Source organism: Oreochromis aureus, linkage group 23 (assembly GCF_013358895.1).
Source record: "Oreochromis aureus strain Israel breed Guangdong linkage group 23, ZZ_aureus, whole genome shotgun sequence".
Lineage (NCBI taxonomy): Eukaryota > Metazoa > Chordata > Actinopteri > Cichliformes > Cichlidae > Oreochromis > Oreochromis aureus.
Genome location: NC_052963.1, coordinates 42741891 through 42849159, shown reverse-complemented (window position 1 = coordinate 42849159; position 107269 = coordinate 42741891). Strand labels below are relative to the sequence as shown.

The window sequence follows — 107269 nt, the reverse complement described above, 5'->3', positions numbered from 1 at the left end:
GTGTGTCCTTTGTCCCGTCTCCCTCCCACCCACAGCTAGTCATGCTAGGCGATTGCCCCTCCTTGAGCCCAGTTCTGCCTGAGGTTCCTTCCTGTTATAAGAGTGTTTTTCCTTCCCCCTGTCACCAAGTGCTTGCTCATAGAGGTCATGTGATTGTTGGGGTATTCTCTGTATTATTTGCAGGTCTTTACCTTACAATATAAAGTGATTTGAGGTGACTGCTGGTGTCATTTGGTGCTACGTCCATGAACCTGAAGATAATTACAAGCTAAATTTGAAGCCCCTGCTGGTTTTATAGTGTTTTCTTATAGGGTTGATTGATGCCAGTCATTTGGTTCCGATGCAGTTTTAGGGAAAAAAACATATATTTGCATGTTTCCTGCATCTGTGGCAGCTGCTCCATTTAGGCAGAGGAGATTCCTCAAAGTTTAAAATATATATAAAATCTCCATTATTGAATTCTGTATGCATGGGGGCAGAAAGGAGGACAGCACTATTTTGTCTATGACCACCTCCATGAATTTAATGCACTTCAGTTTCATTTTTTATACTGATTTGTTATTGGCCAGGACACATGATGATGTTCCAAGTCAACAACCACGAAGCATTACTGGCAAGATTTGGTCCAATCATCCTTCACTTCTTTACTAGTATTGTATAATGTGTGTGAACACCAGAGTGATGTAAAAACTTCTGCTTAGACCTGTTTGAAAATAGAACATTTTGTATTTTCTGATTTCATTTCATGACGATTTTTCTTTTTCTTTTTTTTTAATGGACCAATAGCTAGACACTACACTTAGCCAATGCTAACAACAAGCCAGCAGTAAGCTTGTTGTAGGAGCTCCGAGAGACTATTAAACTAACAGAGAGAATACATTTGGACTGGAGGTGCATGGATGGAGAGCCGTGCTCTGCTGGCACATCCTCGGGCCTCGCTGCCTCTGCTGTCTGGTATGGACCTGGCTCTGTGCACCTGGCACCGGATCCCATGGTGGGCAAGAAACTGCTGCACAGGCTGCAACATGGAGGATGATTTGTGTGTGTGTGTGTGTGTGTGTGTGTTTGTGTGTTATGGTGTTTTTATCTTACAGCCACCCTTCAGTTCTGTTCTGATCTCAAAAGATTAAATACACACGACTCATCACACCTATGAAGATAATCTCATAATAATTTCAAGTCACAGTGGGTGGAGGCCTTTTTTGACATTTTCATTTAAAAGTCTGTTTAACTGCTGTTGTTATCGCGTCCCAAATTCTCACTAAGGACATGGCTGTAAAAAAAAAAAAAAAAAAAAAAACTGTGGAAAAAGCAACGGCTACCTTGTTAAAAAAAAAAAAAAAAAAAGCTTAATTAACCAATCAGGTGAGGCTGTAATTATACAACCGCCAAAGTAAGCCTGAGCCCTTGAATACTAATAGTACTTGAACAGCATTACTGTTCAGAAGCCATTCATCCTTTTGACTTTTGCACGTTGAATTATAGCATGTTATCCACAAGCGGAACGACTGTGTGAAGAGCCTTGGGGCAGATATTTTTTGGGGGGGCCTTACTGCCATATTATACCGTAGCTGTCAGGTTTCCTGGGTCGTTGACCCAGCGTTTTCTGTTTTGTCATGTTCAGTTTATTTTCACATCCATGTTTTCTATGCCAGCCTGTCTACTAGTGTATCATGTTCCAGTTCCTTCTATGCATCATTAGTTAGACTAAGTTCAGCTGTGCTCTCACCTGTCTCCAATCGTTGTCATTGTTAGTCATGTATTTAAGCCCTCTGTTCCCTTCAGTCCTTGTCGTGTCATTGATGTTATGTTGTTGTTTACGCCTGCGTTCAGTCAGCCAGCCATTCAGCCTTTCAGTCAGTCGTCCAGCCAGCCATTTCCTACCTCTGTTCTGTTTGTTCACTCCATCGGCAATAAATACCAACCTTCACCAACCTACCTGTGAGTCCAGCGTTTGGGTCCTCCTTCTCTCATCCACAACACAGATCCTGACAGTAGCAGCTGTAGCACTTTCTCTCTCTCTCTCTCTCTCTCTCTCTCACACACACACACACACACACACACACACTCTTAATCACAAAAACATATTATATTGTAAGGTAAAGACACTACAATAATTCAGAGAACAATCACATGACTGGCGAGAGTAGGAAGGAAAAAGTCCCTTTTAACAGGAAGTAACCTCAGAGGGGCTTTTTCTCTGGCCTTGAATCATTATGGCAAGGATTCATTCTCACAGTGCTGCTGTGAGATTTGTGGACAAAAATACCAGCTGACTCTGTGGAAAATAAATGCAAAGTCTAGAATATGAGTTTTAAAAACTTGGTCACCATGAAAGAGAAAGAAAGATAAAGAAGGCACGTCTTTAAAACTGGTGAGCAAGACACCAGAGTTGTACATAGTGCAAATTTTGGTATCGTTCTGATATTAAGAAACTACAGGACCGCTATTGCTATTACTATATAAGGCAATTTGTGCACGGGAGGGCAGTGTTTTATGGTTTATGAAATTAATCATCATTAATTTGCATATTCTGAACACATTTTAATGACCACTACATCACTGTGATTTTTATTTTCCAGAATAATTAGTTAATACAACAAAGCCCACCTTTCAGCTTTTGGAGAAAAGACCTGGAATTTAAATATGCCCCAAAGGACTTTGGGTTAAAAACTTCACAGTTCATGTTTGAGGTATAATTTTTATTTCCAAAAACAATTGTTTGTTTAAAACAGTATAATGTGCTACATACTGAACTTAGATGATAACCAACCATCATCAATCATAATGTGCTACTATCAATCCTACCAATACCAGCATTGGTACTGATATTTAAATCGCTCCACCCACCTCACATATGAACCTCTTTCCACTTCTGTGCCTTGCTGTTGACTGAAGAGCCAGTGTACCAGTGTGTGAAATTTTGATGTGGTTAAATTGTGCATTGAACCGTGCTTGGCTGGATTTAGCAGCATGTGTTTGCAGCATTTGTTTGTTACCTGGATGGTGACAGTTTATAACCTCCTCTGTTATGTTGTTAGGCAATGAACATTTGTGCTAAACTGAAATGTTAAGCAGTTTTATGGACAGTTTTATGTGTGTGAAGAAAATAGTCTTTGTAACCAGTGGCTAATACAGACAGCCGACTGGTAGCTTAATGATGGGAACATGAAAATTTAAACGTGCTGAATACGTTTTGAATGAAAGTGTCTGAGAAAGCGGGACAGAGTGTCAGTTTGATAAAGCATGTGATGGCCCTGTGTTTGATACTGTTTTTGTGCAATATGATAGAGTTCAGTCCAATAATTTAGGGTTATTGTCTCACTTGAGTTCCTAGAAAGAAATTACCCCACACCACCGGCAGCAGTGATTAGGGTTACAACCTGCCTTTAGAGTCAGAACTCTTTTTTTTCTTTGTGGCACAGATTCAACACATTCCTGGAAACATTCCTCTGAGATTTTGGTCTATATTGACATTACAGCATCACACAGCTGTTGCAGATTTCTCAGCTGCACATCCACAGTGCAAATCTCTCATTCCACTAAATCCAAAGACTGCTCTATTAGATTGAGTTCTGGTGGCTGTCGAAGCCATTTGACTGCAATGGCTTCCACAGAAACCAGTGTAAAAGGATTTGCTACATGGTGTACTATTGTACTAGCACTGTGGTCATGAAGGGATGGACATGACCAGCAGCAATACTCGGGTAAGCTGTGGTGTTTAGACAATGCTGACTTGGAGCTAAAGGGCTCAAAGTGTGCCAAAAAATCTCTCTCACACACTATTCCACCAGCATCCCCAACCCGATCTGCTGGTACAAGGTTACACTTTCGTGTTGTTTATGCCAAGTGCTGACCTTACCATCTTACTGTTCCAGCAGAAATCAAGACATGTTTTTCCAGCCTTCTGTTGTCCGATATTGGTGAGCTTGTGTGAATCATAGCCTCAGTTACCTGTTCTTAGCTGAAAGAAGTGACACCTGGTGTGGTCTTCTGCTGCTGTAGCCCATTTGCATCCAGGTTAGACATGTTAAGGATTCATAGATGCTCTTCTTCATGTCATTGTTATAGCAAGTAGTTATTTTAGTTATTGTTACCTTCCTATTGGCTTGAAGCAGTCCAGTGCCATTATCTACTGGCAAATTTTCACCCAGAGAACTCCTGCTCACTAAATACTTTTTCTTTTTCTGACCATTCTCTGTAAACCCCAGAGATGGATGGTTGTAAAAATCCCAGTAGATCAGCATTTTCTGAAACACTCAGCCCATCTCATCTGGCACCAACAACCTTGGCTCATTCAGAGAGACTTAAATCACCTTTTCCTCCATTCTGATGGTCGGTTTGGACTTCAGCAGGCCGTCTTGCCCATGATTACATGCCTAGATGCATTTAGTTTGTGCCACGTGATTGGTTGATCAGACTGGTTGAATAGATATACCTACTATAGTTGCCATGATTGGCCCACAGTGATTGTCTTTAAGACACACTGCGAGCCGTTGTTTTACAGCGATCATAAGAAAGTGGAGATAAGTAGATGGTGTAAAGTTACATGACGAGACCATTTAACTGCGCTCCTCTCTGCTCACCTGTGATGTGTACGCATGCGTTACAGGTTCTGCAAACAGTAATGAGATTATTGTAAACAATGGAATCAGTTTCTTTGGTGGTTAAACTTGCACCTCACAGCAAGAAGGTCCTGGGTATGAATCTACTGGCTGACTGGGGCTTTTGTGTTTGTTCTACCTGTGCCTGCGTGGGTTCCCCCTGGCTTCCTCCCACAGTCCAAAGACATGCATGTTTGGTTAATGGCTGATTCAAAATTGCCTATAGGTGTGAATGTCAGTGTGAATGGTTGGCTGACTCTCTGTGTTGGCCCTGTGATGGACTAATAATCTGCGCAGGGTGTACACCGCCTCTCAACCTACGACAGCTGGGATAATCTAAAGCCTGAGAACTGCTAAAACAAAAGTTAATATTTGGCTCACATTAGGATTTGGCTTTCTTCTCCACAGTGCAGTCGGTCCCCTGTGTATCTAGGTAGTGCTATCCATCTTCAACAAAGCATGCTCTCACCACTGTTACTTGAGGCTGTTACAGAGACAATAGAGAGAGGAGATGCGTGTTAGGGAACTTTTCGCATTGGCCTCATTTTTTCAGTTTTCATTTCTAGAGATGTTGAAATTTATACCAAAAGCGGAGCACCCACCGCCATCCCCATAGTAAAATAATTGACACAGACGACACTGGAAAGGATGAACACAAGTTTGGTTTATTTTTCACACATAGTATTTCTTTTACAGCACGTGGGAAAACACTTCAGGAGGGAAGACCCAGTTAAAAAAAAAGAAAAAAAAAGAAAGGAGGAAGTTCCTTGGCTTTTTAAAAGAGAAACTTTACATGAACTTGTAAAATGGGGGGAAAATAAGTTTTGAACACTGCTGGAACAGAGAAGCACAAGCAGGGGAGACGTGTTACCTACTGTTAAAGAAAAGTATCAAATACAATGTCCCAAATATTTATGCTATACCACCAAATGCATAGCCATTATACAGCATCGTTTTGAGTAGATTACAAGCTTGTGTATGAGAATATCGTTTAGATTTGCCTGTGGCTGTCAGGCAGAAAGGGAAAGAGGCAGGCAAAGGCATTAAACTGTACAGATTATCTCTGACTCCTGGCTGGTACACGAGCCATCTCAGAAGTCTCTCGTAAATCTCCTATTCTGCATTAGTGCTGCAGCAAGAAGCATGGAAGAGTCCTGCTGACATTTTATACAGATGAGCTAGATTGCATACTGTCACGCTAAGATTTTCTTGTGTAAAACTGCGGCTGTGAGACCGTTCGCTGTATTTATCGAACGAAACCAGATTGACTTTGTTCTACCAGCAGTGGAGCTTTAATGTAACAAACATGCAATAAAAAGTGGAACCTCGATCGATCAATCAATGGCTAAATCTATATTTTCATGTCGCAGCCAATGCCTGTTGCACACGGTCCACAGACTCAACAGAAACGGCTTATTACTACACAGTAAGGACTGAAAACAGACTAAAATACACGCACTACCACTTTGGAAAAAAAGGGGGATAATAAAAACAAAGAGTGGACAGAGGAGCTCTTTTTTTTCTTTACACTGGGTTGCTGATGTTGTACACCTTCTGCCCATCACCATTACCAAGGATAAAAGCTACCCTGATTTAAAAAAAAAGACAAAAAAAAAAATAGTCCCGCCTGTGTTCCTCTTGATATTCTGTCTCCATGTGTGAGTGCATTCCTCCCCATAATCATAGGCAACCCCAATACATAAACACATCATTACATAAGACAAGCAATCACTATTAAAAAAAATATTCAGAAATTAACGAGTAATCAAAGAAAATCTTGAAATGTGCCTTTTTAGTCTAAACATTGGTGATGCATGTTCTACAGAAGCAGAGAGCTCCGATATACAGTTTGCCTGCCAGTTTGGAATATGATACAAGGAGGAATCAAAAGTAAGGATTATATTTAAAGAAGTAGCTTGACATTTTTCTTATTTGCTGTCATAACAAGAATTAGAAAGACTGATAGTACTCTCATGTCTGTACAATAATTACAAGGCCTGATAGCTTAGTACACACAAACGAGAACAGGTTCTGAAATGTAAAGAAAAACCCCTAAAAACTCCTTACCAGCATCTCCAATGCTCATGCGTTTATCCATAAAAAGCCAAGTAAAAGCCATATAACGTGCTAGAATACTTGAGAATAGAATACTACTTAGTGCAGCCACAGAAGAATAACAGGGAGACTAACCTGCTATTGGTCAGGACCACTAATACGTAAGTAAGCTTAGCCCACAGACAGAAAAGGGGAGAAATGATTAACCTCGACTTCAGCGGCGTTTGAGCGATCTGATGTGATATATGCATAACCACACCTGATATCCACCTCAGGTGTGGTTATGCAATGCAGACGACGCCCTCTGTGACATTTGTGATGCTAAATGTGAAGGTGGCCACGGTAACGTGTCCAATCTGAGGAAGCACCTGGCCAAACTTTATTGATGGCATGGAAGCCAAATTCACCAGAAGGACCTGTCGCCAACTTGTAAGGACATATTTATGCTCGCCGACTTTACGCTTGTGCTGGTTTTTAACCACTGGTTCAAGAATATATCGGTAGAGAAGCTTGGAGAGTCACACACTACAGAGAGGGAGATGTTGCAACAGTTTGATAACATCAGGATTTCTGGAAAAAAAAACCTCTGATTTATGCATTTATTTTATTTTCTAAATGTTGCCATAGTATCAATACCAATGCTGGTATTGGTACTGGATCAATACTATCCTGATAGGATCGATATTTAGTTTCTGTCCCGTAAGTTTAGCGATTTGTGTTAAATTAACAAACAGGCACTTTGAAAAATGTCTGAACCTTTTTGTGTTGACTGTCACGTCTGTTTTATTTATAGCCTGTACACACAACAGAGGCTGACCCAAAAATGCCGGCACATTTACATCCCAGGTCTCCAAAAACCCCAATTTTAAAATATAAGAAAGGCTGAAAGTTGTGTTTCCAACTAATTAGTGGAAAGTAAAAATCACAGTGATTTAGCTGTCATTAAAATATGTTTGCATATTATAAACTTATAAACTTATAAATCATGACACATTGCTCTCTCCTACACGGTATATGGTATGGAGCTGTTTGCATGCAAAGCGACCAGTCTGGCATAAACGGGCCAAAAGAAGCTGAACTCATGGACGATACTGATAACACTGTTAGTGACACATTGACACAAGTTATTTTCAGAGATTTTTGTAAACTATTTTTATTCTGGCTGCACTGAAACTTCAGCATGCAGTTTACAGCGGTAAGGTGTTTAAGCCAGCTACTGTGGTGCGTCAAATGTCAATAAAAAACGAGTTGTACGCTCTTAAAAGAGTAAAATGCTCTGTTGGACACCTGTTTTCTGTCTGTTGGCCAAGCTACATTGGAAGGCTGCTTGCGGCGACTTTACCCTTGCGTTACAGACATGAGAGTGGCATAAATCTTCTAATCGTAATCTCAGTGAGCAACTGAAAATGTAAAAAATTCTTTAAGGTGTTTAGCATCTCAGTTAATAGAAATCAATAGCTTATGAAACAAGAATTAGCCCGAGCACTTGAACACTAGCACATAAGCAGGCAGGCAGAGATGGAGATAATGACTCTGATAAACATGTAATCTCGTCTGTAAATGAAAACAGCAACTAGTTGCATAAAATTTGAAAGGAATCGGATTAGTCGCTGCTTAGTTGGCTGCTGATGATAGTGTAAACGTGTGGTGTTAATTTGCCCCCTCGTCCGCCTTACAGTGAAGCTGGCGTGCTGCTACTTCATCTAGCTGACAGTGCCTTTAATGAGAGTGAGTGCAGCGCCCGGTGTCAGGAGAACAATCCAGAGGAATTAGAATGAACAGCTCGGCTGATGTTCTCTGTTTGTGTCTCTGGGCCCTGGGAGAATCCCATTGACTCCGCTGCTCATTAGACGCTGCCTTTGTCAGACCAAAATAAAATAGATATTAGCAGTGAGACGGGGAGCGCTGCGGCGAATGTTTAATTGGGTGCTCTATGTGTTGTGTGCGTTTCTCTCTTCATACGATTACCTCAAGGGGGTGGAACCGAGTGTGTGTGTATTCTAGCCTGATGCCGCGCGTGTGTGTATTAGCAGGTCTATGTTTCACGTCAGTGTATGTGGATATCTGAAGCAGCCCCCTTCCGTCTCCGAGCGTCATCATTCCCCAGCTCCTGACACCTCTCGCTGGGGAGATCGAGCTGCGGCGTCAGCCTCATTAAGGCTTCCACTGTCTGGCTAATGAATCGATTGTGTGGTATCAGTGCTCCTGGCTGGCGCTCCCACAGTGCCGCTCCGCGCCTCCTCTGGGGGCCTCCCTTCCACTGAGCTCTTAATCAGGAAACAGCCCTAATTACCCTGCCTCCCTCCTCCTCCTCATCGTCCTCTTCCTCCCTTTCATTTCTTCCTTCCGCACTCTCTCTTTCTCTTCTCCTCATCTTTCCCTCTTTCTCCTCCAAACTTTATCTTTATGCTCCACCGCCCTTTTCCTTTGTCCTTCTTATCTTGCTGCTTCCCATTCTGCCTTTCTCTCTCTTTCTCTCTGCTATCATGCCTCATCCTTGGGCTAAAAGTGGAAGGGGGAGGAGGGGAGATGGCATTTGGGAGCTTCCACGGTAGCTTATATCACAGCAAAAAAAAAAAAAGAGAGGGGGGGGGGATGTTTTGGGGGTAAGAGTCAGGAGGACTCAAGACGACTGAGACGGAGGTGCTGCTGTTGCTGATGTAATGAGGATCAGGAGTGGTTGGCAGAGTGTCCCGCCCCTAAAATCTCCACCTTGTCTCTTCCCATCTTGTCCCGGCCCTCAGTACACCACCTCGTACACCGTGGCCTTCTTGTCCCCAGAGCCAGTTACTATGTACTTGTCGTCTGGGGAGACGTCACAGCTCAGCACCGATGAAGACTCCTTGGACTGGGAGTGTTCGAGAGACGCAGACCGGTGGGGCGGGGGGGGGTGAGAGAGAAAGCAAGAGGGATGTGATGATAGATGGAAGAAGACAGATGGAGAGAAAGGAACACAAAGAGATGTTAGAAAAGATGTGACTCATCATTTAATACTCAATCACACAAGACATATTTGCATTTCAAAACAGTCGGCAATTATTTCCAAACAGACAACTCCACAGCTCCAGGATGCTGACTCATTCGTCTGCTCCAGTGTGAGACACTGCCACATTAACTCCAGGTTTTAAGCAGCATAAGCCTGGTAGCCTCAACTGGAAAAATGCACAATCCTTCCCTTTTATTTGCTCTCTTTTCCCCCCTGTATCCCAAAGCCAGACCTGGGCACCGGCTTTAGATGATCTAAAGCTACTTCTAAACCCCACCCCCCCTTTCACCTCCTTTCCCCCCTACTGTTCCATCATCATTTATCTTCCTCCCTTTCCTCCCAGACTCTCTTCCTCCTCCTCCACCACCACTCTCTATCCTCTTAGGCTCCCCTTTCACTCAGGCCCCAGCTCTCGTGTCGACTCCTCCTCTCCCTCTCTAAACTTCTCTGCCCTTTCCTCCTTTCCTCGCTACAAGCTCAGTGGGGCTGTCAATCATCAGGGCACTGGTGAGAGGCCATTTCACACAGGAATCCTCAAACTATAACAAGATAGCAGGAGGGGAGGGGGCGTTAAAGGGGTGGGGGTGGGGTGGGGGGGGGGGGGTGCAGTGACAGGCTAAAGGATGAGTTTGAAGATGAGAAAAGTAAAGAACACACTGAAAAACCCTGAGAAACTTAAAACATTGATTCTCTACATTCTGATTTACTTTTTGGATGTTTGTGACTTTTGTTGTTTGTGAAAGAGTCACAGGGTTTATATGATTCATCTTTTAGCCTAAAATGTTCGGTAACATTTAAGAAACTAGTTTACTGCTAAAAAGAAGCTGAGGATGTGCTTGCGAAGTGAACGAGCTAAAAATAAGCATCGTCATTTAAGAACTTGTATATAAAAAAAAACATCTTTGTGATTGAAAATGTGAAGCTGCATGCTACCATGTGACGTGAACATGGTGGCATGTACCTGGCAGCACGGATTTTCAGCTAATGTGCCATTTAACTGTCTTAGTTAAAACGAATAGCAGGGAGAATGAACATTTATAAAAAGCAGCATTTCAGAATGATAACATAGCTTGTTTTGTTGAACCAATAAAGCTGAAAACAGACGAGCCAGGATGAGAGAATGTTTGGCATTTCGGTGCGAAAAACAGCTCAATAAAAGCTGAAAAAAGGAAGAGGGGAAACCTTCATGGTGTGAATACCGGCTGGACAGTGAAACAAGTGGATGTCTGTGTTCTCCCTGTGCACCGCAAACACAGTCGCTTCTCTAAATTCACTGATTTAAGAGAACAACTTTTGCACTGTACAAAAGTCGCCCTTATTAAACTTTCTGAACTCAAGACTCATCGGACCGTTTCACTGTTCCATCTGTTTTCTTTCTGTCTGCATATGTTGATTGGATTGTACTCTTTATGGCCTTTGTCCTTTTCCAGTTTCCCTTGAGAGAAAGCAAACAAAGAGAGTGATGCCACACACCAGCTAAAGGACGTGAATGAAAGCGAGCATGAGGAGAAAGAGGGGAAAACTGGAAATAAAATAAAGGAAGGCGATGAAAGCAAAGGACAGTGATAAAAAGGACAAGGTCAAAGAAGAAAGTGGGTCCAAGCAGATTTGGAGGAAAAGATAAAAATGAGCAAGCGCAGAGGGAGGGAGGACAACAACAAACAGAGGAAAAATAAGACAAGAGCGAAACGGCGCTTTGAAAAGAGGCAAAGAGACAAACGGGAGAGGACAGCGATGAAGAGGAGCGAGAGAGAGAGAGAGAGAGCAGCTCTGTTTAACACAGTGACAGGAGGGAGCTGTTTGGCAGGAGGAACATTTGGCATTTGGATAACAAAGCAAGATAGCCAGTATTCTCCTTTCAGTCCACGGGGAAAGACGGGAGCCGCCAACCCTGCTGCCCACTGTAGCTTACAGAAATATGACAACCACACTGTTTTACACACACACACACACACAAACAAAATGCTAAGCTTAAATGTGCCTTCGTCTCTCGAGTTTCATTCACAGATGTACTCGCTCAGCTAAAAATATTCCCTGCATATTCATGTTTCAACATTTCCTCAAACAAAGCAACTGAGCAAAATGGAAAGATGGTGTTTGTTGTATTTTGATTCACTGTGTGTGTTTGTGTGTGTGCGTCAGTCTGCACCATCTGATAAATCTCCACAAGTCACCTTGGATCAACAAATCTGAAAGTGAAAAAAATAGAGGTTTATCACGCTCTCTCCCTTTGAACCCTGTCATCTTTCTCTCTTTTGCCTTGAAGGCTCTGTGTTGCAGAGACTCTCTCCCTATGACACACACACACACACACACACACACACACACACACACACACACACACACACACACAGAGGATAAACGTCATCAGAGCCAGTCACCGGTGCTTATCTCTCACCTGGAAAATACTAGCTCCATAAGGTGTCCTCCATGCATTCAACAGATTGTCTTTTCCTGTACTCACAAACCACTTCCCTGAAACAACAAAGCCACAGTAACACATGTTAATCAATGAGAAAGGAGTAACTAAAGGGGAAAAACAAACTACAAAGCAAGAGCGTGGAGAAGACGACCACATGTGTGTCAGATGATTTAGGAACGGATTAAAGCGCTCGTGTTTGTACCGCAGTAGGCGAACTTGAGGGAGAGAACGCAGCTCTCGTGGAGGTGCAGCTGATATTTGTCCGGTTTGGAGACATGGAGGACTTCCACGTTACTGCTCTCCATTCCCACAGCCAGCCACTCGCCTGTCGGACAGTAGCCCAGAGAGAAGATCTGGAGATTGGGTGGAGGAGAAAGAAGATGAATAAAGTAAAGCAGAAAGCAAAATGAGGGGCGACACAGAAGGATTAGAAGGGAGAACAGCAAGGACGCAGAAATTATTTTTAAAAAAGTAAAAAGAAAAACAACATGAGGGGCGGGAAAGAAGATAAGGTTGATTAAAAGAGAACAATGGAAGGAAGTAGGGAGGACAGATAAAAGAACTTAAAATTAGGGATCGAAGGATATTAAAGAGAAGAGATAAAGATGATGGGACAACAAAAGATCAGAGGTGGAAAGCAGGGAAAAGGAAAAATGAAAGAGTGGAGTGATATAAACGAGCTAAATATAGAGTGAAATAAACAGATCTCAGGAAAGATGGCAGACAGAGAAAGTCATTATACTGTGGATCGAAACTCATTTGACACCAGTGGTCAACTGTAGTCCTGTTGTCACAGTGAATAGTGAAAGAGACAAAATGTGTGTGTGTGTGTCTAGATTATTGTTGTATGCTTGTATTTACTGTGCACGATCCCTTATTGAGGTGAATCTTATTACAGATGCAATATTAGGGATCTATTATCATTTAAGTACTGTGCTTGTATCAACATGTTTAAATGTGTGAGCAGAATATGATTACTGTGTGTGTGTGTGTGTGTGTGTGTGTGCGCGCGCACCTGTGAAGTGAAATCGTGTTGCTGAAGCTGGCGTCCCTCTCGGAGGTCCCAGCAGCGGACTGTGTTGTCCAGCCCTCCCGTCCACAGCTTGGTGCCGTCGTTGGAGATATCGATGCAGCTCGCTCCGTCCGTGTGGCCCTGGAACTGCCTGCCGGGACAACGACCACGCAAACACGCACAAAAGAGGGTCTAAGAACCAAACTGGAACCCCTTCGAATACACAAGCAAAGCGGACTCTGCCTCCCTGTTGTTTCTCTGCTTCTTTTCTGGCAGAGGTGTCAGATTAAATATGTTTTAATTCTTGGCTCCCAGTAGAACCGACAGCGTTCCGCATCTCATTTCCTTTTTATTTAAGCCCAGCTTTGCTAAAACAGAGCTGTTTTATCCTCTTCACATCCCCTATGGCTAGATTATCCGTTTTGTTTGCACCTGACCTTGGTGTTAGTTAAAGAAGCCACAGACTGCAACACTTTCTCACTCTCTTTCTCTTCTTACATATTTTATCTTCCCTTCCTCCACCTGAAATATTCTACCTTCTTTTTCCTCAGCTTTCTCTTTCTGCTCTCTTCTCACTACAGTCTACCTGCAGAGGTCCTTCTTACCTGACGAGCGTCTGGTTGTGAAGGTCCCAGACGACGATGTTGCCGTCGCTGCAGCAGGAAAAGCAGACCTTGTTGTCAGGGGAGATGGCCAGAGCGTAGCAGGCGGGAGCGGACGACGTCAGCTCCGCCTTGATGCGGGGAGTTGGCGTGGCCAAATCCCAGATTGACAACGTGCTGGCCTCTCCTCCAACAATCAAGGTTCGTCCGTCTGGGAGGATTTTACAGGAGCGGATGTAGTTATCCCTGTTCTGATTTAACAAGATAAAGAAACCAGTCAGATTACAGCTGTTGTCACTTGATCAAGGAGGGAAAAAAAGTGCGTGAGACTTTACAGGACAGATGGCAACACTAGGGACAGTCAGGAAATTAATGTGGACGTTTTGATGTCTGTTACCAAAGTGGAGGAGGAAAGACAAAAAAACAAATCTGCTCTGTGGATGCATGCACTACTTTTCACGGATTCACATGCGAGTGGTTACGAGTGCAACCATCTGAATTTTTTAACACTCGTGTGTGCCTCATTTTCCTTCATGTCTCACCAAACAGTCCAGCTGGGCCATGGGGTTCTTGCTTCCTGGTTGGCTGATGTCCCACACCTTGACGCAGCCCTTCCCTCCGGTGTAGACGTGGCGAGTCGAGGTGCTGATGGTGACGGCGCACACCACCTCTCCGTGGCTCAGGGTGTGGATCTGACGGGCGTGACGAGGGATTCCCGGACCCAGCAGAGCGTCGGGAGGAAAGGGCACCGGCTGCATCTGACCGTCCGCGCTCACGTGGAACGAATAGGCGCTGAGAAGGGATAGAGAGAGGAGGGAAAATAAATCGATACAATCAGGCAGAAAGAGCTACAGCTAAAAAAACAAACTAAAATTGGACTCCTTGGCACTATGAAGACGAGTGAGAGATGATGAAAATCAATCAATCAGTTAGCGAGCAAGTAAAAGCAGAGTGCTAGGGGTAAATACACACAACTCATTAACGACCACAAATATGTCAGTGGGCAGTGTGACGTCTGACAACACCATAATGGCCTTGAAACTCCAGTAGTATTTCCCCGAACTGTGGCAATTACTGGGCTCACCGTAGCTACGGGCAGGAATGCATAATGGCAGATTATATTACAGGGCAGAGTCAGTGTGGCTTTGCTAATGGCTGATCGATACTGCAGCGGTTGGAAGCCGAGGCTGTTTTATGACTTCAAATTAGCGCCGCAAGAATGAATTGCCACTCTGCAATGAATGACAAAAACAACACAATTCCTCAGTCTGCAAATTTGTCTGAGTGGGTGCCGGGACATTTAAAAATCACACCAGTATTTCAGACAGGAAAAAAAAGGTTCATGGACATCTTTGAAATGTCCTCTATTTTCTTTTAAAAACACAAAGAGGAGCAGCTACAGTTCATCCTGATTCCCATCCAAGCCAAATATTTGTGGGTTATCACTGAGCTAATATTTGAAGCATGTGCCTGTTGTTGTTGTCCTTTTCTGCTGTTCTATAAGCACCATCAGCTAAAAATACGATTAAAAATGTAACTGCGTCATTCAATTACACAGCACATCCATGCAAAATAAAAACAATACTAATGCTATTACATGTGCCTCAAAACTGCAGATGGTTTTAATTGCAAAACAGAAAAACACTGAAAACACTCAGCTTCAGATAAAATTTGCAGCACACTGAATCACTATATTTTATCTCTCTTCACGCTGGAGCGTCGTCTAATCTGTGCTTGTTTTAGTGCGCGATAGAAGCTCTGACTTACGGCTTGCCACCAGAGGAACCAGGGAGAGAGGAGGGCAGCCCCGGGGCCCTTAGGTGAGACCGAGAGTCATACGCCACCTGGTGGAAAGTAAAGCGTGAACAAACAAGTGACAGCCTGGCAAAGACTACCTAAAAGATTCAGAATCATTTCCAGACAGATTATCATCAAAAGGTGTAAAAAGTTATCCAGTAGAATCTGTTTCCCAAATAAATAAAAATAGTTGCAATTTAAAGCGATTAGAAGAGACGAATTTATTCTTCTACATTAGACTTTAACTGGACTCTTTCAGCTCTTTGTTCACGCACGTTTCCTGATATGCAAGATAGATGCAATCCATCAAGGTAAGGCTCTTTGTAGTAAAGTTTCTCTTTTCTACGACTGTAGCGCTATATGAAAGTGAATTCGAGAATGTAAATGTGACAGCTTCGAGTATATAATGAATGCAGTTGATAGCGCAGAAGTGATTCATCAAGTTTTTGAACAGTGCTACAAAAGTTGAAAGTTTGCATCTGAACAATAAATCAGAGCTTGACAGAGAAGATAAATTTGGCCTTTACACACCATGGGGCTTCTGGAGTAGGCGCTGGCCGCGGCGCTGATTTGCGGGGAGAGAGTCAGAGCCCCTCCGAAGCCTCCTGGGCTGGCCAGCTCCCCATTCAGTCCTGCGTGGGACACCACGCCAAAATGAGCCGGGTATGAACCGGGGGGCACAGACATGGGACTGCGGAGAGCTGGGGAGGGAGGGAAAGAGGAAGGAGGAATTGAAGGATGGGATCAAGGGAAGAACAATGCACAGTATACAAGCACAGACACAGTCACAGAGGGACTGAGAAGAATGAAAAATGTTTCTTTTCACTAAACTTTGTTTATACGCCGAGTTTGAGAGCAGAGCGAGGAGCGCTCAGAACGTGCTCAGAATGTATCCAGATTATTGACTATAGCACATTTTGCTCAACTTTGCTTTGATCATATTAAGCGAATTTGCAACAAAACTGTAGAGTAGGCAAGATTATTCAGTATATAAGTATAAACAAATGTGGAAATGAAAAAAAGTGGGATAAGAGGTTAAAATGCATGAAGGGCAGAGGTCAGCTGGGTACAAAGCCTGAATTAAAAGATCGATTTGATCCAATTAGTTGTATGAAAAAGACCTGCAGTAAAGCAGCTAAGTTTGAAAGTCAAGGGCAGTGGTACTGTGATCAGCTGTACAAGTTCCAAATATTAAAAAACAGTGTCACCATAGCTTTGTATCAGAGCGGGCCTTTATCTACAGTGAAATGATCATAACCAGTTATTTTAGACTTAAATTACAGCAGGCTTGTCAGTCAGTCAGGAGAGTCTCACCAAGGGGATCTGCACTGGTTGCTGCTTTGCTGACTAGGCGAAGGCAGGAGGTGCTGGGACCAGGAGCCCCTGGGGCCCCTGGTGCTCCTGGAGTAAGGGCCTCACGGTGGGATGGGGATGGGGTGCCAGACTTAGACAACGGGGACTGGGACTTATCCATCTGCAGAGATGTCAAACAATAAAAAAGAAAGTGGGAAAAAAGGAACATGGCCGATCTGTTGCAGTAACCTCCAGAATGACACTGCTTAAACGTTCTCGGTGTGAAAAACATCCAAAACTTTTTGTCTTGGAGCACAGATTGTATCAGAGCCATTTAGTGTGCATAAATTAGTCATGTATGAGTTTTTCTGTAACCCCAGAGCAAAACAATATGATAGCGTAATATACACCAGCAATGAATGCCCTAAGGGTAAAAAGTGAAGAGATTTCCAACTGAAAATGTTAAAAATTACAGTGCTTTGTAAGCAAAGTAGGGATTTTTACAGTCAGTGGAGTACAGCAACTCTGTTTATCTCACCTGTCCAGGGTCCTTGGCCTTCCCTGTGGTTGGGCTGCGGGGATTTGGCGTGGACGGCGCCTCTCCTGTGCTCGAGGACCCTGGAAGCTCTTTCCTCAGAGTGGGGGCCCGGTCTAACCCGTTCCCATGGGGTGAGTGAGGAGGGCTGCCTGCGGGAGAGTTAGGCTCCTGAGCGACAAAGAGAGGTGAGAAAATATTTAATGTTCTACATGAGTATAAAAGAGATCTTATTTCTGATCACACAATGCTTTCATTGTTCTCTTTCTATCCTGATCTTCAAAGCGCTGAATTCTTCCACTGTGGCATATTGTCTTTCAAGATGTGACCTTCGTCCTCATTTCTGCAGTTCTTCTATAACAGTTTTACCAATATATGTATACATGTCTCTGCGACTGTGGAATGAAGCCAACATGCAGGTGTGAAAAAGTGCTCTGAATGACAGTTGAGTGTCATATTTGCATTAAAAGATACTCTGAGGAGTCAGCTGGGTGATTTATCTTTAGAAAATACGTTTAATTTTAAGCTTTTCTTTTTGACAGTGAAACATCTCAGTGAATCAGAGATGCACATTGTTAACCAAAGAGGCGAGCTGAGGCCTCAGTCACACAGCCCTAGAGATCAGTCGGTCAGCCAAGAGGCCACCAGGAAAAAAGAAAAGGAAAAATCGAACAAACAAACAACAATCTCCCAAACGTCTGTCACTCCAGAACGGTACCGGGACCAAACAGACTGGAAAAACAGAGCAATCTATAACCAATTCCAGGATCACCTACTAAAATTAAGTACTTAACAATTAATAATGCTAAAAGATGATAAGTAGCACAGATGACAGGATGCTTATTGACAGCAGGCCAACAATAGTGCCAGTAAAATATTTTTGCTGGGGTACCTGGGGCTTCATTAACGCTGTCGCTCTTAGTGACAGCTTCAAGCTTCGTCTTGACTTTTATTTCAAGTTTTGTTTAATTACTACAGTTACCATTACTAAAAGACAAATGTGTGTTTTCCCAAGATAGCAGATCCTCATCTGCTTATGTTACAGCAGTTTCTTCTCATTTTTAAGTAGCCTAATGAAGCCAACAGCAACTCTGTTCTCACGGAGTTTATTTGGATTGTAAAGGGAGAGAGAGCTCAGGAAACACCACATGAAGCAGCAGAGGTTGTCGGTGTTGCTGATGCAGTAGTGTGTGGACCTGGAGATAATGTTGCTGTTACGGATGCTTTCATCACTGGCTGGAGCCACTGTTGAGCCAGCATTGCCTCCCCCAGAGCAAAGTGCTGGTGTCAGCACTTCTCTCTGGGTCACAGTGATCAGCACAGACGTTTTAGTGCTTATACACACACACACACACACACACACACACACACACACACACACACACACACACAAGCACAAATAACATCCTCTACTCCAAGCCACAGACACACACACACATATTCATCTGCTAATTGCAGGCAAACACATACACACAAGCTTGCATGTATGTTTAAACCTATGCATGTAGGTCGTCTCTGTAACACACAGAGGCACAGACACACACTCCCCTCCTATTTTTCTTCCATTACCCACTTTTGTCACATTTTTTTTCTCCTCTATGCTTTTGTACCAGTTTCCAAATCACACAAGAGGCCGGTTCTGCTTTTGTGTGCAATATCAAAATACAGAAGGCTTTAGATGAAACATATTTTGGTACACTGCGTGAAGTATTTAAAGAACTAAAATATTCCAGGGGCATAAACGGCTTTGCATATATTAAATGAAGCCGACTGCAGTTATCTAATGAGAGGAAGGAGGTGGAAAGGAGGAGGTGGAGCGGGGTGAGAAGAGTGGAAAAGAATGAGTGAGAGAAAAGTGGAGAGACGGAAGAACAGAAGCTACAGGATGCAAATGTACACAGAGGAGGTAAATGAGAAGAAATAGGTGAAGACCGCGTATTTGTGAATGTGTGTGTGTGTGTGTGTGTGTGTGTGTGTGTACGGACTTGGTTCACGAGAAGAAAGCATAAACAGTGGCAGCTGATAATGAGCTTACATAGGAGCTCTTCCTATTTACAAGGAAACTGCAGCGGAAAGCTGAACTAGCTACATACCTGCTGACTCGTTTTACATTTCACAGATGCACCACACACACACACACACACACACACACACCAAGGTTACTCCAGATGGACAATATTTTTTTAAAGCAAGCAAACAAGCATCACCGAAACGCAAAAATGTTTAGACTTTGCCAAATTTTGAATTTTTCTTATGAAAATGCAAAAAAATTCTGATGTTTTACAGGAAAAACGTCTAAATGAATATCTTGGTGAACACATTTTACAACACAAAAACTACTTTTAAATAAAATGATTACTCTATTAGTCTGAAAAAAGCAATAACTGGTTTGCAACATTTGAATCAAATAATAATAAACAAATTAAACTAAAATAATGAAATAAGTCAAATTAATATCAAATTATGATATGAAATCTTTCTTATTCCTTGGCCAATTATGCTGTTAATATATATATATATATATATATATATATATATATATATATATATATATATATATATATATATATATATATATATATATATATATATATATATATATATATATATATGCACGCAGGGTTATGCAGAGGTGGCAGTAGGCTCCATACTGTGCCCTGACCAACTCTGGTCCTTCCAATGTTGGACTCATGCTTTATTCACGTGTGGGCTGCACTTCTGTGTCACAGAGCTTGTGTTGGATAAAGAAGCTTTTAACTTAACAGAGCACAAGGATGTCATGGAGTAAACAATGACCCTTAAACAGCAAAATATTTTGAAGAAAATATAAAAAACTATAAAAAAAATTGAACTTGATTTCTCTGAGATGTTTAATTAGATTAGACTATTAACAAATGTTAAGTATTTGTTGCACAGAGCTCAGTCTGTATTTTCCTGATAGGTCACTCACAAATTAGACTGAACTTCTATTAATAAGAAACCAGTGGTCTGTCTGAGTTTGGATCTCGGTGGCTGTGTGTGCTCTACCAGTTTAAATGAACTGTCATCCACTACCATGCATTCATTAATATTGCCAATTAAAGATATTTTCTTCATTACTGTGAAGCTGGCTCTTTTGACTGAAAGAGTTACCTCTTGTGATACAAAACATTTTTCCTCCTTTTAGTTCAATTTTTGGCCTCTGCTAACTTGTGAAAGAGATTTCGGACTCTAGCCGCTAAATTCAGAAGCCAGCCGCTAACTTTTGCTGTTTGCCATTTGGTAATGAGTGGATCTTATGTTTTATTCAGTGTGAACCAAAATAAGTGACAGAGGCCATAAACTGAGAAGCAATGTGTTTACAAAAGTCCCGGCAGAGAGCCGTTTTCCCCACAGACAATAAATCTTTCTGCGACCACAGCTATTGCCCCCTGGTGGCCTTTAAAAATAACGCAGCTCTATCTGGCTTCTCCATTGAAACCCAGAATCTATATCCATTTTATATACAGCCTATGAAGGTGAACATGAAGGGAAAAAAAATTAGCAGACAATTTTCTAAAAAGCTCCACAGAGTGGAGGTGGAAAAGCAGAGTCAAGTGACAATTCTCTGTGGATTCATCACTACAAGCAACCTACGGAAGCGTAGAGCTGCCGCCCAGGCAAAAGAAAAATAGAAGTGTATCACGTTATAACGTGAAAAGTTTATTGTTCTAACAAGATACTTTTCACGTTTGAACAACATAATATCACGTTATTACAATATAAATATTATATTGTACGAACGTGACAATTATGCATATTGTACAAACATGATAGTATATTGTACAAACATGTACAGTATCTTGTTAGAACAATAAACTTTTCACGTTATAACGTGATACACTTCTATTTTTCTTTTGCCTGGGCGGCAGCTCTACGCTTCTGTAGCAACCTCTTTTACATATATGCGTTTGTGAAAACCTGCTGATAACAGCCACATCAAGGTGCTGTCAAAGTCATTTAGAAAGACAGGCGTCTCACCTCATTGGAGACATCCACTACAAGATTGTCTTCGCTCTTGTCTCCATCGCTGTCCTGAGGAGCAAAGATAGATAGAAGAAAGGGGAAAACATGATTTTTCAAGATCCATTAAGATAAAACAGCTTTTTTTCCCCTCCTCAGTCACCAGCACAGAGATACAATATGCTGCATGTGTACACGGAGAAGTTAAATAATAAAGACACACAAGTGCGCACACAGATCGATATATCAATATCACTGGCTGCTCTTTGCTTCCTTTCGGTCTCTGTCCACCGTCCATGCAACATTTAACACAGAGATATTGTATATCATATATTCTCACCAAACATCCCCCTGTACAAAGATTTTTTGATCTCGGTCATACGCGCGCACACACACAGCACATTTTTCCCCTCTTCGTCTAGCCATCTCTCCATCTCTCTCTCCTTTTTTTTCTGGGGTGAGAACGATGGCACTTAGTCACCATGGCAACAGCGCTTTGATGTGATCATGGCCTGATATTCCTATTGACATCAGTGTGGAGTGACATCAGTGCCTTATTATGCAGAGCCAAAACAGGACAATGTCTACAACCTCCTTCCTGGAACAAAAATACACACACAAAAAACAGCAAGAGATGAAGCGAGAAAGAGAGAGAGAGTGGAAATGATGGTGAGGAGGGACGAGAAAAAAGTTCAAGGGGGGGGGGGGAGGGCAGAAAATAATACAGATGGAATAAAAATGAAAAGGAAACAAGAAGTAGAGCGTGGAGCGTGAGTGAAAAAGCAAGAGGAACTGAGAAACAGCGGTAAAGAGACAGAGAAAGATATAGAATAGGAAAAGGCAAACAGAGAGAAATGGGAGGCGTAATTCGGCTCGACAGACGGAAAGAGAGGAAAAACATTCAGAAAGTGGAAGCTCTCTGTGCTTGTTCTCTTTCTGAACTAATGGGAAGATTTGGACTGTTGCTGCTGATGCCAAACTGACTTAGCTGGAGGCCGTCTTGCACAGACAGACTCCCGGTGTCAATCAATCCTCCAGACTGCAAACACACAGCCATCTAATTCATTACAGCTATCTGCCTTGGCCATCTCTCTTCTGGCATTACATCGCCTCTGGCTGCTTGCTCTTCCCCACTGGACCCATCCAAACCAAACACGACTCTAATTGGCCACGGGCCCCCGACCCCCGGGTGGCCCGTAATGTCATAGGCAATGTCATACAGACACACACAACCACACAGACACACACTTCCAGACATCTTTGGTTGATATAAAGAACAAAAGTTGTTAATTTACATGTAACTTTTATGATTCCTCCCGTTGGTTGTTACCGCCGCTGCTGCATTTTATTTTTCTCAGTGGCATCGTTTCAGGCTCAGATTATAAGCACAAAGTCACATAACACGCTTCCTGTCACCAAGGCTGAAAATTCCTACTGCAACATGCTTGGATTGGGAGGGAGATTATGTAGGACAGGGGTGTCCAACTCCAGGCCTCAAGGGCCGGTGTCCTGGAGGTTTTAGATATCACCCTGGGTCAACACGCCTGAATCAAACAATTCATTCATTACAAGGCATCTGGAGAACTTCAAGACATGTTGAGGAGGTAATTTAACCATTTAAATCAGCTGTGTTGCTGGACACTGGCTCTTGAGGCCTGGAGTTGGACACCCCTGGTGTAGGACATCTGAATCTGGGTCGCTTTGCAATTTTTTAAGAAAATCAAGACTATATATCAATTTTTTTTTAAATTTTATGTCGATATGCTTTTTGTGAAGAAATTATGAAAGAATGGAAAAGAATCCTTCCAAAAACACTCCTGGATCCAGTTCTGTATCTGATCTGAGATTCACCACCTATGCAGCCCCCTCCGGCCTTCACTACTGAACCAACCCTCAGTCACATTGGTGAAGGTAACAAACACATACGTATGAATGTGGCGGGAGAGACTCTTTGTCGTCACAGCGCCTTCTCTTGGCCTCAGCTCCTCCCTGCGAGGAGGCGTAACCTCCTGATGGGCCTTGGCGCTCTTCATTTGGCTGGCTGTCTGTGGACGACACCGACTTACTCTGGGGAAAAAGAAAAGACAGGGACACAATCAAAGGTATGAACACTACCTCACAGCAAAAGCACAGGTAATGACCGCCCAGGGCATGACACGCAGATTCACGTCACACTCGCAAATGATCAAACACAGCAAAGTAAACACGTGGAGACACAGTGGATGGAAAAACAGACATTAAAAGCACACAAAACATACACACACACAGAAAAACACAAGCACAGGTTAAGACAGACATAGCAGCGCACAGGCCAGCCTATAAAGCTAATTACTGCTCTCCCTCAACACAGCAGTCTTCATGTAAAATATGAGTCTCATTATTGGCCAATAAAGCTGTGCAGGTATATTTACAAGCCTTTCCTGGTGCTCAGCACTCTGAAAATCCGATCAAAGCGTTGTGTTGTTTTAGCACTGGGGCAAGGGCCGGAGGTTCGGCGAGGGCCACTTGTCATTCTCCGTGCCCCCGTGGGGAGGACAAGAACAGCGAAGGTTTAACACACCAGTGAGTCACACAGGAAGGAGCCCACGGGAACGGCAGGAAGGAGCACAACAGACGAGAGAAGAGACTACACAATGGACCTCAGTGCAGCTCCGCAAACTTCCCTCGTGTCATTCTTTTCCTCCTCCGCCTTTTTTTCTCCTCTTCTCTTCACTTCCTCTCGCTGTCCCTTTTTTCCCCTCCATTTCAAATTCAAACTTGTTTTTGCCAGTGTGGGGCTCTCTGATAAATGTCAATTGATATGCATCCTCCTCCTCCTCCCTTTCTTCCCCAAATGCTGTAATGCTTGGCTAAGTTCAGCAGAAACCTCCGCTCATGAGAGAAATATTTTCTTGGTGCTTAACAATCGGCATTGTGCTCGCAGTTAAATTATGCTAAGGTTTTCACTGCAGAAAGAGCGAGGGAAAGTAAAGTCAGCAGCGGCCCTAAATCATTTTTATTTCACAATAAAGCTAGAACAAAGACTTGTTGGTATTTTTAACAACACCCCACCGCTGCCAGCACATTGTCCCCTCCACCCAGTTTCAAGTTTCTTCTCTTTAGTTTCTTTTTCAGTTTTCACACAAATGATTCTCGCTGCTTCTGATGTAAAAAGTCAAATAGGTCAGTGCTGTAGTGAAATGTCACCTTAAAGAAAAGACAGCTACTGTAATGTCATCTGTGTCACTTTGGTTTATCCTTATTGTGCCCAATAAGTTACTGTGCATGTAAAAACTGTCAAACAACCACAAACCCGAACAAACTAACTAATCCAAACTTGTTATATTTTTTGTTTCATGTCGAATAATCTTCTTGCAGCTGGTTTTTTTTTTCACTCCATTTCCAGCCGCCATCTCAAAGTTTTTGAAACATGTTGCATCCACCATGCATCCATTCATGTTTTCTATGTTCTAAAACGAGGCTTTGTCAGATTTGGATATCAACACATTCTGTTTTTATTTCCATTCTGCTAAACATCCCAAGTTTTTTTGGAACTGGGCTGGTAAACTGATCATTTTTGCTCTTGTGTCCAAACATTACATTACTTCCTGCAGGCTAGAAAGTCCACAAGCCTTCGAACTGTTCACCCATTCATGGTGAACACCATATTGATTTTCTGGTGCAGCGATTTCACTTCATCGTGGCGACGGCACTTTTGCACATTAGGTTTAATATTAACTGAGGATAATTACGACTCTGAAGCATCTAATCGCTGTTGGATCTGCTGTGCAGGAATATTTGGTGATTCACGGCCAGTATTTAGCGGTTTTACTTGCATTTCTTATTTTGGGGTATTTTGGGCAGCATTTAACATTAACTCAGATATAATCCTTCCTCGTGTTCTGTAAATGTTGTATATTACCAGAATATTTGTGGTGCTGATAAAGAAACAGTCCATTAACTCAGTTCGTAGGCTCCTCCAGATAACAGTCAAATGCGGCGAGCTCAGACATTAGTATAATGTGGAAAACCTTGAGAAGCTCAAGGTTGATGGTGATGAGCTGCTATTGTGCCGGTGTTGAGCAGTGCTACTCCTGGCTGAGCTCCAGCAAAACACTGCCTTTTTTAGAGGCCACTTTGCGGCGCGTCTCCATTTCCCTCAGTTTATCACTGTCACACACGGGCGCGTGCCCACGGTGAAACGTGGGCGTACAAAACACTTACATCAAGGTACACACATGCAACACTACTCACCCTGCTGGGCGCTCCCTCTGGGTTGGGGCAGAGAAAGGGAAGGAAAGAAAAGAGAAAAGAAGAGAGCGATGAAGAAGGGAAAATGGGGAGAAGAGAGAAAGTTTGACGTCAGTGCCGATAACAACAACAACAGTCCCCAGTCAGCCAAGGTTAGGCTGAACTACGACGACTTCTGTCTAATAAAGATACAAACCCACTATTGTGCCCGACTCCAGCCTCCTCTATCCTCTCTATCTTTCCCTCTCTCTCTTCTCCAAGCAGACAAAGCTCGCTGTCTTCCCCTGCTGCCATCAACGCTCACCATCTTTTCCCTCATTCTTCGTCTCATATGTAAGAACAGAAACACACACAGCTGCAGACATGCATAAGCTCTTACACAGATGCTTAACGCGACAATACGAACACAGTGATCTCTTTATCTTTCCCCCGTTTCTGTTCTCACCGATTCCTTCCATTTTTCTTTCTAGCTCTCGGTTTATTCATGAGAAAGTCTCTCTTGGCTCGCTGCCGGAAAAACTGCAGAAAGATAAGATATTCTATCGGGGTGAAAGGAAGTTCATAGGAAGAGAGCATTTCTCCTGCATTTACAGAAAGGCCATGAATACAGCTGGTCATAGCAAGACAGCAATCGAAACAGGAAAGTTCAAACTGAGTCCAAAAGGTGAGTTCCTGGACAAATTACAAAGCAGCTGCCTGTCAGAGATGATGTATAGTGCTGCTTTGCATTTTTGACTACATTTTATGTGGTTAAAAATGATAAAAAATGATCTTTTTCTTATTCTGCAGCTGTCACGAGTTACTATCCACCGATTCTGGGATGACAAATGAAGCCAATTAAAGACAAAAATCAGAAATGCAAATGTTGGAAAACAGACATTGTGGGAAGCAAAACATCATCTCTGCGCGTTTGATATTCGATAGGTGCACGCGCCGTTTCGCAGAGCCTTTCCCTCAGCCTCACATATACTGAACTTGCTAACCAATCTCCTCAAAATGTTCAATACCGTTATTGATTTCATCATCGATCAAGCACTTTGTGTAAACCTGAAACAAAAACAAGTACACTGAATCTCACTGTGGAACAACTGTGGTACACTTCAGGGCTGGAGGGGTTTTTACGGGTAAAAATGTCCACATTAAGAAACAAAATGTTCTGATGAGTGTGAGTGCAAGTAAAGGCAATCGGTTTCAATAGTAGAAAAGACTAACGCCGCTCAAAGTCACAGAGGAGACAAAAGTCTTTTATTCTAGCTGCTCACTCAGAATATCCTCATGACAAATACTCTACCAAAACGCATAATCCTGATTTTACAGTCAAAACTGAGAACTAAGAGGCTAAACGCTTCTTTACCTCTGAGATGCTCAGGGTCCAGGTGGTTGCGCTCATCTTTGGAGGCAAGGTGGGCTGAGACTCCCAAAGCCCCCGTCAGTGCCAGCAGTCCTGAGCCCCCTGCGCCCAGGGACAGCCCTGATGGGTGTGGCGTCAGGGGGATGCCAGGGGCGTGGTGAGACAGGTGCTGGAGCTGCTGCTGCTGTGGCCACAGGGAAAGAAAGTAGCGGGGAGGTAAGGAGTAAGGGGTGGGAGGGTGAGATACAAGAGAGTGTGTGGTTAGAAAAGACAAGGTAAAGAAGAAAAGGGCATGAAAAACAGGAGAAGTGAAGCGAGGGGGAAGGCAGTGTTGTGGTTGGGAAAAAGAATTGAGGAAAAACATAAGAAAGGGAGAAGGCGAGTTAAATAAAACACACATGGAGAGCCCAACGGTGAAGAAGGAAATTAAGATGAAGGTGGACAGGATGTGAAAGTGATTAGAGGATTAACAGGTGAAAGGATGGAGACCAAGGATGGGAAAGAGGACAAGGAAAGAAAGGCAGAATGAAACTGAATGATCATGATACACCCAGAAAGCAAAGGCGGTTGAGAATGAAACCAAGAAGTGAATAGAAGAACCAGAGTTTTTTTAAAGAGTGAGATATCGAGGCAATGGGATTTATTATAAAGGAAGGAAAAAGGTAGAAAAGGGGCCATGGGAAAACACAGGGAGGATTAAAGGGAAGGATGAAAATGTTTGAGTCACAGAGCAAATGATGAGGAGAAACAGAAGGAAATAACATAGGAAGCAATGAAAAGTGAAGGAGAATTACATGAACAGGGGGAAGAGTAAATGAGGGAAAGGGAAGGAAAGTGTGCAGCAGGGAGAATAAAAGGTAAGAGAAAAAAAATGATAGGAGAGAATAAATGAGGACACGGCCGATGTAAGATGGAGAGAACGATAAAAGATTGTGGGGAGGGACGGGAAAATCCAGAAAGAAAATGAAGAAGGTAAGAAAAAAGAGAGATGGAGGAAAAGGAGAAAAATGAGGAGAGAGAGAGGAGAGCAAAGGAGCAGCTACAGATAAAGAAAGGCTATTATCCTGAGGGGAGCATTATGATGTGTTTTTGTGTGCTGTTTTGTCAAGCCGGTGTATTAGACACACATACACACACAAAAGCACACACCTTAGAGACAGCAGTGTTTGTAGTGCTGGGAGGAACAAAGGGCCTTAAGTAGACAGTAATGTGATCAGTGCTCTGACAAGCTGTGGAAAGCCCCATCTACCACAGCACTCAGGAGCATCACTGTGTCTCTGTGCGTACATATATATGCATATACAGACAAGTAGATCATATGCACTATATGAGCATTGGTAAAGTTCTTGAATTGATGATTCAGGTAACTCATTATTTAGTTATGTCAAATCTTCAAATTAATAAACCATTCCTGTTAAAATTTGACTTCTACTTGCTGACCTTCTGCTCACATGATCAACATTTGCCTAATGGTCTCACTGTGCATGTAACTCAGCAAGTAAGATAGCAGCGATGAAAGCCTTTATGTTTTGGAAGTATCCACATTATTTTAAGTTTGTGGGTGAAAATGGCAGGAAGATCACAGGGAAATGCAAACTGTGCCCAGGTGTAAAGTGTCTGTCAGCTGCGAAAAGCTCCCCCTTCAAATTTGAGGAAGCACCTGTGAGCTAAACATAGCTCCACAACAGTGGTGGAGAGGAGGAGGAGAATGATGCTGGCGCCACAGCTCCCACACGTTAACGGCGAGCGTTTAGTTCGGTTTAAGCTGCCGCTGCGATGAAAGATAACGAGGGCATCGCCGGTTAGATGCGACCGATATCATCTCACGGTGAAATGAGGAAAAATACATATATGTACAATGGGGCACATGCATACTCAGGACAATATAGCCAAATGTGCAAGGGCGAGCTTTTGGTGATGCAAAAATACTCTGAATACTAACTTATTAGACTTAGACTAGATCAGAGTATTGTGAGTCAACTTTTTGGGTGACCACCTGATGTTGCTCAAGAGGAAGCAAACAGCAGGATCACTGCAAAAGAAAAGAATGATTGTGTTGCAGTGGAGTCAAAGTCCAGACCTCAACCTGATTGAAATGCTGATACGGGACCTTAAGAGAGCTGTGCATGAACAGATGCCCGCAAATCTCAATGAGGTGAAGTGAATTTGTAAAGAAGGGGGGGCAAAATTCCTACATAAGGATGTGAGAGAAATGGAAAGTTACTGTTGTTAAAGGTGGTTCTGCAAGCTAACGAATCATTTTCACAGGACTGCACATCACAGATGCTTGACGAGACGTTTGTATTTATAGACATTAAGAATGAATAATAATTTAATTCCCATCATTCTTAGTCCCTCTGTGTTGATGAATCAAGGTGACTCACCCCGATGATGGCGTTGAGTTCAGCCATAGTGACCTGCTTGGCCCTCTCCACAGCTTGGACCACCTGTTGCTGGTGCTACACATACGCATTAAGGGAGAAAGTGAAAGAAAGACACATTACAGTGCATAATCATCCACAGTGTGTACTGTGATATATACTGTAAGCATAATGTGATGTAGAGTATACTGCATGTACACTCAGTAATGACACAACGGGGACTTTACATTAAACAAGCTAGAGAAACGCTGCTGCCTCCATCCAAAGCCGGTACAGGTAGTGCAAATAAGACCGTCTGGATGGAGCAACCGTGCATTCACACAACACAAACACTGAGAGAACGTCACAAAAACCGGAAGCGCACACACTGTAGCCAGACACGTACAGAGATACGTGCGCATTCACACACACTGAGAGCAACGCTAACGAAAATCTCAGCTCTGTTTGAACAAAATCCCAATGTAATCAGTCGCACAAACTCAAACATACATGTGTGTGCTGCTGCTGCACACCTACACACAGAATACACACAGTGTCAATATTGATCAAACTGACAAAGCTGTGACCTTGCTGTCTCCAGGTAGCGCACTCAGTGTACACTCACACTTAGAGACAAAAAAAGGAGGGTGTCTGCAGGTTTGTATTTACACAATCTACACACCTGCACAAAAAACCCTCCACACACACACAAATGTACAGTAAAAATCACACTGACGCAGTAGAATTAAACTATAAAAATCGTTTACTCTCATTTAATCTGTTTTGTTGTCTCGCCCAAAGTCAGAGCAACAATGTAACAATATATCATCAATAATTCTGCTCCTCTAAGCACATATAAATTAAATTATGGCTTTAAGGAGCAATTAATGAAGCAAAACACTCGTGCAGGAACGGTGATAATGTTTCTGAATGATAAGAGGCCCCGAAGCACTAAAAAAAAGTATGTATTTAATTTAGAGTAGTCAGAGAGCTTACTTCATGATGTGCTGTATAGCTGGGTCTAAAACAATGCTAAAGTCTTCTGCTTTGTCTCCAGTTACACTGAAAGTTGTGAGATTTATTATGTTATCAGTGCCATTCGCTATTGGATAGCTCATTAGTAAATAACCCCAGAAACACATACAATGCATATAGCTGTAATACCTTGTTTTCACCATGGGGCATTACATTAAATAATAATAATATCAAATATCAGCTGAGTGTAACATGACATGGTGGCCCCTTCAAGTCAGAAATGTAGAAGTATCAATTGCATCTGCTACATTAATTGTGAAATTGTTATTGTTATATCTCCAAAAGTTGAATCTGTTCATCTGGACGTAGCGTTTTGTGGGAGAAACGTTTCGTCACTCATCCAAGTGACTTCTTCAGTCTTCAGACTGAAAACGCTACGTCCAGATGAACAGATTCAACTTTTGGAGATTTACTTTCCTGGATGATTGAGAATGCATCAAGACGTTATTGTTATATATTATTGTTGGTTTGATTTATTTATCTTAAAAATTAGCCAGTTGTTGTGTTCGCCTAACAGAGCCAGATCAATAATTTGTTGGAGACCGTTTTTAATAATGCTGCCTCTGTACACCACTGCATTGGATTTAAAATCAAACACTCAAGACATGATTGAAGTGCAGGCTTTCAGCTTTAATTCAAGTCATTAAAAAAGAAATACATCTTCCACTGTTTAGTATTTACAGATATTTGTATACAGAGTTCTACATTTTCAGAAGCAAAAAGTCTACAACCATGAACATCAGCAAATGCTGTGTTTCCTGCCTCGGGATGCTCAACTAGACTTTTACTGCAGCTGCTTTTAGTTGCTTCTTGTTTGTCGGTCCTTCTGCCTTAAGATTTGTATTAAACACCTGAAAAGCGTGTTCTATTGGTTTGAGATCAAGTGAATCACTTTTTGCCATTAAAAAATACCCATTTTGTTTTCATTGATAAATTCTTGGGTTGTTTTTTCAGTCTGCTTTGGTTCATTTCCCATTTACATCATCAGTAAACAACACTAGTGACTTTTTTCACAGATTTGCTGTTTAAAAAGCTGAGCTGGTCAGTGGAGTCCTTATTTTTAGGAATAAACCAAACTGCAGATTTGGCCACTCGTAAAGTTTTTGCTTTCTCTCGGTTTATTTTGCTTTTTCAGCCCGATGATGGAATTTTTCACTGGCAAAATTACAGTGAAAATAAAGTGAAATACAAATTCAACACTGTCCAGTTGACTTTAAGCCTGAAACTGTGGGACTCAGAAGCAACACTAGATGTTTTTATCCAATAAATTATGGATGTAACTGTATATAATACAGAATTCTGTCCAAGTGACAACATACCACTGAAAGGTAGCGCTCCATTATCAATATGCTTGCGTTAAAATGTAAAGGATTTGGATTAATTAACATCTGTGAAGCAAATTGGGATTAGTATTTAAATTCTTCAACTGTTAAAATGTCCTGTATGCAGTATATGATAGATTTCTGATATTCTGGGGGGAAGTGCCTGAGGTGTGAGTGGTTTTCTCCCCTTTTTTGTGCGAGCATGTTGCTTGTGCATGTGTAAATGTCTCTGGCTGCAGTGACACTTACCTCTTGAGAGAGGAAAGGGATGATCTGAGCACAGATGGCACTGAGACGCTTGACAATCTCCGCCTGTGATGGAAAGAGAGAGAAATGAGAGTGAGAGACAGAAGGAGAGAGTAGTAGGGGATATATAATCATGTTGCATATTGCAGGATCATAAGTACACAATGAGCACAGAGCATATGATACACCTCTACAGCACATTAAGCCTTTGTTGCATTTAAACACCTTCTTAATGAGCAAGGAGTTCTGTCAGTGACATTTCTGTGAGACTGAGAGAAGAAACATGTGGGGGAATGTGTGAGCGAACAGCAGAGGTGGTGGGATGGAGGCAGCATTAGAGCTACGCTCATCATTTGGGTCTTTTAGCACCTCCACACTCTAGTTTAACTCAGCTTGTCCTCACGTTCCAACAATAAACATACGAACATTCACAGAGAGCCGAAAACCTCAGAAAATTCCTCCCGAGCTCTCCACCTGTCTCAGCCGGATATTTCGTGTCATTATGTTTGTCCATTTCCGAAAACTCTGAAAATTCACAAAAATGCTTTTTCTTGTTCTGAAAAAGGCTTTTTTTCCTTTTCCTCCATCCATCCATTCACACCAACAGCAATAGTGCCCATACTAAGAAAACTGCTGCCCCCACACACACACTCTACACCAGTGCACACAAACACACAGAAACAAAAGCACACTCCCTCTCAGCCTTGCACACAAACACACACACGCACAGTGAACCTCTGCGGTGTGTCTAATTCTATCTGTCTGAGTGCCCTCAGCCTCATTTTGTTCTCTTCTTCACTCAGCCGTTCTCTCTTTTTCTACAACAGCTCTCACACTGAGCCATTATTACCCTATTCATCCTCTTCCTCCCATCCCTCTCCCCCTCTCTCATCTCCCTCCCCTCAGTTGCTCTCTTTGTCTATTTTCCCATCTTTCTATTTTTCTATATTATTTCCTCTCTTTTATAATCTGTCGGCCCTCTTTTTCCCTCAGCTGCCCTTATTCTTCCTCTATAACATCAGTCGCTCTCATGTTTTCGGTGATTTTTCTCCGACAGTCTTATTTTTTCCCCCTTTTTTCTCCATCTGCCCGTCCTGCTTTCGGTCTCTCTTTCTCTCTGCATCACTTCATCCTCACTAACACATGTTGCTGGCACTTAGAGGCGTTGAAGAGGAATAGATAAAAGACAGCAGACGTGGCAATGGAGGGCAGCGCAGCGACTGACGGGGCTGTATACGCCGTCATACAAAGGCTCACAGAGACATGCACCATTCAACCAGCCTTTCGGTTACTCTCAACAAGGCTTCATAAACAATTAGCACCAGACACCCGGCTCAGTTCCAAGGACAGACACAGCTTCATGCGTGTGTCAACCTATGCATTCATGTGTAGACGACTGTGCCTCAGCTCCTTTGGTGTATTTCTATAAAGTATGTGTGTCTGTATGTATGTGAGGACCACAAAGAGAAAAGTGAGAGTTAGAAAGAAGAACTTGGCAAACCTGAATACATTTTTTATAACTGGAAGTCGATTATCCGCCTGCTGCCAATGTGAAACTTTTACTACATTAAACTCAAGGGAGTCGTTCTTCTGTATTCAAGTGGTATCTGTTCTTCTGAAACCTTGGTCAGTCTGCCTGACTATACTTTAGCCTGTTGCTCGTTCAATCTGTCCTACTAGATCGCAGATGGAAATAAATCAAAGCACTCGTACTCGATGAATGGGAGATAGAAGCAGGGATTTATTGAAACATGAGCATTTGTACAGTTCTACCACTCTTTACTTCTTAAATACAGCCTGAACTCTCTTAGTCAAGCTTTCTTGTAATTTCTTTAGCTAGTCGTCAGCAATAGTTCTCCAGGCTTCTTGAAGGTCATTCAAAGCTCTTCCTTGGATGTTGGCTGCTTTTTATTCCATTTTCTGTAAAGATGATCCCACACTGCTTTGGGTCTGCGCTCTAGGAAGGCCAGCCTATAACCGTTTGTGTTCCACTGTGTGTTTTTCTATCCAAGTATGCTTTTACTGCATTTGCAGTGTCTGTGGGACTATTGTTGTACTTCTTTCCTGATGATGATAAAAAAAGATATTTCAAATTGCTGAGATATGCCATGTTTTCAGCTAATAGCTCTTTGGGAATCACTTTGTTGGTGTAAAAATACAATTTATGCCAGTCAAACATGGCATTTAGATTCAACTAAAGAAATGGGAAAAACAGATGTGTTCTGCTAGTAACAAAGAGACTAGAGATAGAATTTAAACTGGTTCATCCCTGGAGTTAGGCGACTTTTTTATGCTTGAGTAATTCACAGGTCAGTGTTAAGAAAACATTTCCTTGAAAATAGTCCAGTACAATGACTCTTCTTCAAATTCGGGAGTGAAAATGAGAGAAAAAAGCAGCAAATGTCCAAAGAAAAATCTTGAAAGACCTTCAGATGGCCTGAAGAACTATTGCTCAAGGCCTCAGTAAAACATTAGAAGAAAGTTTGGCTGCTTGGAAGCAAAATATAAAGCAATAATGGGTGGCTCAAGACTTTTGCACAGTACTGTATATCTGTTGTTGCTCTGAGTTGACACGACCAGCTTTCGAAATAGGAAACAAGTTCTTATCTATTAAAAAAGATCACACTCTGGGAACAGTTTGATCCACAAATTGCTCTAAGTGGGCACATGTTTGAAGATGAACTGTCTCACTGTAATTTGTGAGATGGTTCACAACCATTTCTCACCGAGTTTTTGCTAATGGTGTAACACTGTTTATACAGGGTATAGTTCAGTGCACTTCAGTGTTCAGTGTTCTCCTCCATTAATTATCTTTGCAACTACGCCAGATTGCCGCTTATCATGCAACAGGTTGTGCTCAGCCATCAGATCAATTCAGATGACCTGGTTCAGTTTTGGCCAGTAGGAAACCAGTCTGACAGTACTGACGTTTAACCGTATGTAACCAAAAACAATCTGAAGGGACTGACCTGAACATGGTTGGTCTATGAAGCCACTCTTATTTACTGACCCCATAACTTTGATCTTACGACATACAAACAAACTTTACTGGAAAGATAAAAAACAAAAGTTAAAGAGAAGATCATAAACAAACAAACTCCATGTTATGCCTGAGAGACAGTAGGTATTATGAGCACAAGATACCAATAACTGATGGGTTTTACAACTGAACGAAAGCGAGCTTGCTGAAGCAGCCTGAGCCGCACACTGTCGTTCTACTGTCCAACCAAAGCACAGCCACCGGGGAGGACTGGCAAAGACTGGCTGGATGGAGGGATGAATGGATGGATAGATACAAAGGAAAGCGGGGGACTGGTCAATAAACACCTGAGGGCAGATACCCTGCCAGCTGGCATGGAGTCAGACAGCGAGACAGAGAAAAAAGCTTCAGATGAAACAGATAAAATATAGGTGAGGGAATAGCTTTTCAATCACAAGGGCAAAGATTTTACCAAAACAGTCTCCAGAATAAACAGACTGATAGGGGAAGGGAAATTGAAAGCAATGAAGACAAGGAAGAAGAAGAAGGAATGAATTCTGGGACAAAGACAGTCTGTTCCAGAGGACTGTTCGAGCCAGAGGCATCAAATCACACATGCTCTCTGTAGGACGGTGTCTTCATGCAACAGACAAGATCGCTCAGTAGAAGCGCACCTAGGCTTTTCATCACTGACAGGATGCAGTCCTCTCAAATCTAAAACAACTATGCAATTACCAGGCGTATGCAGGTATATTCCGTATCGATTATATACCGCATATTGTAAAATACATAAAGATCTACGTGAACCCACTAAAAAAAGACACAGAAAACAATGTCAGTACCCTAGACACAGCACACTGTACTAAGTCACATCAAAGACCGTCAGAAACATGACATCCAGCATGATGATATCTCTGCAATTCAGCAGAAGTGAAGAGTTTAGTGTATAAAAAGACAGATGTGTTGAGCTGATGTTTCTCTGTTAGTAGGACTTGAAAAAGTTGGCAAAAAATGTTCACCTGGAGTGAAATAATACCATATAAGAATGCGCAGGCTCTTTGTAAAGTTCTGCTATGACTGTTATCATAAATGCAATCAAGAATACGCCCTCTGTGCATTTCTTAATAATGCGATGCCATTTATTTCCTCAATATTTCCTACAAGCCAAGGAAAAAACAAAATTTAATATTTTAAAGTGGCCAGCAGCGCATGATTTGACATCATGATTAAAAATCTGAATGCAAGTCAGTCATACACGCCAATAAACTGTTCCTTGACCCAACATTTTGGACCTACTCAGCTGTCAGTCAGGAGGAAATCCAACGACAGGCAGGAGGGACAGTTTCCACACCAGCATTCGGCTCAGTGGACCATAATGCAGAGGCAAGAGTGACGCTTTGAGTTAGAGGTGTAATTCTTAGAGTTTGACTGTAAAAAAAAAAAACAACAAAAAAACCCCCTCATTCTCCTGCACTTACTTTGCAATAGCTATCTGCTGCTCTCCGTCCACCCACATATTTAACCCACAGCATAAACGCAACACGTTCCTGTCTGTTCTATGAAGGCTGTCAAAATGCATTCTGGAAAATGCTGAAAATGACTAACTGAAGTAGAAATAGTCCAGACAGGTGGGTAGATGAGGCTGTGCGTACTCTAAAAAGAAAATTATAACACTCACAAAATAAGCAACTGCAGAATGATGGTGCATCTGCCTATGCAATTTTCCTTTAAAAAAAAAAGTGCAAGAGTTTGGCTTTGCTCTGACAAAGCCAAAGTTTGTTTCGTAGGGAGGTCATGTTACCGTGTTACGCCACGTTACGCCGTGTTATGATCTGCACGCTGATGTTTGCTTAGAATGACAAAGCATCTTGTGTTTTTTTCATCCTGTGTAGCTGCAACATATCGACAGGCTTGAGAAAGCAATGAAGACTAAATGCAGAGCAACTCAAATAAAGGGCTGAACTGAAAGTCCCATTTCTCCTAGAACACACACTTTCACTTTTGACATTAAAGTAAACTTGAGCTGGAACAATGGGGAAGCCACTTCCCTGTGAAAGATCAGCATTCAATTTGGTCTCTCAGCATGACAGCGAGCAACACTGACCGCGTTCGTCTTGCCAATAAAGCTTGGTGAATTTGAATGTGATGAGCATGGGTTGAGATTGGCAGGGGAAGAGGAAGATGGTGCCCAGTGTGCTCTGGCACTGCCAGCTGTGCCAGCCTCTGAGTCCCACTATGGTTGAGCAAGCCAGCTTTGTGTGTCTGTGTGTGCGTGTGTGTGCATAAGTGTGTGAGTGATACCCCTCTACTCGCTCTAATTGCTCCTAACAAAAATCTCTGCCACCTCTCTTAGCTCCTGTTCGGTTTCTGTTCTTTGCTCCCCCCCCTTGCTTGTCGCTGGTTGCTGGTTGTAAAAAGGAAGAGTAAAAGTTGAGAACTGAAGGCAACGGGCAACTTTAAATTGAATGCATTCCACAGTGAGCCAGGCAGATGATGCTACTAAAAACAGAATATCCAGTCATTTTCACATTGATATAAAAGGTTTTACAAAACGGTTCTGTGGCGACAGAAAGAGTAATGAGCCTCTGACCTTTGTAATTTATACGAGTGGTGGCTCATAGTATTTGTGAATCACAATGAAAGCTCATCTTACTGTGTTCACGGCACTAAAGTTGTTCTAAAAGCATCATATACATTTGTGCAAGTTTTTGCACACGTATGCGTTTTGCGAGTGGACTCATTCAATCAAATACACTCTCTGCTTCCAACACAAGATAACAGAAACCAGTAATTAATAAAGTAAAAGATCCAGTTTATTTTAAAAAAGAGAAAATCCTCAACATTTATCATGTTATGTAATACTAAACACATTTTAATCATCATCGTTTGGCATCATTAACTGTATCGGACGAGTACCGGAGTCCGATACTCCGGTACTCGCTTGCTTGATGAAGTCGATCAGTTCACGTATCTGGGCAGTGTGATAACACCGGACGGTGGCTTGGACAAGGACATCTCCTGTCAGCTCGGAAAGGCAGAATCGGCCATGCGCAACTTGAATCCGGTTTGGAGATCGACCACCATCTCGATATCATCTATTCCGTTCGTTCAATACGATAGTTGTACTGATGGCTATCTATGCAAGTGAAACATGGAAGTCGACGGCAACAATTATCCGACGACTGAATGTTTTCCAACAGCGCGGCCTCCGACGGATTCTCAAGATTTCGTATCGAGATCATGTTACCAACGAGGAGGTACTTCAGCACACTGCCTCACGACCGCTAGCAGACATGGTATTGGAGCGACGATTCCATTTCGCCGGTCATGTTCTTCGCCAATATCCGAAACGATTACTGAAGATAGCCATGCCGTGGAGACCCGCCAAGGGGTCACGGAGCCGCGGACGACCAAAGCAGACATGGAGACGGTCATTCATTGAGGACCTGAAAGCGGTCGATCTTTCATGGGACGAGGCTAAAGATGTGGCTGCAAACCGAGCTCGTTGGCAATCCCTTGCCGCCCAATGCGCCACCCGGCGCAGGAGGAACTAAGTCTAAGTCCAAGTCGGCATCATTACGAGCAGCTGTGGAATGTGGTGACTTTTGAGAGTGATTTTCTTTAAAGACAAACATACGATGGACATCTTAGAGTGCCACCCAGCCCTTCTCTTTGTACACATGGCTTCAGAACCTTTCAGGAGTCACACAGCATGTACATATCACACACACAAACACACAGTCCTGCAGTTCATCTCCGTCCCCTGCTTTCTAATTGGGCCGCTCTCCCCTCCGCAAACAGTTTAAGGTAAATATTTGTAGCCAATGACGTACTAATCACCCACTGATTGGGGTGGCAGACACAGCGCTGTTCGGTGAGAACAACCATTCCCACTTCCTCCCTTTCAGCAACCCCCCGCCTCCTCCCCCTATTTCCTCTTTTTCTCCAAGCAATCAGCCTTCTTCTTTATCTATTCTGCTGGCTCATTTTTCCCCACTTCCACAGTGTCTCTCTTGCTCTCTCCCTCTGTTTTCCCTCGGTGCACTTGGCTCTGCTCTTTTGCTCTCTCTCTGCCCTTCTTCTTATTCTCTCTCATTTCTCTCCCCTTCTTGCTCCATCTCTCTGCCCTGTTTCTCTCTCCCAGTCTCCCTCTACCCTCCTATTTTTCCCCTCTCTCCCTCTCTCTCTCCTCTGGGCAGCGTGCCAGCTCCTCTTCCCTGGCACCGAGCCAGCTCCTTTCCTCCACTTCGCCTCCTCCACCCTTCACTCCCTTCCTCTATCCCCCTTGCCTCTGATTGATGGCCCCACTATTCTGGAAGGAGAGGAAGGGAAACAGAGAGAAAGAAAGAGGGAGGGGGGCACCAAAACACACAGACACATACACCAAAAAGACACACACACACACACGAGCATGCACGCACCCTCGGAATTGTGCATATCGCAACTGCGCCCACAAGTACGCACACAAAAGCCACGGCGAGCATTTGTGCGCGCACATACACACGGACCAAGCAAGAAGAGCACACAGAAAACCAATCTAAACAGAGCAGAGGAGCACGCATACACAGAGCTGTGTGCAGAGCAAGCAGCCTCACAGCATGGGACCGACACCCGCACACTTGCTCCAGCACATACACACAGACACAGATTCAACCTTCAGTGTAGAACCAATACGAGATAGGCAGCGGAGCGGGCAGCAGAATCATTTAGAATAAAAAATACAGACAGACAGCTCACTTCGACTCTCTCATGAACACACGTATCCAATCATACATGGAGGTGCCACACAGTACGAAACATGTACTTGCAAAAACTTCACACAAAAGGCACATAGATAATTTCGAGACGCACAGATGCACAGTCCTTACACCCTCTATGCTTCTGAAATACACAAACACACGCACGCACACACACACAAGCTTGTGACAATGAGATACAAAATCTGTGCCTCGCAATTGTGGTTGAAATTTGATAGTTTTCTAGATCTTGCGTTCTCTGACTCTATTATACACTAAGCTATTAGTCATATTCACACTGTGCCAGCTCACCAGCTTGCATTGACAGACTGCATACGGCTTCAAACCCATGTCATCCACAATGCAATCAGACACAAAGTAGCCAGAGTAGCAAAGCTGGCTGCAGAGTATGCACGCATGAAAAGGCATTCAAAGACGTGCGCATCACACACACCGACACCTACATATACGCTAATGAATGTTGCTTTTATGTATCTCATTGTTGCCGGGTCTGTGAGATGCTGAAACATACACTCACTCTATGGTGTGGGGCACATAGTTTCTTAGATTTGCTTTTTTATTTTTTCAGCATCTGTTTAACAGTCACTCTATACACGCACCAGCCACTTTATTAGGTATACCTGTTCATGTGCTTGTTAGCGCAACTCTTCAATCAGCCAAACTCATGGCAGCAACTCAGTGCATTTAGGATGGGGGAGAAAAGGTGACTTTAGCAACTTTAAACATTGCATGGTTGTCATTGACAGACAGACGTGTGTGAATATTTCAGAAACTGCTGATCTACTGTGATTTTTCTCCACAACCACATCTAGGGTTTATAAAGAATGGCCAAAACTGAGAAACTATTCAATGAGAAGCAGTTCTTTGGGTATAAATGCCTTGTTGATGTCAGAGGTCAGAGAAAGCAACAGTAACTGAAAACACCACTTGTTACAACCAGCAGAAGAGCATCTCTGAACCGCCAACATGTCAAACCTTGAAGCAGATGGGCTACAGCAGCAGAAGACCACAGCAGGTGTCACTTCAGACACCACAGAGCAGGAACCTGAGGCTACGATTCACACAGGCTCACCAAAATTGCACAACAGAAAATCAGAACACTCTTGCCAAGACTTATGAGCTTGCCTATAGCGGTATTAGTCAGTATAACAACAATCACTTCTCAGACAAACTTTGAATTCGTTTTACTTTACTTTTCTACTTTACTTAAACTTACTTAAGTCTAGTCGTGGTGCTGAAGGAGATCTAATTTAGTACAAAGACACAGCCATGCTTTACACTAAATGTTTACATCAACAATTTAGCAGTTTAACTTGACAGTACTTAAATTCTTCATCCTTTCATCAATTTGTCTAGCTGCACTTCTGAAGCAAATTTCATTGCAATTCATCTAAAATCGGTTGAATCATTACCTCCAAAATAACAAATGTCAATCAATCAATCAAAGTTTATTTCTATAGCACATTTAAAATGGACCAGTGTCCATCAAAGTGCTTCATACAAGTGCTGGAACGCGGGTTACAACAAAAGAGAACAAAAACAGTTATAGTTACAGTAACAGTTACAGTTATGTAGCACAAATGCAGACCGGGTGGAAGTCCGAAGTAATTTGCTTCAAAGGCTAGATTAAATAAGTGAGTTTTTAAGCGCGATTTAAATGATTGTATGGATTCTGATGTGCAAATATCAATTGTTCCAGTTTGGGTGCAGCAATTGCAAAAGCACGGTCCCCTCTAGTCTTTCGTCAGGGCCTTGGTTGCACTAAGAGCAGCTGGTTAGAGGATCTAAGTGCTCTCTTGGGGCGATACAAGTCAATGAGATCGGTAAGGTAACTAGGCGCCAAGTTATTTAAAATTGTAAAAGTATACAAAAGGATTTTAAAACGTGAATTTCATGATGAGTGAAAGATAGTGGAACACAGAAATATCATACTTTTATTATTACTTTGGTATTTAAAATCAACTTCTCACTCATTGCTCCACAAGAATGTCTTTAAACAAAACGTGAAGCAAGAAACGTGAAGCAAACACATCAGAATATGTTATCTATAGTGAACACTACAACTGTGTCTTCCTAATGTAGCCAGCTTCTTTATTCCAGTTCAAGCACAGGTCGCTGGCACAACATACAGCCCTTTCAAATATATGTGCACATGTCAACACACACACACACACACACACACACACACACACAGCAATATAGGCAATATAGTCTGTGAAGCAACCAGAGATCCTCTGCCAATGTGACAAAGCTATTACGCTAAAAGGCTAGCTCCCTGGGAATTTAATCACTTGCTTTTATCTTTCAACTCATCTTTCTTTTTCTTTTTCACTGTTTTTCTTTTTCTCTCAACTTCTATTCTATCATTCCTAAAGGGCTATATCAAACCACCCAGCTCTCGCTGTCTATGCTTCATTATTCACAAATGAGCTCTGCAACACATGTATACAAAAGCAAACACACACACACGGTTTGAAAAGAGAGAGAGGGAGATAAGGAAAGAGAGTGTGAGACATCAAAGCTTTGCACATGCGCACACACACACACACACACACACACACACACACACACACACACACACACACACACAGGGCACAGATGCTAACATGTTAAAAGAGGGGACTGCTTATACCACCACTATCAAAGAGAGTCCAAACACAGACGCGCGCACGCACACAGACACACAAACAAAGTCATTTGACCTCTCCAAAGCTTGTTTTAGCTGACCCACATATTCAGCCTCATCTTAATCCAGCCCTTCAAATAAAACCACTTTAAATAAAAATCTAACCGCAACCATGGGATTATGCACTGACTGGGTGGTGAAAATGAAAGAAAAAAATCAGAGGCATAGGAGATTGAAAGAGTGAGACAGAAGAAGGGAAAAAAGGAGGAAAAGAGAGGGAAGCCCAATCCTATTATGAACCAAAGCGGTGAGATGATATGAAGGCATCTCCTGCTCACACTCTCCCCCCTTTTTTTCTCCTTCTCGTTCACTCTTCCCTCTCCCCATTGAGATGAGGATTCAGGTCACAACTTCAGCCAAATATACCACACACACACACACACACACACACACACACACACACACACACACACGCACACGCATGTGTACAAACACATGCATAAAAAGGCCAGACAGCCCGGGCTAATTAGGCTGGAGGATGAGCGCATGCACACAATTTTTTATACGACGCAAGCAGATAAATATTCTCTCGTGTGATCTCTCTCTCCTGCTTGTACTCTCTCTTAATCTTCCTTAGTCCCCATTTCTGTTTTATTCATCTTCTCTGTTTATTTCTCTGCTCAGCCTCTTTCCTGTCTTTTTCTCAGGTTTTTCCCACTACTACTCGGCTCGTTTCAAATACTTTTTTTTTTTATTCGTTGACTGCTGAGAAATATAAAATTGTTTACTTTATAACATAACCCGCCACATAAATGAGAGTACAAAAATGACTGGGAAACTCGCTGTTTTTCTCTCACACAAAAGCGTGCCTACACACACACACGCTCGCACACACACACTCCCACACCCTCGGCCTCATATGTGTGGTGGTGAAATGAAAGGAGGGAACAGGAAGGAAGGACAGCCAGCTGCTTCATCTGTCCTCAGGAGTCCACAGGGGAAACAGTCTGGCTGCCGAGCATCCTGACTATCAAACACAGCCTCCTATAATATCCTGCCTGCTCTGTGCACCACACAATCTCTTTAACTAGAATCCTGATACACTATGTAAAGGCTACATATATATGTGTGTGCATTGCTGATTCTTATAATATACCATATATAGTATGGGAATCTGGCATTCTTACCCACGCTGCTCTTTATTGAGGGGAAATGTGTGCTGAAATAACGCAGCGTCCCCTTCCTGTCGAGTATTTATTTCACCAAGTCTCATCCTGAAGTTCAGGAACCAAACTTCGGAAAGATGACCGGAAAGACGCTGGCCGTCGCTCTTGTGTGTAATTTTTATAATTTAATAAGTATTTGAGGTTTTAGGTTTGGCTTCCCCCAATTCCCAGCTACTAATTTTAAAGCTTTTATCTCACGCTGTTATTATCCTAAATGGCTTAAAATTAGTAACCAGCCAGGGGTTCACTCCAGCTCAAGGACACACTGACACCTTTCACTAATGGGATGCTCTCACTCACCACTTGGCCACCTTTTCTGCCTCTTAGCCTGTAAAATTATTACAGAGGGTATTTCAAAACATATCTGACAGTGGAGGAATTTCATGGCAGGGCCACTTACACGACAGGTATATAAAGCAGATGTATTTTATTTTTACTTGCTTGTAACATGGTTGCAATATACATGTAGTCACGCAGAAAAGAGGAAGGAATGCTAGGATGAAACAGGTTAAAACATTTAAACACTCTCTCTTTCTCTTTCTACAGGTTAAACACTACTTAGTTAAACTGACCTCGATATTTAATGAGTTTGGTGCAGACGTCTTTTAAAACTGCTGTTAAAGGCTTACAAACATCACACTATAGGGTTACACTGCGTGTGAGTGTAACCAGAAAGCAAAATACAGGTATTTGTAAGAAAAAGACAAGTTGGTAAATGCGTGTGTTCTGCCACGAAAGCAACGTATTGTATGCACCATTATAAAAATTCAGCTGTGACCCGGCTTTTAACTTCACACTTTCCTGCTGTTTAATCCCTAATTAACTGCCCTTGCTGCCCAGTAGTCTTGTGTCGTAGCATCGCGTTCTATCAAGCTGTTTAAATGCAAACAAATAAGCAGTTCCAACCCCAGCTTCCCCGTGTGAATAATTTTTGAAACGTCAAACTGGTTAAAATTGTTGTCACGGCTCAGTGTTGATCCTTATGTAAAAATCACGGATTTCAATCAGCCGACCACGCAAGCTTGACTCATAAAGGCTGCTATTTGCTTCCTTAGGATATTGATTTCTAAATAAATCAGGCAGACATTTATACACATCTAAAAGCAGCGATCATTGTACATGCATAATCATAATGAATTAACGAGATCAAGTCTTCCAAATTGGAGTCAAAGGCAGGATTTTCCTGTTTCCAGTGATAAGATTGTGGAGTGACTGTTAGGGAGGAGAGCGGCTACATGATGCAACATAAGCTTAGGCCATGTGCGTTTCATCCACTCCTGCTTCCTTTCCAGGTATAATTTAGACACTAATGTGTGGAGTTTATTTTTGTTAGGAAGGAGGTGAAGATATAGAGGCAGTCTAAGGATGAATCCTGGAAGTCATCTGAGCTTCTTTTTTTTGCGATGCACTGTCAGATCCCGATCCAGTCATACAGAAACACTTACCCAGGCAGTTACTGAAATGCTGCCACAGCCCCTGTAGACCCCCTGGGTTTTCAAGGGGACAGAACCCCAGCAAAGAAGCAATGGAGCCTACTGCTGAAATCGCATATTACCACTGAAACTGTGAGGATGCACCGTTCAACGCTGTACTACAAAATAGAGGAAAGATACATGAATATGTTGTCATTTTCAACCCCCAAAATAGTCTCAGTTAGCCAGCTTATAGTGCAGAAGACGCAGTCTTTTTAGAAGGCGGAGTGTTTCTCTGCACCTAGCACCATCGACCAGCTGTATAAGTATCACAGGTTTACTGGCATTTCAGTGAAACACTCCTGTATACACCTCAGCATACCAGCACACAAAGATTGATGTGCTTTATGTTAGAGTTGCACAGCTAATCTTTGTGTCACTTTACATTACAGCTTCTTCAACAATTAATGATCCGTCAAATAGACGGTTTCACTCACTGGTTGATTAGAATTCTGGTCTTTGCAGACATTTTGACTCAGCATAGCGGGGAAAGGACTGGTGAAATAAACGATGGCTCAGTTCCAGTAGGAGTTCCAGTAAGTCATTATAGTGACAATCACAGGAACTTCTCCAAGTGAACTGTTAAGACAAACAGTTCCACCACTGTTGGTAAAAATCATGTCACAAAACCTAATGCATGGAGCAGTAACACTGATAATATGCTAAGCTCTCCCACATTAACAGGAGAAAAACGTGAATTAACAGTTTATGGTTATTTCATCACTTTATATCTGATGTGTAACATTTTGACAAGAACTCTTGGCCAAAGATGGATTTCGTGAGGACATAGTGACCTTCTGATCTTCTCTATGATTCAATTCAATTCAACTTTATTTATATAGCACCAAATCACAACAACAGTTGCCTCAAAGTGCTTTATGTTGGAAGCTAAAGATCCTACAATAACGCACAGAAAACAGAGAAAACCCCAACAATCCGATGACCCCCTGTGAGCGATCGTGTTGGTGAAAGTGGGAAGGAAAAACTCCCTTTAATAGAAGAAACCACTGACAGAACCAGGCTTGGGGGGCGGTGGGTGGGGGGGCGGCCACCTGCCGTGACTGGTTATGAGTCAGGGGAGAGAGGCAGGACAAAGACACACAAGAAATGTTTACAGCTAATCTCAAAAGTAGAGAGGGTGTCCGTCTTACATCCCATCCTGTAAATCGTATAAGATGGGATGCAAATATCATCTTGTGTTCAAGTCAATCATTTTTGATGAACAATAATATGATGCTTGTGAAATGGTGGCGTATCATGCTACTGCCAGTATTGCTCTTTTTCTCTTCGGTTCAGTTCAAATACACCACATTAAGGATCCATTCAAAATTACACTTTTATCGACTGAAACTGTGTCTGTCCAGGTTGTACTTGTGACTATTTTAGGAAATATTTGTATTCACATCATCATAATCAAACCGTGAACTTCCAACCTGTGAAGCTTTTTGTCCGGTAAGTACCAATAATGCGTGTAATGCTCACCGTAGTTATGAATCTTAAGCTGCTGGTTAGTTCTGCTGCGATTGTCTTTTTGCTACAGCAAACAAGTATTGGCTCTATCTTATTAACCTCCTGCCTTTCACATTTTCACAGTCTCCCAGACTGCACTGTGCTCTTGTGGGAAACACAGCTTCCATCCCACCAACTTATCAATCTGCTTCCAGAATTAAGCATCAATACAAAACAAGTTTCAGTCTATTGAAAACACATCTCAAGACATACAGCACACCATTGCATCTGTAAGCTTCCCTCTGCCAACAACTCTGAGCTCACAGTTTATGGATGAATTACAAAATATACTGAATATACATGTTGTGCATAGCAGGGGATACAGGCAATAACTATTCAAGCCCCAAAAGTGCTATATCAATGAATACAGAATAACCACGGAGAGCAGCGTAAAGTCCTCACAGCCTCGCTCGCTCCTCCTGGGGATACAGCTAGTATATATATATATGATATGATAATGGAAGTGAGATAATGTGATGGTGTGCGTGTGTGCATGCATGTCAGTGTCTCCATACAGCCTAAGAGAAGGAGGAGGGAGATGCTAGGAAGAAGAAAGAAAGAACGAGGAAGAGAGTGAAAGAAAGAAGCGCAGAGATAAAAAAGCGGTGTGAAATTTAAAGAAATGTGAAAATTAAATTGTAAAAGAACAGAAAAGAGAGAGATGAGGGGACTCAAAGGAAGGGTAGAAAGGCAAGAGATGACTGTTACAGCTCAATTAATGCCAGGACATGAGATGGCCCTGCCACAGATAATGACAGAGCGTGCGCTGGAGAAAGAGAAAGAGAGACGCAATAGCAGTGATCTCGACAGGATGTTAGGAGGAAGCTGGAGGGTGGGTGGGGGGCTGGGGGTGTGTGGAGAGGAAATAAGAGCAGATACTGTTAAATCTATTCATGATTCATTATTTCGTGCTGCAGCTCAAAGCTCCCCTCCCTCCCTTGATGTCTCTGTTTCTCTCTATGTCTCCCTATTTCTCCTCTCCCCCTTTTTTCTTTCCCCCCATTGCTTTTTCTTTTCTTGGCTCTCATTTTCATCTCCGTCGCTTCTCCCCCCCCCCCCTCATCTATTCTATGAGGTCTTTATCTGTCTTTTCTAAGGCTCCATCCTTCCTGTTTACCCTCTCCTCTTTCATCCGTTCAATTAATCTCTATCTCCTATTCTCCTTCTCATCACTGCTCTCACACTTTTTCCAACATCGGCTCTCCCTGCCATTTTTTTTTAAAGTTTCCCTATCTCCCATACTCTGACAGTCTTTTTCTACATGCACTTGTACTTTTATATCTTCAGTCCCCCATTTTATAAATGATCTTACTTTTTCAAACTCTTCCACTCACTTTTATAGCCCTTCTCCCTTTGTAACATCCTCCACAACCTCTCGTTCTGTGCAATGACTGTGTCCACTTTCTTTTCTCTCAAAAATTCTTACATTCTTTCTCTTTTTGATGCCATTTTTACAGTACTTGCCTAATTTTCCATGCTAGACCACTTTCTCTTCCACCGCCTTCTTTTTATTCTATTTCTGTCAATTTGGGCTTCTCTGTTTCCTTTTCTACTTGTGATACCGTGCATACTCTTTTGCTATCTGCTTCACATTTCCTCTCACGCCGATTCTCCTACATCTTATCCTATCCCTTTTAACCGCCCTCCTTCTTCTTTCTGCACATATGCACTTCTCCTTCCCGCTGCTCAATCATAAATTGTTTCCACCTTTCCTCGCTCTCATATTCTGGCTGCTAGCTCTTCTCGCAGCCTCGTTCGCTGGTTCCTGACACCAGACCGCTTCTTCTTCATTACTTTCTCTCTTTTTCACTCTCATATGCCCCACTCCGGCTCTTTGGTCTCCTCCTGTCATTCTATCTTTTCTTCCCATCTCTCCTTCCACTCCTCCTATCTTCCTCACTCACTTCTCCTTTGGTCTCTCTTTGTCATCCTCCCCACCTATCATCCTCCCCCTCGCCCTCCTCCTCTCTCTTCATCTCTCAGAGGTGCAGCCAGCACCGAGTCCATTTCTTCTTTTTTGGCGACAAAAGCTGACAGTCCAGTTCTGCCTGGCTTTTGCTGCCAGCCATATTTCTCTCTCCCCACTCGCTCTGGCTCTCTTTATCTCTGCTCCCTTCCTGCTGAGTAATAGTTTCCCTTTTTGTGATTAACATAAAACTTTCACTGTGTTTTGTTTGGTTTACCCAAAATACATTTAAAAGGGGGGTAGCTTTAAATGTCAAGGAAAGCAAAGATAATTGCATTTCAGTGGTTGGCGTTATTTGTTTCAAGTATTATTATTTAAATGTTAAATTCCCCAGTTGGACTAATAAAAGCTGACATATCATTATATGATATTATACACAGTGAACATTAGTAAATGCAGGTGTGGATGTAATAATGAACTGCACTTGTGTCGCCATTCTCTATCCTATTGTAGTTCAAATTGTTCCTCTATGAAATAAATGGTTGCTAACACAAAACCATCACAGTACCCTTTCAGTACTGCGATCTCTTTCAACTCTAGTCCCCCTTCTTGTTTTTTTCCATCTCTTGCAGTCTTCCACTCTTTCTGATCATTGCTCCTCAGTAATTGTTCCATATAGTAGTGTCCACTGTAAGGCTGAGGAAGGGTAGAAAGAAATATGCTAAATTTTGGAAGACTATGCATGTTAGAGCGTACCTGGGAAAGAGACTTAAGCCCAAATTGCCCCCAGTGCATCCACTAAACTCTGAGTGTTTGTGTTAGTTTTATATTTGAAAGCAGAAATTGTGCGTTGGAAAAACAGATAATGCATGATAGCAGACCAGAATAATGATTTTTAATGAAGATGTGGAGGCTGGATTTGAATTAGCATGAAGGTGCCTCAGAAGCATGTTACATAATGTCTTAAATATCACTAATCTAAGTATGTATCTGATATGCAGACTGTAGGCCTAAAAAAAGCTACAAGAAAACAGGAACCAAGGTGATGAACCTCCAGCGAGGTGACAACAAACAACAACAACAAACAACCTTTATTTGTCACATACACAATTATACAGAGTACAACATGTAGTGAAACTCTTGTGTCCGAGCTGTGGACAGGCTGCAGACATAGCCGCGCCATTCCAGGGCTTTGTTTTTAATGAAGACGATAGCTTCATTTCTGTAACTGTAGTTTTCAAAACTACTACAACATAAGAGGCAATCCACAACACATCCTTACTTCACCAAAGGAAAGAGACGTATTGTGCTGCACTCCGTTTGCTCACAACGTGAATTAAGAGGAAGTTCTAGTGCAACAACAGAATGCGATGCAGTGTTTTTGTTGGATGCTTTACACAAAGATCTCGACTCAAATTATTACAGCTGATTCAGATCAATCGATACATATGCCCCGCTTGCCCCTAAACATGTGTTTTCTCTTTGCTAACGACACCCAGCAGAGGAGTTGGAGCACGTATGTACACAGTACTCAACATGTGGACCCATTGTTTGATGTCTTTGCGCTATAATTGCCTTGATGGCTAAATGACACGATGATTACGAGGTTGAAGTGCAGAGGCTTTCATTTAAAGGCGTTTTGGAGATTATTTCAAACAATGAGCTTCTTTCTGAAAGGCTATAACAGGCAGGTTGAGAGCCCATTGTGAAATGTGAAAATAATAAACCCCTCTTGTCTTTTCTTCCATGACAGTGTCTAAGTCAGAGAGCGAGGGAGAGAGTTAGCATGACGCAGATAGATTGATAGATATACAGAGAGGGAGGTGGGAGGAACATGCAGGCTTCTTAAAGGAAATGCCTTTAAGGTGGATAATAACGGATAATAATTCTATCAACACGGAGAAAAAACAGCTTTCAGGTCTTAACGTCTGTCCTTCTGCCAAGACATTTATCTCACTGTCTGCACGTCTTTCTACGTGTGGTTTGACTGTTGTTCTTTCCTGTAACGTGACACAGACAGCAAATTAGCAGCAAGTGTGGGAATTCAAGCAGTCACTGGCTCCTGAGAGCACACACTGCTCATTAGACACATGTCTCCATACAGGAACACCCAGTCTCAGCAAGGACAAGTGGAAACGCTGCACAGTTTACACCGACCTTCCTTTACTCCTTTCTACATGGTATTCTTTACAGTGCCGTCGGAGAACCATGGGGAATGATTTTTACACCCTGATCATATCACATGCTGCAGATTATAGCTAATCCTTATTGAGCTAATGTCACCTGTCTTCAATCTGTCAGCACCAGTTTTGTATAACATACATTCATCATCGCTAAGGTTACCGTTTTGTGCCAGTCAGCTGTCTCTCACAAGAGTAATTATATCTTCTTTCATGCGCACACATTATTCTTTGTTTTACTTTATAATGACCAAGCAAAACATGCACACAAATACACATTCACTGGTTATCATAATTTTGAGATAACCAATGACTTTTTCATTCATACAGAGATTGCAGAGCTTGCTTTTGATGCATGCACAGATATATCGAGTATTCCATCAATTTTCAAATGAATCAAGTGATCTCATAAAATACTTTTGTCTTATTCATGAGCGATACTAGTTATTCAAAGAGGGAAAAAATGAAGCACTCACTGGTTTTCATTTGAGAAACTGCAATGTGTCCAATAGTTAACATCTGTCCAAAAATACTAAACCCTTTCGTTATATTTAATTGCCATACTAAAATAATTTTTTAAAGCAAACTTTTTTTTTAAATGCAAAAATAAATAAATAATCACAAGTACAGTGATGTTAAATAGAATAGGTATACATACAACCGACACAAAGCCATAAAATAAAATACTGACATACACCAACTCTACCTGGATCAGGTAGAGTTGGTGTATGTTCATGTGTATGTGTTTCCTATATTTTATATTAACTACATGTGCAAAAGTAATGTTACTAAAGCCTTAAAATAAATGTGGTCTAGTACACCCCATGCCCCCCTTTAGGCTCACCCCTGCTTATTGCAGTCATCACTGCGATAGTAGGACCCCTGATATCAGCCTTGTGTGTAAACACTGTTTGTGCAGACAGACACGTTAAACTGTTACACGGTGACAACTGAGCGCTGCAGAGTTGCAGTTTTAAACAAAGTATCAAAGCAAAATTTTTAAGTTATTAAGTTACTCGATGAATCGCTGCAGGTCTAAACTGAACGTTGGGCAGTGACCCTTACTAAAATTTCAGCCTGTTGAAACAACGTGCTACTTTAGCGGCTGATTATTAGTCTTCATAATGAGGAGGAAAAACTGGGATCACTCCGTCTATGGAGCCTGTCAGTAACCATAGAGCGAAAAATCTTTCAAGGCCACTTTTTACTCATTTACTAGTGACAAAGCAGCTGTGAGGTTCTGAAATTAAACTCCAACATGGCCGTGGAGTATTTGAATTCTTAATCAAATTATTGAACTTTATTAATGCATATTTCACTTGTTCTACTGCAGCCAGTCTGAATCCAGCAGCTGGGTTTTCTATAACCGTGCTGCACCATTATAGTCCTTCGTGGACATAAAACACAAAGAAGAGCATAAATAACATCATATGCCTTATAAATGATACCCAGCTAAATTTTCTTATTCATAACCTATCTACAGAAACACAGATGGGAGCTACATATATTTAGTTATTGCTTTCATTACAGTTTTAAAGAGCAATCATAGCAGTAGGAGAAAAAGATAAATGGATAAAAGGTTTCGCTTGGTTTGGGTGTTTTTTTGCAAACTGACTCTGGCAGCAGGTCAGTTGGATGAGGCTTATTGAAAATTCTACGTGCGACCCCAGTAGGACAAATTCACGGGGACCATCTGCAAAGTGCACCGAGATAATACAAAAACGTCCGATATCTTCAGTCAGAGTAGCGTTAGCGTAATCACTTCACAAACACTTGACTGTAGCTTGCTGTGTGCTTTACTACTCTAGGAAACAGACGGTGCTTGTGTTTTAACAACTCTGTACTAAGTAGCAGGCAGAGTTCACCTAATGCTTTGGGGAGAAAGGCTAATCTGTTGTGCAGGCTCTCCATCTACAAGCACACAAATAAACCAAAGCGTGTGCACAAAATCATTTAAAATACGGGAACAAGTTAACCAACACACTCCTGCCCACAAAATACCTCATCGCCTTCCAAATATATACACTATCAGAAAACTAATATCATGCAAAAATTCAGTCAAGAGAAATATTTGTGTGTATTTATCCGCAAAATAAATTTTGAAGCTATTTTTATGGTGGTGGTGGCATGTATTAACCAGCATTACAACCATACATTTAACCAATAAGTGTCCTATTTGTTTGCATACATTGAACTCGCAAGAAAATACAGTTTAAACCCAGCCGCATTACACTGCACACATATGCATGGCAACCAAACACACAGCACCAACCTGGAGATTGGAAGAAATCCAATCATACAACATGCAGAGTTTCTTACCTGCTTGTGCATCTCAATGTTGAGACCGTAGGACATCTCATAGTACTGCGGAGACACACACAGAGAGACACACGGAGCTTTGTTAGCATTTTATTCACAGCCCACATTAACATTCAGTCTTACACAAAATCTCCCATTGAACAGCTGTTGCTCGGCACAGCCGCATATGCTGCTGTTTGTCACCGTGGTTTTAACGACAGAAAGAAAACGAGCGCGCGAAAAGACGGAAAAGATGAAGAGTGCGCATGGGATGCACAACAAGTGTGTGTCTGTCTACGTGGAGGTAATGAGATATTTTTGTCTCAGTGTTACGCGAACATTTGTATGTGCGCGTGTGTTGTGCATGTGTCAGGGTTCCTTTTAACAGTTTGACTATTTGTGCACAGCTGCCAAATGAGCATGACATTATGAGTATGCTTGTGTGTGTTAACTGCATGTTGTTTTCTCTCACCGTTTGTGTGGATGTTGGTTTTATGTGCACAAAAAGCTATGCGTTGTATCCGAATAATAAGACTCTGTGAATGCTTACTGTGAACATATTGTGCTCGGTGTGTGCATAGTCCGTGTGTGAAATACTGTACAGGCACAAAATCTCTTTCCACACCTAGTATTACCATGAAATATCTGTCTGGATATTTTAAGTAAAAAACATCTGGCAATGCAAGGCGTAAATGCACGCACAACACAATGCGACTGGATTGCTACAACCTTGGCCAAACCACATCTGAAAGCTGGTATTGTGAGCACACAGGTGAGGTGTAAATGCAGACTTAGTGTGGCCACGAGAAAAAGAATGAATTTACGCCTTCTTCCTGCTTTTTGCCAATTTCAAAGGAACTTTTTTTAACAGAGAAAAACAAGAGCCCGTAAAGCGTCGCTGCTTCCCTTGATGTGGGACACGAGATGTAACGCCTCCAATCAGATGTCATTATCCACCTAAAAGCTTAAGCTATCGAACTGATTAATGATGGATTCAGCTGACTGTCAATCATTTGCAATATTTTAATAATTAAATAACTTACAAATTTAAAAAAAAAGTGTCTTCTGCATTTATATGCAAATAATTATTGCATAGTTTTACTCCATTTTCTGGACTAAATGACTTATTATTTAACTAACAGACCGATTACCATAGAAACTATTATCAGTTTTAGCCGTGCTGTGCATAATGTGCACATATCACATCAAAACAAGCTCTAAAGAGGTCAATAACACAACATATCAGTACCAGCGCATGTCAGACTCCTGCCCTGAGTGAGTATGTTTTGTGCTCCTTTGTATGTTTGACACCGGCACAATACCTGCGCCTCTTCTTATTAAATGCCATGTGCTATCACCACTGCACGTGTTCCCCTCCTAAATATGTGTCTCTCAATCCTCTGTGTGTTTCTGTGTGTACATCAGTAATGTTCTGTAATGGTGTTGGCGGCGAGCGGCACACAGACAGCGAGGATCCGTCATGGTGACAAAGGCATCCTCTGCCGGTGGATGAGCAACGCTCTGACTGATGAGAGTGAGACTCCCCCCCCACTCCACTCTCGGTATTCTCTTGCTCATTTTCACTCGATCGCTCTCTCTTCTCTCCATTTATTCTCCACCTCATTCGGTCCCTCCCTCTCACTCCAATCTCTATCTTTTAAGGGGTTGTCAGTCCATCTTTTCTCTCATGCTGCTCTCTACTTATTCCCTTCCCTTTTTTTTCCTAGCTGTCAGATGTTCTTTCACTCTCCATTTCAGTGTATTTTTCTATTTCCTGTCTCATTTTACTGAACTCTGTATCTTTGCCTTTATCTGTCTCTACCCATGGATTCACCTATCCATCTCGAATTCAAATTACATACTGGGAAAATGTAAAGAAGAATAAGAACAATGTTTTAAAAAGCAAGCAGTTTTTGCATCACTACAATATATTTACAATATTGCAGGATTACATAGTAGCGTACAGCAAGAACGACTAAAGATCACAAGCAAAAGGAAGACTTTTGAAGAAGCTCGGTACAGTTTCACTGCTTTTTCCCTCAGGTAGTGACATGCTGTGGCACATTTTGCTGCTTCGGTGTGTCAGTATTCCTGTCATTAAACTTCGGCCTGTGCATGTGTGAAATTCTTGGTATTTTTGCTCTAGTTCAGAAATGAGTGGCCACCTTTATAAATAAAGCATTTACCTTTTCATTTATATAAAAGTGATTCCATACCATAAAATATAGCTATTATTTGGGGAAAAGACACCACTGTGAGTTGATAGATCGTCCTTAATCAAGGTATAGAAAATCACATTGGCACATCAGTACAATTTACCCGTCAGGGCCTCTAGTGGCTGTATGAATTATTACTGGCTTGCCAGGAACGATGGCAGACACAGAATGACATCATTACTGTAAAACATCTTAGAAAGGAGGTTGAAATGGATTTTTTTTTTAAACTGCAGGAGTCGAGATCACCATAAGTCATCTTTGTGCCCCACCGCGACCAAACCTGACTCCCTCTGTTGTCACCCTCTTGTCCCGTCTCTCCTTTGTCACCTTCTTCCTCCTGTGCATCCTCTCTCTCTCTCAGCTGCCAAAGCCTTTTCTGTTTTTCTGGCCAATTATCCTTTTCTTTCATTTCTCTGACCTTCTTTCCCTCTCCCCATTACACTCTTTTATCCCTCCCCCCTTGTTTTATCTATCTGCCGTATCATTTTTGTTTCTGTCCCTTACACTCTCTTAGCCTTTCTTTCCCCCTTTTAGTAATTTCTATCAATCATCCCTCTCCTTTATGTTCTCGCCCCGCTTCATGCTCTCTCGCTCTATTGCCATTTTCTACTTGGCTCCCTTGCTTTGTGTATTTTGTCCGCTCTCGTCCTTGTTGAGTGCTATATCTACATTTTCTCCTTTCTCTCCCTCTGTCGAGCTCACCTCCGCTGTGTATTTAGTTCTCTATTCTTTCCATTTCTCTCATGGACAGACTGGCCAAAAAAAAAGAAAGAAAGAAAAAGAAGTCATGTGCACAAAAGCAGACGCAATCTTGGGATCTCGTTCACGTGTGAAAATGCAAACAAACTTTGCTGAAAGCATATGTACACAAACACATGTGAGTAGGTCTTTGCATGAAGGTGTCTCCCTTTCCAGCCCCTCTCAACATAAAGGACATGTGACATCTCTCTTTGTTCTCCCCCTCTCTCCATCTCTCCTCAGCCTCTCTCTTCACCTCTCCATCATTACACCTCCCCTCAGCTCATCCCATCGTTTTAACTTGATTCCTGTCTGTCTCTCTTTATTAATTCTCCCTCCATCGCTGCCATCAGCCTCACTACCTGTCATTACTCTTTCCTTCCCTCCTCTCTTACGTCTTCCTCTTTAAAAAAAAAAAAAAGTAGTAATCAACATTTTTCCCATTACACAAATAGCTGAGTGCTACAACTGGGGCTGCTATATTTGAATACAACCTTGCCAGATCACTTCAGCAGCCGACCTTTGCAAGGGCACTCCAGTCTGGACTTAAACGAAGCAGCTGACTGTACAGTTGTACGCTATGCAAAAACCCATGGGCAAACGATCTACAGTAAAGTGGAAAAAATAAATAAAGACACATTAAAAATGAGCCTTTAATGACAGGGAAAGTTCAGAGCTCAATAAACTCTTTCACATTTAAAACTCAAGCTAAAATCAAGCTAACCTGCAGCTTTTCCACTGTAGCAGTCTCAATTAAGGAGAACTGAGACCAAGAAAAAGTTACAGATAAAACTGGGCCGAAGCAAAATCCTGCAGTGGAACAGCACAAAGCAGAAATCTGGCCTACGGGATACATCCTGTGCAAATAGTGTATCTTCCGGGATGAAATGAGGAATTGTTGTTGTGCTCGTTAAGAGGTCTTTATGTTTTACCACAGGCCCTATGATAAACAATTTAGTTATGTAGGGTCATCTAATGGATTGCTTTTTATGGGCATTTATAGCTTTTTAATGTGTATATTTGATCACTCACTATATTGCATGATATAGAATATCACATTTTGTACTTTTCTTATTATGGATACTGATTTTTCATGTCAGTGTTTTGGCTTTATTTGCATGAATGTATGTGGAGTTGTTTTTGGATCTATGTACTGTATCACTGTAGGTATCTGTAAGTATCACTATTTGTGCTTTTGTTGTTGCTGACAGAAGATTTCTGCCCCCTGTGTTCATCGCAGGTTAGGACCAGTTGGTGCTTTAACACCCACATGAAAATCAGAAACACTGAGAAAAGCCACAGCCTAAAATTTCTTTTTGCAGTATTACAGGGTATGAGCAACTGTGAGTGCTCACATTCTCGTTAATATGTTTTTTAGCTTGCAAGAGACCAAAAGCAAAACATGTAATAGCTATGTTGGTCCACGGGTTAAAATGTAGTATTTTTATAATAAAGGCGGTTGCCAGGGGGCAAACTGTAGGGATGAGACTCATCACTTGAGGAACCAAGCAAAATGAAAAGGTCTATTTAAGATAAAGATAAAGATAAGATAAAGATAAGGATAAAGATAAAGATAAAACTTTATTAATCCCTCGGGTGGGTTCCTCTGGGAAATTGGGTTTCCAAAAGCACAGCACCGACAGAAGTTACAGAGCGTGAGCAACCCACACCATGATCTTTTCCTAAATTAGTGTTGTTTTGGTGCCCAAAACTAACCAGGAAAGCCTAAATTGTCTTCAACTTTTTATTGATTTGTAGGAAAAGTGGCTAAAACTTTCAAAAACTGAAAAACTGGAGCCTTTCTGGAGGCTATCCCAGCCACCACAGTGCAAGAGGCGGGGTACACCCTGAACAGGTCGCCAAAGAGACACACAACCATCTGCACATTCACACATACGGGCAATCTACAACCATCCATTTACCCGATCCCACTAAATGCACACCACCGTGCTGACCTTTAAGGATATCTGACCCCTCAAATTCAAGTTCATTAACCCTACAATGCCCTTTGTATCATATTTGATACATGAGTTTCTGAGACCTCTATCTCAGCAACATGATCAATACTTGCCATAATTTCAAAATGTTATGGACAAAAAGTTGCCAAAAACACCCAATGTATCAAATGCAACACCAAAATATTTAATAAATATATCATACACAACATGATATAGCAAAAACAAAAACTGTGGATTTTGTTATAAGGGTTAGTAAACATCTCAGTTCCAAAAAATCAGTATTTTGCAAGGTCTTTGGGTCTTACAGGGTTAAACTAGTGTTACAGAATAGTCTCCTATAGTGTGACTTGGCCCACTTGAAGAGGTGTAACTTTTACTTTTTTGATACTTTGAGTACTGTTTGCACTACTTTGCACTGTTTGGCAGCACTTTTTAAAATGTTTCTACCACTCCTGGCTCATTAGAAAAGACATGAACACATGGATTACCTTTAAACATTTTAGGAGAGAGTACAGGGGAAGGAAAACCTCTGTAAGCAGCAAATAATTATTCAGTATGGTGTGCATGCCATATATAAACTACTAGGACTTAAATCTAAGTCACTATAAAGAAAATAAAACAGGAATTCCCACACATAGAAATCTGCAGGATTTTAAACACCAAAAGATGATAAGAAGCTAAGAGCTGAATGGGACACAAGCCACAAGGCAGCGTACCATTTACAACATCGCTGATTTACACTGGTAACTTGCTCCAAATAGAAATAGGCTCTTTAAACTGTAAAATGACTGGTCCAAAACTTGTCTCAGCCAGGGTTTCTTTTGAAGAGGCACAAAAGAGGAGACTGAAATGTAGTAACAGTTGTCCAGTGGGAGTAGGCCAGACAGCAGTGAAGTGACTATTGTACTCTTTGTGCGATCTCTGCAGAGCGGCAGCGACAGCACCCTATGGGAGCCTGGTCTGTTGAAGCAGTTAAAAGTTGTGTTTGATTTCAAATGAACGTGATTGGCACTTACAGTACAGACCACTATTAATGTCTTTGTTTTGATAATACTAAAGTCAACCACTTCACAAATATGTTCAACTATAGCCTGTAGAACTGAAGATGGAAAATTATATCACAACGTGGGACTGCATTGTGCATATGCACTCCAGTAGTAACAGATGCACCGCACAGTCCCCTACAGTAGGCGGGGATAACAGCTGCACTATGACTACACAATATGACTAATAACGCTTCTGTCTGAACAGTTGAAATTGTTGTACTACAGTATGTTTTGTCTGTTGTAGTCCTGTTTTTAATAAGTTCATCTCCTCTTAACTGCTTGCCCCCCCAACCTCCAATTACACCCACTGATGCCTGCTCTTCTGCCTTATATAATCCCTCTGTTGTGTCACTGCAATCTCATTCAGCGCTCGGTGTAAGATCTATGGTGTATGCAGGCTTTGTGTGCATGTGTGTGTGTGTGTGTGTGTGTCGCACACACTGCAAGGCACATGCGCTGGATGAGCATGTGTGTTTGTGTATGTGTGTGGTATGTTAAGCCTGGCAGAGGGGCATTAAGCCAACTGGCTGACATCACTTACCAGGAACACCCAGCACTGCCCACCCAGCGAGCAGAGACAGAAGTGTGCACGTGTACTGTGGTGTGTGTATCTGTAACAGACAGTGAAGCTTCATCTGAAGATGATGGGAACTGTAAGGACACAACCAGAGAGCTTGGGAAAGTGAGACTAATCTACTATGGTTATGTATATTTTCTATTTTTAGAGCAGACTGAAATTGGCATGAGCACATAGCCACAGAGGCATTCACAGCGCTCTTAGATTAAAGTGAATCCATCACCAAATGACATTTAATGAGAGCGTCTTATGTGATGCAGACATTGTTATCGGTGGCCATAGCTGCATTAACCTAAATGTGCTATAGTGCGTTCGCAAAATTATAGACACACATGCACAAAACATGAAAAACGGACAACAGAGGTGCAATCCATTATACAAAAAAACAAGTTCACCTCGGTAAAAGCGAAATTGTCATCAACCCCCCAAGGTAATGTGAACAATAATACATAATTATTGTTTGCAGAATATTTTGGGTAACAAACTGGGTTGTTTTTATTTTTTGCTTCATTTTGTTTTGAAGCCAAAATTTGTACAAACGATAAATACTGTAATAATATGCAATTTTATTATCTCGGAATTAAGAGATTTTAGCGGCATAATGTGTGCAAACAAAGACGGACGCAAGTGCCCGAAATCTGCACTCTTTCTAACGGCCATTACACCTCTGACTGTATGGAAGTGTTGGGAAAAACAGCACTGTGGCTTCTCAGTCAGATCCTCTCCTCACTCGTCACATCCGGTGTCAAAACACCAAGGTGTCGACAGCCAAATTGCTCGGCCCGAGGCTTTGAGCCAGGATTTCACTAACCCGTAAGTGACTTCACAGTGGCTACATCCATCTTTTATATATATTAGTTTTGGCACAGACTGAGTAAATTTAATAATATTCCATGAAAGTATTTTCTTTGTGAATGGAAAGGCAACTTTGCTTCTAAGATACTGGCAAGATTTAATATGAAAACTGACCTCTACTGGAAGTAAACTGAACAGGAATGAATTAACAGCAAGTTTAATTTAATTAAACACTTAGTTGCATCTGCAAACTTTTACTTTCCTACAAATCTGAAGCCTTTTTTATCTTCTAAAAGAAAGCAAAATCTTAATTCTTTGACTTGTGTGCAACTTTTCTTTTTCCCTTAAAGTGAAGCTTTTCACCCATACAGCTGAGGAGAATAAAATCTGCGGAGCCTTAAAATGTCTTCAATTCCCAGTGTAGCCAAACAAAAAAAAGAAAAAAAAACAGAGAGAGAGGGAGAGAGAAAATACTTGTATACTCGTGTTGAGTCTACATCTCACTCACTCCATTATCACTCCTTCATTTTCTGCTTGCTTTTCGGCTCATTATGTCAGTTCAGCAGGCGGGTTACTTTAGATAAATGAGGTAGCAGTGTAATTCTTGTTTATCTGATCGAACTGTAACATCCCACTCTTCTGAACACACTTCATATCTAGCATCCATCTCCTGCTAATAACATACGGACTGCACTGTCATCGTCGGGGCACAAACAGACAAAAAGCATTCCTGCATTTCTCTCAATGAGATGCTCTCTCTCCCTCTGTCTGCTTCTTTCTTCCCTCGCTCTCGTGTTTCCCTCCTCCTTTCCACTCTTCCATTCTTCAGGGAGTGTTTGCTCTTTCGTTCCCCCACTCCTGCCCGCCCTCCCTCCCTCCACCCTCATGGTGCTGAGAGAGTGTCAGACAACAGTGCCAGACTCTCTCTCTCTCTCTTCCCCTCTATCTCCTCTATGCATTCTGCAAAGAACGCTGGCAGACTTTAAAATGAGCTTTAGGAAGTGGGTCTAATCCAAGGTGATTTATCTAAATGGGACATTCACGTGTGTGTGTGTGTGTGTGTGTAACGCTACACTCATGCTCGTGTGGCTTTACAGCATGTTTGTATTCATACAGTCTGTGTGTAGCTTACAGGCATGCTTTTACTCGAGCATGGTGTAAGTGTGTGTGTGCGCGCGCACACATGTGTGTGTGTGTGAAAAAGCCTTAACAAAAGCATTGTTCATCGATGTCTCTCGGGCGAGCTTGTCTCTTTCATCTGCCCGCCCACGCACACGCACTTAGACACACACACATACCACCAATGTTAAAACATTTATTAGCACGCTGTGCTAACCCACATCAGAGGTTATGTTAGCAGACGCTGACTTTTCTGTTGTGTCCTGTCAGCGGGTGACGACTAAATCAGTCACAGCCGACATCCAGTTTCACTGCAGCCTCTCTTGCAGCCAGTTTCATCAGAGAAAGAGAGTCACAAACACAGCCGGATAACTGACCATGAATTTCAGGGGTTTCTATCCTTAAACACATGTGTACAGTATGTTCTGCAACAGAGACTCGGTCGGTCTTTATGAATACTCCTGTCTTGTTTGTTTACTTCGCTCCAGACAGTTCAGACAGGTTTAAGATTCTTAAAACGGACTCAATCCTTCCCTACATCTGGCCATGCTTAAATCCCCTGGCCAACTCCCACTCGTGGATGGTGGGGCAACATTTAGCTTAGCACGGTCCAATCCCTTTTCGGGTTCTGCCCTGTGCCTTCCTCCTATCACGCATCACTTTTATTTTTTTTACTTCCAACTGATTCTTGTCATTTCTCTTTTTCTGACCCCTCCTCCATCATCCTCATGTAGAAAAATCTGCACTTTCTTCTCTTTCTGGGTTTCTCTCCGTCCCCGTCTCTTCGACAGTGTCCTTGCTCTGTTTTTTCCCTCTCTCTCCATCTCTCTCTGCCAATGCCCTTGTGGCCTCTTTCTCATATTTCTCTTTCATCTCAGTTTTATTCACCCTTTTTCTATCTATCTCACTGTCCCCATCTCTCTCTCATTGCTTCTATACGCCCTCCTTCCTTTTCTCTACATCCTCCACCGCCCCCCTTTCCTAAGCAGTCTGTGACTGTAATGTTGCTGAAGAGAACACAGTGTGTCATCCTGAATCAGACAGATGAGCTGGGAGTGGAGTAAGAGGCTGAGAGCACTGCATTAATCCACACACACACACACACACACACACACACACACACACACACACACACACACACACACACACACACACACACACACAGTCCCTGCCTGAGGGGCTGAACGGACAATGCACATAGATATATACTTGCACACACACGCACACAAACTAAGACAGAGAAACCATGCACAAACACATCCTCACAATGCTCCAGAAAATGACTGCATGAGACAAAACATGAGCAAAAGCATGAAACTCCATAATGCAAACCGTGATTCTAAAAGAAAACCCATTAATGTAAGCTTTCTAGGTAATAAATTATGTAAGAAATGAAATGCCAATAGTATTAAATGTTACTTATTTACTACTGTGACCAACCAGTGGGTTTTTTTCTACCTCAGTTTTCTTTTAATCGTTTTAACTTCGAAAAATTGAGTAGCATGATGTTTTGATATTAATGTAATGAATGCCAACTAATCCTTAAAATGCAAACTTCTGCAGTAAAAGCCTTTCAAAAAGTTGCCATAACACAGCAGGAGGTGTAATGCTAGCCTACAGCCACTAGAGGAAGCTTAGCTTAGTTTTGAAGTTATCTGTTGATACTGACAGACTTGTTGATCAGTTTCACAAAGAGCAGGTGTGTAACATCAAACAATGCATATTGAGGATATAACATGAGTAACCACGTCTTTCACTGTTGCGTTATTTTCCACTAAAGCTTAGCATGTATTAAAACAGTAAGCTATAATCACTGGTCACCTTATTCTTAGTTACTCCTTGCTCGTACTGGGTTTGACCCTATTTTGCCTTTAAAACTGTCTCAGCTCTTTGTGGCACGGATTCAACAAGATGATGTTAACACTCCTCAGATTTTTGGTACATATTGACATGATATCATCACACAGCTGCTGTCAGCTGCACATCCACGATGGGAATCTCCTGTTTCACCACATCCCAAAGGTGCTCTACTGGATTGCGATCTGGTTACTGAGGAGGACATTTGAGCGCAGTGAACTCACTGTCATGTTCAAGAAACTGGTTTTGTTTGAGCTTTTTGACAGTTTGTTATCCTGCTGGAAGCAGCAATGAGAAGATGGTTACACCTCACTTTTGGTAATAAAGGCATGGACTTGATCAGTTAGAGTACTTAGGTAAGCTGTGGCAATTAAATGATCCTCAGTTGGTACCAACGGGCCCGCGGTGAGCTCAAATAAAAATCACCACATCGTTACACCACCAGCGGCAGACTAAACTGTTGATACAAGGCAGCATGGAGCCACGCTTTCATGTTGTTTACACTAATTCTGACCCAACCATTCAAAGAAATCAAGACATTTTTCCAACCTTCTGTTGTCAGTTTTGGTGAGCCCATGCAAAGTGTACCCTCAGATGCTTTTCTGCATACCTTAGATGTAACAAGCGGTTATTTGAGTTACTGTTGCCTTATTGTCAGCTTGAAACGCTCATTCTCAACACGGCTTTTTGAGCTGCCACTCACTGGATATTTTCTCTTTTTCAAACCAGTCTCTCTAAACTCCGACACCAACAACAAGCCACATTCAAAGCCACGTAAATCATCTTTCTTCCTCATTCTCATGCTCTGTTTGAACTTTAGCAGAACATCTTGACAATGTCTACATGCTTTAAATGCATCAAGTTGCTGCCGTGTGATTGGCTGATTAGATATCTGCATTAAGAATCGCCTGTGTAAAATTTGTGGTGAGTACAGTATATGCCATGTTCACTCTAATTATTAGGCTTCTTGAATTATGAAACTAATGCTTTGGCTTGGTATCACGAGTCTCCATTTGCTGTTTGACACTTAAGGCACTTTGAATTTGTTAAAATCATCGCTTTATGTTTCAACGGTAGCTTGAAATGATGACAGCTCTATTGTTCGCAGTCCCCTCATACAGGAAGGGAAAACACGATTATAAAATATATAATTTCATACCAAGCACTTCATCCCGCGATTGTTTTTTATCATGAAACGTGATGCAACAATATTTTGTCTCTTGCCAGCAGCATGGCCCTTCATTAACCCTAGACCCCTGCAGCTCCACTGTACCTCACTTACACACATAGACACAAACGCAGTGATGGAGAGGCCACCTAATGTGATTCCCAACTGCGAGCTGTCACCCTCCAGTAGACATGTCTTTTTTAAACTCTATATTAAAGGGGCTGGGCAGTCCACCCCTCTGTAAGAGTTTTGTCTTGTGTTTGACAGTAGAGATGAGAGGAGAGCTGCAGCAAAGGCAATTCTCTGTGCAGAAAAAAAAGGCTTCTGAAGGCATTAACTCCTACAAAGAAAAGAAAATGGAGAAGACAAGGGCAGAAACTGACTGTAAAACTTTCAGCCATAAAATCGTCATCAAGGAGTTTTTTCCAATCTTAGACCCACAAGTATCCCACTCTCTTTCCCTCATGTTGCCTAGAGCCATGAAGGAAGGAACGAGAGGATAGGTTAAAACAAGAGGTTCAACCGTAGGTGACTTTGGGAGTTTTATGACGCAAGAAAACAACTTTATCACTCCTTTCCTTTCAAATTCCTCTGAGCCTCGCGCTCTTTCATCTGTTCTTCGCGAGATCCAACCTCAGCCCACGATGGGCGAACGCAGTTCTTCAGGTGGAAGTCTTGCTCACGCACCGTGTGAGCATGTGACCGACATGTCTACGCCCGCTGATTAACCAGGGCTACAATGTAACCTTATTTAAAAATACACAGTGGAATTCCAGGAGAGCAGTGAAATCTGAGAGCCATGAATTATAAATGCAACTGCCGGATAAGAGCACGACTCCCACAGACACTTAATGTGCGCGTCTTGATGTTTGTCTGTGTGTGTGCATGTGTGTGTGTGCACGTTGCCAGTGAGCCGGCCCAGTAGCTTAGCCAACATAAAACATATATCCCATCCAAAAAGCTACAGAGACTGGGTCTGCCAAACATAGAAATATACTACATCCAAACCTGGCTGTGTTATTTTACTGCGGCAACACGCCACAAACAGGAGCAATTTGAGGGGGTTATGGCATCATCTCTTGAAGCGTGAAATGTGTAAAACGTACCCATTGCCAACTATAGAATTAAAGTGGTAAATGTGTGGAAAAAGCATCTCCCCAAAAGTTTAATGCCATAAGGAGAGAGCTAGCAGCGCAGTAAAACTTGCACCTTCTGTGTGCACACACACACACTACAGCTACTTTCTGACTTCAGTTTATTTTTCGTGTTGATTTGTTTGTGCCTCATTCTCTCAAATAGTTTAATGAACACGGGGCATTTCCAGTCTATTGCTATTAGTCAATTAGTATTTTTCAGCACTATTACCTCCATTTAGTAATTATCATTAGCCTAAAGACGATTAATACAAAGAAATGTGATTTGTAAAACCTGCAATTCCCAGCCACACTGTGATTAAACTGAATAAAAGAATTCATGTTTACAAGAATAAAGGACTTATTTGTGGTTTTCCACATAAAAAAACTGTCCTTCAAATATAATTTCCTACACCAACTGTAACGTGGTTGTACTGGCGGCTCAGTTAACACCTGTTTTCAACATGTCCCAAAGCAAAAATCATAACACCAGTTAATTTGTGATAAATGCACAAATGCTGCAGTTCTGAGAAGTTACCAGAGGAATGGCCAATCAAGCAACGCTACCACATGCTGGGTAAAGACATTATAGCAGGCAAAAAAAGTAATGTAAATACATTTTATAGACCACCACTAGAAAAAAATTATATGTGCAAGATGTTTGATACGAGGTAGCAGTCACCCATCTGCGCACGGACTTCTCAAGTATCCGCATCTGTTGTTGAGGAATTGCTCTGCATTCCTCAGTGAGAGCCGCCTGTAGCTGTAGGTTGCATTGTCGCTGCCTCTGATGAACATGTCAGCCCAGCATGTCCCAGGCATGCTCAATAAGATACATATCAGGACTGAAGTCTGGCTACCCAAGCTATTTTGGTACTTTGTGGGTGGGCGCTGTCCTGCTGAAATGACCGCAGGGCAAGATGCTGCTCCAAAAACGTGACAAGTGCAGGTAGAGCCAAGAACAATCAGATCAGCGATGGTGCTCCCACGGACATGCGAGCATGCAGCAACAGCCCGACCTGGGTCAACTCAATCGTGACATGGTAGCATGTTGTGCATACACTATTGTTTTCATTTTTTTTTGTGGTGTGAGACGAGTGGCTTGAGAATGCAGCAAACGGAAACATTTCTGATGTGATTCATTCGTGTTCAGGAAACAAATTACCGACTGACTGATTCTAAAACCAAACAACGGGAACCAAAAACTACTCATAGAATATTTTTGACGTCTCTAAGAGACTAAAATGGTTTACTAGGAAAGCAATTTAAAACAAAGACTGAAGCGTATTTCAACTTGCATGTCTTTTTTTAACCAGTACACTTGTAACCACTCTAAAGTGACTCTAAAGTGACTGCCTGTATGAAACAAGCAGCAGGCTTTCTGATGACCAAAGAGACACCCAGACCTCCCACCTTTAGGCACAAAGTATATGTTTCTTAACTGTCATGTCATCTTGAATGTAAAGCTTTTACAGTTTACAAGAAATTACATGCGCTCCAGTTATGTGTAACTACCTTCCTACTTTCCAACCCCTCACCCTGGTATTTAGAGAGCTTAAAACTGATGAATAGTAAAGGCAGGAGCAGTGCAGCATGGTGCAGAGAGCCCCAGCCTGTGGAAACAGGCCTCAGTGTGGATGACAGGCCTAACGAGCTAAATATAGCCTTCTGGGTTATCTCCTCTGTGGGCGCAGCGAGTCCGTTGTTGCTTCACATTATTTACGTGTCTGTGCGTGCACCCTCTCTCTCCTTCTCCATCTCTCTCGCCCTCTCATTTCACGCCCCCCCCCCCACCACACGCACACACACATCGCTATCTCTTTCTCTTGCACTCTGTGTTGCATACTCTTTTTCTCCCTCTCCCTTTCTGTCCATTTCATCCCTTCGCAGCATCTTTTTCTCAGTCTCCATCTCTCCTCTCTGCGTTTCTGTCCCCTGGTATCCCTCTTTCTCATTTCTTCTCTCTCATTCCTTTTCAGCTTTTTTTCACACTCTGTCTCTCTCTCGGCATCTCTCTCGTCTCGTTCACTCTCTCTCCCTCTCCTCTTTTATTCTCTTTATCTCTGCCTCCTTTTGTATCCCTTCCTCCCTCAGCAGCTCCCTGTTTTTTTCTGTCTGACACTCTCAGAGCCTTTTTTCTCTCAAGCTATCTTTCCCTTTGAGCCTCTCTGTCTCTTCTCTCTCTCATTTTCTCTCCCTCTTTCCCTCCCTCTCATTTCTGAGCCATGCCTATGAAGTAGCATTACACTGCGTTAGCCATCCACTACACTACAGTGAGCCCTTGTTCAAATATTATAGCCTGCGGTGCTAACGCTCTGCTATGCTAACCTATATGGATATGTCATCAGCATCTGCAGCTCCCTGACCTCCTGCAAAAGGCAGCCGTTAAAGCTTCGTGTTTAAACACACAGCAGCGGATACTGTGTGTCATTCCTCCTCCATCCACAGCGGTCACAGAGGTTGTGACATATGATATGCACAAGTTTGATTAAATCCCGCTGACTATTGAAAGACACGGAAATGTATCTGTTCTGGCATGCCGCTGCCCCTATTGTATAAGAAAGGGTGGTGAAGATTTACACTGGGGCAGACGGATGTTTATCTAAGCTTTTTCTTCCCCACAGTAAATGTGTGAAGCTAAAATGGGGAGTGTCTGAATTGCTCAAGTTCTCTGCATTGTACCACACCATATTTATGTGCGCATGCATCTTCTTCCATCCATCCATCCATCCATTCGCTTCCGCTTATCTTGATTTTTATAATGAGAAGTACATTAAAAACTTTATAATGAGGTCAGTTTGACAACCTCTCATCTTTAATGCACATGCTTTTGTGTTGTTTGGAATCCTCAATCAGCATTTGGTCGTCCAGTTGCTTGAATTTATTGATATGCAGTATGCCATTAATTTAAAGTTTTATAGTGTTTATGCAGCTGCCAGAAAATGCAATAACTTTAAAATGTAATGAAAAGGCTCCCGTATTGGGAGTAAGTGACAAATCATGGAAATGCAATTAAGTGAAAGCAGAAATTCTGTTATAATTCAATTGTAAATCAGAATAAGTGAATAACAAATAACTTTAATATGAGCTTGCATACCTTTTCCTGAACAGTGGCCACTTAGATTGCAAGCAGCACAGCAGATTTCTGTTCCAATCGTTTTAAAGATGTCATTATAACTTGAGTGAGCGGCCTGAGCAACAAGCAAATCTGCTGGTGAAACACTCAGTCTTCTTCTCGTGAAACTAAAATATTTGTTAGACAAAAGAATTGTACAATCAGCGTGTTATCTCAAGACATTTTCACACATGAACTCAAGCCAATTTTGAGATAATGAGGTTGGATATTTTCCACAGTTGTTCTTTCTCACAGCGGGATATAGCCTGCTTCAGATGCGCTGGCACAACTGGAAGTACTCTGTGTCATTTGGCAGCAGCCTGGATGGAGCGTGCAGGAGGGAACACGCTAGAAGTGAATGCACTGTACTACTATCTGTGTTATTTGCACATCGGTACAAAATGACATCACGCAGACTCTGTAGCCTCGGGGAGCTCGCAGGTTGACTGGCTTATGTCTGATCCAACAGCACGAGACAGTTGTGCTCTCACGTATCGCCCAGAAATGTTCAGGGTTGCAGTTTCAGTGACTTCAATCACACAATTGTCCAAACATGCTATATTAGCTGAAAGAACTATTAGACGACACTGGACGGAAGTAAGGCTCGCAGCAGTAACCCACCCAAGTGCAGTGAGCTGAACAATGGCGCATTTTCTTCTTCTTTTACTTTCATTTCCAGTTTGCAGACTAGTTTTCATCTTCCATGCACTCTACAGGTTGTTTCATTGTGCTAACGACCAAAGCACTTGCATGGAGGTTTTTGTATGTAGCGCAGTCTCTGCGACCAATTTTACCTAGCGACAGCCAGCAACCCCTAACAACACCTCTCCAGCTGGTCAGGAATTACACTATTTCCTTAGCGACCAGAGGCTGTCAGGCCTTACCAAACTACTGTAAGTAATAAGAATAGCAACTGCTAGAGAGTGTTCTTATGCTCTTTTATTTAAAAAAAAGGAATTTTGTTCTATTTGGAGAAATGCATGTGTAACAGCATTTGACATGCACTTGTATTAGGTCCTCGTAAGGACAGAGGAACAAGGTCGTGTGCAAGTATGGATGAATGAACGAGTACCCTGTACATTCTGTGTGTGGGTGGGTGTCTGTGTGGGTGTGTTTATCTGCTGATCTCCTGCCTGTCTGTGGCCATCTATATCCATCTGTCTGTCTGCCAGTTTGCCTGTTTAGTGCTCTCTCTCTCTACCTTTCTCTCTCTTTTGTCAGTCTATCTGCCAGTCTGCTTCTCTTCTCTCTCTCCCTCTTTATGTCTCTCCATCTGTGTGTCTATCTAGCTTACGGCCCTGATCCTGCCTGCTCTCCCAGGTTTATGAAATGCGAGCAGCTTAGCAGATGGTGCATATCGTATTCTGGTCGGCTCTGTGTGGGTTTTGTACCACAGACGAAGGCTTACGATACATGTGAGCCTTTAGTCGCGCAGACACACCGACACGAGGAGCTCAGGCTGTTAGCACACGGGAGAAAACAGAGAAAAAGAAAAGCCAAAGAAAAAGACAATATAAAAGGTCTGAATGAGGAATAAAATATGGCGAGAGATACGGAGACAGGTATGAGCGAGCAAGATAAACGGCGTGTGAGAAAAACTCTCGATAGCAAAGATTATATTGTGCAAATGTGCAAGCGTGTTCTGCTGTTATTGATATTTAAGATACTTACCTCAATATATACCATCTATTTTATTTTTGCCCAGCAGACTCCTCTCAGAGAGCCCAAGAGCCCTGGTCAGACTAGCAAATTATCATATAGCTTTGGTAAAGATGTGACTGGACTCACCATGATGTAGTGCCTCTGCATCTCAGTCTTCTCACTGGCCAGCTTCTCACACTCCAGCTTCAGGCTGCACGAGGGCGAGAAAAGGCACAAACGCATGAATGAAGTGGTTTATTTAAATCCAGAGAAATAATTTACACAGGATTCAGGACATAGTTTAGGTTGCTATATGCCAAAAAAAGTAATATTTAAGGTCTAAGGTCTGCTTAAAGTGGCACAGAAAATGTTCACCTTTATGACAGCGACAGCCAGAAGGGTGTCTCTCATTCTTGACTGCAGTTCACCACAGAAACACCACGTGTGTGGGAAGGTGTCTGATTCTGTGCTACCAAGTGGAACGTTTTTTCAATTCTGCTTAAACTGCACATTTGGTCTGCATTTTTATTATTGTTATTGTTTCTAGACGTGACAGATATGTAGAGTGTGTGGTTTTAAAACAAATCAACAGTGATTAAACGAAGAAAGTTCCAGTGGGTCATTATTATGAAGGGCGTTAGTGTGATGCTCTTTGATTTTGTAGATATGTGTGTGTTTTGCACAGATCCAACACACCCTGCAGTGAATTACTTAATGTATCACAGCAGGCTGTTCAACCTGCATGCTGAGGTGTGAGAAAGAGGCTTTTTCTTTTTAAACCTAACTGTTTATCTCTATTAGCTAAGGTCATTTCAGGTCAACCAGCCGTGATAAGCTGATCAGACACCTCCAGCAGTTAAAAATAAAAGACCTGAATTACCTAACTTTCTTTTTTTATGTTGGAAACTCAGTTATACTGTTAAAAAAATGCAGTATTTTAAAATTAGATGTGATATATTTATTTCTTATTAATATCATGTTAAGGTTGATATGGACAGACACAATGATAGCATATTTCTCCCCAAATTAGTGTAAACGGATGCCTATTAGAATGAGGAGCGACGGATAAGACTGAAACTCATGTAGAGGCATCTAAAGAGAAAGAATGTGGTATGACAGGCATCCCATATTTCCTTATAAAGATTAAAGGACTCATGTGCAGCCATTCTATCTTTATTATCTGAACTGAATTACAATTTGTTGTTTCTATATTAAGACTGGAAGAGCGTTACTGGTTTCAAGCTTCTTCAGGAAGCTTGTTTCGTTTCCAAACAATATTTACATTTTTAAATAAATTCGTGTATCTGCACGCATGCACAAATGGATTTGTGTTATGTGTTTTGGGTACCTGTGATACTGAGCCTGGAGGAATTGGAATTCCTCCTTGATTCGGTCCAGAGTTTCCAGGACTGTGAACTTGAAAGACTGGCCAGGTTGCAAGGGGACCTGCACAGGGGGAAAAACAGAACAAAGAGTGGTTGAAAAACAGATACAGAGGTGTGAATGTGTGTGTGTGACTGTAAGCACTGCTGTAAATGTGCAGGTGCATGTGAACCTGCACACTGGAGTGTGTGCGAGAAACTGTAAGTGTGTTTGTGTGTTTGTGTGTGTGAGGGAGCGAGGCATGAGGAGGAAAAAAAGCCAAGATGAAAGTGAGAGGGAAGGTCACTTCCCCTTCCCACACATCATAAAAGCCTTGTCCTCTCTCTCTCTGTTCTCCTCCTCCTCTAATGACTCTGCCTCCTTCTCTCCACTGCCCCCCATCCTTTCTTCCTGTCCTCTCACTCTCCCTCGCTTCCACATTAGCATCCTCTTCACTCTGCCAGGCTGCTAATGTATTCCAGCCTACAAAGAGCTGAGAAGGGAGGAAACATCAAATGAATAACTTATAGGGAATCACGGCATCGTCTCTCACCTGCTAAAAGCCAAAGAAGGCCCAACAAAACAAGCATCTCCCAAGGGTCCCCCCCCACCAGCCCTCCATGCCTGTCTAAAACGCTTTCGACAGCAGCCCTGCTTCTCCATAGTCTTCGCAAAGTTTGAGAAACGAGGCCAGTGTTGATGTTTTTCGATGCAGAAGTTGTTTTGTTTGGGGATGGGGCTGGAGTACGTGGAAGAGCACGAGCGTGTTTTTAATGACACTGTTAATCCTCAGAGGACATTTTTATGTAAGAAGACACCAAATTTTTTTTCCATTCTTCTCCTGCTTCCTCCTAATTTAGACTGATTAATTTTTCTGTATTATGACACTCACTGCGAGCCTAGCAGACTGCCAGGTGCCTCTGACACTTCCTTCCAGTCACTTCTTATGACCTATCAGAGTGCAGTCTCACCACTATCCCCTTTAAATTCCTTTGACAAGGACAACTCATCTGCTTCCAGCCTGCAAATAATCCCCGCTGTGACCATGAGCCCCCCCACCAAAGCCAAGAGCATGGCAGTTGAGGACAGAAGCCAGATTCCTGTAGTGTTTGGAGACTAAAGGGGAATTTATGCTTCTGAGTTATATTTATGCTGCACAAAAACCTAAAAGCCTGTGTTGTAACCCGATGTGCGTCTTGCTATAAAAGTAACAGCACGTCACGTCGTTGCAGCCTGCAGCCACAATTTTTCCAATCGAGTGTAGGAAAACGGATCAACTTGAAGAGAAGCGCCAAGTAGCATTTTGTCAGGGAGACTGCAGAGCAACACAGGCACGCAGAAGTGTAAACTGAGCTAAAGTCTTCCGCTGTCCTACAGGTGCATAACCCAATACCAACATCTTTTCTGCCTGTATCACAACTATCACACTTGCACTAGGGACAATTTTGGGAGAATCGCACACAGCTGCCTATTTCGGACACATTTACTTTGATTGGTTTATGTGAGCTCTGCTGTCTGCGTAGCACACGTGACACTCAACCACTAGTGGTAAATGCACCAGAAAATTAGGTGCTCCGTTCTGACATTCTTCAATCTGAAATCACACGGACTTCGTACCAAGGAGCTACCAGCTAATGTCCAGTCAGATTGCATCAAACATTTGCGCCTCCATCAAGTAAGTTTTAAAAGTTCAGGGCTGCACTGTAGGAGCAAAAAGGCTAACGGTGGTTATTAAGCAGAGGCTAATTATCCAAATCAACTATTGTTTGTCTCTATGCTCATCCACGCGTCCATCCGTGCAGTCATCCATCCAATCAGAATCAGCAGACTAGTGCTGTCGCTATGGCGCAGCTGGGTGGCTAGCGGGCAACAGCCACGGCTAAAAGATTGGCGGTTTCAGTGGCGGCTCTTCATTAGTCTAGACAAGCACAATTCAATTAGATTTCAATTAGTCCGACGGTGGAGGTCAAAGACGCGGTGGGTTCCCCAGTAATTAATCCGGGGAGCCGAGCTGAGCCCGAGCTTAACTGAACTGAGGCAGGCATGGTGGGGACATCTAGATGGGTGGATGGACGCAATACACACATACCCCCAGGGTGTGTGTGTGTGTGTGTGTGTGTGTGCGTGTGTGTGCGTGCGTGCGCGTGTATAAGGGAGGGCGTAGATGGGATAGATGATGGTGTCTGCCAACAGATCCCCACTGACCTTGATTCACACCGCACACACTCAGTGGGGGAGGAGAGGCGGGAGTGTGTGTGTGTGTGTCGGGGGTGGGGGTGGGGGGTGTTTGGGGGGAGGGGGGGGCTTGCAGACCATGATCTGGCACACACATTGATACACACACACACACACACACACACACACACACACACACACACATAGCATAAGCTTATTGAAAAACACATAAACAAACAGACTGTGCATGTAGTTTCACAATTTAAGTACACAGTGCCACACAAACGACGCATGAACTCACACAGGGAGGGTAGGGACAGAGGGATGGATTGACCAGAGGGAGGGGGGGTCAGAAGAAAGATAGATACTCATCTGACAGACAGAGGGGTGGATGGATTGAGGGATGGAGGGTGTGATAGACTAGTCTGACATTCTTCCAGAGGAATGAAAGAACGAACAGAGAGACGGATGATGAAAAAGTGGTGTGGCTGCTGACTGAGAGAGATAGCCAGCCATTCATCCGTCTGACACTGAGGCGAGGGGAAGAGGACATAGGGAGAGAGAGACACAGACTCAGACCGACTGGGTAAAAGAGAGAGAGATGCTGTGTTTGCTGTAGTCAACACAACCCGGTCTCTCTACCCTGTCCGTCGGCCTGTGGTAATACTGCTTCTACCATCTGCTGCCATGCACACATGAACACACAGACAAAGTGCTGCTGGCGGGTTACATCAGCAGCACTAAGTCATATAATAAAGCCCATAGTCACAGATTGGGATTATACAAGAGATCTGCGAGTCACAACCGTTGGTGTCGCCACGGCGTCCTGTGCAGCGCGCTGATGAGAGAGACCTGAATCCTTTCATCTGCTGGACAAAAACTCGAAAAATGTCTTACTTTTGATTTGCCAGTTGCACCTTTTTGAATGAGTTTCAAAGAGCCTGGAGCGATAAAGCTTCTTATGCACGAAAAAGGAAATGAAAAATACAAAAAAAAAAAAAGTTATAAGGTCCTGAGGCGAAAGGAGAAATATTCCACGCCTGTGCTGAGCTCTTTCTGTCAGAATGAAGAGACCAGCATGGGAAGCTGGAATGAAAATAGTTCATGCTTAAATGTAATAACAGGAGACTTGGTGTCTTACTCAAGGACACTTAAGCCAGTAAGAGTAAAATTGAACTTCTGCAAGAGAAGCATCAGCAAGCAATGCTCTATGTACACCAAACAAACACTGTTGTTTGAGTGTATGTGTGTGCCTTCTCTCCTATATTGTGACAGATGGCAGACCAGACTGTTAGGGGTCCAGTAGGGCGTCACGATGAGCCAAAAAACAGCCTAACGCCTCCCATGTTTTTATGTGTGACTGTGTGTGTGTGCGTTTGAGAGAGAGAGCACCATATCATCCAGCATAGGGGATCCTGAAACCCAAAACTGATCCAGTTAATCTAGGAGGTGGAGGTGGAAGAGGGGAGAGGAAGAGAAATAAAGGTCACTTGTGCGTAAACACACACACACATGCGTGCACATATGCACCATGTGGGCCAGCAGTCAATCACAATTTGGACGAGCTGGCATGGGTAAGCAGAGAATTAGGAAGGATTATGTATATGGTAGGAAGGGAGGGGAGTGGTGGTTGAAGCCATGTCACGAGACGGCACGGAGGAGGGACCCACCCGCTGGCTGCAACTATTACCTGTCAGGAGTTTGACTGCAAGGGCTGTAAGGAAGTAACGACCCTCAGCCCTGATAGATTTTCTAGGTGTGGCCAGGTTTTGGTGGGCTGGTGTCTTGACTTTCTGAAGGTTGATGTTGACCTCCAGCTTGAACTGGGCCACTCTGGAGGTGAGTGAGTAAGAATGAGGAACTCCAAGCCGCAGTAAAAGGGGTGGATTTGCATGATCTGGACCGGAAACCTGCTGCTTCATGAGTTCCAGGCAGAATCCAGAGGAAGATTGATAGGAGGATCATTGCGGCATCTGCAACGATGCGGATGCTTTAGCGCTCTGTTGATTTACTGGTCAATCTATTTTCCTATCCTCATCTACTGCCATGAGCTGTGGGCATTGACTGAAGAGATACAAGTGGCAGTAATGTGCTTCTTCAGAAATATCATAAAATATTTACAAAGCAGTTTCTTAAATAATTGAAATCCTGCATTGTTTCTATCCCTGCTTATTTCCATCAGGCGCAAACAAATTACCTTGCACCATCATATCAGTCAAAATAAAAGAAAGAGAAAATAAAAGCAAAACCAACTGTGGGACGTGAATCATGCCACCCATGTTTGGTGCCAGCATCAATTTGAGTGTGGATACTACAAACAGAATAAAGACACACATTACTCTGGTGTTTTATTTAATTTAATCATTTCTTTATCTTTTTTGAAAAATTGAAAGTGAAAAATTCAGCATCATCAAATCTCATGTGGCCTTTACAAACTGTCATTCAGTAAATGTCACTAGTCAATGTCACGGTACACACACGGCACTAGTTTTTTGTGGGAAAAGTATTAAAGACTGAATTTGCACATGAATACTTTTTCAACTATTCAATTCACGTCTGTTTTCTGTACTTTTTCAGTTGTTTTTTTAAATTCTCTTCATATCGTATCAGGTCAGCCTGCGTCTGTCTTCTGTTCAAGCTGCTGCCTGTTCTTCCAGCACCGATAGTTGCTGCACGAGAGAAGCAACTGTGAAACAGATTCAGGTCTGGGAATGATTGGGAAAGAAATGATTCTTTCTGTCTGCTTGTCTCCTCCACCTATCTGTTTAGCCCCTGGCACACTTTCCACCATCACATAAGTATTCGCACGGTATAAGCAGGCATGCCTATGCATGGATGCATTCATTCAACCGAAACACCCACAGAACACTTTTCTCTTTTGTTTTTTTTTTTGTGCCCTTTTGCTTGCTCTTCCCTCCTTCTTCTCTCCTGTCGCTCTTTACTCATCCTTCCTGCTCCCTCGTTTTTCCCCCTTCCCCTGTGTGTCTGTCTGAGACAAGCAGAGACACATTCAGATAGCACATGAAATAATAATTGGCTGGTGAAATATTTAGGAAAAAAGGCACACGAATAGATGAGTGTGGCATAGGAGTGTCAGTGCCCCTTGTGCATGTGTGTGTATATGTGTGTGTGTGTGTGCTGTGCGCATGCCTGCATATGTGTGAGCGTGAGTATTTGTGTCTGCTGAAGTGAGCAGTAACATCAGGAACAGCTCCTTGGTTTAGGCTGTGTGTGGATGAAAAGCTAAACAGAGAGGCTTAAGGGAAGGATGGTAATTTAACACACCTACATATCAGCAAGGTTTTTATGAAGCCCTCAGAGTTTCATTTTTGTAAGTCACACACAGCTGTCCCTGCATTTCCACTCAAAAGTCTTTATTGCTAAGAGAAAAACACTCTTCCAACAGCAGAGTCCCGTTTAGAGGTACTGGCTCTCTCTTTGTGCTGAGAACTCAGGAACATCTTAACTATTCACAGTTATTTGGTTTTTCAAGCCTTAAAAGCTTAAATCTTAACAAACTAACACTTAAGGAGATGCAGTCCAGACAGTTTCAGGGGAAACGGGTTGGGACATTGTCTGAAGCGGTTTCGTCTTACATGTATCACACAGCAGGAGAAAATCCACTTCAGATGCATTCCCCCTACTGGAGACTCACAGTGTGGTTTAGTCGAGGAAAGTGCCTGAAAGGAGCGTGCAGATTTTTAACCGCAGCATTTTCACAATGGCACAAATCAGCGCAATTGGTCATTACACAGCCTTTGGATTAGGCTGTTTAATGCCGGGGTCTGACTGAGTAGGACATTTTGATTTTCACATACTCCTCCATGAGGTTATGTTCAGAAACAGCTATAGTTGGTAAGAATTTGAATCAAGACTGTTTCCAGCTGAGAACCGGCACAAAAATCATCTAATGCATCAGAATTGCATCCTTCAAGCTTGAAATTTCTTTCATCTATCTGGGATATTTTGGTCTTCCATATGAAAAATCATCAGTACTAAAAATATTCTCATATGGACAGTTTGATATAGTCGAGCTTATTTCTTTTAAAATCTATAAACTTCTGTTAACTCAGGTAACAAAGACTTTGTCCCAGAACTATACACAGACCAACAGCGCTCAAGTGCACAGTCACTCCCCGGAGGCACATTCTGAGCGAGGAAAAACCCTGACGTGGTACAATAATTATTTCAATTTCATTGTAGTAAAGCTTCAGCTCACTCTGAGATAATAACCCAGCTGGGTGGATGCTAATAAAGAACAAAAATAAATAAATTTCAGCAATCGAGAGGAGGATCAATTAAAAAAACTAAACAAAAAACAACTACAAGCTAAATCAAAAGCGCTGTTTGTATCAATAAGATCTAATCAATGTCAGTCAGTGATCCAGTAGCCCTGAAGTGAAATAGACATTGAATCAGCCAGTCAGTCCACTAGTTACCAGTCAGTCAGAAAGCAAGCCAGTTAAAGCTGCAGCTCACCAGTCAGCCGTTAAGCCAGCGGTGGATTACAAATAAGGGAAAGATTGGCAGCTAAATGAGTCTCTGGACTCGATCCAAGCCTCGCTCTGATCATTTCTTTTAATGGCAAAGAAAAGAACACAGAACGCAGGATTTGAGGATGAAAAAAGGCCTGTTTTTAATCAGAGAGAAGACTTAATCTGGGTGGCTGCTGATGTCTGATCAGGAGTAGCTGCTTGGTTAGTTGTTTGACTTTTTGCTTATCCTGCGGGTCGTCTCACTGCAGCTGTATTGTTGTTGCTTGACTTTTTGCCTTTTAGAGGGTTGCCTCTGAAATGCTGAATGAAATTAAATGTAAACAAGACAAGGACAATGTCTCAGGAGGAGGAGAGAATGTCATCTGTGGGAGGTTACAGCAATCCTCTGTGCTGTTTACCGTACGTAGATGTCGTTACAGCCACAAATGTTTGGAAAAAAACAAACTACCCAACACAGCTGTATTCCTGGCAAAAAAAAGAAGAAGAAATGGCAGGGCCAGTGTGTGCATGTGAAAGCAAACACCGCACATTTGCATGTCTTCCGAACAAACTAACAATTACTTAATTACTGCCATAGCAACAATGCACTGAAGTCATCTCAACTAGTCTGACACACACTCATCAAACGAGTTTAAGACGCACAGAAACACTCTTCGGCGTCTCTCGCCTCATTACTGAGTCATATGTACTTTCTGTGGCCGTCTATTGCAATTAGTTTGTCAGTCTGTTCATGGCCACAGGAGAAGCAAACTCATTTCATACATGCACAGAGATGACTGTACATTTTAGGTTCTGCAACAAACATTTGCCTCTTTACTTGTCTGGCAACTCATTGAATGGTAAATAATGAACAAATTAATAACTGTAACATCATGATAGATGTGGTTAAATATCTCCAGTATTTTTTTGCAATCTTTTAAGTACGTGTGTATATTTCAGTTTGAGTCTAATCGTGATCCCCTCTACAAGCTAGGAGTCCCTGACATCTCTGTTAACCGTGAAAATAAACTGGAAATCCCTCCCTTTCGCCCCTTCTTTCCCTCCCCCTGGCTCACTGGGGTGTGGCAGCCAATCAAGGCCTTGTACATTCACAGCAGCAGTCGAGGTCGAACTGGGACAATATTTATTGTTACTGTTGTTGGCACATACACACACATACACACACATCCACACACACCGCCACGGCTCTCCTTTTGCACTTCCACTTCCAAATCCAGACGCAAACACACACACATGCAAAAGTTTGAGGTACTTTCACATGACTGGATTCATATCCACCCTGCAATACTGGCATAGAGCTGTCTGATGGGCCCAAATTCCATGTGCAGCGAGTAAACAAACGTGAACCCTTCCATAAAAATAAATAAACAGGAAGAACGAGGGGTTCTGGAGCATTTAACTGATAAATAAAAATTAACAGCATTACAGCCAAGCACATGCATATGGTTACACACAAAAGCACGTAACGCACGTAAAACAGCACTGAACCTTACACTGGAGAAATGCACACTGAGAAACACACATCTAAGTCAACAAACAAGGCGACACACACTCACACACACACAGCTAATACAAATATGTGCACACTCGCAAAGCACTAAAAGGAAATAGACACCTAAAAGAAAAAGCACACACACCGCAAAACACACATTAAACAGAAACACACCTCGCACAAACCCCCTCTCTCTCACACACGCACACAAACACACACACACACACACACACAAAATTGTGCACACAGTTCTGATAACGCTTGCCACAAAAATCCAGTGGAACCAATTACAGCTCTGCTCGCCTGGCAAATCAACCCTCAGTTTTTAACCCTTTCCCACCAGAGAACCAGAACAAAGTCTGACTTTTCCAAAAACAATTAAAACGACAACAACAGTAATGATGCAGTTCAAGCCTCGCATCCTCATTTCATCCATTAATCTGAAGACATCACTTCCAAATAGGCATGGGTCGGAACATGTCACATTCAAGGCAGCCTGTTGGGAATTAAACCGACATCTCAGACTGAAGAAGAAAAATCACATCATCAATCATGAGTTAACCACCACTTTAGATGACGACGAGATCAGGGAGAAATCAAGTATATTTAAGACATCTTCAGACAAACTTTCAAATAAGTTATACTTCATAACCTCACTTGGTCATGACATGAAACCATTTAAAGTTACATTATCAGCTCTTGGTAACACAGTTTTCACATAGATTTCGAAAACTGTTGCGGTGTGATCAAAAATACACAGAGCTCGTACTTTATTTTCACATTCCTTACAGTTTGGCTTCTGATTGTATTTACCAGTGACACACATCAGCTGTTTGATGCAGTCGACGAGTTTTTGAGGAGAATGTTTGATGGGGATCCGTGTAAAAAGACAGCAACACGGCAGTGTATCTTTACCACAAACAATTAAGGCAATACAGCGACTACTGCCAGAGATGATCTGACTCGTGCAACTTTCAAGCCTCTTTTAAATGAATGGAAACTAATGTTTGACTGAAAAAAAAGGGAAATCTGCCTCTAAACTAGAAACACACTTTTAAAATGTAGGCTCATTCCTAGAAACCTGCGTGACGTTATTGAAGGGAGTATATATTTACACCTATTACAACCTTTTCCCGTTCACATAGGCACAATTAAAACATCTAAACAACAAACTAGTATGAAAACAGGGAAAAAATAATAATATTTCAGCATTCCTGCATGTGGAAAAGCTGACGGACTGCTTAAAAGCTATGAGCGCAAATTACAAGTAAGTCTGAACTGAGCACATGTGTATATGCATATAAGCACACACACACTCACATAGTGTCTACAAACACAAGCACATGAAAAGTCAGACAAACACACACATGCATGCACACACGTAACCGTTCTTTGCACCCTCGCACCTCTCCACAGATCACATTTCACAGCAACACCAGAAATAAAGTTCCTCTGGCAGAGGAGGGCCGCAGAGGAAGAAGCGAGAGAGGAGGAAAACAGAGGAGGAGAAACACGGGAGAGAGACAGAAAGAGCGAGATAGAGACTATTGATCGGTTGGAGTTGGCTCAATCTGGCATTGAACTTTATCAGCAACACAGAGCATCGCAGCAGGAAGCTCTCTGATTCGTCTCTAAAGGAGAGAACAGAGGAATGTTCGCGCTCTATTCTTCTTTCGCATCTCTCATTCATTTTCATTTCTCTTTCCACCCCCAGCCGTGCCTTTTTCAAGAATTCTTTCTAGCCTTTTTTGCCCCCCCCTCCTCCTTCTTGGCTCTTACATCTTTCACTTTCTCCATTTGTATTTACTCCTCTGTTTCTCCCAGCGTCTTTTTCTCCCTTCTTTTCCAGCTGCTGCCTTATTAGCATTCTCTCTGTACGTATAATTGATTCCTCATGCCTTCCTCTTGTGAAAATGTCATTCATAATTCTGTGTGATAGCTGGCTGGCTGGTTGGATGGCTAGTTGGCTGGATGGCTGGCTGACTGACTGACTGAGTGGCTTGCTGGCTGACTGTGAGGCAAAGTGGCCACTGACCCATTTGTAGCAGATACAAAGAGACTGACAACCAAATCAGATTATAGCAACCAGACCAGGGCCCTTGTGAAACGAATGGCCTAAGCCAGACTGAGCCTAAGCTGTCATTCATCCTTCTGTGCTTTTTAGTCTACGTATTTAACCTTTATTTTACCCCGGCAGGTAAATTAACGGCGAATTCTTACTGGTGGTGGAGGGTGAAACTGAAGGAGGGATTTTAAAGAGGTATTAAGGGGAAGTACTTGTGCACTCACGACCTTTCTTAGTGGTAATGGAAATGAATTAAGTAGAATTTAACTATCAATTAAATAGCCTATGTCTATGTGTGTGCATGTGTGTGTGTGTGTGTGTGTGTGTGTGTGTGTGTGTGTGTCTGGGCGTCTGTGTGTGTTTGCTTAGCAACAGAAATGAGCAAACAGACAGCTGATGGTCTTTCACACACACATGCACACACATTAATGCAGCCAGATCTATTCTCACACACACACATAAATGCACACTGAAAGGTGCAGATTCAGTTATGTGCCACCTACACTGCCAACTATCAACAAGATCTCAAAGGCACCTGGTTGCAGATGACAGGGAGGTGTGTGTGTGTGTGTGCCTGAGAGACAGACAGTGTGTGTGTGTGTGTGTGTGTGTGTGTGTGTGTGTGTGTGTGTGTGTGTGTGTGTGTATACATAACAGGGAATCTCTTAGCCCAAACATCCCACTCCCCTCCCATCACGTCTCACTCCTCATGTTACAGTAAAACTAAGGAGGAGGGACAGAAAAAGACAGACAGAAGGACACAGACACATAAACAAGGTGAGAGTTGAGAAGAGGAGGGATGTAAGGAAAGACCAGCAGGAAATTAAAAAAAAAAATCAAAAAGATGCAAAATAAGAGACATACTGAAGAAAGAAAAGAAGAAGTGAGAATGCAATCGGAGACATAAAAAGGGACAGACAGGTAGGAGTTGGAGATAGACACAGACAGGTAAAGAAGACATAAGGAGGTACATACCGGATGCCTGCCCTGAGGGTACATGATCCCAGGAGAGGAGAGGCTGCCAGTCCGTTTGATGGCCAGGTTAGTCCCCTGGCCCTCCACTCCTCTGCCCTCCACCGGTTACACAGCCACACACACGCACACACAAACCCCCGCACACTCTCACCAGTCAATAAGTCCAGTTTCTGCTCCTTAGCAGGGTTGAACGCAGCAGTCTTTACTCTTCTGTTCTTCTTTGCTTTTTCTCTCGCGCACTCTCTCCCTATATATGTATATATATGTATATTTATCTTTTACTGCATATTCCTCTTGACGCACAACTGAAGAAGAAGAAGAAGTCTGTCAATTCCTTCATCCGATAATATCATGACAAAACGGAGCAGCGGACTTTACCTCCTCCTCCTCTCTTGTCCTTTCCACAGTGAAAGTCTCAGTTTCTCCTCCTCAGCGTCTCTCAGCCTTCTCCTCACCCTGTGATCAGTCAGGGTCCACACGTAGTGACATGACACATAGAATTTCATCCAGACAAGCTCCCCTCTTCCACTTCTCCTACTCTTCGCCCCTCTTCTCCTCCTGCCCCTTCACCCAGCCGTCCAATGGCGAAACACACAAACGTAAACAAACACTCAGCTCGATCAAATAGTCTTCTTCTCTGCTTTTTCCTCCTCTTCACCCTCTCTGTGACACACTGAAGCCTCTGCCTTGACTGCTGCCGCAGAAAAGAAGAAGGAGGATAAGAAGAAGAAGAAGAAGAAAAAGGAGGAGGAGGAGAAGGAGGAGGGGAAGGGAGTGAGAGTGTGTGTGAGAGAGAGAGAGTGAGAGCTTTGTTTTTAATCTAAATGTGGAAAAAAAATGCAAGAGGAAAGCAGGAAAGAACAGCAGGTCAGTGAAGGATCCAGCGGGCTTTTCAGCAGCAAGCCCTAGACTGTAATATATTGTGCCTGTTGGCTTCAACACAAACACGACAGGCTGCTAAAGCTCCTCTTAAGGTGGAACTGAGTAGATAGAGACACCCAGTCAAACAGAGAGGGGGAGCGAGAGAGAGAGGCGAGAGATGGATCTCTTTTCAATTGTGGTCAGACACACAAAGCAATCAGTCATGCACAAAGACTCGGGCTCAAACTGATATGAATCGAGATTCAAACACACAAAACGCTCCAACGCAAATTCAGGACAGCTATGCAGACACACTCGATGTGCAGCACCAAACACACACAACAATTACAGTGATAAGTTTATTAGGCAGTTTGCACCTTGCATTAAAATGCGGCATAGATGATGCGACAGCAATCCAATCACGCCTAATCGCGCACAAATCCAGGTGTAAACACACTTAGGCTGCGCTGAAGATTGCTACCGATGTGACTCCTCAAACCTCGTCACCAAAAGGTCTGAGAAGCACTGCATCCAGGAGTTCAGACCACATACATTTGCTCCTACAGCCTCTCTAACACAGAAGAGTGCCACGGAAGTACGCGCTGTAACGCTAAAGTTTATCACGTTTATGTCTAAAGGCTGTGAGCGTGTTTGCAGTAATGATTAAATATGAAACCACGGGCTGGGATACAAGGATACAACCCAGCCATGTGTCTGGTTCGCCTGGAAGAAGGGTGCACAGTTGATGCGCAAAGTTGAAGGGTATTCACAGGGCTTCACGTACACTCCATAATGATACAGTTTTCCAGGGCTACCACACTAAAGGTGCAGACAGCAGCAGCCTTATCATGTTCTACAACGGGCCTAAAACTCTAAACACAACACATATGTCCCTTTTTATAAATAATCTGCTCAGAACTGTTTTTGGTGGTTCTGAATTCTGATCTATTGCTTCTCCATGGGTTTCTTAAGGTGAACAGAAACTCACAGCATATTATTTAAAAACACCTGGGCATCAAGATTTCGTTTAAAAACAGACTATTTTTCAAAACTTACACATTAACAAGAACACTCGGCTGGAATAAACAACTAGACGTGCCACCTGCAGAGACTTCTGAATTAAAATGGCTGCATTTGTCAAAACTTCAGAGCAGGAACGCCACAGTTATGTCCACTTCCCGCCAAAGACGCCATCTTAATCAACATGTCGAGTAAGTGGAGGATTACCAGCGTAACACACCAGAAATATCCAAGCTAGAGCAAGATAAAAATGTCTCCCTGCCTACTTTTGACTCTTGGCTCCAGCGCACCTGTTATTTACAGGACTGCCCAGAATGGACCTGGACCAACTAAGACCTGGTATTTAAAGCCTTTCCATGTACAGTACGACAGTCTGGCCAAGCCGTCTTTTGGCGCAGTTTATAATGAGTTTATCCAGGGTAGCTCTGCCTTTGAACTTGATCAAACAGCCATTAATCCGACGCTGTAGAATCGGACACAGTCGGTCTTGGCATCCGTGGAGGGTTTCCAGTAAGACAGAAACTGCATTGGATAACTAGTGGGTTAGCCAGAGGGCAGCTCCAGAGCTTCAATTAAGGCCACATACAGACATCCTATTATCCAATACAGCCTATTACCACACACTATAGATCCTAGAGTAATCTGCTGTCAGTGCGCTCTGACATGTATTGTTCTACATTTGTTCAAATGTTTGATTTGTCATTTGACTGAAACTAAGCGAGGCTCTACAGTTCATTTCAGCAGACTATACATTTATGACGGCAGCTGATGGCAGCTGTGGTGGTGATGAGACCAGACATTTCTGCTGTTAATTGCAATCTGTTGATTAATGGTGAGAAGCCTGTAAGTTAGTTCAGTCAAGCTACAATGCATCATGCACACTTACTTCCCTGCTACCTTACGTCATATACCAAACACACCATCCAAATTTGGATATTTATCTATTTAAGCTGCAAAATTTACCGTCTCTCCCAACAAAACGCCCGTCTGACCTGAGCTCTGCTTCACCGCCTGCCGTTTAAAACCCCTCCATCACCCCAGCATCCACCTGTGCGCTCCAGGGGGATTTTACTCGTCACTCCCTAATTTAATATAAAGCATATCTGTGGGGAGTGATGAGCCTAGATGCTACACGCCAATCTGTTGTTATGATAAATGAACTATTTCAGTTGTTAGCTGTCCTACTGGAATTGATTTCAGAACATTTTGTAACTGGTAACTGATTTTTAATCAACAAAAAAGAAAAAAGTAATAGGATCCCATCTCATATGTTTTGTCTTTCATTCATTTTGACTTTTCGTTTCTGTCATTTCCATCCACCAAAAAAAGGGAAATAATTTGATGTCAACTTTTTAAATTTAAAAGTGATAAAATACTATGTTTTCTGCTTCTTTTATGCTACATTTTATCCAGCAGTCATTTAAAGGACAGAATAATGGCCGGGGGCAAAAACACAAGGATGCCCCACAAATACGGGTTAGGGGAAAAAAAACATGGGTAGATTAAGTACTGTTGTTATGTTTAGCTAGCTATTCAAAACGCTAGTGCCATTTTATTACTCTAATGAGATTTGTTTTAATTTCTATAGGGTTAAATGGTGTAAATGTCTATTCCCCGATTGGTTGGCAGCGGTTTCTGGAGGTTGCTGGCTTTAGTTGAATAAAAGTGGTTGCAAAGAATGTGCTGCACTCAAAACCTGCTAGTGATTGCCATGGTTGCCTGTAGTTTTTCATGTTTGTCTGCATATACTCCATAAGTACTATGAAATGTTCTATCAATGCATCAAAAAGCCCAACTTTTAATTTCAACAGTCCCCATTCCTGGTGTGCGTTGCTCTTCACAGTCAACAGCTCAGAGAAAAGCTGGACAGTGTTTGCAGACTAGTCTGTGACTTGCATACAAGCAAACAGCGAGGTTTTTGCCTACCTGTTCCATTTTCTATAGCAACAGGTGGATCACTAGAGAAAAATGGGGGTGTCTAACCGGCCAGTGTGACTGGAGCTTTATCAACCATTTTTCCAGTGACTGCCAGCAACCATTCACAACCAGTCAAAGAATACTCCTTTTTCCCCTCACGACCAGTCTCTAGGCCTGTGTGACTGACTGACTCTCACCATGACTGTCACATGTCCAAAATGTCCGACAAGTTAATGTCTTATGGTTAGTGGTCTCATGTCTGTAATGCCGCAATATGTATGCCTTTCAAAATAAAAGCCCAGATTTTTAAAAAAGTATTTCTACCCACTACAATACTGGAGGACTTTTACTCTGAAAGTGACCCCTTTCTGCTTACTATTGCTAACTACTGCTAACTAACCAATGGGAAATAATACAAAATTTAAGCTGTAACATGAACCAAAGATCTGTGTGGAGTTTGCATGTTTGGATTCTCAGCTCCTCCCACAGCCCAATGACATGCATGTTAGCTTACTTGTCTAAATTGGTCGTAAGTGTGAATGCAAGTGTTAACAGTTGTCCGTCTCTCTGCGTTAGCTCAGTGATGAAGTGGCGACTTGTCCAGCGTGTGTCCTGCCTCTTGTCTTTTGAAAGTCTGGATAGGCTCCACACCTTCACGACCCTGAATTTAATAACTGGTTAAGAAAATGGATGAATGGAGAGAGAAGTTACAGAAGCTCTTATATTTTCAGCGTTTGAAACCGTCCTTACTCTCTCAGTTCATTCTGCATAAATTTACACTTGGAGCATCGAGCAGAGTTTGACACATAATGGAAATCATGAGTGCAATCAGGCAACAGCAGTCCAAAGGTTAAGAAAGAAGAGCATCACCTTATTCATCACATCTACGCATGCAGATTATTCACATCCAAACAATTAATCCGAGCAGGACTAGAGGTGGACGGGTCACCTGAGGAAACTTCTAAGAGAGGGAAGCACAAAACAAAACAACAAAAAAAAACTTTTAAGTCTGCTTAAGCTATAATTTAGTGAGGAAACACATTTTTTTCCCTCTTTGTCTCTCCTCTTTCTAAATTGCTTTTTTCTTAGCGTTCTCTTTCACACAGACACACACATACTGTCATTCAGTGATGCCCACCACTATTCCCCGTGTAGCCCATTGTACTAATCAGCATTATCTAATTTTCTAGAATGGATTATGCAGGTAATTACTCCCCCGACTCCTCACACTGGGTTTAAGAGAGACAGATAGGTAAGCATACAAACACACAGACAGATGCAGACATCAGTACAGATCAGTTCAAAGCATTTATAGTGCCGACCTGATTTTAACGGAACACAATATGGGCTAAACGGGTGCACTAGCCCAAAATGACCAAGTCACATCGCAGTACCAGGCCCAGCAGGTCCATCAGTGACATTCATAGAGGCATAATCTGTTAATGCACAAGAACTGATATTATTTGGGATACACAGAGAGCCTACTCATCTCATGTTAAAGCATTAACTGAATGTCTTCTAAAACAAAAAATCACAAGAAAAAAATACTTTTGCCAATTTCAACTGTTGGACTGTTGAAACCCTGGACAACCTACAGTTTCTCTACGGATATCAAATGCATGCGTAGGAGTGTCTTCTGACTGACCTTTGCCTTTGAGTCAGCGCCTTCAGACTGATGCAAAAAGTCACATGAGGAGATACAACAATGACACTATGATCTCAGCTTCCAAAGCACTAAATAGCAGCAACAGATGATTTATACACTGTTTATATGTGTGGTAATCATTTCTAGCAGAGCGAGATCAGGCCATGCATGGGACAAACATGGTCCTCTCATGGTCTATAATGGAAAATAACCAGCACTACAACTAAAGACTACACAATGAGACAAAAACCTGTTAGCAACCAAAACTTAGTCCAGCCAACTTAACTTTGGTACCTAATGACAGTTAAAATATGACAAATTAGCAGTGGCGGCATTTTCACACGACGCCTAAACCAGAAATGTCCAGTGGCTGAATACAACTTACATTCAAATAAGATTACCTATTAGTTAGGTAACAACACGCCGTAAAGGTGAGGGAAACTCGAGTTTCATGCTAACACATCTCAATTTAGACTGTAGAAAAGGACCGCCCCCCACATCCCTCACACCCCAACACTTCGGTTCCACCTTAAAAGCTCAGCTCTGACTGAGGGCTCTCTCCGCGTTCTGATTGGAGAGAGGGTCTCCCTGTTTTAACCAATTGCCTTCAGGGAACCCCACGTTGGGTCCTGATGTCATGAGGAGAGCGGGCCAATCGTGGTGCAGCTTGGCCATTGAATGGGTGTGGGCGGTGGTGGCGGCGGCGGCGGTGGGGAGGGGGGGAGCCGACGAGTCTGTGGGGATTGTGGGCATTGAAGTTCCAATTATTCTGCGCGCGCGCACAAACACACACGCACCCTGTCAGTCACGCTACATAAATGCTCAGTAAATTCTGCCGTTAATTTCAATCCCGCTATTTCTACTGCACACACACACACACACACACGGTCTCTCTCACACACAGGATACTGTACACACACACACACACACACACACACACACACACACACAGAGTGGGTAAACACCTCACACGCAGTTAAGTCCAGCACGAAATTAAAGCCTTTTTTTCTTTCTCCTTTATTCCACTTCAAACACTTAAAAATTAAAATAAGTAAACATTCATGTGGAACAACTCTAACCTACACACATAAAACGAGTCGGTTATGACAAACAACCTGCAGCGTCTGGCTTTCATGCCCGATGTGTTTTCCCAGCTTTTTCTATCTTTCTTTGTGTGTAAAATAATTTCTATATCTTTAAAGATGCAACTTGCACACATATAGTGTATAAACTCACACACACACATGATTTTCTAGTTCCGTAGTTACTGCTGTTTGTGGCACTTTCTATACATCGCTGTATGCAGTGCATGCGTGCAGACACACACACACACTGAGCTTTTGCGTGCACCTCCAGAGCGATACTGTGCAAATTTGGTGTGTCTCAACAAAACACGCTCCGGCATGATGACTCCCTTCACGGACCACATTTTACAACTCTGCACTGCAGGGTAAAAATAAAAAGCTGCTGAGTGCCATTGTACTCACTGTCTTGTCTTTAGGTGTGTGGAAGGCTGCATAAAGCTTTATGGACAGGCTACAGAGGAAACTGTCAATGTGTGGCAGTGAAATGCAGTAAAAGGGTCTGACTGTACCTACTCATTAAAGGGAACATGGATGCTGGAGAACCGAGAGGTCACCAAAGACAGTGATGTTTAGGGGGAAGTGCACTCCACGCCGCAGTACATTTTCTTTGAATGCGAATCCTTGTCTTTGGCTCGGAGCGCACGTGTGGCTGCGTCACCTGCTGTAGGACGTCAATAGAGCAACTGGCATCTCTGCGTCTTCTGCAGTAGGTTTATACCCACATTGTTTGTCTGGAAACAATCACTTGCTCTTTAGAAAGGTCAAGCACCATAACCATGACATTTATCATTGCTGTTTCAGATTATTAGAAGTGAAATGGAAATCAAACTCCTTTGTAGCTTTGATGAAAGTTCTTTTGTTGTAGTTTTCTTTGAAATGAGTCGTTTGATACAAACGTCCATCAGTCTTCTATTCGATTCAGGGTGGAAAGGCGGATGAGGGGTACGGGAACATATACAAAGTCATCCACACCTATGTCCATTTTAGAATTACTGATTAACCAAACTCGCAAATACTGGACAAAGGTGGAGGCGTCAGGCAGGAGGCAAAGAGGAAGAAAAAAATCTTCAGACTGTGGCTGCAGAGCATGCAACACCAGTTTCAAGGTCTGACCAGAAAAATGAACGACCAAACTGATCATTTATAAAGCTTGTGCGTGTATCTTTTCAGAAGTTTTAGTAATATTAGTTCGTTCTAGTAAGATTTAAAGTGTGTTCTATTGAATTCATTTCTTTTCCTTTTTTTGCCGGTCCTGATTCTGCTTTTATGACTGTGAAACTTCACAGTTTTTCTAATCAAACTTCAAGGTATTCGGGTGGTGTCTATCAGATGTGTCAGTTGCAGACTGAACCCAATTGTTGCCAAGGACTGGCGGAGGAAGATCAGGAGTAAGTGGACTTTACTTGCTGATGTCAACTATAAGACGCAGCGGTAAAAAAAGTTAACTGATTGACTTAGAGTTCATTTCTTCGAATCTTCTATTCAGTTCGGATGTTTTCTGTTTTGTTTAAATGATTTTATACACACACACACACACACACACACACACACACACACAGCTGTCAGTCAGGGAAGCGATCTGCAGATCTGCACTGACTAATCTATTCAGTAATAGGAAACGGCACAAGGAGAAACCCTATCCCTGTGATGTGGGAGTCTGGAGAAACTCTGGTGTGGTTGATGCCGGATAAATAGACGCCTATTCACACACTGGCACACACAAACAGGGGAATGCGCCGACATGCGTTACTAGCAGACCCCTCCACACACACACACACACAGAGCGAATAAAGCTGCCATGTATATATACCTGCGGTGTGTTACAGGCCCCTGAGTGCCTGCAAACACATGTGATCTCCTGACCTTGTAGTGCAAACATTGGGCTATACCGTGAAAGGATCTGTGCATGTGTGTGAGTGCATGCTTGCGTGTGTATTGACATGTTTGGGTGTGACTGTGTATGTTTCTGCAAGATCAGTGTGACTTCCTGGCTGGTTGTGTGGGATATGTGCAGCAACACTCTGTGCCATAATTAGCTTAATCCAACTTATTTCCTGCTCCTTGCTGCAGGAAAGAACTGTGTCACTTCTGTGTGATGTGCATGTGTGCATCTCTATGGGGCAAGATTTGAATTGGGTCTGCATTCCAGCACATTAGATCTTAAATGAAACAAAACCACTTCGCACACATTTTTGGGAAGTTGTTTTTAAGAACTGTCTAAATTAGCTCCAAATTCAATAGTCAGCTAGGCATGAAGACAGCGTGTATGGAATCGCCAGTCAGATCTGATTATTTCTACCATCATCTTTACTGTTGCAGAATTCCTTGAGTGCCGTGTCTTTCTCTAATAATATCTCCAGTACACGGATGTTCAGATCAAACGTTTTGCCCGTCTGTAACAGGAGGCAAACTTAGTTTTTTTGCATGAAAGCCGGATGCACCGCTTCCTGTACCCTGCACTGCACACTGGTATTGAATTCAGAGGTTCAGAGTTCTCCAACATCGGCATAATTCCCCAGGAACACTAAACTTGACTGGTTCAGGAAATCTTACTGTGACAAGTTTACTTCAAAAACAAAAAGGAAAAAAAAGATGCAGCCAGGAGATAATCTTGTGGTGACTTCAGCTGATCATTACCAACACGTAGCGGTAAAGCTGGGTGTGGTCCTACAGTGAATGCAACAGGCCTTAGAGGTCAATGCTACAGTAGAATGCACTTCCTCCAAACAAGACTTAATGCTATCCTTAGTTTGTCAGGTTAATTTTTCATTAACTCAGTTCAGTTCAGTTCAGTTCATTTTTATTTCAAACATTTCAAACATGTGTCTTCGCAATCATTATAAAATATCATTTCATTATTTGTTTGAAAAGGAGTAGGCAGAAGTATTTACTTATTTGTCCCTACCCCCTCAAGTTTTACCTCTCATTCATTTAATTTTCTTTTAGTCTTAAATTAAACAATCAACATATGAAACAAAAGTAAAAAAAAAAAAAGCAAAACAAAATAAAACGTAAATAAATCAAAAACAAGAAATAAGCAAGCCCCACCACAGTATAGTTTCTTTCATATGAAAAATACAGAATGAGTATATTTGCAGATACACAAGTTATGGAAAAACAAACAAACCAAAAAACAAACAAAAACCCAAAAGAACCACAACACCATTACCAGCGACATTACCGTCCTGGGTTAACCCGTTTTCTTCATTCTTATAGTTATTTAAAATTAGGTTTTTATATTTTATTTTAAACTGATTTATGTTTTTACTTTCCTTTATTTCTTCTGTTAGACTGTTCCATAATTTAACTCCTGCAATTGAGATAGACATAGTTCTTAAAGTTGTTCTAGCACTTTGTATTTTTAAATTCCATTTCCCTCTTAAGTTATACCCACCTTCTCTTTCTATGAACAATTTACAGATTTCTTTTGGAAGCAATTTATTTCTTACTTTATACATTATTTGCGCTGTTTTAAGCTTCACCAAGTCTTGGAATTTAATAGCTTTCATTTTGACAAAGAGTGCATTTGTATGGTCCCTGTACCCCACATTATTGTCCTTGTGTCCCTTAATGGGCTGTAGCACCTGAAGGTCAGCTCAACAGGAAACGTGACAAATATCCAGACGATGATGGTCGGCATCCGGTCACGTGAAAGGACATAAAGGGAGAGGGGACTCCGTGCTTTCCACCTGTGCATCTCAGAAGAAGGGAGAGTCATGACATTTCTACGACCTGTTTCTATATTGTTCGTGTGTGTGATTCGTCACGTGAGGCGACTGACGCACACTCACCACAGGTGGATGCAATAAGTGTACTAAAAGGTTTGTATCGGCTATCTCCACATCTGATTAGCTGTAATGTGTGTGCAGTATGTTTTTTCCCAAAATATGATGATATAATATGCGTAACTGGTATGTATGCATGTGCATACTGTACACATACTTTCATCTTTAATTTATTGGAGATTATCTATCGGAATTTCAGGAGTGGGACCACGTCTCCAAACACGCTCCTTCCGGCTGTCAGCTATATAGGTTCCCCCAGTTCTGCAAGTTGTTCATTCTCGTTTACGTGCCCCACCCTCCCTCCCTCCTTGTTCTCAATTCTTTAACTTCTTCATTTCTATTTAGTGCATGGGGATCTGCCAGGCCCGGGAGCCATCGCCAGGCCCCTTCGAGGCGTTCCCCAAACCGCAGCTCAATTCATGTCAAAGCGTTCACCTTTACCTACTAAAAGCTGTCAAACCTAAAATGAGGACGTGGGCCCAGCTAGTGAAAGGGTTTTACAAAAATTTTGCGTAAACTGTTTTGAGATACTGATAATGTTAAAAATCCTAATCTAACTGGACAGTGGACTAATAGTCAGCATCATGGCCAGGTGAGGCAGATGCTCTTATTATTTCAAGACAAATGATGCAAAAGATTTTGAATTGGTTCAAAGTTTTGAATTTGTATTCTATAGCTTTTCCTTGTCATGTTGAATGTGAGACCCCAAGTGAAGTCAGTTCAACTGGGGAGGCCAGTTCACACCATCCAGCCAAGTCAGGAACACTCTCGAGCAGGTAGGTGTATGATTGTCGAGGTCTACAATCAAGGGACACCTTCATTAGTGTAAATACAGGGTTTACAACAAGGTGCAAACCACTAGTTAGACTCAAGATCAGGAAGGTCAGATTACACTTTGCCAATAAACAGCTGGAATAGTTCTGGAAACTTTGGGCAGATGAAACCAAGATGATCTGAAGCATACGACATCATCTGTCAAACACAGTGGAGCCAGTGTTACAGCGTGTGCACTTACTGTTCACCAGTGTTTTCTAATGACGTGACTGCAGGATGAATTCTGAAGCCAGCAGGTCTATAATCTGCTCGTTTGCTCACAGTGCAAAAGCAACTCCAGAGTTTCTCAAGGTAAAGAAATGGGATATTCTTCAGTGGCAAAGTCGGTCACCTGAACCAACTGATATTCAGTTACTGAAGATAAAACCGAAGCAGAAAGCTTCTGCAGACTTCAAATGATTTTTCGTATAATCTTTACAAAACACCCTTATATTTAAAATTATGTCAGTTTTTCCAGTTACCCGTGAGCATCTGAAAAATGGGGGACTGTGTAGAAAATGGTTCCTGTAAAAAGTTAATGCTAATTTTTTTGTTAAATCCCTTGAATTAAAGCTGAAAGTCCTCGCTTCATTCACAGGAAACAAGGCAAAGTACAAAGTATTCAGAGGATATTGTCTGTGGTGATGCACAGAGGCAAAATTACAAGAAATGTTTGATCGTTCAGAAACGCATGGACTGCGACTGGACACTCAGTGAGAACGCTTGTGTTTGTGCTACGAGAGCGGTTACCTATGCAGATGTGTTTGCACAGCTCAGTTTGTGTGTGTGTGCGTGTTCACAGACTGTCCTGGGATCAGACTGCTTTGCGTAAGCCAATTCTGTGACTAATTTGGACCGAGGCAGACTCCAGCAAATAAAACACCTTCTCCCCTTCCACCATTATTGTCATCATCTCGCACTCAGTCCTGCTTGTGTCTCTCCTGAATGCATATAGCAATATTTACTCTTACCTTTTTAGCCAAGCTGGCAGCGTGGCTCTACGGATGGCAGCGCTGCTCTGTCAGCTCTGTCGGCTCTCTCAGCCAGTTTGGTCCAGACTGAAAAACCCGCTGTGGGTGGATCGTCACTGAATTTTCATACTTGAGGTCCCCAGAGATGAAGCCCTCCGCCTGTGGTGATCCCCTGACTTCTCGTCAAGAGCTGACATTTGTGGTTTGGAGAGAAATTGCTCTACATATTTACAGCTATTTGGTGGATTGCCATGAAATGAGCTCTCAAGTTCCCGTTATAGCTTTAATTCATTCAGTACTTAGATTTTTTAGTTGTTTTTTTTAATGGTTACTCTCCAAACAAATAGCATTCCTGTAGCCTTTATGTTCTGTGGCGATTAGCTAATGGGCCTTTTAATATTTCAAACGCAGCATTGGAACCATTTCAACACCATCACCATGTTAGCATGCCGACTACATTCACAGCTGAGCCAAAGTACGGCTTCACAGGGGTGTTAGCTTGAATGTAGACTGACTATAAACACTTGCACAGTCTGAAACAAACACTTGAACAAACACACATAATAGATTAACTTAAAAAAGATAAGTTTAATAAAGGCACGTATGTAATTTCAAAGTCAAGCACACAAAAACGGTTCCCCGCTGAGCTAACGCTTCCAGCAGAACGTGCACATTCGGTCTGTGTTTGTGCAAATGAGTGCACATGCACGAGAGGCCTTGTGTATTTCATTTGTGCCTCTGCATTTTTCTTTACTTGATCATTTCCACTGACACCAGGAAAATAAAGTCATGCAGCTCTTTACTTTGTGATAGTTGGTCATTTATCCAGCAGCAGCGGCGGCGGCGGCAGCAGTACAACACAATCGCTGTGTTTTGTTTTGAATCTCTGCGTGCTGCTCTATATACATCCTGCATATCAAAGCTTTCCCTCGATTCCTGCTCTCCTCATCCAACTCTCAGCTCTGCCTCGAATTCCACGTCGTGCCTCATTGGACTGGAAAAATGGTTTGTTGCATTATCGATAATACTAATCAAACAGGAATATCAATACCTCTCCCCATCGCTCTGCTCTCTTTCCTTCTTTTTGTTCCTTCCTCTCTCCCCTCTCTCCGTCTCTTCTTAAAGATTCTGACAGTAGGATGCATTATGTAAGTGTGAAATGTACTGGCAGGGGTTCTTCCGACCAGATGCAGAGTGTTCAAAAACACACAGAGGAAGAGAGAGAGGTGAGATGGACTGAAAGAGAGCAGATGCACGTATGCGTGCGAGGAATGCTGGATTGGGATGTGTGTGCTCGTGTGTGCACGCATGTGCATGTGTGTGTTGGTCGAGGTGCAGATGGCGAATGTCAGTGTTGAAAAATTCATGATGCCATGTTTGGAGATTCCTGGGGGATATCTTGTTGTTCAACTGGCCTTACAGAGCAGGCATGCACGGCACTCGCTCACTCGCTCATGCACACGCAATACACACTGGACCCGTGCATTGCGTGTGTGTCTACTCAAAAGACATGAGATCAAAGAAAGAGTTAGAAGTAAGAAACATATGGAGAAGCTGAGATACAGAAACTTAGAAAAGAAAGATCTTTTTGGTATTTGGCTTTTTCTTCTCGCTGGTTTTCTGTTTCATCTATCCCTCGAGGGTTTCTTTGTCACACAAAAGTTCCAAGATCTATTTATCTGTTTCACAAAATTTGCACAACAATAACATGTTAGCAGACTTCTGACAAATATATTCAGATTTCAAAAAATCTCTCTTCCCACCAAGTACAAAATAAAGTCAAAAAACTACCGGCACCTCAGATCTGTTGATCTTTTAACGAATCTTGGTTTAATTTCCTCAAGTATACATGAAACTGAGAATAGGAATGAGATTTAATATTGCACAACATATTTTAAAGTATAAAAAAACAGATATGTAGTTATAGTTGTGTCCCACAACATAGAGCCAACTTCTTTGATACATTTTATATTTTTCCAGTCTTTTCTGACTAGATTAACGATGGTAACCAAAGCAACATCATTACTGAAATTACCAAAAATAAGAGATTTTTCAAAGCTTTTCTTTTACTTATATAACTATATTTAGCCCCCACTATACAATAATAATTTTGTTTCTGTACATTACCACATTGAACTGTAAATGAAACAAATGTGCAGAATCTCATCTTTAACTCAGTGTGTTAAACAAAAAGATTGCATAAAAATGTGAGCAACTAAAGCATTTTTTGACACAATCCCTTCATTTCAAGGGCTCAAAAGTAATTGGACAAATTAAATAAGTGAAAATAAAATATTCATCTCTAATACTTGTTGAAAACTCTAACAATGACAGCCTGAAGTCTTGAACTCATGGACATCACCAGATGCTGAGTTTCCTCCTTTTCATTACTCTGACAGGCCGTTACTGCAGCAGCTTTCAGTTGCTGTTTGTTTGTGGGCCTTTCTGTCCAAGTTTAGTCTTTAACAAGTGAAATGCTCAGTTGGGTTAAGATCAGGTGACTCACTTGGCCGTTCAATAATATTCAACTTTTGGGTCATTGTCCATCTGTATCATGAAACGCCGCCCAATCAGTTTGACTGCATTTAGCTGGATTTGAGCAGAGAGTCTCTGAGTTCATTCGGCTGCTTCTGTCCTGTGTCACATCATCAGTAAACACTAGTGTCCCAGTGCCACCTGCAGCCATGCGTGCCCAAGCCATCGCACTGCCCCCACCGTGTTTTACAGATGATGTGGTACGCTTTGGATCACGAGCTGTTCCACGCCTTCTCCATACTTTTTTCTTGCCATCATTCTGGTAGAGGTTGATCTTCATCTGTCCAAAATGTTTTTCCAGAACTGTGCTGGATTTTTTTTTTTTTTTTTAGCAAAGTCCAATCTAGCCTTTCTATTCTTTAGGCTTATGAATGGCTTGCACCTTGAACCCTTTGTATTTACTTTCATGCAGTCTTCTCTTTATGGAACACCTGGATATGGATACGTCTACCTCCTGGAGAGTGTTGTTCACTTGGTTGGCTGTTGTGGAGGGATTTCTCATCACTATGGAAATGATTCTGCGATCATCCACCACTGTTGTCTTCCGTGGACGTCCGGGTCTTTTTGCATTTCTGAGTCTACCACTTCTCAAACTGCAGATTTTGCCACACCTAATATTGTAGTATTTTCTCAGATGGGGTTTTTTCTGTTTTCCCAGCTTAAGGATGGCTTGTTTCATCTGCATGGAGAGCTCCTTTGACCGCAAGTTCTCTGTTCAAAGCGAAATATGCCAAATGCAAGCACCACACTTCAAATCAACTCCAGGGCTTTTATCTGCTTAATTGATAATGACATAAAAGAGTAATTGCCCACACCTGCCCATGAGTCAAGTGTCCAATTACTTTTGGTCTCTTTAAAAAGAGGGTGGCACGTGTTAAGAAGCTGAAACTCCTAAATCCTTCATTCAAGTTGAATGTGGATAGCCTCAAATGAAGGCTGAGAGTCTACACATTATGTCCATGTTTATTATATAATTATAACAGGAAAATGTTTCAGTAAACAGGTAAAAAACAAAACTTGTATCAGTGTCCAAATATATATGGACCTAACTGTATACAGTACTTCTGTTAGCCTGAGCATTTAATTGTCACATTTATGTCATATGACATAACGAAAAGTAATACATCCATTCATCCCAGTTAGTTTCTATAATTTTAACCTTGTTACCATATTATTTTTTATATTTTTATCAGAAAAGTTAAGTGTTTACCTGAGTATTCAGTTTGAGTGCGACTAAAATCTGCTTTTCAGGTTGCAGAGTATTGGTAACAGTGTTGTGCCAAGCAAAGCAAACAAAAGCACACAACAACTAAAATATCTCATAAAAAGTGTATGTTTTGATGAACTGAGTTGGAGACATTTTTACGCCTCTCATTAAAATGTTTTCAGTTGGAGAAGGCTGATCAGCAATAAATCAGGAATGAGCACCATCTTTAGATAATATTTGGTCCAAAAAAAAGAATCAATCATTTGATTTTTGTGTTGTTTGTATGCACGAAAAAAATAAAAGAGGGAGAGGTAGCAATAAAGAGCGAGGGAAGATTGGAGAAAACAAGACATGCTTTCCTTGCCAGTGAACAAAGTGATCCTAACTCCCCATTACACACGTTACTCCGTGGCCGCTCCCTTGACACAGTGTTTGTTGAGTGAGGTGTTCGAGACATTAGCGTGCCAAGATCATTTGTGCAAACAGAGCACTCTGAGCCCAAGTGGAGCGGGTTCGGACTCTGCACTAGGTAATGGAAACTGGCAGCGACCGGCGTGACCAACCCGGAGCCTCACACAGAGCTGAATATAAGCCAGCGTTCTCATTACAGCCCCATTTTCTTCTCTAGCTCTACGTTTTTAAAGGCAGCCACCACTGCTTTTGTTTAGAAAGAGTTGTCAGATCAACATGATTCAATAATACTGATGTCAGTAATATAATCGTATTTGTCTTGATTTCTTAATCGTGAATCTCAGTGGAGGTTTCACTGTTGTTTTACCAGCTTTAAGGTTTATTAATACTGAATCTGTTATTCAGAAATATACACCAGGGAGTGTGCAGGAGAGGTTTTTTCTCATATGAATCAATAAAAACTTTATGATAATGCTTGGGGAGGTCTTCTTTCTTTCAGTCTTATTGGGTGAAAGTGAGTATTTCACTCATTCTACTTGTGATCACAGGAAGACTGTTAGTGCAGCAAACAGTGTCCTCCTTAAAGAAACAATTACACATCACATGACTGTTCAGCTCATGTGCATGCAGTACACTCAGTATACCCTCTCTTGCAAGGTTAAAGACCCAGTTCAGTCTTTGTTGCACCGTCATTCGTCTACGTGGTCTGTAAAAGAAACCAAGATCTCAAAATTGCAGTGAAAAGAAATTTGCACGAATTTGAACAAGAAACTATATTTTAACTAAATACTTTCAGAGATTTCTTGTCTTTTGAGAAATATTGCTAAACTCAGGGTTGTGAACTAGAGATGTTTGTTCATCTCCTGCTTTTCTCATCTGTCTAAAGCATCTTTTAATCACCTTCAGTCTGCCTGAAGATGCTGCTGTAAGTCGATTAACTCAGTGTCATAGATTTTCTCATATCCACTGCATTGGCTTCAGGTCAGGTTCAGGTTTCAGTTTAAAATCTTGGATGGCTTCACCTTGTAAGCTTTTGTTAGTAAATGCATTTTCCTTACTTTTGTTACATTACATGAAATATTGCTTCTGCTTTGCGGCACCTGGTTCATGCATGTCTGCACACATAATAACACATAAACGAGCTACACATTTGCACGCAACGTCTTTTGCATGTGCCTAAATGATCATACCTGGACACACAAGTTTATTGTGAGATATTTTTACAGACAGAAGCACAACCATGTGCGCACATGCAGACGAGAAGACACGATGCATGTCCCCGTCGCACACATGAGCAAGCGCAAACAGAGCTTGGCACCGTGCCCGGGTTATATCATGCTAATTAAGGTCAGACTCTACCAGCAATCCACAGCATTAACCCTGGCCTGAAGTGAGAGTGAAATACACACGTTTTCAGAGCCTCACACACAATTCAAGAAGAGTGAGACAAAGCCCTGGCATGCAAACTTATTTCCGAGCATCTGCCATAAAAATTAACCCAGTTTTGTGTTGTATCAGTGATGGGGTGAAATGAAATAAGGAAATGGCATCTTTGGGAGCTGACAGATATAAAAGTAATGGGATGTGAACACAGATGGAAGCGCGAGGTTGTCTGAGGTAACACGGGAAATGAGGATGCAGTGAAGGCAGGGACGGTGCGAAGGAAAGCGCAGGAGTCAAAGGATGTTGGAGGATTGGAAGGAAGCACCGAGTTGTGCGTTCAGTCTTAAGGCCAAGAGAAATCTGCTACACTTTCCAGTCAACTGTCGGTGAGGTGAGCTCTACGGATTATCCAGAGCGACGATGATATTGATTGTGGGAAAGTGTGTGACTGTTGAGATTTGAAATTATTCCAAAGCTCCAAGAGCCAAAAACAATCCGCTGTTTGTGTACATCATGCAAGAATGGAGACAAATAGGAAATAAAAAAAAAAAAAAAAAAAAAACCTTAAACAAATGAAAATATACAATTAGACATCACTAATGATAAGCTGAAAAGCTTATTGTATATATTTATACAGTATATATATATATGAGGTGAAGTGCAACTATAAACAAGTTGCTAGAGTTGACATTTTTGTCAGCAACTGGGGCAGAGCAACCTTGTCTGGCCAAATGACACCATCTGGCAGGAAGCTGGGACAACATCAACCAGGGAATGTGTGTGTGTGTGTGTGTGTGTGTGTGTGTGTGTGTGTGTGTGTGTGTGTGTGTGTGTGTGTGTGTGTGTGTGTTCCTGGGTGTGTCTGTACTGAAAATGGTGCTGCAGAGGTACGTATGCAAGAGTAGCTGTAGGCCAGCAGGAGAGAAAGCCACAGAGTTTAGGTAAAGTACCTTTGTGTGTGTGTCTGTTGAACAGAGAGTGAAGCTGTGTGTCTGGTCAGATGGGTTTCATGCAGCAGTAGCGGGGCATCCACCTAGAATCAAAACAACAAAAACCTGTAACGTGTTCCGCATCGAGCTCTGAAAGGGAAACCAATTCATCAAAACGCATCTCAAAAGAGACGTAAACTCAGGATTTCACTTCCAAAACCAAAAAATCCAGCCCTGTATTATTACTGTACGTGTGCGCTGCAGAGTAAGGCTGCAAAAAAATTTGCCTCCATCTCATGACACATCGTCCTCAGTGACAGCAGCGTTCCCTCAGAGAGTAAATGTCAGAGTGACATTGAGTGAGCATCAACCCAGTCTGGGCCCTGTGTGTGTGTGTGTGTGTGTGTGTGTGTGTGTGTGTGTGTGTGTGTGTGTGTGTGTGTGTGTGTGTGTGTGTGTGTGTGTGTGTGTGTGTGTGTGTGTGTGTGTGTGTGCGACCTACTCCGAGTGTCCCCTGGGACTGGAGCTGGCTGGCTGACTGTTCCCAAGCTGTCACCAGACATTGACTCAGGCGCCTATACACTCACCATCGACACATCGACTCGATCCATCCATCACGTTCAAAAACACACTCGGAGAAACTCTGAATTCCACGCCGAACCTAATGATTTCAGCTTCCCTCTGAAAGCATTATTTTTCAAATCTCTCCCTTTTTGTTACACCTGGAATTGGATTTGTTTTCAGGAAGTATTTCCCTATCGAACTCTCTATCAGGATGCATTTCGTCCTGTTAAGGCTTCAGTGATTTCGCTGGCAGCACCGTGCATTCAGGCCACAGCATCGCCGCTGTTTTTCTGTCTGCAGTGCTGAATGATTTCAGGATATGAGAGATGAACTGGCTGCTAACTGAACCATGGGCCCCTTTCTTCCTCCTACATGTGGCTACCAATTGTGAGAGTAACTCAGACTTACTTTATGCAGAGTGCCTCGTGGATTGTGTGGGGATTTAAAGTGCTTGAAACAACCTCATTTTCTCCATTTTGTCAAACGGTGTCTAAAAGGAAAAAGTGCACCTGACCCTCTTACCGGCCGTATCAAACTGCCTTCTCTGAAAAAGCGTTTCTGATCGAAAACTGGCAGTTTGGGAAATTTTGAGAGCCTGTTAGAAACAGAAAAGTTGCAGGTGAAGGGAACGTCATGTGCTGTTAGGACAACAAAATGCTTTAATGCTTAAAAAGAGGTCAGAACAACTAACAGTGGTGCTAGCAGGCAGGAAAGCAGGAAGAAGAAGCAGACATGGTCATTTTCCCCGATGACAAAATTATTATTTTGTGATGGACAGAAGATTTGCTCAAAATTGTAAAATAAACAAACAAATATTCAGTATAATATAAAATGAAAGGCTGCACGTCTGATTTGTTTTCAGGAGTTTAGGTGGTGATGCATAGTTTTCAGCTTGTATTTGTTTTATTGGCACCAACCTGCATAAAGCATCAGCACAAAACAGCTCCAGTTAGTCTGAGCGGTCACATCACACATTGTATATAAGCCTGTCAAACTCAGCAGCCACTCAGCCAATGAGAGCAAAAAGTTTTAACTGTATTAATAATCACGCAGTAAAAAGTACAAAGGAGAAGCCGGAGCCAAATGCTTACAGAGTTTAAGCTTTATTCTAAACTCTCATCAAGATGATTTATCTTAATTAAACTAAAATCATAAATATCACTCAGAGTTTTGGGTAGGTTGTCACTTGAAAGGCTTGAAAGTTATACACATTCAAATCAAAGTGCAGGGAAGCTTTCACTTAACACCGATTGTTTGTTTCCAGCTTCAGATCCAACCGAACCTTCCCGTCAGTTACAGATACAGCTGCTGTCAAAGAATAACATCAAACTAATGCCTAAAAATTCAAAATTGTACAAAGATTACACATATAAAACACCATCCTCTCAACAGGAAAGTCTCAAATACTAGCTTCACTATTAAATGCTTTGGATTTTCCCTGGGAAAACTATTCGTTCCAGGGCTACATGCTAACGCTTAACATACACTGTGTTGGTTCCAGGTTTTAACCTTTTTTCTTTCTTAAGATTTTCAGTGAAGTACAACATATTTAATTCTTTGGATGAAAGTTTCTCACCTTTGCCAAAGGTACGTGGAGAAGAATGTAAAGTCTGAAGAGGGTAATGTCACATTAGAGGAAACAGGGCGCAGACCACGGCACCACCAAAATTATTGGGACTGCGTGCAATGAACTTGGGATCCTGTTGCCTTTGAAATGGTTGCTTTGAAGATGGGACCAGGTCTGCAACTACTCACAGTCAGTTACTGTCGTCAAGGATACTTTGGATAAAAAACAGGATAAGACGGAGTCAGTCTACGATCGAATGGGGTCAAGATGGCAGTTACATCCAATCTGCTCGTAATAATATGGCAAAAACTGCAAATCTGTAGCCATCTATATTGATTGATTGATTGTTAATTTATTTCAAACATGTAAACAATATACAGGTACATTTACATATTCACACAACCTCACTGAAATTCCTCCACAAATAGTGACGTAGTTTGCTTGTTTACTTTAATATATGAAAGTAACCAGAATACAACCAGTGTTTCGGCTTGTTTCGTTCACAGAATATGTTACAGACAAACAAAAATCAATAAATACAACAACTATTCATACATGTGCAAAAATACAAAACAGCCATTCGCATACATACATTTCCATGGAAGCTCCACTGTGGTTTAAAGCCAGTCAATCTCCTGCCCAGTAGAAAACCAGTAGAAAACCTGGGTGGGATCTTTTTTGGCTCTTAAACAAGGAGGATGTAAATGAGGGCTGCTGATTAAGCTTTTCCTCCTCTGATGCCAGGCACATCCACTACAAGGGACACTTTAAAAGATAAATAAAAATAGAATGAATAAATGAATAAATGTTTAGCCATGCAGATGCAATTACAGTCTTTGGTATTCAAAATAAAGAAGTACTGTACACAACGCTGCTGGGTGTTTATTTATAGCACCGCTTCAAGGCCTATTCTTTCATCTTTTTTTAAATTTGCGATAATGTTAGTCCTCCCTCCACGTTTTTTGTAGTTCTTGTACGATAAATTGTTAAAGTGTTAGCACTGAGAGCAGGTCCAAACGGGGGACACGTGGTTTAATTTAAATAAACCGTACAAACGGGGGCTAATCTCCCCCAAAACTTGGCGTATCCTTTTCAAAAGTGTATTTTGCAGCCTAATCCCAGGCCTCCCGCTCTCACACGGATCTGTGTCGGTGTTGTTAAAACTCTGCAGACAGCACTGTACAAATATAGCTGAGTAACTAGGCCTACTGCAAATAGAACAGAACTGAATTTAATCAAATCAACACAGCATGCTCTGTGTTCCAACATTCACCCTCTGGCAGCAACCCTCCTCCTGTTTCCTCTTCCTCTCTCGCTCTCTGTCTGCTCTCTGTCTGACTCAGTTTCTCTCACACAGACAGCGAAACACACATACGGAAAGTCTCCCTTTACCACATTACCTTATTACTGCACTTACCCCAAAATGGTCACCTTTTCAATTTGTGTCTCTCTGGATATAACTGTTTAATGTAACTGCTCCACTGTATGTGCCAAAACACACAGAAGGCACACACTTTTTACCCACATTTGGATACAGACTCCGTCCTCTGCTCCACATAATATATCACCGCTCCCATCAGGTGGGCTAACACAGCCCATGAGTCATCGCGTTAATCATTCTCACTGACCAGTTTTCTGCAGGCTGCAATTATTGGATGATAAATGCCATTTGGTGGTATTGTCAGAAAATTTAGACGACGGGGGCATTAAGTTGAAAACAGAGCAGTAAATGCGACTCTGATGGCTGGCCTGCGTCTCTGCAGCGACGGGATAGTTTATAACGGTTTGTGACAGGCTTGTGGCAGTGGTAGCATCTATGTGTGTGCATCTACCGCCTCAATTACGCAGCACTCAGTCAATCGGACGAACAGCCAGCCAGCCAGCCAGCCAGGCAGGCAGCCGGCCGGGTCCAGACAGGGTGAAGCAGCAGGCTGGTAAGCAGAATGAACCACAGTGGCAGTGCAAACAGACCACAGCCAGACCACATCACAACCACACAGCATCCTGCCATTTACAGAGCTGCATATGGCTGTGTGCAGGGAGGGAGAGGAAGGAGGAGGGAGGGAAAGCAGCAAAACAAGAAAGAAAGTCATATATAAAAAAAACAAAGGAAGAAGAGTGATGGCAGGAAGGACAGGTGTGATGGCAGTGTCAAAGGATGAAGAAAGAAAAGTGGAGCAGGAAGGGCAGGAGTAAGAGTCAGGGAGGAAGGACAACAGGAGGAGAGTTGGCAAGAGGAATGAAGTGCTGTTAAGAAGGCAGGAACAGACTGTCAGGGGAGGAAAAAAGAGCAGAAACACAGAGACGAAGGAAGAAGACATTTATAGGGACTAAGAAGCCAGTTTGAGCAATTTTTCCGTCCTCATCCTGTCTGCGTAAAGCCCGCTATATTTACCGACAGCCGAGCGACGTCACCATGGAGAAACAATTTCCCTTAATAACCACCTGCATGCAATCCTTAACGTTATATTGCACAGGTAACCCGAGATAGCGAGCTACAGGGGCGTGTTACCTGGCAGCACACTGACGCTCCCTTTCAGATTCACTCTCGCATTGAAAGAGACAAAGATGCTGAAAAATAAAAACTGAGTGTTTTAAATAAGCCTTTCACCGTCACTCACCGCTGTGGATCTGCAGCTGTAAAAAGACAAGAGTACAGAAGAATTCCAAGGTGAGAATGTAACTGGATACATTTGTTACCTTAGTTACTTTCTAACAAATCTTATGACAAATGTAACTATAGAAGAAGATACTTGATGATACTTTATTCAGAAGTTGCGGCCACAGTGCACAGGTAGCACACGTTTGATTTGACAGATATTTAATTTTAATTTTACCGGATGCCCTTCCTGATGCAACTCCAAAGGGATTTTTGTGCCTCCTCCTGGGATCAAACCAGGGATCTTTCACTTTTTAAGACAAATGTAACTATTTTAATTATTTTGTCAAAGAAATGTAATTTAATCCATTTGGTTTCTTTTTGATTACTCTTACATCAAATGCTTTAAAGCGTGCAATAAAGCAGAAGGATATCTAGAGGCGGCAGATGTTTGCTTAAGTAGAGATCACGCATTACTTTGCACAGTTTGTTGGAGCCTTTCTCAGATTTCAGAAGGAAAGTAGCGTGGAATTTCCAGCACTGAAAGGCGTTCTTGTTTGATGATAACACGTGGTCGACTGGCTGCAGGCATGGCAAATTCAAACTAGAGAAGCGATCGTATTTGATGTGTAAAATGTGAGCACAGTTTACCAAATGAATGGGCTCTAAGTGAATGGACTAAAGAGAGCTCCAACATTCCTACATCCATGGCGTTACCTCATATTTGCTTTGGTGACACATGTTGCCCTGAGATGGAAGAGGAAAAAGGATGCCCCCTCCTCCCAGACCTTCAAAGATTTTCCTTTAAAAAACTACAGGGGAAAGATAAACTTTTTGACATGAATTTCAGGTCCCTAATATCTTTATATTTGCTAAAATAAATAAATACCACATTACAAATTTTAGATATAATATTGAGGACCCAAGTGCAGACTCTCAGGCAGGCAACGTTTAACGAAGAGCGAGCCATTTATTAGCCTGATTGTGGTACAAAAGTAAAAGTCCACAAGTAAACTGAGAACAACGACTGCTGGAACATAACAGCAGAAAACTAGAAAACTTCCCAGGGCTGGGATTCAGTGAGGAAGAAGAGCAGATGTTGTGATGAGGGAATAGAGATAACAATATATACACAGAGGGGTCATTAAGCAAAGCGTACAGAGCTGGGGAGAGTAATACACAGGTGAACCAAATCACAGCAGACGAGACAAAGGATGGGAACTAAAAGCAAAACACCAGGACCACAAAGTCTCAAAGTACAACA

At 42.3% G+C, this 107269-nt stretch overlaps 1 protein-coding gene and 2 long non-coding RNA genes across 6 annotated transcripts; all 3 read right to left on the bottom strand.

The window, feature by feature from the left end:
• Nucleotides 1-5256: 5256 nt before the first annotated feature.
• Nucleotides 5257-83602, bottom strand: tle2b (TLE family member 2, transcriptional corepressor b). 4 transcript variants are annotated; one of them, XM_039607000.1, is made up of 21 exons: nt 83092-83602; nt 82714-83018; nt 71497-71594; nt 70296-70359; nt 52807-52851; nt 31835-31897; nt 29253-29327; nt 26872-27052; nt 25521-25537; nt 23214-23354; nt 21306-21359; nt 17310-17477; nt 16793-16952; nt 16010-16179; nt 15449-15525; nt 14224-14473; nt 13685-13932; nt 13083-13230; nt 12270-12420; nt 12044-12120; nt 5257-9507 (listed from the first exon to the last, which is right to left on the bottom strand). In XM_039607000.1, exons 2-21 carry the CDS (start codon nt 82735-82737, stop codon nt 9400-9402), a joined length of 2319 nt encoding a protein of 772 aa, XP_039462934.1. In that variant the 5' UTR covers nt 82738-83018; nt 83092-83602; the 3' UTR covers nt 5257-9399. The 4 variants fall into 4 exon arrangements, with proteins under 4 accessions (XP_039462934.1, XP_039462933.1, XP_039462936.1 ...); XM_039606999.1 differs by having other exon boundaries at nt 82714-83602; XM_039607002.1 differs by having other exon boundaries at nt 26872-27049; nt 82714-83602.
• Nucleotides 83603-87342: 3740 nt separating this feature from the next.
• LOC120436208 lies at nt 87343-88226 on the bottom strand. Its single transcript, XR_005610239.1, has 3 exons — nt 88157-88226; nt 87834-87947; nt 87343-87472 (listed from the first exon to the last, which is right to left on the bottom strand). It is a non-coding gene; the product is annotated as an uncharacterized LOC120436208 (long non-coding RNA).
• A 14780-nt stretch (nt 88227-103006) lies between these two features.
• LOC120436134 lies at nt 103007-104158 on the bottom strand. Its single transcript, XR_005610172.1, has 3 exons — nt 103999-104158; nt 103416-103618; nt 103007-103147 (listed from the first exon to the last, which is right to left on the bottom strand). It is a non-coding gene; the product is annotated as an uncharacterized LOC120436134 (long non-coding RNA).
• Between the last annotated feature and the right edge of the window lie 3111 nt (nt 104159-107269).

Excerpts from the sequence above, each read along its gene's own strand:
- tle2b (XM_039606999.1), bottom strand. The coding sequence starts at position 82,737 with ATGTACCCTCAGGGCAGGCATCCG. Across the intron at positions 70,360-71,496 it reads CTCCAGGCTCAGTATCACAG|CCTGAAGCTGGAGTGTGAGA; the intron begins GTACCCAAAACA and ends GCCCTCGTGCAG. Across the intron at positions 13,933-14,223 it reads TGGCCCAGCTGGACTGTTTG|AACAGGGATAACTACATCCG; the intron begins GTGAGACATGAA and ends TTGTTAAATCAG.